The sequence below is a fragment of the Ambystoma mexicanum genome, chromosome 13, assembly GCF_040938575.1.
Source record: "Ambystoma mexicanum isolate Mex_15411 chromosome 13, UKY_AmexF1_1, whole genome shotgun sequence".
Lineage (NCBI taxonomy): Eukaryota > Metazoa > Chordata > Amphibia > Caudata > Ambystomatidae > Ambystoma > Ambystoma mexicanum.
The window spans coordinates 508098903-508243081 of record NC_090938.1 but is presented as its reverse complement, the minus strand read 5'-3'; positions in this window follow the sequence as shown (position 1 = coordinate 508243081).

Below are 144179 nucleotides of genomic sequence, written 5' to 3'. Positions count from 1 at the left end.
CTCCGCCCTCTGCAATTCATCCAGAACAGGACTGCGAGACTTGTCCTTGGCCTCAAGCCCAGGGATCGTATCTCTCCATGACTGAAATCTCTGCACTGGCTCCCAGTGGCTGCGAGGATTAAGTTCAAAACCCTCTGCATTGTCCACAAGGCCTTCTGGGGCCTGGGGCCTCAATACTTTGAACTCTCTCTTCCTAAATATCTTTGTTCTCGAGCTCTTTGGTCATCCGCCTCCAACTCCCTCAGGGTCAGTCACTTCTCCAAGCAACGATTTGGCGGTAGGTCTCTTTCTTCGGCTGGGGCCTCGCTCTGGAACAGCCTCCCTGCCTCGCTGAAACTTGAGGAGAATCATCTCCGGTTCCGGAAGCACCTCAAAACCTTTCTCTTTGCCTCTGCCTTTTCTCCTCCTCTCCACTGCTGACTTCCTGGCTGAAACCAAATCTGCACTGGTTACCTGGCCCCCCTCTGATCTCGGGCCCATGTCCCCTCCCCCGCCAGTCGCACACCTGCACTGCCTTCCTGGCAACGCCCGCACTGGGGACTTTTTTTTTGTTTTCTGTCTCCCTACAATCCCACTTCCAGCACTTGACACCTGTTTGTCAGCACTTACTTTGCACTTGCCACCATTGGCCGTACTTTTACCTATTGTTATTTATTCTTTATCCCATGTACTGCACTGTCCCCTCCCCCTCGCACTCTCACCCTTCCCCCTGTCCCTTGCACTTGCGCAATCTGAATGACACTTGGCCTAGTAGGATCGTTGTCTGTCTTCCTACTGTTTCACACCCCTTGCCTCGCCGCGCCTTGAAACACTTGTGTACAGGCGCGTTATAAATGCAATATCATATCATATTATAGGTGATTGGCTGAAGCATCACAATGAGGCAGTCTGAAACGCTTGAAAACATTCCAAACAGCCTTTCATCTGTAGGATTTTTCTTAACCAGACCTGTTTACCGTGCTGAGTTCAAGTCAGGCCTTTGCGCCAAGACGGGTGAAGTATACAAGTCTGCAGGTTGTGGGAAAAGTTGTGGTACATTCTGGTGGAACCCTAATGTTGTAAAAGTGCTTATTCTGATCACAATGTGTTTCAACTGGTAAGGAGGCGTAACTGCTGCGCAAGCTTGCGCAAGCTTTTCTCAAACATGACACAGCTGGAAGGTCTTCTACAGGTCTTTCTCATAAAGGTCTCAAACTCCGCTATTCGATTAATGAAACCATAGGTCAGAAACATAATGAAATAACTTCACAATTGCGCACACACAAGTAGCTGAGCTTTACATCAGCAGGGGGGAGGCTTCCTTCAGCCTTCTCCTCTGTGCGAATGCCGATGTGTTCTGTAGTAGAATCCCACTGACTCAAATGCACATTTGCAGCAGAGCAGGTCAAGTTTAGTTTGCATGTGAACACAGTCGCCAGAGCTGGGATGCGTATCTACAACATGTGTGCGCGGTCAACAGAGCTGAGCTCTCCAGAGGAAGCTTTCTCCCTCTACGCAGAGCCGGCCTTAGGTTGGAAAAGTGTCATTTTGAAATTAAATGCGCTCGCAACAATGTGGTGCTGGCACCCTATTGAGATAATTACCAGCCTGCTCTGGCACGGAGGGTGGTGATAATCATCTTAATAGGGTGCCACAGCACCCTATTGTTGTTAAAAGCGCACGGAGCACATTTCATTTTTAAAATGACACTTCTCCAACCACAAAAAGAAACATTTTGACCAGAGGCGCAGCGGGATGTGGGGCGCCCAATTGTTCTTTTTCTGCCCGGAGCGCTGCTGCCATTAAGGCCGGCACTGCCTCTACGCATGAGTGTTCGATGTATTTAAAGAAAAGAAAGGTGGAGGAAAACTTTGAAATCAGGTAACCATTCATGAAGAAATAGAAGGGGACTGATAAAATCTTTAAATAGTTAGGCAAAGGTAGTTAGGAATAGGAAGAAACTGTATAGAGGAACACATTGACAACACCTCAGCACTTAACCACTGACTCAGCTCTTAAATTGAGACTCGGAACCCAAATTCAGTTTTCTGAAATGATATGATATGATATGGTATATATAACGCGCCTATACACAAGTGTTTCAAGGCACGACGAGGCAAGGGACGGGGAGAGAGGGAAGACAAAGACAACGATCTTACTAGGCCCAGTGACATTGAGATCACGCAAGTACAGGGGAAGCGGGAGAGGGTAAGTGTGGGGATGAGGTGGCGGGGCAGTGAAATACATCAGATCAACAGTAAAAAATAAATAAATAAAAAGGTAAAAGTGCGGCCAGCTTTTTCCAAATGCAGGAGTAAGTACAGGCATCAAGTAACAAGAGCTGGTGGGAACTGTAGGGATACAGAGACAGCCCCCAAGTGCAGGGGTTGCCCTGGAGGCAGTGCAGGTGTGCAGCTGGCTGGGGAGGGGACCTGGGCCCGAGATCAGAGGGTAGCCAGGTGACCAGTGCAGTTTCAGTCAGGAGTTCAGCAGAGAGAGGAGGAGAGAAAGCAGAAGCAAAGAGGAAGGTCTTGAGGTGCTTGGAACCGGAGATGGTTCTCCTTAAGTTCTCAAGTTTCAGGGAGGCAGGGAAGCTGTTCCAGAGGGAGGCCCCGGCCGAAGAAAGAGATCTACCACCAACTCATTGCTTGGAGAAGCAGATGACCCTGAGGGAGTTGGAGGGGGATGAGGGAAGAGCTCAAGAAGGAAGATATTTAGGAAGAGAGAGTTGGAGGTATTGAGGCCCGAGGCCCCAGAAGGCCTTGTGGACAATGCAGAGGGTTTTGAACATAATCCTCACAGCCACAGGGAGCCAGTGCAGAGATTTCAGTCCTGGAGGGATACTATCACTGGGCTTGTGGCCAAGGGCAACTCTAGCAGTCCTGTTCTGGATGAGTTGCAGAAGGCGGAGTGTAGAAGCAGGCAGATTTAGAACGAGGCTGTTGCAGTAATACAGACTAGAGAGAACCAGAGCTCTGGAGACAGTGAGCTTCTGGGAGAAAGTGAAGAAAGGAAGATTACCTCTGAGGAGGTGCAGCTGGTAGTGTGACTTCCTAAAGAGGTCAGAGATGTGAGGAGAGAAGGAGAGAGTGGAATCGAAGATGACCATGAGGTTTTTAGCGTCACAGGTGGGAGAAGCAAGAGGGCCAAGAGAGGCCAGCCAGAGAGCGACAGGAAAGGAGGGAGCCCAGATCATGGGTTAGTGGATCTTCTCCAGGCTGCTGGTGGAAGAGTACAGATGCAGAAAGGTTTCCATGGCAGTTGGTATAGGAGGAAAGTTACCCTGGAAGGGTGAGTCTAGAACAGGTGTCTGTGCTTGTATTTTCAGATCCCAGAAGGTAAGTTGTACGAGGCAAGAGAAGACTGAAATCATAGTCCTCTGAGAAAAGACAGAAGAAGACAAATCTTTGTTATTTTATTTGCTTTCACCTTCTAACCCCAGCGATCAGATCATGCGTGCAGCTGCGAATTAGAAATGCTGTGGGCAAACGTTGAGAGGAGTCTGTGGGATCCAGCAGCTCCCATGGGTATCTTACATATGCCTGACAGGATGAAAGGCCCAGGTTGAGCCTACGTGCCAGAGCTGGAATTGTGACCCCCCACAATTTACCCTACGTTCCTGTGGAAGGACGCTGGCAGAACTGAGGTAAGACAGGACCTTAGCAGAAAGGAAGGGAATTTAAGTCTAAATGCTGGTCACTTACAGGCTGAACAAACTCCTTTACTTGAAGAGTCGGAGGTTATTTCTGAGCTGCCAGAGTTATTTCCTGATGAAGGTCCTGGCTTGGGAACCAGGAAAAATAGCAACAGTGAAATTGGAAGCTGGTATAACACTGCATGTTTGAATCAGTATTAACTGCATTTCCTGTGCCTGTCTTAAGATTTCCCCACGGGTGCTTTTTATGAATGCCTTTATTTTGCCGTACGTCACAGGTGATCTGGGGGCTTGGTCAATACTCCTGGTAGCTAGATATGATTTGTTAATGTCCATCATTAACATTTTTGACGAAGGCAAGTTTCTCAGGGTGTGGATGGTGAGCTGTTGGAATTGAAACGGGGTGTGATCCAATTAGTTACATCATGCATTTTAGTGCCCCGGTATTAGAGAGAAGTTGGCCAGGAGAAAAGAGGGCCTCACTTTTTACAGAGGGTTGAGGAACAAATTGAAGGATGTCTTTGCTATGTTGTTCTACAGACCCATTTCTTGTGAGGCATTTATTCATTTGGTTTTCCAGATGAATTTCAAGTTAGTGCAGCGAAGTGTGGAGTACTGACAGAACACCACTGACGAGAGGCTCTGGCGGAGGGAGGAGAGTGTGAGCATGGTACCTAGCAATGACAATAGTAAGCAACAGTAAGGCCGGGCATGGTGGCGCGCGCCTGTAATCCCAACATGAGTGCGGGAGGCTGAGGTTGTGGATGGGGGTTTGTGGCTGCTGTTCGCACCCACTGGTGATCTGTACTAGAGCTATTCTGAATATATTCTGTGTAACCCCAAGTCAGGAGGCCTGTGTTCTGTTCCTGGTGAACCCCAAGAGAAGGGGACTTGTTTCTGTGTCTGGTGGAATCTACAAATTACATGAGCAGTGAGCTGTGCCTCACAGACATTATCTCCAAAAAAATAAAACATAGTAAGCATCTAGAGCCTCAAACGAACCCAAGGAGAACTTTGTCTCATGAGGACAGAGAGTAGAGGAAGAAATAAAATCTCCTGGGCTGTTGTGGGTCAGTTATGATAGACTCTGGGGCCACCAGGAGTTCTTTAGATTGGGGAACTACAAGTGCAATAGCAATATCTTTCCAGCACAAAGGACAGGTAGAACAGGTTAAGCTGTAAATAGGACCAAGTTATCATTAGGCCCAATCACCCATGAAAGTTATCCCCTGGGTGTGAGGGGGCTCTCATTAGGAAGAAATAGTTTTTGAGTTAATAGATGCCCCTCATTTAAGGGAATGCCCTGCCTGACCTTGCACAAACCAAATATAGACTAGGGAACGAGAACCATAGAGTTTTGGTCTATTTTCCGTCAAGAGTGTGTTGAATCGGATGATGTCATCATTCCTTTCCCAGAGATAGCCTCTCCTCATGTGGTCGTGTGTAATATCTTGGTCAATGTATGTATTTATATGCAATGTGGTCATTATGTAGTGTGGGACATTGATGGAACACAGGCTCATGGAATAGAGAATGTAGAACCTCAAAGGAAACGACTGTGGAACGTGCTGGTGACTGGGACATTGGCTGTTGATGAATCCGGTGGGTTATCTAAGAGTCTGGAAAAAAATACTAATTAAATCACAATCCTGTGTGTGGGCCAATACTTCAGTGGCGACGAGGATGGGATTTCTGCGCGGCCAAGAACAGCAACCAACCGAGTAGCTGTTTGTGCACTCTGGATTTACTGTCATATCAAGGGCAAGACTGCTGCTCATCTCTAGAAGCAAAACAATTACAAAGAGGATCACAAACTTGTTGGCTGTGAATCAAAAGATCTAAAAGCGTCAGGAGGCCCACTGTCTCCATGAAGGATCAAGCGCGGTTTGTATATATATTAATTAAAAGAAGATGGTAGGTCTACCTTAGTGTGCCACTACCACATCAATTCCGACAAAGAAAGAAAAGGAGAAAAGAGAATAATTCCATCCGATCAACAAATGCAGCGGAGTCAACCGATGAGATTTTGTTATTAATGCGCACATGCTTATACAGACAAGCATCAAAAAAGTGGATTGGTACATGCCCGCGTAAGATGTGAATACTTTCTGTGCATTTTTTGAACTGACCAGGAACTGCACGTTCTTAAGCATACTTGAAGGGTGTGCATGCTCCAAGCAGTTGTTTGCAGGACACATCAGAGCGCATTGTTGAAGTGGATGCGCGTGTGTCTCACTCCCAAGATTACATTCAAAATAAATACGTGCACAGATCGGCTAACGTAGCAAGAGGAAAGGACCTCTTTACGTGACTCTACGTGCCGCCATCTTTTATCTGAATATTGAATTTATGTTACCAGAGCAAAGAAATACAACGTTGAAGCGCGTTCATGGTTGTTTTCATGGCCAATTGGGCTTTTAAGTTACGTGTCCTTATTTGTGATATCAAGATAACAGTGTAAAACTAACAATAACGTTGCAAAATAAACAGCTGCATTCAACATCCCTAATAGGATAAAGATAATAACAATTCAAGGGACTACACCAGTGACAAACAATACAATGCATTTCATTTGTAAATAATAGATTTGTAGTCAAGTACATTTAGTAGTGACACAAAACAATCTCAAACAACAGAAAAGAGATAAATAAACCAAAAGACAATTATTTCTTGGCTTTCTTTTGATAACTTTACTCAAGCATTACCAACAAAATGCAAGGCATACTGCCTCCCAATTATTTTCTAGACTCCAAGGGAGAACCTCCTGTGCCATGGAAAAGTTCGAAGAAGCGCTTTGATCATTATGTATCAGCAGCACATGGTCTACATTTCTCAAGTGAGAGGAAGAGATGTTTACTCATACACTGTTTGGGGAACTACCTGATCCTGACCATGGGGGTGGCTGTGCAAGGGAGGGTCACATGAGGGGAGGTGACCCTCAAGGGAAGAGACAGGAATCATCAGTTGAGACGTGGTATACCTTGGATATTCTACAAAACTCTATACCTCCTGTTAGCCCCCAAAGTCTTATGGCATATTGCCAAATTGAAGTAGAGACTGTAACAGAAGAATTACCCATTCCCTGCATACTTCTCCTTTAGAGGTATTGAGACAAGGAGGGGGCAGGGAGTAATGAGGAAATACCAAACGGCCATCCAACACATCACTCTAGTTTTTGGAAGCTGCTGCAGGGTTCTGGGAAGTTTAAAGCTGGCACTGCTGAAGCCGAAATGAGAGAGGAGAAGGAAACATTGCAGAAGTCGAAGGAGGAGCCGCTCAGAGAGGAGAAACAGCTAAGAGGGAGGCCGCAAAGAAGTGCAGTTGGTGCGAAAGCGGAGGCATCCTCTCTGAGGCAACTGTCAGCTGATGTCCCTGCAGAGACGGTGTGAACAGGAACTGGGTGAGTGTGATGGTCATGAAGTCAGGGGCACAGGCATGCAGGGGTCGCATGCACAGGAGACCTAGGTGCACACTGTCCTGGCTCATGAACAAAAGTAAACAAGAACATCCATTTAACACCAAAAAGCTTTTAATATGGACTTATGGACATAGCACTTCAGATGCATTAACCTTGAACATTCCATCCATTAAGCAGGATGCATTAAACTTGAACATTCCATCTATTAAGCAACCCCAAGTGTATTCTTGGGTGTGGCTGCTAATGGATTGCCTTTGCACGTGCTCATTCTCTAGGCTGGGAAGCCGGCCCTAATGGGCGTGCTCACGATCTCAGCTATATAAGCTGCCCCGATCCTCAAGACAGATGCTTCGCGTTATTCTGCACTTGCAAGCAGCATAACGCTGACCGTCGCCTGAGGTCAGACTTACCTTTGATGATCCTGCTTCCTGGACATCCTGCTTCCTGCAGCATACTTACCAACTGGGGGAAGCTGTTCTTACCTGTACATCGCTTCGGTGAACCAAGTATTCATCTTTACACTTAACGGAACGCTGAAATCTTCATCTAGCCACCGCAGCACGACACGCTCCATCATCGACAGCAGCGCCTGCAAGGAAAAAGAGAAGACAAGGTTAGACATCGAAAAAACAGTCAGTTTAAGGTGCGCGTCGCCATACTTCACGCTTTTCCTTAAACCATCACTTACCTGCTGTCGAAAATTGCGATAGCATCCATCTTCCATCCGGCCGCGTCTCGCATCTCACAGCTGCATTGAGGCCGCATTTCCATCTAAGGGAAGAAAACAGAAGAGAGACATTATTGCGGGCATAAATAGGAGCAACATATAAAGACATTAAACAGAACAAACAGCATCACAAGAGCTCAAGAAAGACTTACCAATCATAAGGAGAAGCATAGTCGCAGCTGGACTGGACTAATCCTTATCAGGGATCAGTGAAGAAACTAGATCCCATTTGACGCGCCCCTGCCAGAAGTAGCAGGATGGAGAGTTTATCTTCCATAATTCAGAGGTGAGCTTTATGGGCCGGCGTATGCTCACAGAAACCGTACTTTGGGGTGAAGGGTTTGAGAGGTACAACAATCACAGATTGGCGGACTCACACACTCTTATCTCCACGCAGGAGCAGTATAACCATGTACCACCGCTCACAGCTTTTCTACTGAGGGAGAGGCCTGAAGGGGGTGATTCAAGTTCAGGGAGGGCTGCAACCATGCCCCAACGCCTCTGCAGAGACCAGGTGAGCGTAACAGTCAGAGGAAGCATTCCGCTGTGTTTCTGGCAGCAGACAGAGCTGTGCAGGGCAACAGTTGGAGCGAGAACTGAACAGCTGACAGAATACCCAACAAGCCAGTGCAAGGTGCAGACTCTTTGCTTGACAGCCCAAGACCGTGGGAACCACACTCAACAGAAGAGAACAAAGCAAGGGTAAAGCGATGGGCAGGACGCTCATCGAGGCAGCAGCTTGAAGAAAGTATGGTGGAAGAGACACTGAAATCACCTGGCAAGCCCAGGGAAAGCAGATGGGATACCAGGTTATTTAAGGGTGAATGCTGCCTCACAGACCAGGTGGAAGAAAATCAAGCAAATAGTGAACTGAACATTACGAAACCAAAGTTCATAAAGAAATACTGGACACATGTCTTTTTGTGGTTGAAAGTAAGAATGAAAGAGAGATGGTCCTGACAGGAGAGTATACTAGGCAAAGTCAAGTTTGTAAAGTGAACTACATAAAGAAAGGCCTGGCAGGGGAGTATACCAGTCAAAGCCAAGTTTGTGAAGTGAACTGAATGAAGGGAGACCCATGCCCTTAGGACCTGGAATTACATTGACTGTGGAAAGGAACCTAGCAGGGGAGCATACCAGGTGTTCTATGAGTATGGGATCTGCGCTTGCATTGTGTTTTTTTTTTAAAGGAGAATCACAAAGAAGATCCATGCTTTTAGGATTTGAGTACTACTTAATGTCATAAAAAGCCTGGGGAAGGGAGTCATTTCTCCTGCAGTGAATTGTGACACCAAGAGAAGGAAGTATTCCCTTTGGGCTACTAAGAAATGGTTTCTTTGAACCTTTTGTTTTGCTGTGAAGAAACTATTCATTTGGAACTTTTTTGAGAGTTACACTTTTCTTTTGAACTTGAACATTTGTACACTTTCAAGGCTAAAGACAATACCCTTAGAACTTTAGAGTTACTTTTAGAATGTGAGGGTTAAGATAGGATTTCGGACACGGGACATCTTGCTTTGGACATCTTGACACAGGAGACAGAGCCTTAGTTTTTGGTTAAGTTAGGGAATACCTCATAGAATAGGGACAGTGAGGCATTTTCCAACCCTTTTATTATTTAAATAAAAGTTTATAGCAATACTATGAGTCCTCTGTGTCCACATCCTATTCCTTGCTCTTCACAACTGTTTGAGAAGAAGACGAAATGAGTTCCTCGAGGAATGGGAAATAGAAGTTTGATACATTTTTGGCAGGTGGAACAAGAGGCTAATATTCCCTGGAAGCAGTTGTGGGGGGAGCTGCCACCTTCTTATTTGAAATTCTGCAACATTTTCAATGAAAAGTAGGCAAGGGAGCACCCGCCACTTCTTTTGATTGTAAGATAGAATTTGAAGCTGTGGACCCAAGAATTTACGGCCTGCCTGAAAAAGAAAATGATAATCTAAAAAATATCTACAGGAAAATGTTCTAAAGAACACTCACAATCACCTGCCATTTCTATTTTATTCTTTGTGCCCAAGAGGGATGTTTTTACGCACCTGTATCAACTACAGCACATTGAACAAGATTATCATTAAGAACCGGTACCGCTCAAATAGATTTTGGTATAACCAACAGGACCATAGAATTCAAGTGGCTACCATTTTCACAAAACTGTTTCTTTGTATAGCCGATCATCTGGTACATTTCAGAGAGGACATTTAATGGAAGACTGCATTTTGGACCAAATTCAGCCTTTTTGAATATCAGGCAGTGCCTTTTTTGCCTTTTAATGCCTCCACAGCTTTTCCATTTGTTATTAACAAGATTCTTAGAACATTCTTGGAAGTATTCCTGGTGGTATACATTGATGACATCTTAATTTTCTCTCAAGGGCCAGAGCAGCATACAGAGCATGTTTAATAGGTGCTGAAGTGGTTCAGAGAACATCACTGATTAACCAAGTTTGAGAAAATCCAATTTCCCACCAAAGTAGTCGAGTTCCTAGGTTTCCTGATTCCTCCACAGAGGATAGAAATTGATGCTCACAAGATCTGAGCTATGAAAGTGTGGCCAACTTCTGCATGTGCCAAAGATGTGCAAATCTTCTTGTGATTTTCAAACTTATACTTTCAGTTTATTCAAGACCTACCCAAACTGGTAGTACCTATCATCAGGTTATTGAAGAAGGAGGTGATGTGTGTTTGGTCTCTAGAAGCAGAGGAAGCTTTCCAAGTTCTTAAATGGAGATTTACTACCAGTCCCATACACTTACATCGGGATAGTAACAAAATGTGTTTGCAGGAGTGGAGGCATCAAATTTAGGCTTGGGTGAAATTCTCTCTTAGCATAATTAAATGACTGGGCTATTACATCCAGTAGCTTCTGATCAGGAGGTCTAACCATTACAATCTGCCTTTCATGAATGGAGACACTATTGGTGGGGGCTCCACATATGGTCATGGTGTGGACTGATCATCGAAATCTTCTGTTTTTGAGATCCGCAAAGACTCTGACTCCTTGCAAACTTTGATGGTCTTTATTCTTTGTGGACTGTGGTTTTGTGAAAACTTTCAAAGGCTCTGAATGGCAATGCAGATGCCTTATGTTGTTTATCAGGAAGCGATGAGCACAGCTATGTTGAACCCAGACCCTTAATTGTAGAGTGTTTTGGGGTAAGTGGAACTGAGTTGGGGCAAGATTAGTGCATGGAAATTTGAAGATGCATGAAACCAGCCCAACCGCAAGCATGGGCCACCAATGACTGAGTCAAACCAGTGAAGCAGGGCTCCCTTTCTTCTAAGTTATATCTACCTATTGAGAAATTATAGGAAGCTGCCTTGTAGTAAGCCCATGATTCGGTACTTGCGGGACAACTGGGCTATTGGAAGACCCTGCACTTTCCACAGTGAAATGTCTGGTGGGAGAGTATGCAAATGGATGTACTAAACTTTGTGAAGACCTGTGAAGGTTGTGCTCATGCTAAGTCGGAAGTGAATTAGCGGGTAGAGCTTATATTACCAGTGTCAGTTCCTCCACGACCATAGCATATAGTATTGATGGATTTAATAGTGGATCTTCCAAAGGACAAGGAGTGTACCTCAATCCTGTTGATAGTTTATGTTTTCACCCAAACTCTAGATATTGTATTCCTATTTAGAGGCCAGTCTCCTCCACCGGTCTAGCAGAGGGCTTCTTGCATAGCATTGTTAATCTAGATTGTCTCTAACCCCAGGTGATTTCTGATAGGGGATCAGCATTTGTTTCAACATTCTGGTGAGCCTTTTGTATGAGGCTCGGCAATAGAGGCGGGTATCTATTAGCCCTGATGCGGATGAGAGGATTAAAGTTATGAGAGAAAATATGCAAGGGGAGGTGGTAGTCCTGCAACATAGCAAAACAGCTTACAAAGGGTTCACTGAAGTCCCAGCTCCCAGTCCCCTGTTATCAAGTGGGGTAACTTGGTATGCCGATTGACTAAAATGATCAAGCTTAAGGTAAGGTAAGGTAAGTTCAGCCCCCACTTTATCTTTACTGATTCTTCCAATGTATAAACAATCTTTAATCTATGCACTTCTAAAGAGGTGACATGTTTCCTAGAACTACTGGCAATGAAAGGCAGTTTAGAATTCCAAGGTAGGCTCCAAGTCACCTGCCCAGGGAGACCTAATCAATGAGCAACCAGAGCTCCACTCATCATCTTGGATAGGGAGAGGACCAGACTCTTGGAGAACAAAAATAGAGATAAGGAAGCACCTTATGAATTCACACTTCAATAAAAATGAACTCATCCCCTTTACTCCTGAGCAAAAAGTGGGCCTGCCAAGAAGAACTCTCAGAGTCATTTCTGAAGGGGAAAGGAGGGGCATGAAGTGGAGGCTACTCTGGACTTACGGTTGGGAAACCACAATACCTCATTGACTGAAAGGGGTATGGTCTCAAGGAGAGGTATTGAGAGTCGGCCAATGAGTTGTATGTTCCCCACCTGGTTACTAAGTTCCATTGAGCTCACCCCATCAAACCAGGCCCTGGGATGGGGACATATGGGAGGGGTACAGCCAGGGTGTCCAGAGCATGGAGGGGACAAGCAGTAGGTATCCACTAGGTTGGGGGAGGGCTTATCACAAAAACCTGGAACGCATTATTAGCTGGTCACCTAAGGGAATTCGGGTTGTTAGGGTTGGTCATCTTTTTTTTCCTTCACTGTTTTCTTCACAATGAGATGGGTCTACTCTAACGCAATCCATGATGTAACTCTGACACTTGATGAGTAATTGGCTGAAGAATCATATTGAAGCAATCTGTAACATTTGAAGATGTTCTAAACTACCTTTGTTTTGTAGACCTTGTTAAAACCAGACCTGTACAACATGGAGAGCTCGAGTTAGTCCTTTTCACCAACATTCGGGAAGTAAAAAGTCCTGCAAATTGTGGAAAATGTTGTGGGACCAGTTGTAATGGGAGCTTAACATTTTTAAAATGGGTTTCCTCTTCTCCCAATATGTTTAGACTGTTAAGGAGTAATAGCTGCTGCGCACCCTAATCTTACACACCACAAAAGTGGAGGGACACCCTGCAGGTCTTTGTTGTAAAGGTATTAAATTCCACTGTCCACTTAACAAGACCACTGGGCAGGAAAATGCAGAAAAGTACTCTCTGATGTTGCACACACATGCAACCTTGAGCTAAAGATTACCAGCATGCATGCTTTCTTCAGCCATGAGTGGAAGGATCTTGTTTACTTGTGGAAACTTGTAGTGGTGCAGGTACCATTTAGTTAGCATTCAAATGCAGTTTCAATTGGTTTATTATAAGGAATTTGAAGCATTCTTGAAATTGATTGGTTTTGATTATCATACATCATAACATTTAAAACAACTTCCTTACTTGATGATTCACCTCCTAAAAGATCATAATGCTAAGATTACTTCATCCTTCATGAATGAGCATGGCCACAGCATCAGCCTGTGCTTTGATTCTGTCAGGTTTCATTGCAGACAGAAGGCACAATAGTCTTTACACAGGCAAAATGCATATTATAGTTGTTATTACATGGGCCACGGTAGCGGGCGTGTAGTTATGGTTAAGCTGCTAAACTCATAGAGAAAACTCATAGAGAGACCACTTTTTCGGTGGCTTGTAACTTCGTTGCCCCTGGAGGAATCCTCACCAAACTTTGCAAAAAAAGTATATGGACCGCTCTGAATTTTAGGGCAAGTTTGAGAAGGTTTCGTGCCGGGGAGAAAAGTTATAGGGGGGTGCCACATTTTTTTTCCCCATAGACTGAATGGGAGAAAACTTTGTGCATGGCTACAGGCCGAACGGCTGGACGGATCTGCACCAAATTTGCGGCAGGAGCAGGGGCTTGGGTCAGAAAGGTTGCTTTTGTGTGTTTGGTGGAAATCTGACCAGTACTTTTGTTGCAAAGAACTGAAATGTACCTGTCAAAAAATTAGTGATATCTGGCTCCGCTCTGCAGACCCATTTCCCTGTTTGCTCCCTGTGGTTGGCTGGAGAGAAGCGTGTTGTGCGTCAACGTTTTTGGGAACCGCTGCCATGGTGTATCGGAGGACAGTGCGTCACCGAAAGGGACTGACAAACATAATTTACGGCATGTGGTGGTGGGAAGATGGGATGGAAAGCGTGGGGGAGAGAGAAGTGGTTCATCAGAGATATGTGATTATTAGTTGGATGAACATGGTGGTATGTGCCTGCAGTATCCAATTTGCCGGTCCCTGTACAGGCCCCAATCATGTGTGGTGAATACAGGCAGCCTTCATTATGGCATGATAGCTCGTGCCGCAAACTCTTACCTTGCTGACTGGTGGTACCTGAATAGCAGACGGGGAGTGCATTGCAAAACATATATTACGCCTTGCGGTGGTGGGAAGAAGGGATGGAAAGGGTGGGGGAGTGAGACGTGAATCATCTGAGATATGTCAATAGGTGGACGAAGACGTTGATGTGCCTGCAGTGTCCTTGCGTACAGCGCCAATTTGCAGGTCTCTACAAAGCTGCCTCCCTTGTGTGCTGCATGCAGGCAGCCTTCGTGATGGCACGATAGCTCCTGCCGCGACCTCTTACCATGCAGACGGGTGGCAGCTCAATTGTAGAAGGAGAGTGCATTGCAAAATGTATAATACGCCATGGGGTGGTGGGAAGAAGGGATGGAAAGGGTGGGGGAGTGAGAAGTGGTTCATTTCATATATGTCAATAGGTGGAAGAAGACAGTTGTGTACCTGTAGTATCCGTTCATATTGCGCCAAATCTGGGGTGCCTCCACAGGTGACTACATCGTGATGGGAACTGCAATTAGCCTGCGTTATGGCACGATAGCTGGTGCAACGACATCTTGCCGTGATCAGTGATGGTAGAGCAATGGCAGACGGGGAGTACAATGAAGACCACATGAAACTTGAAACATACAGTGTATTACAGTGTGTTGCATGTGCTAAGCCCATAGCCCCTGTGATGCATGGGTGGGCACCTTGCATCAACAAGTATGTGCCCTGGAATGAAGTAGGTTTCACATTGTTGTCTTCAGTGTGTGGTTTGTGATCATTTCCATACAATGTTGGTTTCATGGTTGTGGTGATTGGTGCACATCGAATAGTGTTTAGTCCATGCCTGGAACTGATGGAGTGACAAGTCCTCTAGTGTGTCCCCTTGGTGCAGTGGTGAAGTACTGGATGCTTAGAAGTTGCTAGGACTAAAGTGCATGCACCTGGCCACTTGCTCACCTGCATGACTCTGTTATGTTGTGCTGGGTGTGGCCAATGGCTACACTGTTGGGTGCACGGCGAAAGGCCATAGGCTGTAGACCAGGCACCAAAGAGCATAGGCCTGCACCATAACCATGCCACCATAATGCAGGCATCCATTTTTAAGTATGCTTGTCTCCGAGGGTGGTGACGATTAAAGAATAGTTCTGCAGGACATTGTAGATGTAGTAGAACATCACAAGTGACCTGATATGCGTACAGTACCATATGGTGTATATTATTGCACGTCTTGCACATTAGCGAGCCACATGTCGCCATTTGCGTTTGGTATGGGTTGCCCTTTATACCACCCATCCTATGTTATGTTTGTGGATTGTGGTACGTGGCCAATGTTCCCATTCATGATGGCATTATTTTGTGTTGGGTGTGGGTAAGGCCTAGACTATTGGGTACATGGCAAAAGGCTTTAGGCCGTTGGCCATGCTCCCAAGAGCCTAGCCCTTGACTACAGCCAGCACAACATAATGCAGCCATGCAGGGTTAACTCTGCATCTCTCCGAGGATGGTGACCTTTGAAGAATGGGTTCGGAGAACATTTTACACTTGGTTGAACAACCATAGTGAGGTGATATGCGTTCAGTACCTTATGGTGTAGAATTGCACAAGTTGCACATTAGGGAGCCATATGTTACCATTTCCGTTTGCTATGGGATGCCATTTACAACACCCTTGCTTGAGGAAGTGTTTTAACATATTGCGCCATGAAAGGAATTTATCAGCATCACAAAGTTGCATTATGGACAATGTACACAGCCACTCACATACCGTTCAGCACAGCTGTTTAGGCTTGAAGGCCCTGCAGTGGTAGCACTGTCGTTGCATCCCCGGGGTTGATGGATAGCCTGTCTCAGTATTCTTGTCACCCGCTCTCATGGTGCTTGTCTGGATCGCCGCTGTTATGTCACCTTTGTCCTGCTTGGGCGTGGTGTTGCTTGAAATCTGAGTTGCTTGTATGTCGACTCTTTTGAGAATCCTGGCCATTTCGCTGACCTCTTCGATGGTGAGTGGTTTCTTGAGCAGTTGTTTCTTGAGCGTCTGTGAAACACATCCTTAAATCACTTGTAGGCGGATGGCTTCATCCAATGAAAATGCGTGTAATTGGCAGTGCGCCCCTTTGATTTGTAGACTGGTGATGAACTCATCCACTGTTTCGTCTATTCTTTGGGTGTATTGATTAAACATATATCTTTCGTAGTCTCTGTTTGGCTCAATGGCAAGCCACTTGTTGAGGGTTGTGAGTAGTGATGCAAAATCAGGGTGTTCTGCCACTGGAATGGTCTTTATTAGTCTTTTGAACTCGTTTCCAGCTGTGTTGAGTGCAGGGCCATAGAGAATGGGGACGGCATTCGCCATGCAGTGGCAGTAGATTTTGTGGCAGGAGCCTGAATTGCTGGAGCTGTCCAGCTTGGCCAGGGGGTGAACTCATAATGGCTTTGGGAGAGGGAGCCGATACAAGCTGCCTGGTAAGTGGGTTCAGCTATGGTGTGAATCGGGCACACTTTCCTTCCTGGTAATACACAAGAGATGGTAGCCGCACTGTGTACTGGCGGCTGCTGACAGCAGGCGGTGCCCTGTGTCTCCACTTGCTTGCCAATGAGTCCTGGCGTAGTGCTAGGAGGAGCAGGCTCCTTTATGACTGTTCTGGTATGAGGGGGGAGCAGGCTTGTCCCTGGTTTGGTACAAAGTTCAGTAAGTACTCTCAGGAGACCCACATGTGGGTGGAAAGATCGATAGTTGGAGTCGAGGGGGCACCTGGTAGAAGCATGTGGCCTGTAGGACTTTGTAAGTTCAACCCCTGGCAGACTGCCGCATGGCTCGGGGACGGCTTGATGAGCACCATCCGTTTTATGGATTAGAGTCCATAGCAGGAGGAGGAGGAAGCGGGGGCCCAGGATCGGGCATGCCGTTTTAGGAGCCGGCTTCAGGAGGGTAGCCGCGGACACGGCTCAGGCAGCCGCATTGGAATTGCGCTGCAGGATCACACACGCTGAGAAGGAGTAGGACCTTGGTGTGCGAGGTATAAGCCTCGTCGGAAGTTGTTAGGGCTTGAAGGCCCTGCATAAATAAATGGAATGCTTAACATCTTGTAAGGAAATTACTAACCCCTCCTTTCCTCCTCCCTCCTCTCACATCACGTAATCATGTGACCCGCTTCCCACAGACTTGTCTCTGCCTTAAAGAGACACTGAGCCCAGTAACAACAGCCAACACAACGCCATTGACATGAGTAGTAAAACATGGGGCGTACCAGGGTGTGCTGTGTGTGGTGAGGCCCTAGCAGTTTGGATGCATGGCTGGAGGCCTTATACAGACAGCTATGTGGGTTGCTTGCAACTACTCTTCAGATTGTTGCGTTTCGTGTGTGGTTTGTGAGTTGTGCATGCATTGTTGATTCCATGGGTGTGTTCATTGTTAGCAAATGGTACCTTTTCCAGTGCATGGCAGAAGCTAATGGAGGGAACAGTTTTGCAGTGTGTCTACTGAGTGCTGTGGTGAGAAACTGTGTGTATACCAGTGCATAGAGTTCAACTGCATAGTGAATGTGCTTGGGTAGTGTGCATTGCACAGATTACTATCTACTGTACTGCACTTTGAAGTTGTGCAACATTGCAGTTGGTGCAGTGTTGGAAGGATAAAAAATATTGCTGCCTGCAGTTAGTGGTGCTGGGTGCTGCTCTGGGTGAATGTGGACGCTGAAAGCGTGGATAGTTTTGGCAAACTGTTAACTGGAGGTGCTTTCAAATGACACAAGATGTGTACGGTGAGTGTTTAACGGTACGTGTGCAGTGCTGTACAGAAATGATAGTGTTTGATAAGGAGGTCTTGGATGTGAATGCTGAATGTTTGTGTGACTATTTAATACTTCGTAATGTGGGAGTGACGCAAATACAATAGTGGAAATGGGAGAAGGACTGCCTCTGCTTTACTAGGGTGTGGCCCTCGCTGTAGCTGGGAAGGTGCATGTGGTAAATTCTGCCCTTCTGAGCATGATGCGTTTGCAAATGGAACTGTGGGGATTACTCAATCAAGTGTCGAGGGTGTGGTTCACAGGAAGGGGCAGTGATATTTTTCCCCAAACATCTATGCAGTGAGGTTGGCAGAGATGGACAGACGCAGAGTGCTGATCATGGGGGATACCTTTGTGCAAGATCTGCACAGGTATGCCATGGAAAGAGGCTTTGCTACTAACTTTCAGTTGGAAGGAGTGGAGGCTTTTTTGGGCACAGTCTATGAGTGGGGTTTCGGTGCCGTGGTTCTCCTATGTACATGTGTGGCCTCTGTCGGTACTGTGGATGTTGTGGTAGTGCATTATGGAGCACTACATTTGGGGTGCATGCCGTGCTCACGTTTGCTCCGTCACCTCAAGAAGTTGATGACCACAGTGATGCAGATTTTTCCCACTGCCAAGGTGATTTTCTCATCCATACCACCAAGAGGTGCATGGGACCATCCTGGTGTAATTTGTCCACACCCAGAGGTCGGGAGGTGTTTCATAAACAGAAGCATGTGTGACTTTATGTGCAGCGCTGGTATGTTTTGCACTGACTATGACAGCATTAACAAGCAAGATTTGCAGTGGTTCCAAGGAAATGGCATTTTGTTGAACTCCATTTGCAATAGTGTTTTGTTTGCCACTCTGCACGAAGAGTTGCAGAGAATCCTGTAGAAATGTAAGAGAAGCGTTGACCTTCAGTTGGTTGAAATGTCACTAGGAGAAGCAAACAGAAACTCATTGAAGGAGATGACAAAACAAAGAAATTGTATGCAAGCATGTACATAACAAAAACAGGACAAAACAAAAATAATATATCTTTTCAGACACAGTACTACAGTCCCAAACCTCAACCCTGTTTCACACTCCCCCCACACAAAAACTCTGCAGATTACGCTGTAGTTTCAGGATTAGACGTGCCACATCCAGCCATTTTCAGGATGGGAGCCATGGAAATGAAACTGTGGATAAGGTTTGTGGTTGTGGTGTGTACGCAAAAACTGTGGCAGAAGGTCACTTTGTACAAAGAAGTGCAGAAGGCTATCGTGGAAGTGTGCAAGGTAATGGGCAGTCATCCTGGGTGTATGCATGAACTGTATGTATTTTTTTGAAGTTTGTAACATGCATGCAGTGCTGTTTTTGAGCAATATTTTTTGAAAAGTGTGAAGTAAGCGTGGTACTGCGGAAAACAAAAATAAACTTTGCAGTGTATGATAAGATATGGCATTTATAAAGCACCTATACACAAGTGTTTCAAGGCGCGACGCGGCAGGGAGGGGGGACAAAGGGAAGACAGACACCGATCTTACTAGGCCAGGTGTCATTCAGATCGCACAAGTGCATGGGAAGAGGGGAAGAGAAAGTGCAAGGGGCAAGGGAGAGGGGAAAGTGCAGTACAGCGGTAGTAGAATAATAAGATAAATAATAAAGCGCCAGCTGGTGGCAAGTGCAAGGTAAGTGCAGACAAGTGCTCGGAGGAAGGCTGTAGGGATACAGGGACAGTCCCGCAGTGCAGGGGTTGCCAGGGAGGCAGTGCAGGGGGCAAGTGGCTGGGCCAGAGACCGAGATCAGTGAGAGTGGCCCAGTGCAGATTCAGTGCAGTTTCAGTCAGGAATTTAGGAGGCGGAGAGAAAGCAGAAGCAAAGGTGAAGGTTTTGAGGTGCTTCCAGAATCGGAGATGGTTCTCCTCAAGTTTCAGGGTGGCAGGAAGGCTGTTCCAGAGGGAGGCCCCTGCCGCGGAGAGAGATCTACCCCCAACTCGTTGCTTGGAGAAGCGGCAGACCCTGAGGGAGTTGGAGGCAGGTGAGCTAAGAGCTCGAGAAGGAAGATATTTAGGAAGAGAGAGTTGAAGCTATTTCGGCCCCAGGCCCCAGAAGGCCTTGTGGACAATGCAGAGGGTTTTGAACTTAATCCTTGTAGCCACTGGGAGCCAGTGCAGATATTTCAGTCCTGGAGAGATATGGTCCCTGGGCTTGAGGCCAAGGACAAGTATCGCAGTCCTGTTCTGGATGAGTTGCAGAGGGCGCAGGGTAGAGGCATGCAGATTTAGATTGAGGCTGTTACAGTAGTCCAGCTTAGAGAGAACCAGGGCTCTGGGGACAGTGAGCTTCTGGGGGAAGGAGAGGAAAGGAAGAATACCTCTGAGGAGGTGCAGCTGGTAGTGTGACTTCTTTGAGACGTCAGAAATGTGAGGAGAGAAGGAGAGTGTGGAGTCAAAGATGAACCTGAGGTTTTTTGCCTTGCAGGTAGGAGTAGGAAGAGGGCCAAGAGAGGCTGGCCAGAGAGCTGCAGGGAAAGAGGGAGTGGGTGTGCCAGTGAGTAGAATCTGTCTTACTGGCATTAAGGCAGAGGTAATTGGCGGCACACCACTCCTGGATAGCGGACAGACGGTCAGAGATGAGGGAAGGAGAGGAGGAGGCTGAGGGTAGCCTGAAAATGAGCTGGGTATCATCTGCATAGCACTGAAAGTTGGGGCAGAGAGCGGCGATGCGGTCGGCAAGGAGCGGCAGATATTGGTTGAACAGCCAGGGAGAGAGGTTAGATCCCTGGGGAACACCACAGGGAGAGAAAAAGATGTCAGAGAGGAAGGACCCAAGTTGGACCTGGGAGGGTCGATTGGAGAGGAAAGAAGTCAGCCACAGCAGAGCCTGACCAGTGATACCCAGGTTATCATCGAGACGGTTGAGCAGAATGGCATGGTTGACGGTATCAAAGGCAGAAGAGAGATCAAGCAAGATGAGAACACATGGAGTGTTAGAGTCAAGGTTGGAGAGCACGTCTTCACGGATGTTCAGGAGAGCAGTTTCCGTGCTTCTGGCAGCTCTGAAGACAGACTGATGGTCGTGAAGACAACCCACAGATTCAGCATTGAGATTAAGCTGGGAGATGGCCAGTTTTTCCAGGAGCTTACCCAGGAAGGGAGTGATGGAGATTGGGCGATAGTTAGCCGGGGGGAAGGGGACGAAAGAGGGTTTCTTAAGAAGAGGGTGCACAAGGGAGTGCTTAAGGGGGGATGGGAAGACTCCAGTGCTGAAGGAGTGATTGCAGAAGTCAGCCAGGGCAGGAGCCAGGGAGTCGATGTGGTCCTTGATAGTTTTGGAGGAACAGGGGTGAACCTATTTCGACGAGACTTTCATAGATTGGACTTGTCTGGAAACCTCGTCAGCAGAGAAAAGGGGAAAGGCAGAGAAGGAGGGAGGAGGGGTGGCTGCAGAAGGGCCAGAAGAAGAGCAGGGAATAGAGAGAGGGAGGTGATAGGAGGAGAGTGAGGACAGGATGTCCTGAGTTTTTGAAATGAAGTGAGAAGCCAGTGCCGTGCAGAGGGCCTGGGAGGGGACAGGAGAGGTACAAGGTAAGTGGCAGGCATCCTACTGTTATGAATGCATTGTGTGTATGATATCATATGATGTGCAATTGTATGCTATGGCATTTGTAATGTGCCTATGCACACGTTTTGAAAGCGCAACGAGGCAAGGGAGGAGGTACAGAGGGGAGACAGAAACAACGACCCTACTAGGCCAGCTGTGACTTAGATCGCCCAAGTGCATGGATGGAGGAAGGGGAAGCTACAGTACATGGGAAGAAGAACACATGACAGTAAGTAAAAATACGGGTCAATTGTGCCAAGTGCAAGGATAAGTGCACACATCAGGTGGTGGAGGAACTGTTAGAAATCCAGAAAGCAGTCCCCAGGTGAGGGGTTTGCTAGAAAGGGAGTGCATGGGTTCACCTGGTGGGGGGAGGAGACATGGGCTCGACATCACAGAGTCGCCAGGTAACCAGTGTAGATTCAGTTTATGCCAGACAGTCAGCTGAGGAGAGGAGGAGAAACAGCAGATGCTAAGAGAAAGGCAGTGAGGTGCTTCCGGAACTGGCGATGGTTCTCCTCAAGTGTCAGGTAGGCAGGGAGACTGTTCCAGAGGGAGGCCCCAGTCGGAAAAAAAATCTACCACCAACTGGTTGCTTGTAGGAGCGACTGACCTTGAGGGAGTTGGAGGCGGATGAGTGAAGAGCTTGAGCAACGAGATATATCGGAAGAGAGAGTTGAAGCTATTGAGGTCCCAGGGCCCAGAAGGCCTTGTGCATACTGCAGAGGGTTTTAACTTTATTCCTCACAGCCACTGGGAGCTATTGCAGACATTTCAGTGCAGGAGAGATACGATCTCTGGCCTTAAGGCCTGCAGTCCTCTTCTGGATGCGTTCCAGAGGGCAGAGAGTAGATGTGGGCTGATGTAAAAAGAGCCTATTCCAATAGTGCAGCCTAGACAGAAGAACAGCTGTGCAGACAGTCACCTTTTCAAAACTTGCTTTAGGTTGGTAAGATACATACAGTGCTGCTTTTGGTGGCATATTTTTACCATTAATGTAGGAGATGGGTAAGTGGGGAAAACATTTAATTGCATTGTCGGAAGGAAAGCAGAGAGTTCCTGTTGCGATATTACAATGCATGATATGGGTAAATGAAAAGTTGCAAGCATATACCACTGAACTGCCACTTGGTGGTAGGGGTTGGGAAAAAAACAGTATGCTTTTAAAGAACGTAATGGCTGCTCAGTGGCAAATACCATGCGCAGAGGCACTTATAACATAGTTGTAAACATACTGCAGAAAAGGTTTTCATACCTCCGTTTTGTAGTGATAGGTGCTCATGTGGATGAATGTGGATGCACAAATCTTGCAGACTTTTACTGAACATTCCACTGGATGGACGTGCTGTCGAGTGACAGGACACTTGCAGGCTGAATTTGTAACGGTACCTATGAAGTGTTATGCAGTCAGTTGGAGCTAACGTCTTGGATGGCATTGGTGGAATTGTGTGAGCCTATTTACCGTCCCCAATGAGGTAGTGGTGGACAAAAGATAGTGCAAAGGGAAGAAGGACTGCTCATGCTTTACTGGGGTGCGGCCCTCGCTATACTTTGGGAAGTGCACGTGCCACAATCTGTGCTTCTCACCATACTGGCCAATGGACATGGGACGGTGGGGATTATCCAATCAGGTACTGTGGATGGGGTTCACAGGAAGGGGCGGTCATACTGTTTTACATTACTCTGCTTAGTGAGGCTGGCTGACATGGCGAAACGCATTGTGTTGACATTGAGTGATACTTTTGTGATAGATCTGCACAAGTATGCCCTGGAAAGACACTTTGATGGCAATTTCGGTTTTGAAGGTGTGGACGCATTGTGGAATGCTGTCTAGGAGAGCAGTTTTGCCGTTATGATTGCACTTTGCAAAGATCTGGACACTTTTGCTACTGTCAACGTTATTGTCATCCTCTATGGCAGCATGCATATTGCTTACGTGGTTTGTATAGATTTGTTCCGTCGACTGAAGAGGTTGCTAAATGTAGTGAAGAGGCTTTTTCCCACTGCCAAGGTGCTTTTCTCATCCATAACACCACACAGAGTATGGGACAATGCTCATGGATGTTGTTCGAGCCAGAGACAGGAAGGCGTCTAATCAACAGAAGCATGTATACTTTTTTGTCCGCTGGTGGGATGTTCTTCTGCAACAATGACCTCATTAGTTGTGAAAATGCAGAGTTTTTCCAAGCAAATGGCATTTTGTTGCCATCTTTGAGGTCATGGGTGTTAGTCCTTGCAGTGCACAGTGGGTGTGCGAGTTATGGTTGCTTAGTTTACCATAACTTGTGAATTTCTGGGGGTTTTCAGTTTAACCTGTAACCAGAGCATCCCTGTAGCAACGTTTTTCCATGGAATTTCATAGGTTTTTTAGTAGTGCAACTTAACTATAACATCCCTTTAACAAAGTTTTTTGTCAGTGATTATTATATACATAATAGCTTTAAGCTCTTAAACATTTTCTTTGAAGTTGGTTTGGGCCTTAACCTGAGTTATTCAGAGCATGGGTTATCCATAGCCAAAATGGAGGGAGGGATTTGGGCTCATGATTGGTTGTTGGAAAGACAAAAAGCTAGGCAGAACATTCTGCTTGTCATTAGAATGTGTCCATTCAGTAGGGCCTGTTTTATCAAGCTCCAGGTTTTAGGCCTAAAGGATCCTATATAGAAGAATATGTTGTCTGCAGTAAGGTGAAGCAAGTGAACCAGTCTAAAATCAAGAATATTCAAGAAGAGCAGAAATCTCCAAGACAATTCTAAGATAAGTAACGTGGACATTTCATGATAAGCATCTAGTTTACAGTCTGGGGTATAAATAGTATGTTTACCTAGATACCTTCTCAAATAGTATAGATATTCAGCTGTTGAAGGTTAAGACAGTTTCTGTAAATCGGAGTAGTTGACCGCTTCGTAATTTAAAAGAAAGGACTCAGCGCATCAGTGCGCGTGTGCATTTTATCTGAGGAGGCTGCAGAGTGTTAATTTTTGCTTGTAACGTATTTCAGAGCAGCTTCTCCTAGCGTTCTTCCGGAGATGGAGGGCATCTCCTGTGTCATTTCAGCTGTGCAGAAGACCAGACGACGAGTTGGGCTGAGTGTGCCGTTACATTCTGGCAGCAAAGCTGATTTGGTTTTTGTTGAAGTGAGACGCACAGCGACAAAACTAAGTTTTCCAAAAAGACAGTGTGATTTACTAGCACAGGAGCACAGTGACAGTTATGGTGGCAATAATTTGAAACTTGGGAGAAATTGATGTTAAACCAGGAAATAATAAGAGTTAGTTTTCTTTCTAGAAGTATATTTAGCAGATTTAGGAATCTCGAAGTTTGAGTTAAGGAAACAGTTTAAGGCCTTATGACAAACAAGTGGTCAATTAAAAAAGAAACCAGTAACGACAAAAAAAGAAAGAAAAAGCCTAGACATTGTTTTAGTATGAAGGTTAGGGATATCTTCCTGAAAAACAACTAAAACACTGAATATTAATCAATATAAATATAAATCAAGAACAAAGGTGCATCTAATTTGAGGGATAAACTTGGCTAGGTTACGTGTTGGAAGGTACGCATTCTTCAAGGAAGAAATTACTACAGCGACAGGAGTTCATGACAACGAAGGATCCAGTTTGTAGAAGATAGGCCAGTCCAGATACAGCAGGAGTTTTTTAAGTCAACATTTAATCAATCCTCTAGGCATTTGCAGAGGAACTCTCAGGTATATTTCTCTTCAGAAGGGTAAGGGTGGTGGAGAGACGGAAAGCATAGTGATGTGGTTAACCTCATTTGGTTGTTCTTTTCTCACCCATGCAGATATCTGTGTGATTCGAAGATCCAGATTCTGAGTTTTTTATGTTATTTTATCCACTTCCCCTTTCTCTCAGGGTGTTCGGAGCTCAGATGTTATTGAGTTAGTTGAGAGCATAATGCTTTTGTGGGTCTGTGGGGTTCAGCTGCTCCGGCAGAAGTTCCAAGGCAGGACCCGTGGAAAAATTGGAGATAAAGCAATGCAGGTGGAGTGTGGTTATTAGGTCTCGCAGGCACAGAAGCAGCATCAGACAGGCAATGGTTGTACAGAAAGCGGGGGCAGACTGTGTTCCTCCTGCACAAGGTATTAAGTGATTAGGTGGGTTCAATTTAGTCGGAGTGTGTGCTTGAGACCGTGGGGCATATAGCTAGGGTTATGATATCAACAGTCAAGGTGGTCTAGAATCCTCATGAGGCCAGGAGGTTGGACTTGGGGAAAGAGGATCCAGGGCAAACTATGTCTCTTGCCAGAATCTCGTTCACTGAGGAAGGAAACTGTGAGTAGAATGATGCTTTCTGCACAGCCTTTCATAGATTAATTGCAACAAGCTATCATTGAGACTGTTGTTACTCCTTGCGAGTTGGAACGAGAGAAGATATTGGCATGATTGTGAGAAGGAATTGGAGCGCACAGGTTCTTGTACATAAAGGCTTTTACCGCTTAAGCATGTGTGCTTTGTTGAAAGATGCTTTTCCAGCATGTGCACACTCTCCTGGCTTTTTCTTCCAGTGAGGGAATCATCATGCTCGGGAAAGCAAGGTTTGGAGAGTCGCACACAAGTCACTGCTTACCGCAAAAAAGCCATCAAGTGCAGGATTGGAACACTACGAGTGTGAGCATGCACTTGGCCATCAAAGCAGAGGCATAGACAGGGTAGGGCCTGAGCGGGCAAGGCCCACTCAAAATCTGTAAATGCCCACTAAGCTGCTCTGTGTGGGCATTTACAGAAGATAATGTCACTGCAGTGGGCCCAGCTACTGAAAGCAAGCGTCCCCAAACAGCACGATCCTCCCCGCAATGAGAGACAATGAAGGACTCTCCCAAAATGGGAATAAGGCCAAGACAGAGTGCGGGTGAGCGTAAATGGGAGTTTATCAATCAGAATTGGGCATGCAAAGAACTCTGCAAACTCCGAGAGCGCTCTGTCTGACAATCGCAAAGACAGGCGTATATATTTACAAAAAACGGGTGGCGACGACTAACTATAGGTGCTGCTGCGGCGTGGTTGGTCTTGGCTGGGGGACGTCACTGGTCACCCTCGTGGGTTGGGCTGGGACTGGCAGGTCGGCTTGAGTTCATCCGGGCGGTGTTGGTGTGCCAAGGCGGCTTGTGGCAGAGACGAATGCCTTTCCTGACTTACTTGCCCTCAGCCATGCACACCGCAGTCATTCAGTCATTTACAGTGTTATTCTCTTTAGTAAATCTTCCAATAAGTTATTTTATAGGTTAATGCAACACAGGAGGAATGCACCTCGTGAGGGGTCTGGAGGTAATACATCGAGGCCTGGTTACCCGTGTCCTGTTGACCGGGGCCATAGGTCGAGGGGCTAAGCTTCGGGGCCTGGGACGGGTGGTACAGGTCTTTCTGTCTTGTTAGAAGTTGTTATGGATGTTCCGCTGTGTGTTGTGAAAGTGTTGGGTGTCCTGATTGCACAGGCAGGGCCATAAGTCTAAGACGGTCCGGTGGGTTGTGGGGTTTACGAGGGGGCGCGTGAGTTTAGACAAAGGTTTACTGCTGTGCTGTAAATAATGCAGGTGGCTGGTCGCGGCCTTGGGCGCTGCAGTGGGGCTACAAATCTTTGAAGCGGCTCCAGTCCGGTCGGGGGAGGTGGGATAGCGCAGAGCGGGCCTCTGTTCTCATGTCTTGGCAGCCTTCGCAGGGTGGGAGGGGGAAATGGCCTTGTACGCATTCACAAAGGTATCTCCCTCGTGTGTTGCTGAATGTAGGTAAAGACATCACAAACATTTGAACACTTTCTATAATACTTATTCAACATCGCTTCAAAACATGCAGTTAAACTTTGCTGGATGTGTCTCGATTATACCCAGTCCGAGCACCATATTTGTACATTATATTCTAGCAGATACAGTATTTTAGTTACATGCATATACATTCGCAGTAAATGAGGTAGTAGTTGGGTCGGTGGAGTACATAAAAACGACCCGCCACTGTACGTGACGGTGGTGGCACATAAGGGGCTTAGACATACACACATGATAAGTGCATTCTCGCGCATCCTTTACATGAGTTCATAGTATAGTTGCATTCGCTTTCTCGTGTATTCTAGCAGCATTAGCTTAGTTATGGCGCAAACCCATGGGAGGTAGGCTGCCCAGTGATACACGCAACAACCAGATCCCTGGAGCGTTCCTTTATTATTAGCATCCACCTGTAATGGTGTGAGCTCGCCATTGCTTATATCATGGGAGCATGCTCTCTCATTTTAATACATTCTACAGGCGTTTGTAATATAAGAGATTTTGTGGAAGAAGCATACTTTGCAAGTGGTCTTGACAATACTATATACATATATATTAAGACTGTCTGCCATCAGATGACCATTTTACCGTTCTTCTCATTGTTCAGGCCTGCTGGCCGGGTCATGCTGATAGTGATAGTACACTGCGGGAGGTGAACTGTTACAATGTTAGCGTATTGCGCTAGCTCATGTCCGTCTTGTTCGTGGGAACGTGCTCGCAGCGGATCTGCCAGGGTGCTGCGGCAACAGGGATGAGACTCTCCAAGGGTGGGGGCCGCGCTACAGTGCGCTGAGCTCACACCATCTTTACCAGACAAAAAATGGTTTCTGGGCCTAGCTAAATTTGTATGGGCAATTAATACGTGTGGGCAATGTCTCCAGCGGTTGAGCCCTCCACCACCTGGGCCCGGGTGGCACGAGGGAACGCCCAATGAGCCGTAGCCCTCACCTGGGGAGAAAACGCAGGCGAGAGGGGTCTCCTGGACCAGTCCTCCCCTACATTTCCCCCCTTTCGTTACTTAAGTAACGAATTCTTTAGCTCTTCTATCCTCCTACATTCTGCTTCGTCCATAACCGCCTCATCCCATGCAGGAGTTCCTTTGATAGGCATCCATGCTCTGCACACCCCCCTTAAGCTCTCACCTCTCCTGGCGTATTCATCTGGAGTACACGTGAGATATATACACCCACCATCTCCTTCCAAATCTACCCAAACTTCCTCGTACCATTCTAGTATGCGGGGCTCTTTGATGGTGGTGTGCCACAGCTTATCTACAATATCCTTGTCGTGGTACATGGGCACCAATTGGTACCTGGGTGTGTTATCTATCCCTGTTTGTATTTGTGCTTCTTGCATTGTTTTTATTGTACCGTGTGAGTTGCCCATTGTCACCATCATCATTGCACCATTTGGTACTGCGTTAGCACAGACTCGAAGACCCACCTGGCACAGGCAGAAAATCAAAAGGAGGAACACCACAGCTGGCATCAAAAATTTCACAGTTGTTCCAAGCCATGAGGGGACCCAGGAGAAGATGTTATCGAACCATGTACTATCTTCTGCTCCGCCTTCCATCTTCATTTTTTCTCCTAGGTTGTGGACTGCTTCGATCACATGGGACAGGGAGCCGTTCTCTGCGTCTTCAGAAGGTACGAAAGTGCAGCAGGCACTTCCTATTTTTCGGCAAACACTGCCGTCCATCGCCGTCAACAGGTCCAGGACATACCTGTTTTGCATGGTCATCAGTCGCAAAGCTCTTAGTTCGACCTTTATTATGTTAAATCCTTCTTCAGTGTCGTTTGCCAGCTGAATCAATTCCCAACGGGTTATCTGGAGCCATTTTGCGTTTGCCCTTGCTTGGACACTTGATACGAGTGAGGCAAAAAATGTTTCTGCTGAGCTGAATAATCGATATTTGTCTGGGATCTGAGCCAATAGTTCTGATGATGCCTGTGAGATGTAATTTGATGCTCGTCTGTGACGGGTTAGCACCTCTCCCTTGCTTCCGGAAGACAGGACATACATTTGTGATTCTGCAGTTGGTTGGGCCACACTCTGTTGTGTGCGTTCCTGTGTCCTTTTGCTTCCATCGATGTGGCTTTCTGGTATCACCATTAGAGCTGAGTGCAGAGTGGCCATTGAGCAGCTGCCACTCCACGACGGGGGGAGGTGTAGGTATGCCTGGTTGCCACATACCCAGTACGTGTCCATAAGGGCCGCAGTCCCTTTTCTTAGATCTGGGATGGTGAGGGTTTTGTTGCACTTCTTGTTCGTCCCCATGGACGTTCTCCCTTCTCCTTCGAAACATAGTTCATAGTCTATTACACTCTGCAACTTGAAAGGCTTTTCGATGGGCGTAACCCAGGTTAGTTTTGAAATGTGTTCCTTCCATATGGGTGTGCCCGTTTCTTCTATCCATTGCAACTTCACCGGTGCCACACCCCTCAGTGCTTCAGCTTTACACATTACTTCTTCGTCCTTCCACTTGTTGTCAAAAAAAAGTGTCCCTCCAATTACAAAAACGGTTCTTGCAGACATACAACCCCTGATGGTGTTGGGTAGCACGTTTTCTCGTTCTGTAGCATTTGAAAAGTCACTTCATGTGCCTGGAAGGTGTTCTTAATTCTGCATAACGTAAGATGAAGGAGACATTGGGCGTCTATAATTGGCAACTCTTTGGGTAACAGTACTTTGGGTGTACCTGATGCGTGAGGAATAAGGGAGCAGACATAACAGCTCTCGTTTGTTGTTTGTTTAGCTGTGGCACTCATATCTGCATACCACTTATTTGTTTGGTGGGGGTGTCGTGGGTCTTCCATTTTATCTAGACCTAGCCCATAGTACTCATCATACTTCCTCCTCCCTGCTTCCCTCTTCCGTCTGTTATTCTTGTTCCTTTGGCGCTTCCCAACCTCCTGAACGAAGGGCAAAACAGACCCCCCTTTCCCCTTCCCGCCCCCCTTCACCCAGTCATCATATAATGTTTCATGTGTTGCTTTCATTCTTTGATTGTCTATGGCCATGGGGGCAGGTTGGCTGGTGGGGGTATTATACAACCAGGATATGGCAGAGGGGTTTCGGTCGTTTAAGCTGTGAGCATTGTAATTAGACATCTCAGGTGGGGACAGTGTGTTATTTTGCCTTTTACCCTTTGGCCCTCCATCTTGTGAGATGACAACATTGGATGGCGTAGTATAGTAGCCCCACACAAGTTTAGTTCCGTCCCATACCAAAAAATCACCTTCCCTTGTATTGGCATTGACACTTGCAGTTGTATTGGTCCCAGTAGTTGTGTTGTTCCCTCCCCCCTCGTTCATCTCGATAGAGATGAACGCTATGAAACAGTATGTAACCAGACCAAACATCAATGTAAAAAACAATACGATACACGCAGATAGTCCACATTCATACGAATATATGCATTTCTCAGTTAACCACTCTCTAATTCTTGTAAATCTATCCGTTGCAGGCTGCCCGTTAGATGCCATGGAAGCTCCTGTTTAAGATATAAAAGTGCATTGAGTGCATACATGTAAACATTTTGCTAGCACTATCAGTGCCAATATACATGTGACGGGGAATGGAAGCGGGTGGGGATACGGGGAGGGGTATTCACAGACAAGGGTGTATACAAGCTCATAATTTGGCATTCCATTATATATATATATATATATATATATATATATATACACACTCAACAAGATAAAAGTTAAAAAAATTTCCCTTTTTTTTTTTTTTGTATCTTTATCAGTTGTGCATTTATTCAAATTTAGTACCACCACATACACACAAGTTCATATTCAGTCATTCTGCTCAGTTGCAGCGTTTGCTGTTGTCTGTGCCTCCTCATCTACCTCCTCTTGTACGTTGCTATATGCCTTCCGTACATCGGTCAAGTGCACCCAGTACCTCAATCCTTTGACCTTTACTGCCGTGGGCGTGCAAAATATTACTTCGTATGGGCCATGGAATCGTGGTGCATTCCACCGACGCACAAAGCTTCTGACATAAATCCAGTCGCCTGGCATTAGCTGTAGCTGTTGCCCTGGCTCCGTGATAGCGCCTGTTACATTTCCCTCTTCTCTAGTGAAGGGTGGGGACAGTTGCTTTGCTATCACGCGCGCTGCCCTTGTCAATTTCTTTAAATAGTCTGTGAACTCATCTCCCAATATCGCGGCGCTTCTGTGAGCGTCTGAGTGTTCGCGCAGTGGTGAATGTGCTGTGTTCATCCGTCTCCCAGTCACGATCTCGTGCGGGGACAAATGGTGGTCTTTGCTTGGCTGGTTTCTTAATTCAAATAGCGCAAGGGGTAGGCAGTAAATCCAATTCTTCTTTAATGAGAAGCATAGTTTTGATAACCTGCCCTTCAACAGTCCGTTCATCTTTTCCACTACGCCATTACTTTGAGGATGATAAATTGAACATAATTTATGTTTTATTCCCAATAATGTAGTCACTTCCTTAAAAAGCTCATTCACAAAATGAGTGCCATTGTCTGAGCGAATCACGTCACAAATTCCCCAGCGCGGGAATACTTCCCTTACTAGGAACTTGGCAGCGCTCTTGGCATCGGGTCGTGCGCAGGGTCCTGCTTCCACCCACCTTGAAAATGGGCACACAACCACAATCATGTACTGTGCGCCATTACACCTTTCCCCCATGTCTGCGTAATCTATATGTAGTTCCTTGAATGGGCCAATGGGTTTAGGAATTGTTCCCCGGAGAGTGCGTAATGTCATTCCTGAATTGTATATTTGGCATGTTGTACATTCCATTGCCAATCGAGACACATGCTCCTGGAGACAGGGCACGAACCATTCTTCCTGTATTTCTGCTGCGATGTGCTGTTTGGTGTTATGTGCAGGGAAGTGTAGCTGTTGAAATGCAATCTCTAATAGCTGGATTGGCATTACCACTTTCCCCGAGTTATTTTGCCGCCACAGCAGGTCTGTTCCTGACTTGCTGCACCCTCGTTTTGTCCACATTAATTTTTCCTCTGCACTGGCTCCTTCCTGTAATTCTATTATTTGTGGTATGGGCATCATATTATATCCTTCTGCGGGCTCGTCGTTTCTCTTGTTCTTAATCATGTACTCACCTGTGTCATTTTTCTGAAAATAGGAAGCCTCCTTGGCGGCAGCGTCCGCTGCTGCGTTCCCTAAAGACACAACATCTGTGTTGGACGTATGTGCTTGGCACTTTACTATTGCTACTGTAGTGGGGTTTTGCAGGGCCTCAATTAACTCTTTCAACAATTCTGCATGCTGTACTGGTGTTCCGTCTGCCCGCCTAAATCCCCTACGCCCCCATCTCGCCAGTCCTCCATGTACTGTTGTTGTCATGTAAGCTGAGTCTGTGTATATTGTCACTGCACAACCCTTTGCTGCATGCAGCGCCTCTATGAGCGCAATCAGTTCTGCTGCCTGTGCGGAGTAATGTGATGGGAGGCGGTACTGTACCAGTGTTTCATACTCACCGTCTTCTAACCTCACTACTGCCATGCCAGCGTGTTTTTCTCCCGTGTCCACGTCAATTGATGCGGACCCATCCACAAAGTACACTTCCCCCTCGCTTAGAGCGTTCTCACACACCACTGTCTCCTCCCCTCTTTCTCCTGTGTAGGTTGCGCAATCGTGGTTCTGCATGTCTTCGAGCGTGCACGCTTCTGTAATGAATGTGGCGGGGTTCACTGTCTTGCATCTTACTATATGGATGTTGGCACTGGACAATATAATCTCGTAGGCTGTCGCCCGCTGTGTGGTCAGTGTGCTTTTTGATCTTTCTAATATTGCAAATAATGAATGTTCCACAAACAATGTCACCGGGCAACCCATTACTATGGTGGCACTTTTCTCAATCGCGAACGCGGCTGCAGCGAGTGATTGCTCGCACGCGAAATGGCCCTGCATCACGGCATCTAAAGTACCACTATAGTAAGCCAATGGCTTGTGTCCTAAGGACGTTTTTTGTGTCAGGACTGCTGTCATCAGTGTTTCTTTGCAGTGTGAGAATAGGTAAAACTCGCGTCCATAATCAGGGTTTGCGAGTACTGGGGCGCTTGAAATCAAATCTTTTAATGTTTGGAAAGAGGAACTCATCTCTTCCGTCCATTCCATCTTCCTGTTCTCCTGTTGGGCCACCTTTAATGCTTGTAATAGGGGCCTGGTGTATGCCGCATAATCTAATATCCATGCTCGGCAGTAATTGCACATTCCCAAAAATTTCTACATATCTTTTACTGTTGTGGGTTCTCTTACTGATCTTATGGCTTCTACTCTGTCTGGTATTATTCTTTTCCCATCTCTTGAAATCAGCTGTCCTAGGTACAGGACCTCTGTCAGACAGCATTGTAGCTTTCCCTTGTCCACTTTGTACCCCTTGTTGGCCAGCAAAGTCAGTAATGTTATGGAATCTGTTCTGCATTTCTCTTCGTTTTGTGCGCAGACTAGTAAATCGTCTACGTACTGAATAATGGTGCTCTCAACTGATAGGTTTCCTAGGTCTTCATGTAATACGCGATTGAAGATGCTCGGGCTCTCGCAGTAACCCTGTGGTAATCTGCAATGTTCATATCTTTTACCCCCCAGTGTGAAGGCGGTAAGGTATCTACTCTCTTCAGCCAGGGGTATGGAGAAAAATGCGTTTTTCAAATCTACTACCGTGAAATGTGATGCCTCTTTCGGGATGCTGCATAGTATTGATGCCGGGTTCGGGACTAGAGGGAACTCCTTCTGAATTACATCATTGAGGGGGCGTAAGTCCTGTATCATCCTCCAAGACCCCCCTTTTGCTTTTTTGATTGGATAAATACAGGTGTTACATGGGGAGTTTGAAGGCACTATTATCCCTTGTGCTAGTAGGGCATTTATTGTCTCTTTTATCCCTTCTTCAGCTTCACGAGACAAAGGATACTGTTTAACTCGAGGTAAAATTGCTCCTTGCTTTAGCTTTATTACCACAGGCTGTACTCCATGCAACAGTCCCACATCATGGGGGCCTGTTGTCCATAAGTTGTTTGGTACGAGCCTCATGTCGTCATCAAAAAATGACGGTGGTGCTCCTACCACTGTCATCAATTGGACGGGGGTCTCCCTTGCTTGTATTAAAATGTCACAGGGCATCGCTATTTCCATTACTATCTCACCATCCCCTTCCGTGTCTGAAAAGAGATCCTCATCTGTTACCTCTCGTAGGGCGATGTTGGCGTTTGTGCACAGCACTGTGCGCCACTCACACCCTTCCTCATCCACTCCAATCACAGCGATCCTCTTTGCTGACACTTGTACAGCGTGCAAGTCTAATGATACCACTGATCCTGGTGCTGTGTTGGGACATACTATGGGGCGGAAGAGGAACTCCGCCGGAATCCTCCAGTCCATGCTTCTTAGCTCGGGAATTATGAGGGCCAGAGTCTTCAGCCCTTTGATAAACATTTCCTCATTTTGTGGCAGCCCTCGTATTTCCTGCGTGGTTGTGTAGGCTTGCACTACCAACATCGCACGCAAGGGGCATATCCCGGGTGTAGAACACACTATCCCTCTCTCGGTAAATGATATGGTCATGTTGAGTTTACTCAGGAGATCCCTCCCTAGCAAGTTAATTGGGGAATGTTCGTAATACAATAAGGGTGCCTTCACAGTCTTACCCCCCACTGTTACATCCAAAGCTTCTGTGTAAGGAAGTTCAACTACAGCCCCAGAGAACCCCTGCGTCTCTAACTTCCTGTTAGATAACGGGAATCGGCCCTCTCTGATACATGATTTCTCCGCTCCCGAATCAACCATGAATATAAACTGCTTGTCTCCTATCTGCGCCCCTACCAATGGTTCCTCTGCTGCATTGTAGGTGGTGGATAGAACTGGACACGCAAGTGTTCTCTGTGGGCTGTCCTATGCGGGGTATCTCGTCGCCCCTCCCTCACTAAAGACATTCCCTGAAACCACTGACATGCCGCTGTAAGGTGCTGGCGCGGGGGCCCCGTTTGCTGTTGTCGCGAAAGGGTTACCTGGCGTGTATTGCATACTGTCATTGTTTTGGGGGTGGTTCTGTGTCCTATACTGGTGTCCCTGTTGCTGGCCCGTGGTACCTTGGCCGGGGTTTCTTAGTTGCTGCTGTCCCATTGGGAGACCATATGGGCTCCCTGGGTGTGGATGACCATAAGTCTCCTCCTCCTGGAACCCATTGTGTTGTCTACTTCTGCACTCCCTGGAGTAATGTCCCCATCGTCCACAGTTCCAGCAACTCCCCTGGGGGCCCCTGGGACCCTGCCATCCGTTTCCTCCCATTCCCCCGTACCCCTGTCCGCCTCCTCTCCGGCCCCTGTACCCACCTCGTCCCCCTCGAGGGGTCCACTCTTGCCACTGCGGGCTTCCACCTTGCTCCTGCTCAGTCCACTGCCGTTGTGCTGTTCCCGCCCAATTAGTTGCCACCCTTCCTTGGAGTGCTATTAGCCCCTCCTCCTCATCACCTCCCTCTCTACTGTGTGGGAGCGCGGCTACTGCTGCTGCAACCTTCACTAGCTTTGACTGTACTAACTTCGCCTCGTCTGCCAATCTTTTCTGCGCCACCTCCTTCTCCCTCTCCTTGATTCGTTTACAATGGTGTACTATTATACTCTGAATTTCTGGCCATCCCTTTGCTTCAATACCTGCTATCTTGTCAAGCGCCTTCTGCACTTCCTTTGGGAGCCCTCTCTTTATAATAAAATAAAATAAAGATGTCGATTGATACCAGGGCGTGCCCGTTTCTGCTCTCCACATCTCTTGGACCCGAAAAATGTAATCCATAGCCTCCTCCCCGTCATTCATTGTACACTGCATCACTGACTGTAAGTCCGGTGTATCTGGGAATGTGTCGCGTAAGGCATCCCACACCCTAGCACGCACTGTGTTAAAGGAGGCCCCATCATGGCGGTCACAGTCTAGCGTTACTCCCGGGAAACCGGCCTTAACCCATACCCTTTCAGCCTGATCGCCCACTGCTGATACGAGTAGACTTTTTACATCTCCTATGGCTAGGGGTACCCCAGCAGTATGTTTCTCAAAGGCATATATCCACTTACTTGCCCCTCCTGACAACGGGGGCAATAGCTTTAATAAATTGGCTTTATCCATCTGCGCCCATGGGATATAATTGGGCCTCCCTCCTCCCCTGTGTATCAACGGGAGCTGTAGCTTTCCTTTCGTCGTCCCATCCGGGCCCGTTTTGGCTGCTGATGTTCCCAGTGATGCCATTTTCCCCACTCTGTTCCTTAATCGCCCCGTCCATTCATCGTCCAGTGTTCTCATTGAACACGTACCTTCCTCCCCCTCGCTTCCCCCCCCCATCGCCATACTCAACCTGTCGCTTTCTTCTAACTCGTCCCTTATATCACACAGCAATTCCTCTCTAATTCCCCCAAGCCTTTCTTCGCTTACAACATCTCCCTCTCTGGGCCCTACTTCTATTATTCGCGTTGGTTCTTCCTCAATTCTGAACAGAATCTCGCCCTTTTTCCACCCCTCTTCGGGCTTTCTATTTTCACCTGGTGCTCTGGACGTACGCCCCGATCTAGTTGCATCTAGTGCTGTTCGTTCGCATATGTCTTTTATCCTCGAGAGCTCATCCTTTGCTATCGTCAGTCTTGATTCTAAATCATCTGTGAGCTTCTCTATATCTACCCTTTGTGTGCCTGCCTGGGCTCGCTCCCTCGTGCTTTCATATGGCGGAGGTGCCGTGGGCCGGTGGGGTGTAGTATCTTTCGGGGGAGGTATGTAAGTGGGGTCACTGTACCCCTCTGCGGGCACAGGCTTCTTTAATATCGGGTACAAACTTATTACCTCTACTGGTGGCGCTACACTTGACCCTTCTTTGACATCTCTTTGTATTAGTAGTGGATTGTCTGTGGTGGACGGGAGATCAGGATTTAATGCTGGTGTCTTAGGCGGTGGTATCTCTTCAAATAACCTCCAAAGATCTAATATTTCCCTCCTATTTTGCAGCTGCTTTCCTTTGTATTTTAGAAAAATGCATGTGGCCACCGTATCCAGAACACTTTTATCAAATGACCCTCCCTCGGGCCAAATCTGAGGTAACCCCTCCCCCTTTAGCTCGGTCACCCATTGGTCGTGATATTTTTTAATCCGCTCCACGTATCCCGGGAGATTCTTACAAATATGTGATAAGGGTGTTTCAGCCCCCATCTCTGTGCCCTCCTAGTGCTGGTGTGTCTCAGTGTGTTTGCAACTACAATGTAAATGTAGTATCAATATTATTCTTTATATTTTACTTCACATTCAATGTTGGGTCCCTTTGGGCTCTCCCCCTCCCTGACTGCACAATACAAAACTGGCCGTACACAATGTCTATTCTATTCTCTTTGGGGGGCACATACAAGAGCAACCCATCCTTTATTTTGACAATGTCAGCCTGGAAATCAAAAAGGTACTCACTCACTTCACTATATTGACGTTATCTGAAGAGGGAAAAAAGTTTTATCCGACCACACTTATCATGACCATTTAACTATTATGCATTTATAACCGCTCACACATTCACAACATCAAAATCTCTTCTAGCACATACGAGGTGCACACACCTCTTGGCACCATTCACCATTCAAGCTGCCCTCCCTTTCCTCCCTAGCCGGCTATCCCTGTTCGTCTTATTTGAATATCTAGATGCGCATATATATATAGATATTAACCTGTTTTCCCCCCTTCTAATGGGACTCTTTTTCTCTTACTGTCTCCGTAAGTTTGTGCTAATCACAGTTCTATATTCTCCCCCCTACCCTTAAGAAAGGAAAAAAGTAATAGCGGTCACTAATGTACTCTCAGTGTCCCCTTTTGCTGAACACTTTTATTTTATACTCCACTTCTTCATATATTCCCAGTACTAGTCAAGATAGCACTATGCGGCGCCGCCTTCCACCCCCTTTCGGAGCTAGGTTCCCGTCACTTTTATCTCTTATTCACCTCTTAATCCTAATGGCCATATGCAAAGAAAAAGCAAGGAAAATTTAAGATGATCCTTAGTAGATCTGCGTACCCCCTCTTCGTTTCCTGTCCTACACTTCTCTCCCCGCTCCCTTTAAGATCGCTCGCACTCAGTACTCACGTGCCCGTCTTGAACCGATAGTCTCCGAAACTGGGTCCGTCCAGGCAGTGTCGCCGTCAGCTCAACAGTCAGCCCCGGCTCCGGCGAGCGGTACTCAAAGGGGATTTTTCAACCGGGATCCCGTACCCCCTCTCTATTGAGTGCGCACTTCTTAGTGTACCGGTCGCCGTTGGCGGGCAGCTTCCCGAGCCGGCTCACCGTGCGTATCCCTTTTCGACCGGAGATTCTCGTGCCAAAAAGGGGACGGTTATAAGGAGTTAGGAAGAAATAAAAATCACGCTATCGGGGTCACCACTGAAAGCAAGCGTCCCCAAACAGCACGATTCTCCCCGCAATGAGAGACAATGAAGGACTCTCCCAAAATGGGAATAAGGCCAAGACAGAGTGCGGGTGAGCGTAAATGGGAGTTTATCAATCAGAATTGGGCATGCAAAGAACTCTGCAAACTCCGAGAGCGCTCTGTCTGACAATCGCAAAGACAGGCGTATATATTTACAAAAAACGTCATCAAAACCTACATACTATAGGGGGCACAAGTTCATTGGGATTGGGTGGCGACGACTAACTATAGGTGCTGCTGCGGCGTGGTTGGTCTTGGCTGGGGGACGTCACTGGTCACCCTCGTGGGTTGGGCTGGGCCTGGCAGGTCGGCTTGAGTTCATCCGGGCGGTGTTGGTGTGCCAAGGCGGCTTGTGGCAGAGACGAATGCCTTTCCTGACTTACTTGCCCTCAGCCATGCACACCGCAGTCATTCAGTCATTTACAGTGTTATTCTCTTTAGTAAATCTTCCAATAGGTTATTTTATAGGTTAATGCAACACAGGAGGAATGCACCTCGTGAGGGGTCTGGAGGTAATACATCGAGGCCTGGTTACCCGTGTCCTGTTGACCGGGGCCATAGGTCGAGGGGCTAAGCTTCGGGGCCTGGGACGGGTGGTACAGGTCTTTCTGTCTTGTTAGAAGTTGTTATGGATGTTCCGCTGTGTGTTGTGAAAGTGTTGGGTGTCCTGATTGCACAGGCAGGGCCATAAGTCTAAGACGGTCCGGTGGGTTGTGGGGTTTACGAGGGGGCGCGTGAGTTTAGACAAAGGTTTACTGCTGTGCTGTAAATAATGCAGGTGGCTGGTCGCGGCCTTGGGCGCTGCAGTGGGGCTACAAATCTTTGAAGCGGCTCCAGTCCGGTCGGGGGAGGTGGGATAGCGCAGAGCGGGCCTCTGTTCTCATGTCTTGGCAGCCTTCGCAGGGTGGGAGGGGGAAATGGCCTTGTACGCATTCACAAAGGTATCTCCCTCGTGTGTTGCTGAATGTAGGTAAAGACATCACAAACATTTGAACACTTTCTATAATACTTATTCAACATCGCTTCAAAACATGCAGTTAAACTTTGCTGGATGTGTCTCGATTATACCCAGTCCGAGCACCATATTTGTACATTATATTCTAGCAGCTACAGTATTTTAGTTACATGCATATACATTCGCAGTAAATGAGGTAGTAGTTGGGTCGGTGGAGTACATAGAAACGACCCGCCACTGTACGTGACGGTGGTGGCACATAAGGGGCTTAGACATACACACATGATAAGTGCATTCTCGCGCATCCTTTACATAAGTTCATAGTATAGTTGCATTCGCTTTCTCGTGTACTCTAGCAGCATTAGCTTAGTTATGGCGCAAACCCATGGCAGGTAGGCTGCCCAGTGATACACGCAACAACCAGATCCCTGGAGCGTTCCTTTATTATTAGCATCCACCTGTAATGGTGTGAGCTCGCCATTGCTTATATCATGGGAGCATGCTCTCTCATTTTAATACATTCTACAGGCGTTTGTAATATAAGAGATTTTGTGGAAGAAGCATACTTTGCAAGTGGTCTTGACATTACTATATACATATATATTAAGACTGTCTGCCATCAGATGACCATTTTACCGTTCTTCTCATTGTTCAGGCCTGCTGGCCGGGTCATGCTGATAGTGATAGTACACTGCGGGAGGTGAACTGTTACAATGTTAGCGTATTGCGCTAGCTCATGTCCGTCTTGTTCGTGGGAACGTGCTCGCAGCGGATCTGCCAGGGTGCTGCGGCAACAGGGATGAGACTCTCCAAGGGTGGGGGCCGCGCTACAGTGCGCTGAGCTCACACCATCTTTACCAGACAAAAAATGGTTTCTGGGCCTAGCTAAATTTGTATGGGCAATTAATACGTGTGGGCAATGTCTCCAGCGGGTGAGCCCTCCACCATCTGGGCCCGGGTGGCACGAGGGAACGCCCAATGAGCCGTAGCCCTCACCTGGGGAGAAAACGCAGGCGAGAGGGGTCTCCTGGACCAGTCCTCCCCTACACTACATGAGCTTCAGACCCCACCTGTTGGACAATTTACTGGCTATACCTCTGCATCAAAAGACTCTTCACTGTCTATTTTGGCTCTGCAGGCTCTGTGCTGAAGACTGTGTGCTATTGCTTGCGTCTACCAAGTAACCATTTTCGCATCAGTGGCCATGAACAAGGAAGGAACGGTCAAAATATGCATCCAGTAAAGACTGCTGAGAGTGTTTGGGAAGAGCAATTTGGAAGTGGGAATAACTGGTATTAATATCCTTTAACATTAACACTAAGAAAGCATAGCAGAGCATGAACATGAGTATTTTATGGACAGACTAGCTGTACCAATGGGTATGCATGTGGGGGGTCTGCTATAGCCTTGTGTATGTTTTATTGTGTCATACCTTCCTAGTTTATAAAAATTGCGAAATCGGCAAAGCAATCTCCCGAAATCTCCGACCCTGCTCCACCCCTGTGCAGGGCGAATGGCTGGGGTTGGTCAAATTTCACCTTCGCCACTACGCCCCAGACTGATTTGCCGACCTTGTGTCCTAACGTCCTATTTTTGGAATAGTCGCAAAATCAGAATCCTCTCAAAATCGCCTATACTGTGCAGAGTAAATGGGTGGGGTTGGTCAGATTTCACTATCGCCAGGACACCCCATACTGGTAAGCTGACATGGGGCCAAAGTTGTCAGAGGGTCCCAAAATGTGTGGAAATCTTCATAGATGCAATGGAAAAAAAATGTGCTTGTGCCTACAGCCCTAATCGCTAGACGGATTTTCACCAAATTTGCGCCAGGAGCCGTGGCTTGGTCCCGAAAGTATGCTTTTGTAAATATGGTGTAAATCCATCCAGAAGTTTTCTTGAAAACAGCCAATAGTAATAGGTACCCATTAGTGATATCTGGGTCCGGTCTGTGGGCTCACTTCCCTATTTTGTCTGCGGACACCCCCTGGACCAATCAGGGGGCGGCGTAATGTCTGCGAACATCGGACACGCCCATTGATTGAATGGTGAAAAATGTGAAATGCGTCAGATTTTGGGAAACGCCTGCCATGTTGGATTTGCAGACATCCGCCGGTGTCCGTGGACATCGCAGTAAAAACATATAAAAAACACAACATTGCACTTGTCAAACTTATCAAACAATCTCTGGGGACATGTGGGTGATGAGGATGGGATACGGCCATAAGAAGCCAAAAAACAGGTGTTTTTCACCCCGAAAGTCAGCGAACAGTCCGGATGCAGTCCTGTGAAGTTCGCAGACACTTCAGATGGTTGGGCACATCTGTGTTTTTTTCTGCATTACAGGGTTAATGAAAAGCAGTTCTTGGATGGCTTATAACTTTGGTGCCACTCAATGAAACTGCATGAAATTTTAGAATGTTATTCTAGACTTGATTCTGAATGGTTTTGGGAAGCCGTTTTGTCAAGAGGGAACAAATTTAGAGGGGGGTCCCCACAATATTGTAAAGGCTTATAAATGTGTGCCATTTAACAAATCTACACAAAAGTTTGCAAAAAGATTTTAGATCTAGATATAAATGTTTTTTTTTACAGTTTTGGTGGGATTTTGTCAGGAGGGGGCGAAATTAGAGGGGGGGGGGTGAACATTTTTAGATGGCTTTTAAGTTTGTTGCCTTGTGGTCAAAAGTTTTCAGAAAGATTATAGACCTAACCTTCAATGTTTGTGTAAAGTCTGAATGGAATTTGTCAAGTGGGGGCGAAGTTATATGGCCATTGTATGTACATTTGCTAGTCATGGTAAGCTAAGCAACCATAACTCGTACCACCACTGTGCACTGCTAAAACTAACACCCAGGACATCAAAGATGACATGACAAATGTCATTGATAACATCACATGTTAAATTAATTCTGATGAAAAGTCGGTAGAAGGGGTTCTGTGTACAGCGTTGGTAACAACATATTACGGATCATCGGTGGACGTATTATGAACTATTTGATGTATTAAAAAATTTACTCATTTAAATAAAATGTTATATTGGAGTGTTCTTGTGAATCAAACAACCTAATAATACATCACATAAGAAATGGTTGCAGCATGCACCACAGAAGTAAAATATTTTAATCTGGTCATATCGGTCAGTAAAATAATGATTGCAAGGCAATCAGAATCTTGTCTACTGTTAAACTTGAAATTAGTAGCTAACAATAGAAGACTTACTACACACCTGTGTTAGTACAAAGAGACACAATGCATTGGAATGTGAGGCCCATACAGTGAAACCACATTAAGAAGGAGAGAAAGAATATCTCTGGAAATTGGGAATAATATTATAGTTTATTGCCATGTCTACAAATTAATTGTGTGTTTGAGGCCTGCTTATTTCCCTATGTATGTGTACCATGACCTGAGGCCAAACCATAAGGAAAGTGTCTTAACAACATAGGACAAGGTTAACGTCTAGCTATAAAGCATCTTCTCAATTTAAAAATTCTTACTGTCAGTAAAGACAATCACCAGGCCTAGATTTTTAAGTGAACAAAAACAAGTGGACTACACGTGTGATATCATCTGTGATGTCATCAATGACATTTGTCATGTCTTCCTTGATGTCCTGGGTGTTAGTGTTTAGGCAGTGCAGGGTGGTGGGGTGAGTTATGGCTGCTTAGCTTGCCATAACTGGTGAATTTCTGAGGTTTTTCCATTTTTGTTGTAACCATAACGTCCCTTTAACAACATTTTTTCATTTGAATTTTGAAGGGTCCACGTGTCATGCATTGTACAAAGTTTAGCAGCACCATAAAAAGTTAGACGTTGATCCTAGTATCGCTACTAGAGGACACCAGAGTTTTATTTAAAGGTGAAGTAAAAGTGAGACAAGTCGTGTACTGGGGTGATGCCTTGGGAAACGAACCACCAGTCACACTACCAGAACTAATCCCATGTACAGCCAGAAACAATTATGAATCTTCATCCCTGGGCAATATTGCTTAGGGGTTTCCAGGTATTTAAAGTACCACAGAAGGGGAGGACGGCAGTTGGGGGTTAGCAGGAAGAGGTTTAGGAGTGAATAATCTGTTGTATCTTCTCTTTCCTTCTGCAGGGCTCTCAAGAGGAGACGTCAGCCTCTGGTGTTGGTTATTTCCTCCAATTCTCCTTTCCGTTGGAAGCGTTACTGTTGCAACAGGAAATTAGATTGTTACAGGCTAAACCTTCATGGGGGTCTGTGGAGCCAGCAGCTCCCACAGAATTGTGTTTTGGCGGGCCTGATAGTGGCTGCAGCTTATCAAGGGACATGTTTATTGTCCTTTGAAAAGAAAGGCAGCCAGCAGAGGAAATGGAACCCATAATAGCTACTTAAGAAAAGCTCTTAGGCTTTCTTTTTCAGAGTCACAGGAACTGCCCCCACCGGCCAAGGTGTGGGGACACATTTCATTGCTAACCAAGCAAGAGGAGCCCTGGGAAGTTCTCCTCTGAGAATATTTCTAGAATAATTAACAACACTTTCTGTGAAAAATTGGATAAAAGGCCACATACTCTGCGGTCAATTTTGTATGGTAGCACTTGAAAAAAAACAATAGATGCAAGTCACGAACAGTGCACAGTACCATTTTACAACACATTTTCACCATGCATTTGCCCACAACATATGCCATTATAAAAAACATGTTCAAGCTGGCTGTGCGCATACATGTCCATGCATGGTGCACCAACATATGCAAGTATTACCATATAAAGGCTCCCATGCCTGTATAACAAGATAGGCCGGTGTACCAAGTAATCATACTTATGTTTGCTTTTATCCTTGAAGCAAAATACAAAAATGCCATGACAAAGAATATATAGCTAGATTGTAGCCACCAGTCAATCCATGTAATAACACTCCTCAAATGTGCCTTTATCCTTGATGCCAAGTAGAAAGTAATACATGCCATGCCACAGTAAGAAAGAAATTCACATTGGCCACATGGGCCAAGCTAGTCATGTAATTGCACGGAATTACACGTATCATGTTTGCTTTACCCTTGATGTCAATGGAAAAATGTCATACCACAATAAGAAAGTAAATGCAGACTGTCACTACTAATGTAGGTCAGTCTAGCCATATAAGAGCACTTAGGTTAACTTTTCCCTTGATGCCAAGTAAACAATCTCATGCCACATTAAGAAAGTATATACAGACTGACACCAGTAGTGCCAGCCTGAATATACATTCTTAATGTGGTATGGCATTTTTCACATGGCATCAAGGGTAGAGTGAATATGATAAGTGTTATTACGTGGCTAGTCTGACTTACATTCAATATAGTCAATTCTAGCCATGTAATAACACTTCGCCTGCCGCTTATGTTTTACCCGTGATGCACAATATTGTGCATTAAGGTTAAAAAAGCAAACAAAACTGCCATGCCCCTAGCATCCTCCACCCCTGAATTTAGCAAGCTAGTGTGGCGCTCTTACCCTATAATAGTATGGGAATGTCAACAGCACCCATGTGCTGAACAGCAGCTTTAAGGTTAGCAAAAGTTAAATATATAGCTGCCAACATTGTGGTATCCCCTCTACTTGGAACGAGCATGGCCAAATCTGTTATCTGGGATGGTTGACTCATAGTGTGGAATCAGAAAATACAATATTAAGGCTTTTACACCATGCAAAAGGAAAATACACCAACACGGGCTTGTACAGATTCCCAGAATCTTTATTGCAACACTGAACAGTTTACAAAACAAAGTACACAAATAGCTATTTGGCCGTCAATACATCACAGAGACCACCAGCGGGGTTCAATGTGAGCAGTGAGCAGGATTTGCTAGCTGAACATCCGTGTATTTATACATTTTTGTTATAACGATGTCCAGCCTCTTTCAAGTTAATCATGTACTGGGCTAGGGTCACGCCAAGTTTGTTCCTAATTTACATATCTCGTGCATGCGGTTTACTTTTTAATACATTTACTAACAAACACTATTATTCTCTAGGTTTATCTTTACACTCTTTACACATTGCTTTAATACAGATCATACAGATGTTTCACATATCGTGTTTAGATAGCATTATTGCCTTTCATTATCAACTGCCTAGCAGTGAACAGGAACGTCATTTCACCAAAATGTCAAGGGTAGCGGAAGTGACATCATATGACCCTTGACCTCTGATGACATCACAGTAAGTGATGTCATTTGACCCCATGCCAAAGTGATATCACAGGAAGCAATGGAACACGACCTTTCACCCTTTGACAAAACAGAAGGTGGCATCACATAGAATTGTTTGTAAGTACAGTACGAGAAATAAGATTACAATATCACTATAATGTGATATACACTTTATACAAGAATGGATCGCCATATGTATCGTTAAGATCAGTGTGTATAGGCCCATATTACCAAATTACTGTGAATGCAAGCAGACGTCCATGGCCAAATGATAATGATGTGTTATTAAATGGCACTTACGCTTAAGCGCTTTATATATAACAAATATACATACAATATCACCCAACCTGTGTTGGTACTCATTTATCGACCTCAGAAGGATGAAAGGCTGAGTTGAGGTGTTTAAGAACAGATTAAATCAGTGACTCACCCCCTGAAGTGTTCCTGCAAAAAAACCTTTAATGAGTCTAGCAATTATTGCATAGAATTCAAGAAAGACAAATTATTTGGTATTCCTATTCTTTCTCATTTAGGGTCACTGCTGAAGGTTTTAGACTTGTGGAACCCCTGTTCCATTTTTTTGCTGAACAAGAAAGCCAGCAACTCCAGAAGCAAAGAACCACATGGTGCTGACCACAGCCCAGGAGCTTGCATTAAAAAAGAAAAAAAACTTTTTTTTTGTTATTTATTTTAGGGGTAGCAAGGGAGACCACAGGGGTTGCACTTGTGACCCCTGGCATTCCCTAAATGACGTCCCTGGCAGGGAATGTCAAAGATTTACAGCTCCTGTAATTTGGGCCTTGTTCCGGAAGAAGATAGTGAAAGGGAAGGTACAGGAGGATTTTGTCAGGCAGGAAGAAAATTTCAAGAAGAGGAAGAAGCCGGAATCAGAAAAAAAGCTAAGTTGTATAGAAATCCATCTGTTCTATGGGGTGAGACATGTTCATATAATTGTTTGAGTTTCCAGTAGACAGAAGTTCAGCTAAATAATCTGTAGGATTCTTTCTACTGTTTTATTTATTTGTATCAGACAGGGGAGATTACCTCTTTCACAAGGCTTGAGCTCCGTTGGAAACCGTTCCTCTCCTGAGAAGGATCTCATTAGAGGAAGGGCCCTAGCAGTATAGTCCTACCAAGTTGTTTCCAAAGAAATCAGCAAGCAATCGTGTTTGCTTCCTTACTTCTGTTTTTTTTTGTTGCAGGGAGCGAATGTGAGCACTTCCTGCTCGTTCTGTCAGGTGGCTCAGGACAGAGCAATGCTTTGTAAGCGCGGGCCTCACAGTGAAAATAAAGAGTGCATGAGACAATAAATGTTGTGCAGGCACTGCAGTGACGTTATAGAAAGCAGGACACAAGAAATTAACTCTAATTACAGTGCAGGCAGCACAGTGACGTTTTGGAAAGCAGGATACAAGTGTTGAACTCTAATTACAGCAAGAGCAGCTCGCTCCCTGTTTAGAAAGCAGGCGACAAGTGTTGGACTCCAATTACACCCTGGGCAGTGCAGTGATTTTCTTTGAAGCAGGAGCCAACTGCCAGTTCTTTATATATCCAAGAACAGGCAAAATAAACTGGAAGCATACAATTGTATTTAGTTGCAGGCACCTAACACAAAAAAGGCAAAGACGGTTACTCTGTTTGTTTACAAGTTTCTCTTTCATCACAGAAAGTTCACAAGCCAGCTGCAATTAGCTTTTGAACAATCTACTTGAAGTTTTTCATTTTAAAGAATACAAAATGCATTCAAGAGTTGAAGCAGTTTTATATAAATCCTCTAAGCCTAAGCAGAGGAATATTCCGGTACAATGAGATTTATGTTTTATGCATAAATGGGTGAAGGGAGGTTTGATTGAGATTGTTGGAGTTAACCATGCATGCTCTATTTTCTCTCTCACCCCCAAAGATTGCTCAGTGAGTTGAAGACTGGAATCTGATCTTTTTTATTTTATTTACCTCCCCTTTTCCTCATGCTCAGCTGTATTGTTGAGTGAGTCATGTCCTTGTGGGTCTGCAGGGTTTGGCAGCTTTTGTGGACAGTTCCTGATTCTTGCCTGACAGAAGGAAAGGCCATTAAAATAGCTGAGTCTGCCTGAGCTTTCATGAACCCAACCAAGACCACAATGGACACCAGGGTGAAATTATCCAGGAAATAGGGAGGCGCTGAGGGTAGCATACAGGGATAATGTACGTTTTAGTAAGAAGATTGAGGAGTTAAGTGTGAAGGCTATGCATATTCAGCAGGCTGACAGCAGCAGAGCTGTAGACTCTGGATCTAGGATTGCACCGGTCCCTCTGGTTTTGGTCACGGATAATGTGGAAGGGCGCCAGGAAGCCGATAACGGAGCAATGGGAGGTGCCGGAACCTTATTGATGCCTGTGCCTTTAGCTCCACCGGAGCATTATTGGGGAGATTCTAAAAGGTTTAAAACCTTTCTAACTCAATGTGAATTGCATTTCCTTAGTCGGCCATAGGTTTTCCCTACTGAGGCTGCGAGAGTAACATTTATTTTGTCATACTTGTTTGGGGAGGTGGCAACTTGGGCAGGGCCGTTAGGCAGTCAGAAGTATGCAGCCCTAGGTAACTTCAGAATTTGTTAACAAAGAGTTTAAGTCCTTTGATCTGATCAGGCAGGCAGAGTAAGAGGGACTCTTTCAAAGGAGGAGAAGGATAGGTGTCGTGAGAATAATTTGTACTTATACTGTGGTAGGAGTGATCACTTTCTTGGAAACTGTCCTAACAATTCAAAGAGGTTCCAGACTCTTGTGGCCAAGACACATCAGGTGGCCAACTCCTTGTAGGCCACCGTTGCTCTTATTATGGTAAATGTATCCTTGCTCTCTGAAGCCGCCTTGAAGTGTTCGGCTCAGAAGTTATTGGCTCATTAGCTACAGAGAACTTTATGGATTAGGGGGTGGCCAAGTCACTGGGCATTCATTTAGTACAAAAGGAAGTAGTTGAGAAGGTACAGGCAGTGGATGGTTCTTCGCTTACCTCATGTCCCATCACACAGGAAACAACTATTTTGGCTATGATTACAGCATGCAGTCACAGTGAGAAGTTAACGTTTGAGCTAATCTAGGCTCCTCAGTTAAATATTATTCTGGGTATCCTCTGGCTTCACAACCTGAACATTGATTAGAGTAAATGGGTAGTAGAGTTGCAATCAGTTTTTTGTACGAAGCACTGTTTTGGGAACCAAACTTTGAATACATCCTTTGCACAGGGAGATTCCACTGTTAAGGGTTTGGCTGAGAAGGGGGCATAGGTTCACTCAATAAGTGCTGTGCTTGGAGAGTTACCAGATTGTTATAAGGATTATTGGGATGTCTTTGATGAGAAGGTAGCAGGAGAACTCCTGCACTATAGGTACTACGACTGTACGGTAGATTTAGAGCAGGGAGCAATTTTTCCCCTGTAGTAGAGTTCACGCCCTTACCGAGAAAGAAAATAAATTAGTTTTTAAACAAGTATCTTGCTGATAATTTATCTAAGGGTTTTATTTGCCAGCCCAGTCCCCTTCTGCATCTCCTTTGTTTTGTGTCCCCAAGCCAGATCGAACTCTTAGGACTTGTTTTGATTATAGATCTGTAAATAAGGTGACAATCAAGAATCAGTATCCGCTCCCGCTAATTTCAGTTATGTTGGATCAGATGCAGGGGGTGACCAATTTCTCTAAACTTGACCTTCGGTCAGCTTATCACCTGGTGAGGGTGCAGGAAGGGGGTGAGTGGAAGAAAGGTTTGGATAATATGAGTATGAGGTCATGCCCTTTGGACTCTGTAATGCCCCAGTGGCTTTTCAGCATATCATCAATGAAGTGCTGCCTGAGTTTCTGGATATCTTCGTTGTTGTGTATCTTGACGATATTTTTATTTTTTCTCAAGATCTGAAACAACATCATGTCAATATGAGATTGGTTCTTCATAAATTACGAGAAAACCATTTGTTTGCTCAATTGGAGAAGAGCCAATACCACACAGATTCAGTGGAGTTTCTGGGGTTGGCATTTCCCCAAAAGGGTTATAGATGAATCCTAAGAAGGTACGAGCAGTCAGGAATTGGCCTTCTCCTACTAAAGTGAAGGAGGTGCAAAATTTTCTTTGCTCTGCCAATTTCTAAAGTAGATTTATTGAAGGTTTTTCACGAGTAATTACTCCCATCACTAAACTCCTGAAAAAGGGTGTCAAGTTTCCTTGGAGTCCTGAGGCGGAGGAGGCATTCCGGTTGTTGAAGGAGCGATTAAGTGATGTCCAGACATTTAGTCAACTGAAAACTGGTCGAATGACATTTGGTCGACACAATTTGGTCGAAAACCAAATGGTCGAATTTTTTTTTTTAATTATATATTTATTTTTCGGGTTTTCGAAAAATAAAAAATTCGACCATTTGGTTTTCGACCAAATTGGTTCGACCATTTATCTGGTCGACCAATTTTTTTTGACCAAATGTCTGGTAACCCGATTAAGTTCCAGTCCTATTCTGATTCATCCGCCTAAACCCTTTGTTGAGGAGGATGCCTCCAACTTGGCCATGGGAGCAATACATTCCCAGGGGCATGAGGTTACAGGACAATTGCATCCGGTTTCCTATTCCTCCAAGAAATGTTTCCTGCCGCCAAAATAAATTATACCATTATGAACTGAGAACTCCTATCCATTAAATTTGATTTTGAGGAGTGGCAACATTATTTGACATACGATAACTGTTTTGACTGGTCATCATAATCTACTGTTTCTTAGGTCTGCCAAGACATTAACTCTGAGGCAACTCAGGAGGTCTCTCTTTTTGCCGATTATGATTTTATAGTTACCTCCAAGCCAGAAAGGTTAAACGACAAGGCGAAGGCTTTATCCCGTCAATTCCTAGGTAGTGAAATTGAATTGGAATTCGGCACTCAACCATTGACTGCTTCAGAACATTTTATTCTTGCTGGCACTCAGAAGGTGGGTGATTTGCTGACATAGGTCCAAGAATGTATGACTCAATCTCAGATGGACGAGTGGGTTTGTCAGGATCCAGCCACAGTTTTAAAGATGGTCTACCTTTTCTAGACTCAAAGCTTTTTCTGCCTTCTATGATGTTAAGAAAGAAGGTCCTGAAGGATTGTCATAAGTCTGTTTTATCTGGACACCCCGGGATTCCAAAAAACACTGGAATTAGTCAGAAGGGAATTCTGGTGGGAGACTGTGCGATGTGATACTCTGAACTTTGTACAGACTTGCAAAGTGTGTGCTCGAGCTAAGAACCAAGCAGGGAAGCCAGTCAGACTTTTGGAACACTTACTTACCCATTCCACCACGCCTTTGGCATGCCATTTCTATGGATTTTATCTCTGAGCTCCCTAAGGATCAAGGATGCTCATCCATCCTTGTGGTTGTGAATCTCCTTTCCAAAGAAGGACATTTTATCTCCATCAAGGGGAAGGTAGCAGCAGAGCATCTGGCTCACAGTTTTATACAGGGAATTGGCAGATTGCATGGTTTGCCCAGTCAGGTTATTTCCGACAGAGGCTCACAGTTTGCCTCAAAATTCTGGCAGGCTTTATGTAAGGAGATCGGAATGGAGATGAGGTTGGCTTCAGGTTATTATCCTGACCCTAATGGTCAAGTTGAGAGGGCCAACCAGGAATTGGAAAAATATCTTCAGTGTTATCTACAGGCTAGTGAAGATTAGGTTGGCTTGGTCTGGTTGGCAGAATTTGCTCAGACCAATTGTTCTAAGAAATCCATGTCTATGTCCCCATTCTTTTGTGGTTGTGGCTTTCACTCGCAATTTCTTAGTGAAAACATTAAGAGGGAGCTGGGGAGTCTTAATTTTGAGGATAGGTTACAGGTTATGAGATCAAATCTGGAGAGGGCACATTGGACTTTACAAGAGATTTGCAGATAAGAAGCGTAGAGCAGGTACGGAATATAAGCTGGGAGACTTAGTTTGGTTATCCATGAGGCATCTCAGTATCAAGGGAAAAAATAAATGTAGTCCCCAGTTTGTTGGTCCCTTTGAGGTATTGAGGGTGATTAATCTTGTGGCTTTTAGATTGAAACTGCCCTCTAGCTTAAAGGTTCAATCGGACAGTGTCGGAAGCAGCCTCTTTTTTGGTCTCCAGTTTCCAGTGAGGTGCGGCTTGACAATCTTGTGCTTCAGTTCCTGTTCCTGTAGCGGGTCCTTTACTCTAACAGCTCGGAAGCTCGGAACGGATTGTAGAGAGGGTCGGCTGTTTGTCCTGGCTTTTCACCGGCTCTGTGTCCCGCGGTGTTTCACGGTGACTTGCTCCTACTGATTCTACATGATCGGATTGATCAGAGTGAGAGGTCTCTCACTGGAGCTGCTGACTGGTGTGCGGTAAGCTTTAGGTAAGCTTTAGGCAAACCTTAGGCGACTTGCTTTTACTTTTATTCGGCACCGTAGACCGCATTGCTACTCGCCTGTAAAAATAGGGTGATAGCACTGGGAAGTATTTTTCAGTATTTCTCAGTGCCAGCACCGAGACTGGGCAGTGTGGTGTGTGGTGAGCCTCAGGCCGGCACCACAGGCAGCGTTGCTACCCACCTCAGGTGGGGTGTGTCCCTTAGCTTGACCTCTCTTGGTCCCGGTAAAGGTTTGCGCTGGTCGTTGTCACACTCAGCTGGGACGAGTGGCTGCAGCTCACTTACTACTTGTTTTCTGGCTATTGGCTATTGGCTATTGAATGCTATTGTGTGCAGGGGCAGGCATAAACATTGTGAGCGGGTGCTAGACAAACTGTAATTGCGGGTGGGGAGACTGTCGGAGTGATTCCTTTGATCCCCACCAACATTTAGAACTGGCTAATACTTCTCCATTCCCAACTACCGTAATATTTACAAAGCACATTTCCGCCCCTGCGTAAAACACAAGCCCGGTGCGGTGACAAGGGTGGAGAGTAGGACTGTTGGGAGATTGTTTGGAGCTACGAGGAGCCTTGGGAGAACCAATTCACACCATGGTGGAGCGAAGTTATTGGCTGTCGAAGTATACCGGGGGACTGTTGGCAGAACTTATAAGGCACCCCTTTCAAGTAATAGCGCATATTGAACATTGAGACAAGATCGGGGTCACACGGTAGTGATTTGTTTCAATAAAAACAATGCAAGGCAAAAGTGAATCCAGAAGCAACCAGCACGCACAAGTTTATTGTTCTTAGCTGGCGGATTACACTGATTGTAAACAGATCTATTACATAAAAACATTTCCAAACATAAAAAATGAAGTTGCGCAGTAAGGCGCTCTTAGATGATCGTAGTTGCCCGGAATGGGACAGGTCATATTTAGAGGAGATAACAACACAAGATGCACATTCTACACCATGTAGAGTGGTCACTGCATTATCAACACCAAATATAACAGCAATAGCTCAGGTGCACTCAGAGCAATTAGTGACCAATAATGCAGCATTGGATATCGCCCAACTTTGGAAGCGTGGTTTGGAATATACCACTACAACAAAAAAAAAATACAAAAAAAAATAGAAGAACACTTTTTTGAGGGGAAACAAACGAAAAGTGTGAATGCTATCCAAAATAAGAACTGGCCCATACTGAATGATGAGGAGCATGAGCCCCTACCCAACCACGACCCTTTACCTCATGCAGCTATGCAGAAAGATACTCTTGTTGAAATTACTATGGAGGGTATAATCCAGGAGGAAGAACTCGATAAGGAGACTCCAACTCAAGTACTTCATGCTGGAGACAACTGACTGAGGAAACCGTGGAAATAAATCAAGAGCCCCAACAAATATCGGAGGAATATGCCGCAAAACAAGCAAGCACGGCAACCCTCTCAGCACTAAATTTTGTTCTGAACTCCTCGGTAACAGTTTTTGAACACTTAAAAACTGAAGTTCAATTGCAAAGTGGAACCTTGTTAGAACTGACTCGAGAAACAGCCTGTATAGAACCTTCAATTGTGGGATTAACAACGACAATTAATACAGTTCTTACACCGTCCCTCGATGAATTGAGGGTGGAACTAATAAAACAAGGCTTGGATCTTTCAGCAGTCCAAAGGTCCCTAAAATATAACAAAGAAGAAGAAGACAGACAAAAAGGCCTGTTATCAGAAATTCTATCCTTACTTAAAACTCAGAATACAGAAAGAGGTGGGGACATAGAAACCCACTTAGGAGAAGAGGTTGAGATCAATTGCTTTGATGATACACCGCTTTCTGAATCCGATTTGGAAGAATTTAGAAGATTGGCACATGCTGTAGAAGAATTGGAGGATAGACCAAGTGAGCCACAAATTAGTGAACAAAATTATTTTTTTAAAACAGATTGTGACCTCTCCAGAATGGACAGAAGCGGGAAATCATCTATCAAAAGGTAGGAGAAAGGCAAGGAAAATTAAGCCAGAAGGAAATGTACAACTACTTTCCCAATTGCTCTTAGAAAAAAATCAAAAGAAAACCGTATCAGATAAACAAAAGGAGAAAACCTTGAACAATAACAAAAAACTGAAAAGCAAAGAGGATGTCATAAGAAAACAGGAAGAGTCGCAAAAGAAAGAACAGAGGACTTCTAAAGATAAGAAAGCCAAATGAGCCGTAAACAGGACTAGAAAAAGCACTGTGGCACAAAGAGAAGGGAGAAAAGCTGGGAATAATGTAGCTGATACAACTCAGAATCAGGCAGTCTGGCATCAAAAGAAAGAAAAGAGGGTTAGTGTGGGGTTGCAAACTGATCCTCTCCAGGATCAATTAGGAGATGCACAGAATGTGGGACTGGAGCTCAATGATCACTCGAGCTCTTTTGAGTTCGTAGAAACAAAAACAGGGAAGTCTACCACAAAGATCTGCCCTTCTATAAAAGGACCTCCGTGGGCTCCAATGTTCCTAAAGAAGGGGGCTAAGTGCATATCGAAAAAAAATATTGCCCCGGCAATTCAACCTACCAGGAAAATTGCACCAATCTTTTTGCAACATCCCCGGGAAGGAGATATAACTTTGCCCTTGCAGATGGTTAGCAAAAATGGTCAAGGTAAAACGAAGGTACTGGGAGATGAACATAAGGAAACTGCACAGGAGATTCCACAAGAGCCTTGTCAGGGGGAAACCCCTCAGCATCAGGCTCAGTGAACAGTGGGCACTACTGATGATCAAGAATATGCAATTCCAAGATTATGGCTCAAGGCAACAAATAATATCCCGCAACATACATAACTCTGCAGAAGAGCAATCTTGGGTTACATTAACAAGATCCCTAATCTCTTTCTCTTTGAGACAGGAGATATGGAATACGTGAAGTTTCCAAATAGAAGTTATCCAAAACTGGTAGAGGTGGGATTCACATCACTGAAGGCATGGAAGGCAATAAAAGCTACCAGAAAAGAGCTAGAAAAAATCCATCTGTTGGTTTTGGGGAAAATGTTGGAGGAAGAGGACAATGAAAAAGAAAATGTGATTGGCAATGCCAATGATACAAATACAAGAACAATGAGAGCCTTGAAACAACAGACCTCCACTGGCCCTAATGAGAATAGTGGAGACCTGAAAGGCTGCACGTTGGCTGCACTTCCTGAGATCCTCACTCGGGTACTCCAGAAGTTAGGCCTGGGGCCCCAGAACCTTTAGGCAAGATGAAATAAAAGTAACAAGCTGGAATGCCCGTAGTCCAAATACATTTACTACGAACAAAATGAAAAATACTCTCTTTCATAATGCCGACATAATACTACTTCAAGAGACTTGGCACACACATCCACTATAAATAGAAGGATTTACGGTCTTTACAGTGCCAGCAATACAGAAAGCATTGGGTCGGCTTTCAGGTGGGCTGTTGATTGGGGTCAACAAATCATTAAGTAGAGACGTCACACTACTGCATAGTGAAAAAGACGGTATCCTTGCATGTTAAGTTGGGATATATACAATGGGGGGTCAGGTACAACTCATATTAGTGAATATATATTGGAACCCGGCGCGACTGGGTCTCCAAAGCTTCCAGCTCTTGTTGTCCGCAGCAATGGAAAAGATATTATTATTCCATAGTAACGCAAATGTGATCCTAGGCGGCGATTTAAATGCCCAATGTACATCAACACTGAGTAATGAAAATAACTTAAAATGGGCTAAAAAAAAACAAAGGTAGGATCCCAATGGGTAGAATATCTGAACTCATGAGGCCTATGCATGTTAAATGGTTCGGTTTTAGGTGACAGGCCAGCAAAACCAACCTAACCTGATCACATGGTAATTCCTTCACCACATTGGATTATTTCTTAGCCTCTGAAGTTATTCAAGCGAAGGACATTTCCATGGAAATTATATGGGGGGAAGGGAGCGATCAGGCTCGATAAAAATTCACATACCGGACATTAATAAAATCTGACCTGTTACATATGCCCATAATCTGACTGTGAGAAAAGGGAAAACAATGATGGTAAAGTATAAGAGAGAGGGGAAGAGGTTAAATGATAAACTCTCATGCTTCCCTGCCACGGAATTAAAGGATAACTGCAAACCTGAAGGCTTTAAGAAATGTATCTAGGCTGCACATCCACCAAGAAGTACAAGTGGACCTCGGAAAATAACCCATCATCAGGATACATTTGATGAAGAAACCTGGGAGCACAAAAAAGGTCTACGAAGAGAAAGTAGACGACTGAGAAAGTTTATAACAAACCGAGCAACATTGCACAGAGAGTTACAGAAACTTGCAAGAGCCTATAAACAGTGGTCACGAGCAAGAAATTTCCTGCGGCATCAACAAGATAATGAACAGATGCTCATAGTTCTTTGCAAAGATAATACATGCAATTTCTGGTCCATTATAATCAACTTGGGCAAGAGACCAAACAGTAACAGCAATCAATGCAATTTAGTCGCGGAAAAGAACTGGGTGGACTATCTTACAAATAATTTTAAAAATACATCAGAGATCCCAGGAGGGAAGAAGGAAGAAACACAATGGGAGCTTAAGTTTGATATTAAGCTAATAGAAGATCTAATCCAAAATGCCTCATCCTCAAAGGCAGCGGGCCCAAATGGGCTAACCTACCAGGTTCTAAAAAACAACGTTAAAACCTGGGCAAAACTCTTATTCAATCTATATAATGAAATATTAGAGAACCAAATGTTCCCCTCAACTTGGAAACAAGCTGTAATTATACCATTCTATAAGGGGGGAGACAGGTCTCTACCAGAGAACTACAGACCAATCGCCCTCCTCGATATCAAAAGTAAAATATTCATGAGAATGATAATGATAGAACTAGAGGACTGGGCAAAACATTCCAAGATAGTCTCTAAATTTCAAACTGGGTTCAGAAAGGGTATGGCCACTACACTAAATGTGCTAACACTGTCCCTACTGGTAGAACATTCAAAAGAGTTTGGAGAAGGCCCTATATATGGAGCGTGGATAGATTTCTACAGGGCATTTGTCTTGGTCAACAGAGAACGCTTGTGGGAGAAGATGAGAAATTGGGGAGCACCGAGGGGTTTACTGTCAATACTAATTGAATTACATAAAGACACTTCTTTGATGGTACGATTAGATGAGGCCGGACATCTAAGTAATACCATTAGCATTGAACAAGGAGCGAGACAAGGCTGTTTGCGATCACCATTCTTTTTCAACCAGTATCTGTCAGATTTAGGGCGTTTTTTGCAATCATGGGCAATGGCGAGCCCTAAACTACATAAACCTGGGCAATGGCTCGCCTATGCGGACGATATAGTCCTGATCGACAGAACAGCAGTAGGGCTGCAACATTTATTGAATGGCCTAAGCAAGTATACCAAAGCAAACGGTCTCCTAGTAAACCCAAAGAAATCAAAAAATGTAGTACTGAAGCACCCAAAAAAGCGTGTAAACTACACAAGCTGGTTTTTCAAAGGCGAAGTGATCCCGAGAACAGAAGAGCTAGTGAACTTGGGGTATGTGATACATGCTTCTTCACCAATTAATAAAGTTGAAGAAGAAATAAGGATAAAAGTGGAGAAAGCAGTACCACAGATGAAAAAAATTCTATGGGAACTTTGTAAATTTTCGATTATACTGTTGGTAAAGTTCTACATTGCAAAAATACCCCTGTAACACTATATGGCCTGGAGGCCAATCCAATATTTGGGAGATAGATTGGCAAAAGTAGAAGGTCAGATATGGAAAAGATCATTAGTCCTGCAAAACTGTCTGCCCATGTCGGCCCTAAGGTTCGAACTTGGGTTGAAATCCCTGGAGCAACAAGTAGACTGGAAATTGCTTACTCTTCATAGGCTGAGAAAAGAACCACAAGAAAACTCGCTTTATGAGGATATAAAACTCCAGATGCAAGTGAAGAAGTCAAGGATACTTAAACATCTAGAAACAAAAATTCTTAGAAATTTGTTGGCAGCGGACACATCAGTAGAAGTCTTGATGGCTAATCCTCGGAAAGCAAAAAAAGAAACAGAAACACTGAATTGGATTAGAACAGGGACAAAAATGAGACACATAAAACCTACAAACAGATTTCTCATAGTGGAGGAAAAGTTGGGACAATTGCCAAAATACTTACAAAAACACCCAAATGGGGAGACACGAAATAGATTTCTCAGAGCACGCCTAAATCTAATCCATACAGGAGAAATTTTAAGCATCCGAGGACTACAACATAAAGCTATTACCTTGTGTGACACTTGTGCAGAACCATCCAAACAAAGCCTAAGTCCCTTGCTTCGAGAATGCGAAGGGACCTGGGATGTAAGAGTAAGCCATTTCTCTAAATGTGTGGACAAAGCAGAATGGCTGTCTTCAGAAAATGTTTGGAACTTGCTGATTTCGGGACATAGTACTGATATAACTATAGAAGTCGGCCAGATCCTAGCAAAAATTGGACTGTTTCAACTGGAGATTGACACACTGCAGACATAAACCGGGGGTGGAAGTAAAAGAGTTACGGGGTTTTCAGGTCTGATAATTATCTATGTCTTTATTTATTCGATAGAATCTAACAAATAGAACGGTAATAGCCAAGAAGCGGTGAATGTAGTAATCAAGGCGTGGTTTGGCCGGCTGGTTATTCTTTTTTTTCTTGTTGTTGTTTTTGTCGTCCTTCTATTTTTATTTTTTTATTTTTATTCATTATTTTCTTTCATAATCTATCCCCTGTACTCTTTTTCTCTGTGTGGTAATTGTCTGCTTAACTTTTATTCTTGTATGTTCTTTTAACCAACTTACCCTTTTCTTTTAATTTTTGATGAAATTAAATTAAATGAAATCTTAATATTATTTTATTTTATAATAACTTTTGAAATGTTGAATGATTGTTTTTGTAAAGGTCAGAGTTGACCCAAACAAATAAGTAAAAAAAATAAATAAAAAGGTTCACCCTTCATTTCATATGAGTCTGCTAAAACCTTTTTCTAAGGGAATTAGGCTGAGAACGCCTCCTGCTTCGATCATGTTAGAGGATTCATCTGAAGAGTTTGAGGTCGACTTCAGTATCTGATTGACTGAGGGGCTATGGTCCTGAGGAACGTTCTTGGGAGGCGGCTTCTGATGTGCATGCTCCACAATTGGTTGCTGGATTCCATAGGAGACATCCTAGTAAGCCAAGTCCTGAGACAGGGCTTTAGAGAGGGGGTACTGTCAGGTCCCCATTCCTCATGATTCTGATTTCTCATGATTGGGTGGTAAATATGCTATAATTTTGTGCTGATTTATTTATTTAACAATTTCCTGTGAGTGTGGTTGGTTGGTGTGATGAATCAAATTCCAGGGTCCACGGGTCCAGCGGTGAATATTGGTTTCTAAACCACCAATCAGCCCCACCCCCGCACCCCTCCAATTCACCAGAATGAATTCGAACAGATTGGAATAAACAAGCATACAATTAAAATGACAACCCTCCTTATCCAATTTTGGTACCGGGATGGAACGTCAGGATTATCTCCTCTAAAGGTCATGGATTGTTTGTTAGTTGCAACACAGCAAAAATACAATTATTTCCCAATAATAAAAGGAGTGTCCAGTCAAGGTTGTATAGAAATATATACTTTAATATTATGCAACAGACAATCTAACAACACTATGAAATACAACCCACCCTCAATGCATAGGACAGACAGTTCTAGTGAGGAAAATAGATGCCCTCTGGATACTGACAGGAGGGTTGTTGGTATGGTTAATAACCACAATAGTTGGTATGTGGCTCTTGGATTCAGCAAAAGGGGAAACGGATCAAAACATTCTCTAAGTCCCTTCTGGGAAGGACCAGGGAGACAGAACCACAATGTACCTTTTACTGTTGGTGTTCTTGGTGCTCGACAGGGTCGAATTGGCTTCAGGGTGCTTTGCAGGCTTCTGTGACAGAGTTCAAGATGGGAGTCAGCTGTGGGGTATCAGGTGGCAAAATGGTTCAGGTGAGCGGAATCATCTCAGTGCAGTTCAATGGTTCTGAGGCACTGGTCGGGACGTCTCAGATGTCTTTACGTGACTGCGGCTTGACAATGGTCAGCGTTGCAGTTGGTTGCAAATCGAGGAACTCCACTGGCTTGAAAAAATGTCCTTTAATGTGGACTGCAGAAGATGCTCATTGAGGCACTTCTCCCAGCTTCTTCACTAGATTTGTGTCATCCTTTAAGGTGGACAGCCCACAGCTGAGGAGCGTGGTGCAGCTAGCTGCCTTGTCCTTGGTTTTGGTTTCAGAGACTTTCTAGCACTCCCTGTCCAGAAACCTTGCTGCAGAGCCTAGCAGGGCATGCAATGTGCTGACTAGGTACTGATTCTGAAGTGGCTGGAGGCTCCTTTGAGTTCCTTTCTCTCACTGTTCCTTGGGAGAAGTTAAGGGTAGGGATCCTGCTTCCCTCTTTGGATATCCTGGCCTTCCTTCACTAGCGGAAGCTGTAAGGCAAACTGTACCTTCATCCAGGGTCCAAGAATGAGTTTCTTACTTCCTGTGAAGTCTTCATATGATCTGCTTAAAGAGGGGCGTCTGCCCTCTTTTACAGCCAAGTGGGCCTTAGTGATTGGTGTAGGCCTAGCCTACCTTAGTCAACCAATCCTAGGGTCCCTGCCAGCCATTTTCTGTATGCGTGAGGTCATAACCAGAGTGTTTTGCAACAGGAAAAGGTAAAGGGGGAAAACAGGAAAAAGGGATGTCCCAGAACACATATGGCAGAACCTTTCTCTCAACAGAAAGAGCTCTGGACTCACTCCCTTGTACTACTAAGTCCCACCCACCGTCCTGTCTGTTGTGATCAAATAGTCTGTCTGGTTAATGGTCCTACCTGTGTGGTTTCTGTTATAGCGTCAGGTTTCCCTTCAAGATTCTTAGAGACCAGACTCTCTGTCTTCTGCAAACCACATTCTTGTATCTTATGAATAGGGCCCTCCTAGCGGGGGATTGTCTACTGCAAATAGACTCAGACATGTCAGTTCACTGCCATTAATACTCAGAGGTGCGTGCTGGCTTCAGGTTGACACAGTTACAGATGAAAGGTTTGCTGGGTTTCCTGTTATTCTCTGCAGCCAGTCCCTGTGGGGGCCTGTTTAAAGTGCCCTCTATTGGTATGTTAATCACTGCCACCAGCTGCAGGGCCGAACAAAAGAGCAGGATGGTTCCATGGAGCCTTTGTCAGTTAATTAGGCTGTGCATGGCAGGGGGAATTTGTGTCCTTCCCTTCCTTGGGATGACATTGTGCCCTCTGCTACTGTCACATTCCAACTAAATATGACATGGTGTACTGTGCCTGTAGGCTGTGTCCATGCCAGAGTACACAGGTCTATGCTTTTTTTGTGGTGTGAGCATAGGAAAATGTGTGTGGATTTGCCCCATACATTTTCCTGAGGTCGGTCTACCATTATTCCATTTATTTAAAAATGTTAAAAAAAGCCCAGGCAAGAGTACCCCCACCATGCGGATGGCTGAATTCCTCACATCCTTCCCAGCCTCAACATGTGAACCACCACCCTACTGAGGGTATCTGCATTTCCATGCTTGGAGCCTGGCTTGTGCTGGATGTTCATATCTAATCATTGTAGGTATATGGCCCAACACAAAAGCTTGGGTTTCTCCTCTTGCATGGTCATTAACTGTCTAAGAGGCTGGAGGTCTTTTTTAATGGTGAAGTGTGACCCAAAGATGTAGAGTTTCAGCTTCTTCACTGCCCACACAACAGTGTAGGCTTCTTTTTCAATGATGGCCCAGTTCCTTTGCCTTTTTGTTAATCGCCTGCTAATATAGGCGATAGGTTGCTCTACCCCTTGAGAGTTCAGCTGTGCTAGCTCTGCTCCAATCCCAAAATCACAGGTGTCTGTCTGGATAGTGAACTCCTAATCATAGTGTGGCACTTTCAGAACTGGGGCCTTGCACAATCCATCCTTCAAATCCCAAAAGGAGGTGTGACAGGTGGGGGGTCCAAGTTACCTTTTTCAGCATCATTTTTGAAGTTACATCATTCAGGGGCATGGCAATGGTCCTGTACCCCTTGATGAATGGCCAGTGGTACCCGGTGAGACCTAGGAAGGCTCTCACTGGTGTATGGGTGGTGTGGATGTCCCAATCCTTCAGAGCCTGTACATTTGCTTCAAGAGGTTGTTTCGCCAAGTCACGGTGCCCTGTGCTATTTGACATTTCATGACCTTGATAGTTCAGACCTGTGTTCTTCAGCACCTGAAACACTTGTTTCAGGTGAGATAAGTGGTCCTCCCAGGGTGCGACAAACACAGCAATGTCATCTAAGTAGGCGACACTGAAGTTTTCCAGTCCAGTCAAAGCCTGGTTAACCATCCCCTGAAAAGTGCCTGCGGCATTATTCAATCCTATGGGCATCACAGCAAACTGGTAATGTCCGTCTGGGGTTGAGAATGCTGACCTCTCTCTTGACTGTCAAGCCAACCTGCCAGTACCCCGCCGTGCGGTTAAAGGTAACCATGTACTTTGCGGAGCTGAGCTTGTCAATGAGCTCATCTGCCAGAGGAATCGGGTGAGCATCTGTCTTCATGACAGAATTGAGCCCCTGTAGTGCACACAAAAGCAGACTTCAGTCTTCCCATCACTTGTCTTTAGGAACCAGTACCAGTGGGCTAGACCAGGGGCTGTGGGATGGCTCTACCACTCTTAGAAACTTCCTCCCATCGGGCATCCAGTAAATTTGGCTTTTCACTGGCTTAATGTCTCCAGTTTCCACATCATGGGTGCACCAATCTGCGTGACCTGGAGTCTGCGAAAACAGACTGGAAAACTGTCCCAGTAAACAGTGAGAGTCTCTCAGTTGCTTTTCAGACAGGTCAGTTGCAAGGTTGACACCTTCAATCGACCCATCTGTGCCTTCAGTGTGCAGAAGGTGTGGGAGGGGATCGGTCTCCTCTTCAGTCTCTCCATCTGTCTCTAACGCCATGACCACGAAATTCCGGCTATAATAGGGTTTTAGCTGGTTGACGTGAAAGAACCTGCACATCTGTTTAAGCCCCTTCATGTCAGTGAAATAATTCACCTCACTGACTTCTTCCAGCACACAGTAAGGCCCAGGCCACTTGTCCCCAAGGGCAATGGCTTTGACAGGTTACATAATCCACACCCACTGGCCTAGAGAATAAACTGTCGCTGTAGCCTTCTAGTCGTGCCAGTGTTTCATCAACTCCTGACTGACCTTTAGATTCTTTGTTGACTGTCCATGTACTTTGTCATTCTAGATCGTAGGCCAAGTACACAGCCCACCACATCTCATTTGAGGGTTTAGAGGTTGCCCTCCCATCCTTCTCTCACTTGACTGGCTACTGGTTCTGAAGTGGCTGGAAGGTCCTCTGAGTTGTTTTCTCCCGCTGTTCCCTGGGTGAAGATAAGGGGAGGGATCTTGCTTCCCTCTTTGGATGTCCTGGCCTTCCTTCACTGGCGGAAGCTGTGAGGCAAGACGGTACCTTCAGAACACAAGGGGGTTCCTGGGAGTCCCTCTGGTGGACATTTGTCTCAGTTACGAGAGCCTTACCCAGATTCTTTAGCTCACTATCTTTCACAGAGGAGAACTATCAAAACCATGGGGTTGCTGTTAGTACTCTTATTCAGAGGAGAATTGGCTAGCATTTCGGTGGTGGAGTGCCCTATGACAGGACAAAGACTGATATGTTTTGGATAGTTCTCCTCTGTGAAAGATAGTGAGCTAAAGAATCTGGGTAAGGCTCCCGTAACCAGGACCAATGTCTGGCAGAGGGACTCCCAGGGCCTCCCTTGTTCATATGCACACTGTACCTTCTGCCAGGGTATAAGAATGAGTTCTTCTTTTTTACTTCTTGTGAAGTCTTCAGATGATCTGCTAAAAAAGGGACTCCGGCCCTCTTTAAAAGCAAAGTGGGCCAGAGTGGTTGGTGTAGGCTAAGCCTACCTTAGTGAACCAATCCTGGGGTCCCCGCCAACAATTTTCTTTATGCATGAGAGGATAACCAGAGTGCTTTTCAACAGGAAAGGTAAAGAGGTGAAAACAGAAACAAGGTGTGCCCCAGAACTAATATGGCAGAACCCTTGTCTCAAAAGCAAGAGCTCTGGACTCACTCCCTTGTGCTACTAAGTCCCACCCATCTTCCTGGCTGTTGTTTTCAACAAGTCTCTCTGGTTAATGGTCCTCCATGTGTGGTTCCTGTTAAAGTGGCAAGCCTCCCTTGAAGATGCTGAGAGACAGAGGTTGGCTAGAGAGACCCGCTGCACTAAACTTGGCAATTTGATTTCTTTTGTGATGTTGGGCCTCATTTCAAGTATGCCGGTCCTGAAATAGCGGCACTGGTCGCTCCGTACTGGCACCTTTTTCCGGTTGGGGCTACAATGAGTTGCGATGACGCTAACACCGTCACCGCAAGTGACTACTGTTCCCGGAAACAGCGGCAAGACGTGTCTGCCGTGCCTGAGACACCGGCATGGCATAAGTAAGTGCACATTTCTGAGCGCCATGCACACAGAAACACCGGCATGGACATGCCAGTCGCACCGTGAACACTACCCCAGAAACACTGTCATCGCAGACCAGGCATTAAGTAGAGTCAGGTGTGTAGAAACATGCCACAGGTAGCCAAAATCAGCCTAGGTGGCCCCAATGAGCACTTCAAAAGCACAAAAGTAGCGCTCCCACACCCCACACCATTTCCAACACTACCATGCTAGCAGTAGAAGTACTGGAGCTGGAGGCCCTGCATGCAGGCCTAATACTTGAGGAGGCAGGGTGGCAGAGGATGCAGCAGAGGTTCTTGAGGAGAAGGATGGCCATAATGCCCAGCAAAACAGCAATGGACTGCAGGTTGCAACCCACAGGCAGCCACCATTTCCACGCATAAGAGCCAGACACTTCAACCTGAGCCAAAGCCAGATCCACACCCTGTACCACTAGACGGGGACACCATCAATTCCGTAGTGGACCTGATCCATGATGACCTGGTCAGCCTGATACAGATCTGTAGAGCCACCCTCCCCCCCTGATCAAGGCAGTGTCTGTGCTACACTTCTAGCAAAGGGCACCTACCAACACACTGTGGGTTAACTGCATGGGCTATCGCCACCCTGTTTCTCACATGTCCATTCAGGTCATCGATGCACTCCTGCATCAGGTTGGAGATCACATCAGCCTACGCAGGACAGCTGACCAGGTCAGTGGCACTAAAATCACTTTCCATGCCCTTGCAGGCATGCACAATGTGATAGATGCATTGGACTGCACACACGTGGAGCTGGGGCCAGGCATGCCGTTGAGGCAGTGTACCAGAACAGAAATCTCTACCACTCACTGAATGTGCAGATGGTGTGTGATGCCTGCCACCTCATCGCCCACTGCTGTGCCAGATTTCCCAGTTCAACCCACGACTCCATGGTGCTGCGCAACTCCACGCTGCCGGGGTACATGGCACGTCACCGTGGAGAATGTACCTGGCTGTTGGGTGAGTGTACCTACCAAGGCATTTGCACTGCAGAATTCGGGGTAGGGAGGGGTAGAAAACACCATAGCATACCTGGCTGTTGGGTGAGTGTAACTACCAGGGTATGTGCACTGCTGAATTGGGGGGGGGGGCAGAAAACACTGTAGTGTACCTGGCTGATGGGTGAGTGGGATTACCTGGGCATGTGCACTGATGAATTGGGGGTATGTACAACATATATCAGCAGTGGATGTGTGCAATGCAATGTGCAACACAGTAATAGCATTCCTGAGTACAAGCCCTTGACAGGTGTGTCTCAAATGACCAAACTGATCATGTGCATGCAAAACAACATCAAATCCTTACAGCAATGTCAAAAGCACTGCATATACCAGAATTCATCACACCAATATGACATAATCAAGCACAAACACGATCACCAAAACCCACATCACCTGATGCACAGACTGATAATACTCATTCATCATATAACCCCACCTACATACCACTAGTGTCCCGCACACCAATTAGCCAGGTCCCTTGCCTGTTTGAAGCGCACACACACATATGCATGTGATCAGAAGTTGAAATGGTTAGCCACACATATCTATGATTGAGACACATGGCCATCATAGGATTACTGCATTTGAACACAATAATAACACACGCATCAGTCTCATTTGTGTAGTAGTGAAAGGGTCAGAGGTCATGGTGGCTGTGAATGGGCCATGTCAAAGAAACTGCCCACCACACACCCACCACGCATATTGATAATGCGTATTTGCTTCATGTCAATCATCAGGCTCTCATCGCCTTCTCCAACCATCAAATTCCAACTATGGTATCTCTCAGTGAATATGTAAATGTCCATCATTTTGGAATATTCAGTGAAGCTGTTCTACCACTTCCATGCAGCACGTCATTTACCTCAGAATGCAAGTATGCCTTCAGGCATGTACAGATGTCACAGCACATATCAACGCAGATTAACGTCTTTACCCGTGTCAGCCATGCCTACTAAATCTGCGGAGTCTGCGGCATCTGGCAGGGTCTGCCATGTCGGGCACACCGACTGTGTCAGGCAGAAGACTATTTTCCTGGCCGTTAAACAATGCCAGCTGCGGATGGCACCCGCACACTGACATCTGGATGAGCCACAATAGCATTTTACACTTGACAGTACATTAACATTGATGACTGTAGACATATATCCCTGACATCACACTGATCCTACTCAAAATGGCACATACAATGCATGGACATCCGATTACACTGACAATGCACATTCCAACTACCCAATACGGGACATATGCTGTTGGGTGTCTTGGCCCACGTTCAAGTTATTATGCTGCAACACTTGGTGCTGTGGGTTTAGGAAATCCAAGAGTGCGTAAAAGCCCACATTTGCGCCAGAATCGTGGAGAACCGCACAGTTTTGCGCACAGCAAAATGGTCCCCTGACCTGCCACCCACCAGTGCGAGCGTGAGGGGCCAGGAGGGCCATGAGTGAAATGGCTAAAATAAAAAAAAGCGCTTTGAAATCACCTTCGTTTCTCTGAAATGCAAGCTAAAAATGCCTATTTTAAACATTGCAAGATATTCAAAAATCTCAATGAACACCAGCAGACATTTGGCAGAATGTAGTCTTGTGTGCATACAAAATCTGGAAAGAGAAAGAGCCCAAAACAATGTTTATAACGAAACTGGCTGAGCTGTGGATGTCAGCAGCTAAAGTAAAATTGGACTGAAAGACACTAAAATCTAAATGTTTAAAATAAATGAGTGACCTACTGTTGAGTGTCACATAGTTTGCAACTATTGAAATGTCATAGTTTTGAACTTAGAATCAGCGTTCTAGCTGCATGTGTAAAAATTGTCAGTTTGGTTTGAATGTAGAAAACTGGGAACTAAAGTGACATTTTGGTGAAGCCTGGCTTGAAGAGAGTGAATTCTGCCTGGCAACTACCCCCGACAGGAATGAAACTTGCCCAGCCACTTTTCCCAGGCCTGGCTGCATTCTGCTGCCCCTGCCAAAAGGAGATGACAGCTCTCTGATTGAATTAGGGGAGGGGCACCTGGGGACTACAGGAAACTAAACAAAGCCCTGTCCTTGGCCCAGGCAAATGTTAAATTAGGGGGGGTTGTAAATGGCTTCCTCTTGGAAGGAATCGGGGAGGGGCACTGCATCTGTGAGCCAGCTGAGCTTGGGGGAAGTGGATAAACCAGAAATTCCACCATGTGCTTTGGAAAACCACACCCCTTTGGGGCCACAGCATAATTTTAAAAAGATGGATAATTCATAGTGCGGACTTGTAAAAATTATATAAATAACATCATCATTCTTGTGATTTTTCTGTGCACATTTGAAGAGGTGTTAGGACCCTGTGGTATGTCCTTGGGGATAGTAGCGGAAAAAAGGTTGTTACTCCAAATGTATGCATGTAAAAAATCTGACACTTTATCATCTGAAACCATATCCCTGGTGCACATTTGTATAAAATCTGGAAAGGTTTAGAGGTCGTTATCTGGATGAAAAGGGCAGAATTCTGTCGTAAGTGGACACGACATCTTACAAAGACAGGGATCAGATGGTTTGGTGCTACAGAAAATAGGTTAACTGGACGTATAATATTAGAAAAATGGTACATAGGTAAATATGTATTTGGATCAGAAATAGATTTGTGTGCAATTTGAGAAGGGGAGGATCCTCTGACCATAAACCTACCTTATCACTCTGACTCACAACCCAGTTCCCCCAATCAAGGGAGAGAGGAGGAACTGGCCAATGATAAATTGAGAGGGTTGGGCATGCAGAATGAGCCGACCCACCCACTTTCTAAACACATAAAAGGAGACTCTGCAGGACAGGTAGGGACATTCACTTCCCACTTCAAGCTGATTTCTTGCGGAGCGTTTTGCCAGAAGACACCAGATCCAGCACTTAGACTTCAAATCCAGACAGAGACCAGAACTTTGAATTCAGACTTCAGAATTTGTCAGCAGGCCTCAAAATCTTTTGCAAACTGATTCACCCCAGACTTCCAAGGGACACATCAGAATAAAACAGCCGGGCTGAGCTGTTTGATTCTGGCCTAAAACCCTGTGCCAGATACACTCAGAAAGCAGAGCTGTACCGGGAACCAGAGACCAGACCGCCGTGCAGGGCCAAGAACTTTTGCCAGAACCAGAGATCCAGACCGCTGTGCAGTGCCGCTAGCAGAGCTGACCCAGATTGCTGTGAGCAGAACCAGGCAGAGACCGTCCGTGGCGAGGGAACCGCAGTCCAATCCTGACCCGATACGTAGCAAAGTCGCATTCCTGTCCAAAATATAGTGTGAGTACCGCCAGAACTGTGCAAAACCCAATCTCTTAGTTTAAAATAATCTAATTCAAACTATTTTAACCTATTGCGAACTGCATCCTAGAAATCTTGTGTTCCTTCTGTGATCTCAAACCTGAAAACTGTCATCTGTCATTCTGAGCTTGACTTTTCTTTTGAGAATCTACCTTCACGAAATCGTCCGTATCTCCGGAACCGTTTGTCCTAGGAACGAAATCTAATCTTAAAGCTAAGATTCTGGGCTTTCCAACGAACCCAGAACCGACTTTCCATTCATTATACTTTTTCCGTAATCGCGCTCGACGCACTCAGAAAAATTGCCGCAAATTGCGATTTGGCTCAATTTCTTCACTTGGCAAAATCGCAGCTCCTTGCTTTCCTATGCTGAAATTCGTTTGCCACCTGACAATCATTCATAGAGCATTGCTAAAGTGATCCTGAACTAATACAACGTAGCTGTCACCCACCCTGAACCTCTAGAGGGAATAAAAATCATTTTAGCATATTTTTCACTTCTTTGCATACCACCTTTAAAGTACTTTGCCTGTGTTTAAAATCATCCCTGTTGATCTAAGCTTGCTAGGGGGGAACTGAATTGGGATTGTACTGTGATTGTATTCCTGAAGACTGTGTGTGTCACTTCCACCTCCTTACATTGCATAGAGGGGGGGGGGGTGAATTGCCAAAAAGGGGAAAAGTGATTATATTATGTTTTGCTGAAATCATATCAAGTTTATTCCTGTGTTGCTTCTTTTCCACCTTGCATTTCTTTGTACCATATAAAGCATTCTCAGATACCCTATCCTATATACTACTCCTAAGTAATTAAACCAGCGTGCTAGTATCACCTCATCCATTGCTGATTACTGCTCATATTCACAAGTGTGATATCAATTATTTATTTATTATAAAAGTGTGATATATATATATATATATATTGTTTAATTCTGAAATAAACCTTTTAAATTTGCAAAACAAACTTAGTTCTTGGCTCAGTGGGGTCAGAGGGATTCTAAGAGAGGGGTGTTATATAAGGGTTGTCATGCAGAGTACACAAACTGGACATAAAAATATATAAATAAGGGCTTCCCTTGAGCAATCCCAGACAAGGCACTGACTTAGTGGGACTGCTTGATTGGAGTCTTTAACAAAGTGGGGGCTCGTAGCCGGGGATTCTGGATTAGATCTATCACTTGTGCAGATTAATACAGTGTGCCAGCTGACAGGATACATATCCGGTTAGATCACCACGCTGTGTTATGCTGTAAAGCACTCCTCAAAGGAACGCTCTAAGGAAACGGTCTGTCTTGCAAAATAAAATACAAACGTCTGTAAGTCAGGAAGGAAATCAATCTCCAGAATGACGACCTTGGTAGATATGAAGATAGCTAGGGAGCACCTCTTACATAAACTGTTCGTGAGAGGTGAATGGTCTGAACAGGACCAAAATGTATGGTTGCAGGCGATCACACAACAGGTCACTACAAATGGGTCAGATATGTGGAGAGATTAGGGTCCCTTACATGTGGCCCTGAATGAACTATATATGGCCCCTAAAGCCAAGGATGAGCACAACAAGATTACCAGGGTAGCGGCATATTTATATTTACATATGGGAGCCATGCAGGACAAATGTTCTGGAGGCCAAGATCTGGCAAATAGGCAACAGATGGCGTTAGAAAATGCCCAATCTGACCTGGTCTCTTCTGACCAGAGGCTGCACAGAAGCCAGGAGTCAGAAAACAAGAGTAGACAATACATCATTAAAATGAAGGAGGATATGGATATCCTGCAACAGGAAAAGGCTGACCAGGATACCAGAATTCTGGCTTTGCAGAAGGAGCACCAAGACAGTTTGGACTCCTTACTGCAGAGCCAGAAAAAGGTGGAGCAACAGATAGATGTCAACAGGGCATGCACAAAGCAGATAGCCACCCTGCAAAGCCAATTGGATAGAGAAAAAAAGGAGAGCAATAAACTGATTCTGAAAGACCTGGACACCCAGACAGAATTTCAGGAAGAGCGCCAGAAAGCTGGTGCCCTTCAAAGGCAGAGGGACGACCTGGCGGCACAGATGCAGGCTCTTAGTCAGGAAAAGGACACCTTAGGCCAGGAGGCCTGCCAATTAAAAGAAAAAATTGAAGAAAATCACCTGGTCCTCCAGGGGCTGGGTGACCTCCAAAAAGAGCATCACGACTTGCTAGAGTACACCAGGAGGGTGGAAGATGCTCTGGCAAGAAAGGAGCAGGCCAGTAGGGATGGGACTCAGGAGGTAACCCTCCTGCAGCAAAGACTGGCCCAGTACTCCAGGACCAATCAGGAGGCACAGAGAGAGAATTAGGCTCTCTGTCAGCACAATGATGGGCTCCAGCAACAGGTAGCCATGCAGGAGAGACTGATAGCGTCTAGTAAGGCCTTGGTTGAGGAACTGAAAGCCCAGGCTCTTGCATTGCAACCAGGAGCAGGGGCTGATAGAGATGAAGTTCGCTGGGAAAGGGAAACACCTGAGCATAACCTCAGGAGCCCTAGTACCAGAGGCCTTCATCTCTCCCAGTCCCTGGACTCCACCACCCTCATGTCCCCTGGTGCACATGAGCACAGGGCCACAGGGATGGCAGATTACTATCCAGCCAAAAGGATGGGGCTCATAGGCCAGTACCACCCAGGAATGGATGGGCGGGCATCCGGGTATGGGCACCCAAGCACAGTGCAATTTAGTGGGGAACCCCAGGAGAGTAGGCCCACTAAGGGCATCCTGAAAACCTCTGCCCAGTTAGGTCAGTGGGGGGGGAGGGGTACCCAGAAAATCCTGGTAGCAAGGAGGGATCTGAAGACTCCTCTGAGCATCACAGGACACAGGAGACCAGGTCCCCACATTCTGCCAGCCATTCCCATGCTCGCAGAATCCGGGAAAACTGGAAGATCAGACGGGCACCTCTGGGAGCAGTGCTTCTGAGTCGGAGGATGAATGGACCAGGGTTACCCGAACCAAAAAGGCCAATAAGGCAAAAAGGGCCTTGCTTAAGGACCCCTTAAAACAGATTAAGGCAATCAGGAGTGCCATCACTCCTTATCACAAGAACTCCAAGTATTCTGTGTGGCAACACTTGGGGCTCTTTGGGCAAATGATGGAGACCTTCCATTTGAAGGACATCAGTAGCTGCATCCAGTACGTCAAATTGACATTCTCCCCAGAATACTCCAGTTTCTTTGTGGGGATGGGGGACCAAAATCATTCAAGATGGTCCACCTATAGGGCGGCCATCTTGAAACCCTTTTCTGTGCATAGAAATCCCCAAGAGGCTCGCAAGGCAGCCTACAATTTGCAATGTGGGTAGGATCAGGCCCCACAAGAATTTGTGCAAGAATTAAAACGTGCCTTTGCGCAGACCACCAGAAGGGTGCGCACGGACAGCAGAGAATTCGTCAACACATTTTTTCATGCTCTCCCCAAATACACAATGACCCAGCTCGTGAGAGATTTTCACGAGAAAAGATCTTTAGACTGGGTCATTGAGCAAGCCACCCGCATCTATGAGGTGCAGAAACCGGTGGAAAATAAGAATAAGCCCAAAAACCCCAAAACCAACAGCACCCCTGCTGCTGCCAAGGTGGCAGAGGTAAAGGTTGCCCCGTTTTAGATTTGGAGATGGGGGGGGCGTAAAAACCTGCCTGCACCAAATAATTCACAGCCCAGAAGGCCCTTTGGCCAGTCACAGACAGGGAGTCGAGGAGGTAGTCCCACAAATGGGGTCCCCCGCTCCCCTGACTATGTAAGTCCCCGCTACAAGGGAAACAGACCAATCCTGGGTTATTTGTGGACTCCTCCAGCCCAAGGGCGGGGGGATCCAGCCAAGCACCTGACCCAGGGAACTTCCCTCCTAACTTCCCACAGGAGGGCAGACATTCCCCAAACGCTGGGCAGAACTTTTTTCCCAGGTATCCACCCAATTTCCAACCCCAAAACCATCCATCCTTCTTTCCCCAATTCCCTGAGCCCAGACAACCTAATGCGGGAGAGGGGAGGCCAAGGGTGGAGGGGTACCCAAATCTTCCCAACCCAGGGTATTACCAGAGAAGGGATAGCTACCCTTCCCGGGATCAGCCCCGGGGAGAAAACAGAACCCCGTATCAGCCTGAGCGGGTTTCCCAACTTGAGAGCCAGGTCCAAAATATGGCCCGGGATCTGGGTCACATACTGAGGGCTCAACAGAACCCTCAGATGAGCATGCCACCACAGAATGCCCCAAACTCTGGGCCTGGTGCTCCAGAACAATGACGGGGGCAGCACCCCGATAACCCACCAGTTCACAGGGAGGAGGCACAAGGTGAAGGGGGGTGTAACGCCTTGGAGGAAGCTTCCTTCCCCACTTGTAAACAGCCCCTGGAAACCCAGGAACCGGAAACAAAATCTCCTACCCCTGAAAGTCTGCCACCCAAGGAGCAAAGAGGAGGTAGGAGAAACAAAGGACCCAAACAGACCCATTTTGTGGAGGAGGTACAGGTCTTCCGATTTGAGGGAGAGGGATCCTCAGAGGATCCTGGGAAAAGGATCTTCTCCTTCAGAGATGGGGGAACTCCTCCGAAGGAAAAATGGGTCCCAAGGGATTCCAACCCAGACTGGGTAGATGTGGGGATTGAGCTGTCGCCGCCCATCATTCTATCCCAGAACCAACAATACCAAAAAACCCTGGTTCAAACCCATCCTGATGACTGCCTCCAAAAAGGGGGGGCGGCCTAGAACCGGAACGAGGGGAACCCAAAATCATTTCAAGTTGCCAATTTTTGTTTGCAGATTCCCAAGGCTCTCCACAGAATTCTGCCCAAATTTCTTCTCTCTCAATGTCCAAAACCAGAAAGTTAGCCCACCAGTTGTCCAAAACTGTGCATTATCTGTGCCCCCTTGAGGAGAAGGAGGGAAGATACTATGCCCCGGTACAAGTACAGAGCAGGGTACAATTTTGGCGCTGGTGGACACTGGATCTCAAGCTACCCTTCTGTCCAGAAGGGCCTTTGATGAACTGAATTCAGGTAGGGGGGAGAAGAACCAAATTCCCCTCATCTCTCTTCCTGGACAACTGCAGAACTTTGACGGGAAGGAAATTCCCGTTGAGAGGACTGCAGATTTGGACATCAAAATTGGGCGACACAAGGTGAAACACGCGGTCATAGTAGTGACTCTAGAGGGCACCCCTTGTTTACTAGGGAATGACCTCCTGAGAATTTTGTCACCCTCACCCCTAATAGATTGCGTAAACAAGGTCCTCTGGACCCAGACTAGCCGACCAATAAAATTAAAGCAGAGTGTCAACCATGTTAGTTTAAACGGCACGTGCCACATGGTTGAACAAAAATCTGACCAAGTAGAATTTCACTTCCAGAACAACCAAATTCCAGACGTGACGGTAATAGCAGTAGGAAAACAGACTGGTGATGGGGGGTCCTCTCTATTTCTGAAAATCAACCTTCCTTCCAGTTTAAGGTGGTATTCCACACTGGAAGGAAATACTCTGAAATTCTTTACCAATCCACAATCAGGCACTCCCACTTCTATAGTACAGAAAGATGTGAAATCAGCTCAGAGCCTGGCCGATATTCAGCAAATTGGAGAGCAGTTGTTCATCGCTGTTCAGTTAAATGATGGGAAGGACTCTGTTCTCGCCCGAGTGTGTGAACAACGGTAAGAGCTTCATCAGCTAAGCCATGTTCCGCCAACTCCCAAAAGATCCAGCCATTCCCACATTCAAACTGATAGACAAATGAGAAATGGACCTGGAAGCACCTAATTCCAAACATCTCCTGCCAAGCAGGTGTATGCTCAAAATCTCCATTGGCAACAAGAGCATAGTCCATAATTGTTGGGTCGTGTGAGACGTCATTGCCGCCTTTTACTTAGGCAGTGACATTCTCAATCGCTTTGCCATTAGTTTAGACCTAATAAACTTCAAAGCTTGGTCCCAATTAGCGGATAATCCCATGGGCTTTGATGATCCAGAAAAAGCATTTAGGTCAGCTCAATTGCTACCTTATGCAGTTGAAATTCAGGTTAAAGAGGAAGTCACCATCCCAGAAAGGACCTGACAATTCTCCCTAGGAGTGAAAGTTAAAAGAGGGCGAAAATTGAAAAACCCTGATGCTTATATTCATCTAAATGCTTTCCTTCAACAGCAAGGGTTAGGGGTAAACCCAACACCATTAGTCAACATAGAACACGGCACCATTCCAATAGAGGTGGATAACAGTGACTTACAGAGTATTACTCTAGCCGCAGGCACCATTGGAATGGCGGTTGATGACCGACATTTCTCCATAGATTTAGGAAATTAACTGTTAGGACCAATCCCCAAGGACTGTTTTGACAGTGACAGTGATGACAATACAACACCAGACAGGATCTTTACCCAGCATGGGGGGAACTTCCTGGTGTACACTTCTTGCCCTTATGGTAAGGAAGATGTGACTTGTGACTTCAGAAGGGATGAGGTGATTTTCCAGGTCCATGAGGGCTGTCTTTCCCACCTGACGCCTCCAGTCCAAATCAGCACTCTGACCAGGGACTTCTCCACCCAGCTGGAGGAGGCCGCTGAGATAGCAAAACCAGAAGTCTTTCCAGGCTTCAGGCAGATGGAAGGGAGAGTCAACCTAGCTGATGCCTGCGTGACTCTGGAACAGAAGCAAAAGTTGAAACAAGTTTTCTTGGATTTCCAAGATCTCTTTGCGGTAGACTCATATGACTGTGGTCACACCGACATCCACACAACAACAATTCCCACGGACCCTGGCATGACTCCAGTGTTTGTGAAGCAATATCGCTTGCCTCTCGCATCCATGGAGTCCCTTACTGAAATAATTAAGAACCTTGAGTCCCGGGGAATAATCCATCCAGTACACAGCACCTTCAAAAATCCGGTGCTGGGAATATTGAAGCCAAACGGCCAGTGGAGACTCTGTGCCGACCTTAGGGAGCTCAACAAACGGGTCCATACTTCCCGATGGCCTCTGCCCTACATTGACCAAGGGTTGGCCCAGATTCAGGGGTCACAGGTATTAACTGCAATAGACCTGACCAATGGATACTGGACCGTGCCTGTCAGTAGGGAGGACCAATACAAACTGGCTTTTACCTTTGGGGGCCAATAGTACACATTGTCCCGGACTCCCTTCGGATACCTCAACTCCGGCAATGAATTCAACATTTTCCTACACAAGGCCATGCCCGACCTGGGTGCGAGGGGTAACCTGGCTTATGTAGATGATGTCCTCATCAAAAGTTCATCTGTGGAGGAACATATAGTGGAGGTCCGTTATGTTCTGACACAGTTGAGGGCCGCCGGAGCCAAACTTTCCTTTCAGAAAGCACAGTGGTGTAGAACCCGTGTTAATTTCTTGGGGCATGAGATTACTCCTCAGGGTCTCTGTCCCCAGGAAAAGAAAGTGGAAGCACTTCAGAAACTGAAGGATCCCACAACTCTCTGGGAACTAAGGAGCCTCCTTGGACTGACTAATTACAGCAGAAAGTTCATTGAGGGCTACGCAGAGATCACCAGACCCCTGATTCATCTTTTGAAGGGGGGGGGTCAAGTGGGAATGGGGTCCAGAACAATCTGAGGCAGTAAGACAACTCAAAAGAAGCCTCTCACAAGCGCTGTGCCTAGCTTACCCTGTCAGAAACAAGGAGTTCTTCCTGGAGACAGGGTTCTCTAATACGTGCTTGACGGCAGTATTATACCAACAGCATGACAAGGTCAATAAAGTAATATCCTATGCGAGCAAAACTTTATCCTCTGTGGAGGAAAAATTCAACGATTGTGAAAAGGCACTCCTGGCAACGGTGTGGGCATTGAAGAATTACCGCCCGTTCATCCAGGGGGAACACATCATAGTGGAGACTCCACACCAGCCTCTGCAATACCTCCAAAGTGACAGAATCCAGGCCGGAAATGTGAGTAATTCCCGAATTACTTCCTGGATTCTGTCAATGCAAGGGTTTCCTGTGGAGGTCAGATATGGCCAAAACAAGAAGAGTCCCCTCGCGCAAGGTCTGGCTGACTTGCATGATTGTGCCAGAGAAAACTGTCTCGAGGACGAAAAAGTCTAAAAATCAAGGACAACATGGAGGCATACCTTAATTCCCTGCACAAAGTCTTTGAAGAAGACAAGTGTGAGGGAATGCCCACTGTCTATGTGGATGGATGCTCTTACCATGTTGAAAACAACAGGGAAAAAGAACTGGTGGCCGGCGTATGGAATGCGTGGGTGAATGAGTCTCCAGAACCCTCCGCTGGGTACAAAATCGGTCCCTGAAGTAGTCAAGTAGCAGAGTTGATGGATGTGCATCAAGCCGTCCTCACTGCTGTTCAACATCAACTCCACGAACTGGTCATAATCACAGATTCAGATTATGTACGGAATGGGTTCGTGGAGCACCTGGTTAATTGGAAAACCAGAGGCATGTTGTGTGCTAATAACAAACCCCTGAAACATGGGAAGTTAATCCAAAATGTTGATGATCTGGTCACCTCCAATGGGATGACCATCTACTGGAAAAAGATCAAGGGTCATTCCAAAGTAGAGGGACCAGACAAAACTGGAAATGACTTAGCTGATCAGCTGGCCAAAACCGGGGCCATCCAAAGGGATCTAATAGAAATAGAGTCCCTGTTGGGGGAAATCCAGGTCACTGCTATCACTAGGTCCCAGACAAATGCTCACAATGATCTTTCAACTGCACAATGGAGTAAGGATACCCCTGATGCTAATTTAATTACCGCTCAAAAGGGGGATCCAATAATTGCTAAGTTTTACCAACACATTGAGGACCCTGAGAACTTTCCCCTGACAGATACCGATTACGTTGGGAAAGAGGACCTTAGAGTGTTGATGAAATGTCCAAAGATGTTCCGAATCCAAGACGGTTTGTTGGTAAGGAAATCCCAAGCTGGCCATGATCAGTGGGTGGTCCCTACCTCATTCCGAAGCCTGATGTTAAGTCACGCCCATGATGCGGCCACCGCCGGTCATAGGGGGTTTCACACAACACTGGAAATCTTAAGAGAGGTTGCATACTGGCCACACATGGGGCAGGACCTCGACCAATACTTGAAGGGGTGTCTTGTGTGTGCACAATTTCAGCCAACATCCCTCACACATCGGGCGCCTCTCCAAAAGAGGGGGATGACACTGCCATGGTCAGATTTGCAAATCGACTTTGTAGGCCCTGTGATTCACTCGTCTAGAGGAAACAAGTACATGTTGACGGTTACATGCTTGTTTACCAAGTGGGTGGAATGTCTCCCGGCCCCAAACTGTAAGGCAGAAACAGCAGCTGCCCTGATGATTAACCACATCTTTTCCCGTTTTGGTCTACCTCAAAGGATTGAGTCAGACAGAGGTAGCCACTTCACTAGTGAAGTGATGACAAAGATGTGGGAGATACTGGGGGTCAAAAGGAAGCTACACATTGCTTACCGACCAGCTTCTTCTGGAGCAGTAGAACGCTACAACCGGACCATTGTGAGCATCTTAAAAAAGTTTGTGGTAGATTCTGGGCCAAGTTGGGATATCCGATTACCTCTGGTCCTAATGGTCATCAGACCTACCCCGTCATCTGCAACTAAAATGTCACCATTTGAGCTGATGACTGGATGCAAGATGGTGCTTCCCCAGCATTTGCTCTACAGGACCCAAGAGCAGAAGTTGATAAATGCCTCCACAACTCATGAGTATGTGGAGAATTTAAGGAAACACCTCCAACATGCTTTTGCCTATGCTCAGCGGAATCTAGAAAGATCAGCTGATAGCATGAAGACCCACTATGACCTGAAGACCACCAGGAAGGAATATAATGTGGGAGACCGGTTTTATCTATACAATTTCCAATGAAACCAGGCCAAACAGCGAAAATGATTGCCTACATGGAAGAGACCGTTTGAAATTATAGACAAGGTCTCCCCAGTAGCGTATAAGATCTGCATCCCCAAAGGTAGTCTGGCGGAAGAGGAAGACAAGTGGGTACATATAAATCAGCTAAAGTGTTGCCATCCCAGGCACACTCTGCAGCAACTGGAGGAGTCCTCTGCAATACCAGAGGGGACTGCTCCAGATTAATTCAGTTCCACCCTAAAATATTCCACATATAGCCTATAAAATTCTATGATTCTTGAACATGTCTTGCCCCCTGATTTAAAAAATGTATATGTTCATGTTTTTGACTATAAAATGTATATGCCGCCCTACTATATCAATAGTGGGGGAGAAAAATCTACGAATAGGTATTGCCGCTTTTGCTTTATCATCCTAGGAGAGATGAAACCATGGAGACTGACCAAGGAGAACGACCCAGGGACCGGGAGCAAAGATCCGAAGGGCTCAGGGTACCGCCCAATATTCCCATCAGGACCGGCGAGGAGAACCGATCGATCCAACCGGATGGAGGAAAAGATGCTGAACTGTGCCATCTGCGGAATTGGAAGAAGAGGATGCGGACATACCAACACGTGGATCAAAACATCCTTTGCACCCGACCCCCCCTCGACTCGAAATCAAAGCGCAGTCGGCGGGGGTCTTGTTGGGTGTTTTGGCCCACGTTCAAGTTATTATGCTGCAACACTTGGTGCTGTGGGCTTAGGAAATCCAAGAGGGCTGAAAAGCCCACATTTGCGGCAGAATCCTGGAGAACCGCGCAGTTTTGCGCACAGGAAAATGGTCCTCTGACCTGCCACCCACCAGTGCGAGCATGAGGGGCCAGGAGTGCCATGAGTGAAATGTCTGCCAAAGGAAAAACAGCAGTGCCGGTGGCTAAAATAAAAAAAGTGCTTTGAAATCACCTTTGTTTCTCTGAAATGCAAGCTAAAAATGCCTATTTTAAACATTGCAAGATATTCAAAAATCTCAATGAACACCAGCAGACATTTGGCAGAATGTAGTCTTGTGTGCATACAAAATCTGGAAAGAGAAAGAGCCCAAAACAATGTTTATAACAAAACTGGCTGAGCTGTGGATGTCAGCAGCTGAAGTGAAATTGGACTGAAAGACGCTAAAATCTAAATGTTTAAAATAAATGAGTGACCTACTGTTGAGTGTCACATAGTTTGCAACTGTTGAAATGTCATAGTTTTGAACTTAGAATCAGCATTCTAGCTGCATGTGTAAAAATTGTCAGTTTGGTTTGAATGTAGAAAACTGGGAACTAAAGTGACATTTAGCTGAAGCCTGGCTTAAAGAGAGTGAATTCTGCCTGGCAACTACCCCCGACAGGAGTGAAACTTGCCCAGCGACTCTTCCCAGGCCTGGCTGCATTCTGCTGCCCCTGCCAAAAGGAGATGACACCTCTCTGATTGAATTAGGGGAGGAGCACCTGGGGACTACAGGAAACTAAACAAAGCCCTGTCCTTGGCCAAGGCAAATGTTAAATTAGGGGGGTCGTAATGGCTTCCTCTTGGAAGGAATCGGGGAGGGGCACTGCATCTGTGAGCCAGCTGAGCTTGGGGGAAGTGGATAAACCAGAAATTCCACCATGTGCTTTGGAAAACCACACCCCTTTGGGGCCAGAGCATAATTTTAAAAAGATGGATAATTCATAGTGCGGACTTGTAAAAATTATATAAATAACATCATCATTCTTGTGATTTTTCTGTGCACATTTTAAGAGGTGTTAGGACCCTGTGGTAAGTTCTTGGGGATAGTAGCGGAAAAAAGGTTGTTACTCCAAATGTATGCATGTTACAAATCTGACACTTTATCATCTGAAACCCATATCCCTGGTGCACATTTGGTTATAATCTGGAAAGGTTTAGAGGTCGTTATCTGGATGAAAAGGGCAGAAATCTGTCATAAGTGGACACGACATCTTACAAAGACAGGGATCGGATGGTTTGGTGCTACAGAAAATATGTTAACTGGACGTATAATATTAGAAAAATGGTACATAGATAAATATGTATTTGGATCAGAAATAGATTTGTGTGCAATTTGACAAGGGGAGGATCCTCTGACCATAAACCTACCTCATCACTCTGACTCACAACCCAGTTCCCCCAATCAAGGGAGAGAGTAGGAACTGGCCAATGATAAGTTGAGAGGGTTGGGCATGCAGAATGAGCCGACCCACCCACTTTCTAAACACATAAAAGCAGACTGTGCAGGACAGGTAGGGACATTCACTTCCCACTTCAAGCTGATTTCTTGCGGAGCGTTTTGCCAGAAGACACCAGATCCAGCACTTAGACTTCAAATCCAGACAGAGACCAGAACTTTGAATTCAGACTTCAGAATTTGTCAGCAGGCCTCAAAATCTTTTGCAAACTGATTCACCCCAGACTTCCAAGGCGCACATCAGAGTAAAACAGTCGGGCTGAGCTGTTTGATTCTGGCCTAAAACCCTGTGCCAGAAACACCCAGAAAGCAGAGCTGTACCCGGAACCAGAGACCAGACCGCCGTGCAGTGCCAAGAACTTTTGCCAGAACCAGAGATCCAGACCACTGTGCAGTGCCGCTAGCAGAGCTGACCCAGATCGCTGTGAGCAGAACCAGGCAGAGACCGTCCGTGGCGAGGGAACTGCAGTCCAATCCTGACCCGATCCGTGGCGAAGTCGCATTCCTGTCCAAAATATAGTGTGAGTACCGCCAGAACTGTGCAAAACCCAATCTCTTAGTTTAAAATAATCTAATTCAAACTATTTTAACCTATTGAGAACTGCATCCTAGAAATCTTGTGTTCCTTCTGTGATCTCAAACCTGAAAACTGTCATCTGTCATTCTGAGCTTGACTTTTCTTTTGAGAATCTACCATCACGAAATCGTCTGTATCTCCGGAACCGTTTGTCCTAGGAACTAAACCGACTTTCTACTCATTATACTTTTTCCGTAATCGCGCTCGACGCACTCAGAAAAATTGCTGCGAATTGCCATTTGGCTCAATTTCTTCACTTGGCAAAATAGCAGCTCCTTGCTTTCCTTTGCTGAAATTCGTTTGCCACCTGACAATCATTCACAGAGCATTGCTAAAGTGATCCTGAACTAATACAAAGTAGCTGTCACCCACCCTGAACCTCTAGAGGGAATTAAAATCATTTTAGCATATTTTTCACTTCTTTGCATACCACCTTTAAAGTACTTTGCCTGTGTTTAAAATCATCCCTGTTGATCTAAGCTTGCTAGGGGGAACTGAATTGGGATTGTACTGTGATTGTATTCCTGAAGACTGTGTGTGTCACTTCCACTTCCTTACATTGCATAGAGGGGGGGTGAATTGCCAAAAGGGGAAAAGTGATTATATTATGTTTTGCTGAAATCATATTAAGTTTATTCCTGTGTTGCTTCTTTTCCACCTTGCATTTCCTTGTACCATATAAAGCATTCTCAGCTACCTTATCCTATATACTACTCCTAAGTAATTAAACCAGCGTGCTAGTATCACCTCATCCATTGCTGATTACTGCTCATATTCACAAGTGTGATATCAATTATTAATTTATTATAAAAGTGCGATATATATATATATAGATTGTTTAATTCTCAAATAAACCTTTTAAATTTGCAAAACAAACTTACTTCTTTACTCAGTGGGGTCAGGGGGATTTTAAGAGAGGGGTGTTATATAAGGGTTGTCATCCAGAGTACACGAACTGGACATAAAAATATATAAATAAGGGCTTCCCTTGAGCAATCCCAGACAAGGCACTGACTTAGTGGGACTGCTTGATTGGAGTCTTTAACAATGCTACGTAACCATCATTTTGCATGTGCAATTTCGCATTGTTTAGTGAACACTATACAGACTGTGCTAACATGATATGGGCACAAGTATGACATTCTACACTTTCTGTTGCTCCTGTGCAGGTAATGCTGGTTCTCCCCTGATGCCATGGCGGACAACCCTGTGAGGAAACTACACAACTAGCACGAGCACGGATACGACCGTGCCCATATCCGTACTGATTGTACAATTGAACAGACATTTGGCCTGTTAAAGGCGAGGTTCTGCTGCCTGAGCAGATCGGGGGCGCACTTATATACAGCCCTGTGAAGGTGGGAAAGGTAGTCCTTGCCTGTGCCATGTTGCACGACATGTTTATCAGGCACGACTCCCACTGCCCCCCCGCATGGACATGCACCCGCCAGAGGCAGAGAAGGGTGTGAGTGATGAAAAACTTACAATTGCACATCGCTGTGATGGCATGGATGGCCATGTTGCACGAGAGGAACTTAATCACCACGACTTCTGATCACTTGACACACACACACGTGGCAGAGGCCAGCTAGTGCACTGGTTATTGCACAGTAAATAAATCACTTGCTTACATTGAAAAAGCCATGTCCAGTCATGATTTCTATGCAACACCAACAGTAATTTGTGCAATGAAAATATTTGCAAATGTGGAACTAAATAACTGGCAATACTCTCCCTCCCCAACTATCCCTCCCCACTTCCCTCCCTAATTATACCTCCCCACTCCCCCTCCCCAACTGTCTCTATGCCACTCCTGTCATGTTCGGCAAGGATTACTTGCACAAGTCACAGACAGGGCACATGTGTGTCCATGGCCTATTTTTGCCCCCTTTTTGGGTCAGGCGTGTATCTGTTTACTGAGCGGGCCAGTCGCACTGAACGCCGCCTTGGGCTGCTCTGCCCTGAACTATCAGGTGTTGTACTTATGGATGGAGCGTGGGGGAGTGCCATGGGCGGTCGGTCCAGGAAGGCCTGGAGGAACATGGCCATTGTCTCAGCTATAGATGACATAACACTGTTCCCCTCCCGTACCCTCTTGAACAGCTGTACTATGGCACATATATAGCGGACAAGTGCACGGGCATTACGGCGTCCACCGGCCTGGATGCTCCCATGCATGAGCTGTGCCTCCTGGAGGTACTGCTGCACCAGGGCTGTCAAAGCATCCTGGCGTTGTTCCATGCAGCTGAGTCTGCCATTGATTTCCCTCACACCGGGGAAGGGTGGCCATTGTGGGCTAATTGGGCCCATGGGGCTGAATAGCAAGTGCTCATCAGTGCTGTGGTCAGTGGTATCCCCTCTGTCCACTGCACCGTCATCAGCTGTGTCCTCTACAATGCATGCATGTGCACATGCTTGTGGCTGCAGTGGTGGTACTGCTGCATCTGGGACTGCCGGGGTGGGTGTAGCTTGTGGAACCGGAGGTGGCTGGATGGGTTCCACCGCGGGACCGGAGGTGGCTGGATGGGTTGCACCAGTGGGACCGGAGGTGGCTGGATTGGTTTCACCAGTGGGACCGAAGGTGACTGGATGGGTTGCACCAGTGGGCCCGGAGGTGGCTGAGTGGGTTGCATCAGTAGGACCGGAGGTGGCTGGCTATGTTGCACGAATGGGACTGGGGGTGGCTAGATGGGTTGCACCGGTTGGATCGGAGGTAGCTCAAAGGGTGCAGCTGTGATTGCAGTTGCAGTTGTGTCTGTTGAGGCTGTGAAGTCCTGGGATGTGGTGCGTTGTGCTTGGCGGCGTCGATGGCTGGTGCCCCTTGAGGTGCTTGTCAGATAATGTGCCTGAGGGAGTCAGAAAGGCAGGTTGCCAGTGATGAGTGTGGATTGATGAGGCAGAGATTTGTGCTTTATCTTTTTTGTGACGGTGCTGTGTCACAGACAGGCAGGGGACACAGCATGGTGCACATGCACTTGTGTCATGGGTACTGTGCGGTTGTATGTGTGATGTACGTACGTGGTAGGGTGGTGTGCCAGAGATACTGTCATGGTGTACTAACAATTGCTGGGTAGGCTCCTAGGGGTGTGGCATACATGCTGTGTGATGTTGGGTTGGGCAGGGGCGTGCTATGAATGGGTCTGCCATGTGCCTGCTGCCTGTAGCATGTACAGGGATGTACAGGGATGTGCGGCAATTTCTGCTCATAGGTCGGGCTGGCTAGGACAAGGGAGTCACATGTTTCCTTGGTGTGTGATGCTGGTCATTTGTGGGGGAAGGGGATGTGACTTAGAGCCACGGGAAGCACAGAGCTCACATGCAAATGTTTCTGTGGCAGGTGGAAGTGTGTCTTAGTGGCAACAGAAGCATGTTCTGTTGGCAATACAGGGTGCCTGTGCTGTGTTCTAGGTGTATTAGTGGTATGAGTGAAGTTTTGGGGCAGGGTGTATGTCGGTGTGCATACCCAGGTTGCTGGTCTCGGGTGGGGGGGCTAAGGCAGGGCTTTATTAGTGTTGTGCACAACGCATTTGACATTCATGTCATATTTTGCTGCTGTACTGGGTGTAGGGTGGACAGGGAGGTTGACGTTACATTGGGGTTATGTGTACTCACCAGCCTCCTCAGGTGTCCTGGCTCTGGCCTCCACAGCACTGGCCCATTTAATTGCCTCAAGGTGCAGCACACTGCTGCACGTCTCCTTCCAGGGCAGCAGGTAGATTTGGAATGCCCTGCCACCACCTGTGGCCATGCCCTGTTTGCACTGGGCCGAAAGGAGGTTGTGCACCCTCAACCGCAGGTTGTTCCACCTCTTGTGGCAGTGTTGCACAGTGTGGGGGCTGTGCCCACTGCTGATACTTTCTAGGCAACCTCCTCCCAGATGGTCTTCTTCCGCAGTTGGGCCTGCTTGTGCTCGTCATTAGCAAAAAGCTCATGAGCATGCTGGACTATGGTGTCCGACAACATGTTCAGCTCCACCTCACTGAAGCATGGCTTGCGCCTCCAGGTCTCACATACTCTTGATGCCATGTTAAGGGAGGAGTTTGTGTGTTAAGGATTGTGGTATGTCACTGGTGCTGTCAGGATTGCAATGGATTGTGCTTTTGTAATGGCAGCCGGACTATTTCCTGTTATGGCAAACACTGTATTTCCGGTAACGGTATTTGCGGCACCGTTGTTACCAGTGCCAGTGGCTCTGGAACCGTGGTGCCAGATTCGGAGTCACTGGCACAGAGCACGATGGTGTTGGCATTTTGGGGCCGTTTTGTTGGTATTTCTGGCATGCCGGTGCCACCGTTTCCGGCATGCTAGAATGCATGTGCACACCAATACGGAATCATGCAGAGTTTCCGGCATCACGGGTTGCCGGACACAGTGGCACTGGCATGCCAGAAAATCCAATTTCGTACCGGCAATCTTGTAATGAGGCCCTTTGTTCCTTAACCAGAAGTGTAATTATTTTTAACTTTGTATATTGTCAACCATATAGTAATACGTTGGTTTATGTGGTTTTGGCCTTGATAATGTTGATTCCATGTAATTTCAATTTTATTTTATGATTGACGATTTTTAGGTTGGTTGAGTGTATATAATGATCTGTGATGTATGTGGTGTTGTTTTCAATTGTGTACCTAATGAAGTTAAGTTGATTAAAGGTGAATAAACTCCAACTCATTCTCCTTTAGCACAGGGCCACCATAGCATATCGTCTTTCCCTATTTTGTACAGTCTCTGTAAACGCTGATCTTTGTGGATCCTACAACGATCTAAGAGGTTTGACCACATTGGTGCCTGCCTATGTGGAGCAGCAAATATCGTCTCTGTACCTCACAGTGGGGCAGGTCTTGCAAATATCTTTGCATCAAAAACCTCCTGGCTCCGCTCCCCGAGAGCTGCTATTGATGACAGTGACTTTACATGACCTAGAGCCCCATTGACACGTACATTGCCCTTTTATCTTCGGCTAGTGTCAACTTCTATTCAATGGCCAAGGATTTAGCACTTCTAAGTCCTTCCAGGTGCACATTTTCGTATATCTGCTGAAATCCAGTACACCCTTTTAATGGTTAAGAACCTGATATTCCTGTATAGCAACCTAACAATGAGTCATCCTCAGTGATCCTTATTGTTTCTCCCCTTCGTTTCCAGGGAAACAAAGACCAATTCTAGGTGGATTGCTTCCATAGGCACCACCCGATTCCTTCCTAAGAACAGCTTCCATATAAGTTCCTATGGGGAATTAACATTATACTTATTTGAACTATTCCATAATTCTGCCCCATATAGATTTTGTGGTACTATTTTTCCTTTGAAGGTGTGTTTCACTGGTTCCATTGACTTACTGCCCATTCTAGTAGAGAATGTTTCAATTGCCCCATTTCCCTTCTAGAATGATTATGCACTAAATTATAGTGGCTTTTCCACATTACCTTTGAATCGAACCTCATGCCAAGCTGGCCAAGTTCTGACACTCCTTTAAGCCGTGATCCTTCACAAAACCAGCATCCCATCTTCGGCCTTGTGCAGAAGATCATTGTTTTAGTCTTTTTGCTATTTAGTCTCAGATTGTTCACAGTGCAATAATGCAGTATCTCTTTCAAGTGCCTCTTCTGGCCAATTGGGTACTACTCTGGCAGGCATCACACAGTATTATCATCAACAATTATTTCATTTGTGTGGCAGTTTTTCAAGACCTGTCTTCACAATCCATAGAAGGAGCTGAACCCCAAGGGGAAAGGGTAAATGGATAAAATAAAAAAGAACACAGGCTTGTCTTTTTTCTCCTGACTTGCAGATTGGGGAAAGGAATAAGACGAGAAGAATAATTACCTCCTTTGTCACGAAAACATTTTCCATTATTCTCTCCCCCCTCAACTTCCCTAATGTTACCTGCTAATGCCCTGCCAATGCTGCAAGGAGAACATTCAGTCTGACCTTAACTGAATGGCAAACACAGAAATCTTGCTCTCTAGGTTTGATTCTTAGAAAACTCTCCCCTAGAAAACATTTCTTTTTAGGGATTTTTCTTATAAACACCACTGCTCCTCGTAGGAAGGATTATTCACCATCTGCTGGCACATGTGCCACTAGAGGCTCTTGCATGCTCCCTCACCTCCAATGATGCATGCCGTGGCTCCTAAGCGGCGAATAAATAACAGCCGTGCAAGATGATGGCAGCTGAACTGGTAATGCGCCACTCAAAGTTTGCCAAATATTTCTTACTTTAAGCACACAGTGTTAAACACTCATCCCTCACTTACTGTGCTTTTAATCCAAAATTATGAATTACTCTTCTAAAGGAGTTGCCTCACTGATTCTCTGTCAGTAACAGTTCTCTACATCAAATATGAGTTTCGTTTGAATTCTTGAGACTTCTATTCACGTATTATCTGTTTCCATCTACTACACTTAACTTGGAAATTATGTTATTAATACATTTGTAATATCTTTACATCTATTTACAGCTAGGCCTCAACATTAATACAATTTGAATAGTGAGCTGACCTGGAACCGCCTTTAATGTCCTGTCTTGTCTTCCTGGTCCGTCTTTGAGCCCATGTGCGCCCTGATGCCTGCAGGCTATGGCGCGTTAGAAACAAATAAATATCTCCCCGGCCCACAGCAAGGCCCTGATCCAGGGATGGGCTTGAAAGAATATCTTTGAGGAAATTGATGGACTAAACGTGGTATGTGAACATCTGCTGCTGACTCCCAAAACCTCTCTTCGGCACCATCCCCTTTCCGATTAACTAAATATTGTTGTCTGCCTCTGCTTCTTCGAGTGTCTAAAATTGCCCTTCCTTGAAACTCTTCTGAACTTTCCTCCATGACTACAGGCTGAGGTACAGTACCTAATCGTGTTTCTTTCGACATGATTTTAATAAATTCACATAAAATGCTTGTTACTTCATTGGGACGTTTTAACCTTACTGCAACTGGGTTTATTATCTTTCCTTCCCAAATGGGCCAATACATCTGGGATTAAACGTATTCCTTCCCTTTAATCTTAAATATCTGGTGGATAACCACACCTTTTCCCCAACCTGGTATGCCGGGGCTTGTCTCTGAGAACAATCTGCAAATTCGTTTATCTTTCATTTCCTTCCCTTAAGGGCTAACACAGCTTTCTGTATGCTTTTCTTCATCACCCTCATTCTATCCCCTACCTTGGGGCAGTTACTTCCTCCCTCAGTCTCAGTCCTTAAAAAGCAAGGGTGATACCCCTGGTTACATAAGAATGATGACATCTCTAAATCAACTATGAGTTCCGTTTTTTTCCTCACATATTTGCCGATTCAAGCTAATACACTCAAACTTTAAATGATGTTATTAATATATTTTCAAGTATATTTACATCTATTTACAACTATGCCTTAACATTAATACAAACTAGTGTCAAAATGAATTTCTTGAGTACTCCTTTGCATATGAAAGGTGTGCTTCAACCGTAAAGTTGTAGTTGTCATTGTTTTACTTAATCCCCAAAAACTATGTGTACATAAATCCATGTAGTTAGAGCCCTTCATGTTCTGCTGAGCCAAACCTTCTGATGAAAGGCAGTTTTAGAGCCTTACAGAGAGTTCCAAACTAGCTGAGAATTCCATATCAAGCTGGTTCATGACCTCTCCCTCCATTTTGGATTGTGCTCCGCTGGAACTCCTGCATCTTCAGTCAAGATAAAATAACATGAGTCCCAGCCTAATAATACATCATTAACTACAGCCCCCCAGAAAAGCATCTTCCCTCCTTATGTACAACCACTGCCTGTCTGGCAAGTCTGGCACAGTTGAGCATTTACATTCTTGAGGATAGCCATAAGATCCAACAGGAAGATTCTGAAGAGTAATGGTGCTATACAGTCTCCTACAAGACATGTTCTTTTTCTTGACCCATGTATCAGTATGCCGCAATATGGTCACATTTAACACTATCCCTGGTAGTTTCCATGTTTGGAACCTGGCCCACAATACCCCTCTATTGACCATATTGAATGCCCTGCGTGTAATGAAGCACCTCTTATTTCAATACTATAATTAATGTGTAAAACTAAGTGGCAAAGTTATCAATTGTTGCAGCCCTTGTCCTGATCCCGTTTGTTAGACGTGAATTCATTGTTGGCTCTAAGACCAGCTTTGTAATTCCGGAATACATACAGAAATCTAGGGCAGAAGTGGTACTTTAGATCCCAAGAAGGAGGCCGGCAGAGACGGACGTGTGTAGAGCAGCTCCGTCCCAACTGGGCCGCAAAAGAAGCAGAAAATAAGCAAATGTGCATGGGCATATCTTTAAGGGGCCAGAACATCAGCAACACCGGGAACTTGCCCATTACAGTCCAGCACTGATGGCACAAACGGGAGGAGCAGCCAGACTGCTCGTAGCTCGAGGGAAGAGTGGAGCGTGGTGGTGTCGGACCACTGCAGTGTAGAAGACAGCCCAGTCTTCAGGAGGGTTCTACGGCAGACCAGGGAGGTGCCCTCTCCAACATCGATCGGCTGGAAGCAGGGAGCTGAGCTGTGAAGCCTCCATGGGGGTGCCCGTCGGCATTACGGGAGTTCGGGAGGCAAGTGCAGCACCTCCCAGACAAGTGGAGAGGTGCAGCGCAAAGAGCGTTAGATTGGACCGGGAGGTGAGAGACAATCCGGCAGGGGCCCACCCAACAACACAGGCCCTAATATAAGATCTCCCCGGGGGAAGGCAGGCATGACAGACAGGGCCACTTTGACTCCACAGGCCGCCATCACGCCCAAAGATCAAAGGATAAAGCTGAATACAGGGCAGGAGGGGAAGGCGCCCCAAAGGGTAGAGCCTTCCTGTACACTGACTGGCCCAGATGGAAGTTAAAGGCGGGGGCATCAACGGGTGGCCACATACGACCCCATAGTGAAAACTGAAGCCCCCAATGGTGATATAACTGACACAGAGGAGGGGAAAGAATATATAACCTAATTCTCCACCAAGTACCTGCTACCAGACAAGGGGATGAGACCCAAACCTACATAATAAAGTGGGAATCCACAAGAAATCAAGCAACAGGCCCCATGTCCAAATGTAAAGGCAAGGCAGTGGCGACAGGGCAAAAACCCCTCCAGAAGTGCCTCGAAATATGCATTGTAAAATTGTGGGGCCCAGAGGTGCAGCCACGGACAGTGAAGGTACCACTGCACGGCTACCTGGAAGAGTCCAATATGGCAGTGCGCAAAGAGGATTTGCAGCAGTGGTTCAAGGAATTCCTGGATCCATTTATGGCGCCATTCCATTCTCAATTTACACAGTTGAAAGCAGAAATTAAGCAGTCTATACAAGATCTGAAAGTAGATGTTGCGAAACTGGAAGAGAGGACTGACGCAACTGAAAGGGCCCTGCAGGAGATGGCGGACGACACAAAAAAGAAATGATGAAGTACTGGAGCATATTTCCAGCCTTTCCGACAATGTGGAACTACAAAGTGAGGATTTAGAAAACAGGTCCAGGAGGTCTCATATTCGATAAAGAACTTGGCAGAGTCCGTGCATGATAAGGATTTGAAGGGTGCGGTGCAACAAATGTTTGCTTACCTTCTGGTTGGGGAAAAAGAAGAAGCTGTCCATCTGGACCTCATACACAGAGTAGGACCATGATCAACTGAACCGGAGTCAAGGCCATGGATGTTTGGGCGGCAGTTCCCACTTATGCCTAAAAGGAACAGGTATTTATTACTGAGTGTGCCTCAGGCCCTATGAGGATCAATGGAACAGAGGTACAACTATTCCAGTATTTGGCGCAGAGCACGCTGCAAAAAAGGAGAGCGATGGGTCCTCTGGTGAGGTTCCTGGGCTAGAAAAAAGTCAGAAATATATGGACTTTCCCCTTTGGCCTGCTCTTTACCTGGGACAACCGCAGCATAGGATGACGACATTTTACATGGAAATACAGATTCTACAACTCTAGGAGTAGGCCGGCGAAAGTCGCAAACAGAACAAGACCGTGGCAAGTACAGGCAGGAAGCCTTGGGAATGAAAACAGTAACGAAGAAGGATAGGGAAAAGGAGAGAGTGTGAGCACTGATGAGTGGGGCGACTCTTGCTGTAAGGCTACCCAATTTAAGTACGGATGCCTATATGAGAATAATATGTGGGCTGAGGTGGACCCACTGTTGGCATATCTTTGATGAGCGAATTGAAAGAAGACGCACATTTCATTATGCTTGTGGCACGCTGGGTAGGGGTAAGTACACCCTACAAGGTTCTCTGAGAATTTTGGAGGGCCAAAAGTTGTAGGCTCTACTTCCAGGCATCCATAGGAACTTTGGCTCTCCCCAGGGATGGGGGAGCATCATGGAGGGGGGGAGGAGGGAAGTAGTAGAAGACTTGTCGGGTTCTGTGTGGTTGTTGGGGAGTTAAGGTTAGGTAGGGGGTAGGGGGATGGGGAAGGGAGGGAACTGCCAGAGAGAAGAATGGAAGTAGTAAGGGGAAATCGTAGAAGGGGCAAAGAAGTAGGGGACATACTTTACGATGGCCATTACCGTTCTTACATATAATGTGAGAGGTATGAACACCCCGCCTAAAAAAGAAAAAATGGAGGCGCTTTGATGCAGAGAAACCAGACATAATTATGTATTACGAAACTCACATAAGGGACAAAGGGAAATGTACAATTAGAGGCTATTCTCAGGTCCATCAAGCTAATGCTATGGATAGGACGGCAGGGGTGCTCATAGCAATGAGGGACAGACTGAATGCGCAAGTCCGGGACTCCCAAGGAGACCTGGAGGAGGTTTATTTTTCTTAATGTGAGCATAGTGTTCCGCATATACACACTAGCCACTGTCTATGACCCTAATGGAGATCAAAATGGTTTTCTATGGGGGATGCAGTAGCAACTGGAGGGATTTGCAAAAGGGGACATAGTATTGACAGGGGATTTCAACAAAGCTTGGGTTCCCCAAGAAGATAGGATCACAGGAGCTGCTCAGCATATACAAGCGCTGTCGAAGGCACTCAAAAATTCGCAATGCTGGCATTACATGACATCTGGCAGGAAGTCAGGGGACTAGCAAAGGGGTATACCTATTACTGTCACGTCTACACCTCTTCAACCAGGATAGACTACATATGAGTTTCCACGCATATACTGGGGAGAGTTAAGGAGGTGGATCTGGGCACCATCTCATTGTCAGAATGGGGTTCCATCAGACATATTACATAACCCGATTCTAGCGGAATCAATAAGGGACAAAATATACACGTACTTCGCAGAGAATGTAATGCTGGATGTAGCCCTAGAATCAATATGGGATGCAGAGGTCAGTTATTAGTTTTAAAAGCTACTAGGGAGAAGCAAAAAAGGCAGTTGGAGAAGGAGCAGGAGAACCAGGTAAAGAAAATACTGGGGAAACTGACTAAGGGTAAAAAAATAACTTAATTGTCATGGTGCATGCTCCAAAACACTTGGAGCTGGCAGGCCTTTCCCAGTCACTGACACCCATCAGGACTTATAAAACCCCAAAGGGTAGTCCAAGGACTTCCTGGACTCAGTCCTGGCGCCGTTGGCGCCAGGCTCATAATTTTCCATCTGGTAATGCACTACTTGGGACTACATGCAGCCCAGTCAAAGGAAGCTGAATCATCTTGGGTGTGGCTGTGGAACTACTTTACCTGTGATTGCAGAATGAGGCTGGAGGGACTATTTTATTGGAACTACTTACAAGGCTATTTAAGCCACACCCTACTGACAGAACACGCTTCGCATTATTCTGCACTCCTGCACCGTAACGCTCACCATGTCTGCTTAGCTCCAGTACCTGAACGCCAGCAGCCACACCCGTTCTGGAACTTCCATCCATCGGAACCTGAGAACAGAAGAAGAGAAGAAAGAAACAGGAATTAATACAGAGTTTCCAACCTTACCTGAAGAATTCCATCCGAACGGCCGCTCCTTCAGCTGCTCTTCAGTTCGCCGCACCTGCAGAAAAGAAAGCATATGCTAGAACAGCTGATACTCACCCAGAGACTGCTTCCCTTGGGATTACACTGCAGCGTTCCATCCGATCGCCACTCCGGAGCCACGCTGCACCTGTTTGCAGGAAAGAAAAGAACACAGCAGGTTAGTCGCGCACGGAAAGAAACCATTATAGAGACATTCAGCGCCACTTACGAAGGCTAAACTTCCCGCATAGCACCTGCTCAGCGTTGAAGGACGAGTCAAATCTTAATTACAAAACTGCTCAAGACCGCGCCTGAAAGAAGGGTGAATACAAGGTTAAAACTTGGGTAATAAAGACATTTAAGCAGCTATTCCAAGCATCTATTGGTATAGAGACTTACCTGCTGGGTCAAGCAATTCAAGACTCCGCTTCGCCCCCACAGGATCAGTGAAGGAACTAGATCCAGGGAGAGACTGTCATATTGCGCCCCTGCAAGAGACTGCAGGACAGAGCATCCACCACTAAACAAACCAAGGTGAGGCTGAAGCAGAGAGGGGGCATTAGGAGGTTACGGAGGTGGGAACTCAACCCCGCTCCTCACGGTGCTAACATCCTATTTCGACCTTGTAGGCAAAAACATTCAGGGAAGTGACAGGGAAGGAGAAGTCACGTGCAAGTCTCTTCATCCAGCCGTGTAACGCCAGGGCAGACATCATTCCTGCATCTTCGAGCGACGCCCCCGAGGAGACCAGGTGAGCGTGACATTAACAGAGAACCCTGAAACAGACGAAGGTTAGCTAGAACTACTCCGCACGAAGCGGGCGGAGAAATCCCTGCTGTACACAAAGCAATGGCATTATATGAGAGCAAACAAGGTGGAGCGGGCAGAGAAATCCCTGCTGTACACAAAGCAATGGCATTATATGAGAGCAAACAAGGTGGAGCGGTTGCTATCAAGACAATTGAAAAACAAAACGCTAGCCCATATGTTCTTGAAACTGAGGCCGAAAGAGGGGGGCATAGTTACGGGCAATGAGGGGATACTGGAAATGTTTGAGGATTATTACGCAAAGTTGTATTCGACAGACAATTCGAACAAGGATAGACATGAGGCAAATTTAAGTATGATCCCGTTACCAAAAATGTCTAGCTTAGAGAGGGAAGAAATGGAGAAGGAGATGCAAGAAGGCAAAGAAGCAGAGGCAATTAAATTGCTGCCCCTGAGTAAAGCACCCGGTCCGGATGGATACCCGGCAAGCCAAAATTTAAAGTGAACCTAATCCTGTGGCTCGTCAGGCTGTACAACACATTCAGGTCCACAGGGAGGACTACAGGGACAATGAACGAAGCAAAGGTGGTGGTGTTTCCGAAACCCAACAAGGATCTGATGCTTCCCGGCTCATACAGACCTATAACGTTAATAAATCTTGAAACCAAGATCCATACAAAGATCTTGGTGAATAGGTTGACAGCACTTCTCCCGACACTCTTAGGGCCGAATCAATCCGGATTCATACCAATGAGACAAACACATGACAATGTACGCAGAGTTTGTCACTTGATAGAAAAGACAGCCATAACACAACTGCTGGGATTTGGGTTGGGATATGTTCAGATGGTACGGGCAAATTATCAAGCCCCCTCCATTCGACTGGCAGTTAACGGCACCCTCTCTAGAAGTATCAACATCAGATGAGGCACAAAACAAGGCTGCCCGCTGTCTCCATTGCTTTATGCCACTTATTTAGAACCCCTGCTAATTAAGCTTCGGTTCACGGACCGGATTAGCATGGTCGGGGAGGATTACAAAGCTGTTGCATTTGGGGACAACATGCTGATAGTAATAGCAGAGCCGGAGAGATTGTTTCTGGCACTCGTAGAAGAATTGGAGGAGTTTGGGACAGTTGCAGGGCTAGCAATTAGCAGGCAGAAATCAGAAATCCTGAACCTATTAGTCCACCCAATTGTCTAGAGCGGGTAAGGACCCTCAACTAGCTAAAACTAGCGTAGGTGGGAATCTCTTACCTAGGTGTTGTCATAACTAAGACAGTAGGACAATTATATGATGTAACTATCCTCAACTGCTACAGAAAATACAAACAGAACTACAGAGATGAAGTCCCCTTTCGGTCTCTTAGCTAAGAAGGCTGATGGCAGCGAAGATGGTTACCCTCCCAAAAATCTTATTTTATTTTCAGGTGCTCCCCGTCCGGGTGCCTAAATCCTTCTTTAGCTCCCTAAATAAAAATTGTTTCGGCATATATACAGAAGAACGACCCCCACACTCCTGGACTGCTCTGGGTACCCTGATGGCATTAAAGAATCAAGGGGGACTAGTGCTCCCACACTTTCGTAAATATTATGAAGCAGCAGAGCTCTGGGTAGTGAGGGAATGATGAACAGGTGACATCCTGAAAATATGGGCACGGCACGACAGGTGGGAACACCCTTACTGGGACTCCTAAGGTTGTGGAAGATGCATAGACCACCAAATGTGCATATTAGTAAAATAGTTGGGTTGGTAACAGGCATCTGGGACTCAGTGTTGCAAAAGGTGCCCTTTCCACTGTTCCATCCCCATTTCTGCCATTGTTTCATAACCCCCAATTTCCGCCAGGGATGGAACAAGGATCGTTTAGGGCATGGCAGGTGGCAGGTGGCAGGGTGTCTAAAAATACGTGGCAAAGCCTTAGGCCATTTGAGGCCTGTAAACAAAGCACAGGGATCACTGAGGGGGACAGACTGCGTTACTGCCAATTGAGTCATTGGTTGTCTGACTGCCACATCAAGGCAGCCGCTACTTGCTGGTTAGCACCTTTTGAGACATTTATTACGACTCACTCGGGGTCCAAAGAATTGGTCTCATCTCTTTACAAATTTCTTAACAAAATCTCATCTCCAATACAATTTTGGTACAAGAAGAGGTGGGAGATCACATTCGGTACTGCTACGTCAGGGGAAAGGTGGGAACACCTCTGGGGCTAGAAAACACAGGGGGTCTGGTCTTCCCATGTACACTGTTAGCACACTTGTAATTTACAGTGTGAACATTTTTGCAAAGATAGGGAGGCTGTAACCAAATTGGCCTCAACAAGAAGAACCCAGTCTCAGCTGTAGGAGTTCAAATTAATGAACAAATGGGTGCCAAATTAAGTGAATAGCATCAAACTTAGACACATGTGAACATCATTACAAAGGTGTTGAGACAGAAGTGCGGTTGGCTTAGTAGCCACTGTTTATTAAATGTGTTCATATGACATTTCTGCCAAACACAAGTCTTTAACAATCACTGATAAAGCATATAAAAAGAGAATGACACAAATGGCAATGCTGAGTGCACTCTCAGATGATTAACATATAAATACATTTAGATATATTACAAAGCAAATAATATGTTACACATACAAGATATACAGAGAAACAACACCAACACCAAGCTCATACATGGATTTGTATTCAGGCTTGGGAAACGAAGCACACAAATTGGGAGCCTAGTGTGGTCAGAAAGACAGGGTGTGTATTTCTGACTGTCTGTAAATTGTATTGTAGACTTTAAACAAATTCAACAAATTTGTTCTGGATATCAAGGAGCCCATTGCATAGTCACAGTGGATGCATAAAGACCAATCCAAGTTCTGGGGCAACATACCAAAACTAACACGATCCATCCAAACGCAGGAAATGTGGCATAAGATAATGTTCCAATGGCACCATACCCAGGCGTGGCTCCATGTGATGTGTCCCACTGTATCATCAGACTGCTGGAGGGAATGCACAGCCATTGGAGACTGGAGGCATGTCTGGTGGGAATGCCGGGTCTCCAAACATTCTAACATGGGGTACGGGGTAAAGTCACAGATGAAAGAGATATTCCAAGGGGCTGACAATCCAGACATAAAAGTATGGTGGTGTCGTTTGTGGGACCCGGATAACAAAATGTATACCAAGAGGCATTTACTGGGCTACATGATTCTTCTTATGGCAGCATGACTTGTAATAGCACACAAATTGAAGCAAAGGCAAGCACCGACAGAATGCGAATGGTTACAGAAGGTATGGAACTTTGTGGCACTAGAGTGGTACCTTTTATTCCACGGTGACCCGCTGTTTGGTGATCGTGACACCACTTGATGACCTGTTGTTGTAGCAGCCTATTAGGTATGTATAGTCTTTGATTGACAAACAACAGCCCCTCTCTTTCTTCCACTGGACACGGAAAGAGACTGGGCATTGGACTGGTATCTTGCATAGTGGATGTCTTCACGTCTTGCAGAAAAGACGAAACAGCCGCCACAATTCTGTTACGAGGAACATGGAGACAGATGGTTGTATGGGAGGAATATCGAAAATGTCCCTTCGTGAGAGGGCATCAGCCACCATGTTTTGGCTGCCAGGAATGTAGAATATAGTGAAGTCGTATTGACTAAAAAAATGTGCCCATCTGACTTGTCTGGAATTCACACATTCTATATTCTGTAACACTTTGATATTCTTATGATCGGTTCGGATAGTGAATGGAAGACGACTACCTTGGAGGAGGTGCCTCCATTCCTCACATGCCATCTTGATGGCCAAGAGTTCTTTTTCAATTACTGAGTAATTGCACTGACTTGGAGAGAGTGTCTTGGAAAGGTAGGCTATTGGATGTTCAGTGCCCTCCTTTTCCTGAAGAAGGACATCACCCACCGCCCTGGCAGAGGCGTTTGCCTCCAGCAAAAACAGCTTAGTTTGATCTGGTTGACAGAGTATGGGAGCTGAACAAAAAAGAGTTTTAAGTTCCTTAAAAGCCAGTTCGGCTTCAGCTGACCATCTGAATGGAGAGTTCTCTTTCTTATGCATGGTAGTTATGGGCAAAACCACCTTAGAAAAATTTGCTATATATTTACGATAGAAATTGGCTAACCCCAGGAACCTCTGCACATCTTTCACTGAGGCTGGTGGAGGCCAGTCCAACACTGCTGAAACCTTTTTGGGGTCCATCTGGATACCTTGAGGGGACAATATGAACCCTAAATAGGGTACAGTATCCATACAAAAAAGACATTTCTCGGGTTTCACTAGTAACCGATGGAATTGTAGCCTCTGCAGAACTTCCTCCAGGTGTTCAATGTGGTCTTTGAGAGTGTGGGAAAACAGCAGAATATCGTCCAGGTAAACTATAACCTTCAGAAACAACAAGTCGGAAAACACGTGGTCTATGAACTGCTGAAAAATTGCTGGGGCATTGACCAAACCGAATGGCATTATCTGATATTCGAATAAGCCAAACGGTGTTCTGAACGCGGTCTTCCATTCATCCCTGCTTCCTATGCAAAGCAAATGGTATGCACTTCTAAAACCCACTTTGGAAGAAATAGAGGCCCCCTGTACAGCCTCAAGGATGTCTGAAATTAAGAGCAATGGGTATCTGTTCCTGATTGTTACCTTGTTTAACCCTCTATAGTCGATACAAGGTCGTAATTCTGTGGAATCCCTCTTAGGGATGAAGAAGAGTGATGCCCCTGCTCGAGATCTTGATGGTCGTATCAGGCCATTTTCAAGATGGGCATCTAGATATGCTCTTAAGGCTTTCTTCTCAAGCAAAGACAAAGCAAACATTCGACCAAAGGGCACTAGAGCATCTGGTAGGAGATCAATGGCGCAGTCCTCAGGTCGATGTGGCGGTAGATCGAGGATAGTCTTGTTAACAAAGACTTCTTGGTACTCTTTCAGGTCTGACGGAATACAACAAACACCTGTAGTCTCGCTGGCGACGGTGGGCACCACCTGGATCGCTTCCTTAACAGGCTCCTGCAGACAATTCTGACGACAATAGACGGAATGGAATCCCATTACGTTCTTTGACCAGTCTATAGTGGGGTTATGTAGTCTGAGCCATGAGATTCCCAAAATCACAGGAAAATGAGCCGCCCTTATAATGTCGAAGGTTATTCCCTCGGTATGCGGCATCATCTTAACCAGTGAAAGTGAACCTAATCCTGTGGCTCGTCAGGCTGTACAACACATTCAGGTCCACAGGGAGGACTACAGGGACAATGAACGAAGCAAAGGTGGTGGTGTTCCCGAAACCCAACAAGGATCTGATGCTTCCCGGCTCATACAGACCTATAACGTTAATAAATCTTGAAACCAAGATCCATACAAAGATCTTGGCGAATAGGTTGACAGCACTTCTCCCGACACTCTTAGGGCCGAATCAATCCGGATTCATACCAATGAGACAAACACATGACAATGTATGCAGAGTTTGTCACTTGATAGAAAAGACAGCCATAACACAACTGCTGGGATTTGGGTTGGGATATGTTCAGATGGTACGGGCAAATTATCAAGCCCCCTCCATTTGACTGGCAGTTAACGGCACCCTCTCTAGAAGTATCAACATCAGATGAGGCACAAAACAAGGCTGCCCGCTGTCTCCATTGCTTTATGCCACTTATTTAGAACCCCTGCTAATTAAGCTTCGGTTCACGGACCGGATTAGCATGGTCGGGGAGGATTACAAAGCTGTTGCATTTGGGGACAACATGCTGATAGCAATAGCAGAGCCGGAGAGATTGTTTCTGGCACTCGTAGAAGAATTGGAGGAGTTCGGGACAGTTGCAGGGCTAGCAATTAGCAGGCTGAAATCAGAAATACTGAACCTATTAGTTTACCCAATCGTCTAGAGCGGGTAAGGACCCTCAACCAGCTAAAAGTAGCGTAGGTGGGAATCTCTTACCTAGGTGTTGTCATAACTAAGACAGTAGGACAATTATATGGCACTAACTATCCTCAACTGCTACAGAAAATAAAAAACAGAACTACAGAGATGAAGTCCCCTTTCGGTCTATTGGCTGAGGAGGCTGGCGGCAGTGAAGATGGTTACTCTCCCAAAAATCTTATATTATTTTCAGGTGCTCCCAGTCCGGGTGCCTAAATCCTTCTTTAGCTCCCTAAATAAAATTGTTTCGGCATATATACGGAAGAACGGCCCCCACCCCCTACACTGCTCTGGGTACCCTGATGGCATTAAGGAATCAAGGGGGACTAGCGCTTCCACACTTTCGTAAATATTATGAAGCAGCAGAGCTCTGGGTAGTGAGGGAATGATTAACAGGTGACATCCTGAAAATATGGGCACGGCACGACAGGTGGGAACACCCTTACTGGGACTCCTAAGGTTGTGGAAGATGCATAGACCACCAAATGTGCATATTAGTAAAATAGTTGGGTTGGTAACAGACCTCTGGGACTCAGTGTTGCAAAAGGTGCCCTTTCCACTGTTCCATCCTCATTTCTGCCATTGTTTCATAACCCCCAATTTCCGCCAGGGATGGAACAAGGATCGTTTAGGGCATGGCAGGTGGCAGGGTGTCTAAAAATAGGTGGCATGTTTCAAAGCAAAAACCTTAGGCCATTTGAGGCCTGTAAACAAAGCACAGGGATCACTGAGTGGGACAGACTGCGTTACTGCCAATTGAGTCATTGGTTGTCTGACTGCCACATCAAGGCAGCCGCTACTCGCTGGTTAACCCCTTTTGAGACATTTATTACGACTCACTCGGGGTCCAAAGAATTGGTCTCATCTCTTTACAAATTTCTTAACAAAATATCATCTCCAATACAATTGTGATACAAGAAGAGGTGGGAGATCACATTTGGTAGTGCTACATCAGGGGAAAGGTGGGAACACCTCTGGGGCTAGAAAACACAGGGGGTCTGGTCTTCCAATTTACACTGTTAGCACACTTGTAATTTACAGTATGAACATTTTTACAAAGATAGGGAGGCTGTAACCAAATTGGCCTCAACAAAAATAACCCGTAAGAGTTCAAATTAATGAACAAAGGGGTGCCAAATTAAGTGAATAGCATCAAACTGAGACACGTGAATATCATTACAAATGTGTTGAGACAGAAGTGTGGTTGGCTTAGTAGCCACTGTTTATTAACTGTGTTCATATAACATTTCTGCCAAACACAAGTCTTTAACAATCACTGATAAAGCATATAAAAAGAGAATTACACAAATGGTAATGCTGAGTGCACTCTCAGATGATTAACATATAAATACATTTAGATATATTACAAAGCAAATAATATGTTACACATACAAGATATACAGAGAAACAACACAAACACCAAGCTCATACATGCATTTGTATTCAGGCTTGGGAATCGAAGCCCACAGATTGGGAGCCTAGTGTGGTCAGAAAGACAGGGTGTGTATTTCTGACTGTCTGTAAATTGTATTGTAGACTTTAAACAAATTCAACTCATTTGTTCTGGATATCAAGGAGCCCATTGCATAGTCACGGTGGGTGCGTAAATACCAATCCAAGGTCTGGGGCAACATACCAGAACTAACACGATCCATCCAAACGCAGGAAATGTGGCATAAGATAATGTTCCAATGGCACCATACCTAGGCGTGGCTCCACGTGATGTGTCCCACTGTATCATCAGACTGCTGGAGGGAATGCACAGCCATTGGAGACTGGAGGCATGTCTGGTGGGAATGCCCGGGTCTCCAAACATTCTAACACCGGGTACGGGGTAAAGTCTCAGATGAAAGAGATATTCCAAGGGGCTCGCAATCCAGACATAAAGGTATGGTGGTGTGGTTTGTGGGACCCGGATAACAAATTGTATACCAAGAGGCATTTACTGGGCTACATGATTCTTCTTATGGCAGCATGACCTGTAATAGCACAAAAATTGAAGCAAAGGCAAGCACCAACAGAATGGTTACAGAAGGTATGGAACTTTGTGGCACTGGAGTGGGTAACGTACACGCTGCAAGGAAACCAGGCAGACTTTAAACAAGACTGGGATTGTATTATTGCATCTCCAAAGTGACTATATGATGCAATGGTGCCCACACAGGTTGAGAATTGTGGACATATTGTGATACGAAAGAGGGGCTTACAAGAGCCACTGTATGACGGTATTGGTCTCTCTGACGGAGGGGGAGTGCGGGGAAGGTGGGAGAAGGTTGATGTGTTTATATGTTATGTAAACTCAATAAAAGAATATTAAAAAAAAAGAAATGGTACTTTATCCGGATAAAGTTCTCTGTGGACCAACGTAGAGTTTCTGCTCACATACAAAGACCAGCCATTCGTACATGTTCACACCACTACACACATTCCTAAAAAAGAGAAATAGGGAATTAAAGATGACAGAATTCAAAGGATTTCTCAACATAGTGTGAGATCACAGAAAATGAAAGGAATGCTCTGTAGTTGAATGGGTAATGGTGGTGATGTTCCATGCGGATGGGTTGGGGTGAGAGGAGATAAGTGTAAAAAGCCTGGTCTCCTTTTACTTGTGCTTGTGTCACAAGACCCCAGGAATGCAAGAACAAAACAACATTGGGAGAGATAAAGAATGACAGCAGAGGTTTGGAAAGGAGCAGTCAGGTCTACATCATGGCGGAAGTGGAAGAGAAAATGCTGTACCACATGTTGAAATGAGGGGAATCACTCTGGGGTGTGAGAGCAAGAAGAACGATATGATGGTAAAGGGAAATTAATGAAAAGGGAGACGGGCCTTGGATGAGTGTGAAGAGAAAGAACGTACAGATGAGTCTGGCAAAGAGGTCAGAATTGTGGGCTAGTGAAGGGATTGCATGAAAACAGAAGTAAGGCAAAACGACAGACAGTGTTTTGGATAGAAAGATGAGTCTGGCAATAAAATAAAATATGTGGCTATGGGATTGGAAGAGAAGGTAAATAGGGTCAAAGGACAAAAGATGTGGGTTTGTATGGAAAGATGAATAAGGTAGAAAGACAAAAGGAGCAGTCTGTGGGGAGTTGGAGGGGTAGCTGGTGTTATGAATGTGTAAAGTTAGCAGAGGCTGGGAGTGACTGTGGGCTCATTCTGTGTAATAAATGATTCTTGCATTGTCAGAGGTTTAAACAAATCAGTGGTGCCACTTACCCTTTCATGGTCCCACCAACATGATACATCTGCAGGATATCTATCGGTCGTCCATGATCATTTAGTAGTTTGGCAGCACTGAGTAAAAAGAGAAGCCTTAATTGTCATCTGAGTGTTTTATCCCGATGAAGTTCATGATGGACCAATGTAGATATTTTCCCCACTTCCTCAGTGGAGAAATTGTAGCTTCTGGTCGTTTTTTACCAAGTAGTGTGATTATTATGTATGTCATGCAAGCTCTCCGGGTGGACGATGACCAAGGCTTCCATAACTGTTCTGAAACTAGGGGTAGGGATGAACGGATTGACTTTGCGGAGGAGTGCAAACTGGTGCCATGCTGTGAGGTTTCAGTCGATAGTAAAACTACTAGATTTTGGACTGGGTGAGAGTTTAGGCATGAATCCATCCAGCCTCATGTCAGTCAGTCAGTTTTGAAGAAGGCATGTTGAATGGGGTTTCCTAGGAGGATGAACTTGGTCTTTGAAGGGTTCAGCTTCAGGTAGGTGCTTGACATTGAGTCTTGGTTGAGGGAAAGACAGTGCTTGAGTGAATCGATTGCCATTGATGGACGTAAAGCTCAGGCCCCTGTGTTTTGTTGTATCTTGAGGTCAGTGCTGGAGAGGAGTTTGGCCCGAGGTTCCATGTATAGGATGAAAGTGACAGGGAACAGAGTGGAGTTTTATGGAACTCTGTAGGTTACTATGGAGTGCTGGGATCTGTTGGTGCTTATTTGTTGAAAAGGTTTACAGAACTGTTCCAGCAAAGACCATGCAAGTGGTGGGGAGAACAGCAGTGCAAGACTTCAGTTTTGGCCTACATCAGCACTCCACAGAACTCCCTTACATGCCTTTCCATCCCTCCTCGCCCAATTCACCCTTGGGCACTAGCATCTTGATTTGAACTCTTAGGCTGAGAATCCAGTTAAAATAAATGATGACTCCCCCGGGAAATGATTCCACCAATCCCCCACAAACATTCCACACCAGAGTCACAGTATACCTTCGTTTGATCCTTGACTAAGCAGTCGGACTATAAAGAACTGCATATCAAAGTACTGGAAGAGCTAACACAGGAACTAACTAGCAGACTTTAAGGCCCCAAGGAACTAAACAAAAATGGATCCTGGAAACCTTTGAGAAAAAGTATGGGCTCTTTAATTCCCAGCATTTTGCAGCCAAATGAATGATTCATGTGGCTCTTTGAGATCTTTAAATAAGTGGTGGGGTAAAGAGCTGCAGGGTTTTGTCGGAAGAAAATAGTTTTTCTATACATGAGGCCTTCAGGTTTATTGCCAAAATACAGGGCCATGAATATTTTGGTTGCTGTCTGAGATGATATTCTAGACCAACCAGAAAAGGGGTATTTGTATCTTTGTATTATTTTGTTTTTTTCTCTGAGGCACTCAATGCAGTTGGCCATGCTGTCCTGTCTCCAGGAACCCTAAAGGAGCACTGGAATGGTGTTAATCTTTCCTGAAGTTGAGGGTCCAAAGAGTCAGGCTCGGTAACTTCTGACACACATATAGTGAATTAAGGTTTCCAGAGGATTCTCCCATTAGCCTCTTCCTTTTTAATTTGTAAAGCAACCCTCAAAGGTGCCTGCTAAATGTCCACTGTTTTGGCATGTGTACACTTTGTATGCCTATAGAATTTTCCAACTATAAAGTCCTTACAAGAAGGGTGGAAATAAATTGGGATGTTACAGTAGAGATCACACTACTCCAGGGTGCCCACTTTCTCCTCTCTATTTGATCTAATTGTTGAGCCTTTCGTTGAGTCTGAAAGAGAAAATATTGAGGATATCCCTTTTGGAAAAGATATTAATTAGCTAAATATGTTTGCTAATAAAGTCATCATGGTCCCTCTGAATAATCCACTTAGCTTACCTCACTCGGTGCAGGAATGGGAAGATTTTCCAACAGTGGTCGGTACAAAAGCCTGTAATTCTTGATCTTATATCAAATATATACCCATTTAAATGGGGTTGAAATAAACACTTAGATACCTGTGGGTTTACCAGAGTAAATCAGGAGACATGTTTTACAATGTTAATATAACCAGTCTAATTGTAATTTTAATTAGTTATTTATAATTCTAAGCGCGGACCCAGGGACTGAACCTGTGTTGCTTCATGTTGTCTTGCTTCCAAGGCGAGCACTTTGCCCCTGAGCTATTCTCCCGGCCAATAAGCGATGTTGAGATCGATCCCACAAGTTGAAGAGGGTTGCTTATTTCGCCCTCTCAAAAATGCCTTGCTTTCGCAAACACCTTGAAAGTCATGGTTGGATAATTTATATTGCAACATCATAGATATAATATATAGTGTAAGTGGTTTTGTATGGAGAGCCCTTCTGCCACTGTTGGTGGCCTCGCTTTGCTTGGCTCTGTACAAAAAAAGCAGTGCTGCACGCCTACCCCCAGCCATTTACAGACAGGTCCCATTTCTCTAGCTCACAATGTCACCTATATGTCCCCTCTCTAACACTCTGTCCCTGTCTCAGATATCTACATTGTATACCATGAGGAACAAAAACAAGCGGCTGTGAGTTGGCAGATGAGGAAAAGGGGCAGTTGGGAAAAACCAGCGATTACTATGAGCTACCTGCTAAGAGTTATGGTAGAGAAGAACGTTTGGTTCAGAGGAAGGGCTGCTAAAAATTTGAGGACCGCAGTCACCCATTTCACCTTGCTTAGTATGTTGGTTAGCAGGCTGAAACCTCTTTCTAGCATGCTCAGGTGCTGTGCTTGGATTTGTGCCCATCGAGGGCAGGCAAGTAATTTGTCAGGCATTCATCGGGCATTGGGCAGGGCCGGGGCCAGAATGCCTGCAATTTTCTCCTAGAGGTCTCCCCTGCTGTCTCCCACAAGCCCCAAACTCTTCTCAGAGAGTCCAAAATATAAAATTCCTCTGTGCCCTTAAAGGCCACAAATCACTAGGTTTTGCCGCAACACCAGTACTTTGGTGTCAGAGCGATGCTGCAAGCCTACAGGGGCTTCTCTATGAAGAAACCAAGGAGCAGAAAAGTCAAAGTTTCAATGTGGATTCCTGAAAATGTGCAGCACCTTCATCTAAAATAAATTGGGGGTGCAGCGGCTGCAGAATGGTGATGAGCAGTATGTTGGCAGTTCCAGAAAAGGGTCTGGAGTGGGTGGAAAAGATGGACTTTCTGATAACCATGCAATAACGTGTTTGCAGTCTCCCTGGCTCCTTGTTTAGTAGGGATCTCTGGAGGATTGCCCAGAAAAGCTGTATGCCACACCTATATGATAGAACCAGGGCAAAACGTACATGCCTTATTCATCCAGATTTTAAGCCCATCTTTCCAAGGGTAGGGCGGACCTTCACGCATTAGCATATGCTGATGGTGTGAGTTGTTTCCCACAAGTGGTCTACTGGAGCCTGGGAATGTACCGCCTCACTGGTCACAGATTTTTACACTACAGAAAAGAGGACTGGGGAGAGAGGCTGACTTTTTCAAATAAGTGGGGTGTTAACTGAATTGTGTTCTTCTATTTACAACATTTACACAAGTTTCCAAGTGGTGCTTCAAATGTTGCTATATAATTTAAAACTAGATAGAATATCTTGCCCTCTCATATCTTTGGCTCCTGGTGCCTCAAGGTGAGTAAAAAACTGTAATTTTGTGTGTGCGGACCATCTTGCATTGAGAGGGCTGTGCACAATAGTCATTTTGGCGTGCCCTTTAGCCTTTTGCCTTCTCCTACCCTCGAGACCATTTCCCCCGTTGGATCCAGCGTTACCCACCCCTTCCCGCCTCTAGGCCCACCCACCACCCTGTGATTGGCCCGCTCTTGCAGGTAGAATCCACCTTGCGAGGATGTAGGACCTGTAGAAACTCCCTGCGCACATTCTTGGACTCCAGGTGCTGCAGGGTGAGTAAAAACATTGTAATTATTTTGTGTGCGGACGATCTCACATGGAGAGGGCAGAGCACAATTGTAGTTTTTGACTATCTTTGCACCTTCTGCCCCCAACCCCCTTTCCCCTTTTGGCTCCCTTGCTAGCCACCCCTTAAAACCACTAGATGTGTTTGGCCCACTATTCTCCTTATGTTACAACCTCCCAGGACAGCCACCTGCCTATGCATCCCCTTCGGCTAAGGTCCCCAAGGCAAAGGACAGCTCCAGAAGAAGCAGCTCCAGTCAGTGTTTGCCCGTGTTCGCCTGTGAAGCAAGTAGCCAGCTGTCAACTAGCAATGACTGACAAGGTAAGGGTGGTTTGAGTGGGGAGTACAGCAGTCACTGTATTCCAGAAATCCCTGCCACACTTCTTACCTGCATAACATAGCATAGCAAAATTAGCCAGCTGGTAAACTGTACTCCTATCACTGCTGTGAACCAACCTTTAGGTGTTTTTATTTTACTGTTGTGTCCCCTACCTAGGCGGTCTTCCTCTAGCCAGATATCGCAAATCTAGTTGTTTTGCATTTACTGTTGTGCATCCAATTTAGGAGTTCACCCTCTCTCCAGGTGAAGTTTAGCCGTGCGTCACACTTAGAGGGACATGTAAATATTAACCATGCTTCACATTTAGAGTGAATTGTGAAGTTTAGCCACACATCCCATCCAGATAGAATTGTGAAGCTTAGCCATGCAGCACACTTAGAATTGTGAAGTTTAGCCATGCGTCACACTAAGATAGAATTGGGAAGTTTAGCCATGCGTCACACTTAGAGTGAAATCTGAAAAATGACTATGCATCTTACTTAAAGTGAGATGTGAAGTTTAGCCACACGTCCCATTCAGATAGAATAGTGAAGTTTAGTCATGCATCAGACTTAGATAAAATTGTGAAGAGTAACCGTGCGTCACACTTAGAGTGAATAGTATAGATTGTGTATGCATCAAACTTAGATAGAATTGTGAAGTGTAACCAGGTGTCAGACATGGATAGAATTATGAAGATTTGCCATCTGTCACACTTATCGTGAATAGTGAAGATTATTCATGCATCACACTTAGATCGAATTGTGAAGTTTAACCATGCGTCCCTTTTACATAGAACTGCGAGGATTATCCATGCATCACACTTAGAGAGAAATGTGAAATGTAGCCATGTGTCAGACTAAGATAGAATTGTGAAGATTGGCCACGCGTCCCATTCAGGTAGAATTGGGAAGATGAACCACGCGTTACGCTTAGAGTGAATAGTGAAGATTAACCATGCATCACATTCGGATAGAATTGGGAAGATAAACCATGTATCACGCTTAAAGTGAAATGTGAAAATCAGCCATGCGTCACACCTAGATACAATTGTGAAGTTCAACCATGTGTCGCTTCTAGACAGCTATGAAGATTAACCATGCATCAAACTTAGAGAGAATTATGAAGTTTAGCCATGCGCCCGATTCAGATAGAGTTCAGAAGATTAACCATGCATCACACTTAGATAGAGTTGAGAAGATTAACTATGCATCACATTTAGATAGAAATTAGAAGATTAACCATGCATCATACTTAGATAGAATTGTTGAAATGAGTCATTTGTCACAACAGATAGGACTGTGTAGATTAGCCACATAGAACAATTTAGCGAGTAGCCAAAGCACCAACCACCCTGCTTCTACTTCCTCAAACACACCACCAAACACTATACACCCCCAGTGGGCTAGCCAACCTATACCCTAATACACAACCAACAGAAGCAATACACACTTACAACAAACAAACCAGGACACTGGCCCTTACCCTCACAGACACAACACGCCAGTGCACACAACCTTAAACTGCAAATCTACACATATAACACACATACACACCCCAACATAGCAGTCACATAGGAACATCTCGGGCATTGGCCCTTACCCGTACGGATACAACAAGCCAGTGTGCACAAATCTAAATACGAGAAATCTACACATAAAACACACAGACACAAAACAACAGCCACACAGAGAACATGTCAGGCCTTGGACCTTACCCGTACGGATCCAACAAGCCAGTCCACGTAACCTACCATCTGCAAGCCAACACACACAGACGCCATATGAATCGCCCACCCTTGCTCTAGGTATTCCGATGGGATTCCATGTTTATTGTTTTTGGGCAGCAATTCTATAGTCAAAGGAAGTCCCATAATGTACATGAGCAATCTACCTCTCTAGTTACTGCTTTCCAGTTATCTAATCAATCATACGCAGAAACACACTAACATGAACACCTAAATATTGTGTTCAAAGCATCATGTGATAAATCACTTTGATGTATAAAGAAAATCACAATGTTCCATGGCTAGAAACAATTCTTAATAATGTGTTCAGTAGCATAAGACATGTATTCATACGTTCTAACAAATTCATGTATATGCAGGCCACTCATCACACACACATCATTCATGTCTTAATCACACCCTGTGTATCCATTCCAGCAAATCATAATTAAAGGCATGGTCTAGTAAAAAAATGTATTTAAAAAATAGATAGGCAACAAAAAAAAAAAATACTAGCATTCTCTTTTTTAAAACTTCCTATGTACAATTTTGAGCTATTCAAGCTCAAAATTCGCAAAAGCAAGCACATGGGCGCATCCATTTTGTGAAATGGATGCCCTCCTGTGCTGGCTTTTGCTTTTGCAGCACTAATGAAGGAAAAGCCAGCCAGCTGTAGTAAACAAAAGCTACCGCTGGGTGGCTTTCCCTTCATTAGTGCTGTACGCGGAGGACGGGGACCGGAGACCAGAGCAGGAAAGCTGCAGCTGAATCTCGGTAAGTGCTATTTATTTTTTAAAAAAAATAAGCACTAGCTGCGTTTTTTTTTCTAAGTTTTCCGGGCTGGAGGAGCCCGGAAAACTTAGAAATAAAACCGCAGCTTTAAAAACGTTGTATTTATGTTTGCGGTCGCTTTTGAAGCGACCGCAAACATAAATACAACGTTATTGTGTTGGAAAACGCTGCGGTTTTTCTTTCCAAGAAACTCGGAAAGAAAAACCGCAGCGTTTTCCAACACAACCGCGTTGTTTTTGCCTGAATCTGCTTTCCGATTTGGGGCTCTCGGGCTCCCCGTGGAGCCCGAGAGCCCCAAATGGGAAAGCAGAATCAGGCAGAAACAATGCGGCATTGCGGAAAACAACCGCGTTGTTTCTGCCTGAATCTGCTTTCCCATTTTGGGCTCTCGGGCTCCCGGTGGGGAGCACCAAGGCACACGTGTCTGTCTTGTTCGACTGCCTCAGTGAGGTGCAGCGTCTCTCTTGGCTAAGAGAGCGAGAGGTCTATTTCTGGATGACTCTTACCAGCTTCGGGTGAAACCCTAAGCACATCGACGTTTGCCAAAAGTGTGAGAATCACACTACTGAGAACGAACACATGCAAAAAAATCTGCCACATGGGATTGTGACCATGATCACTTTATTTGTAATTTCTGAAATTCAGATGACTCGCAAATGTATTTGGAAGATACTGTTCTACAGCCCAGCATGCCTGGATGGGTACAGTTGGCTTAAGCCTAAAGGTGGCGATGAAAACAGGTGCTGCTACTCGGCTGACAACGCATGCTAAATAAATCTACACACAAACTGCTTACTGTACCTTTTGGATATTAAATTTTGTTTTTTAAATAAGATCAAGTATCTCAGTATGATCTGGAGATCGGATCCAAGTTTCAGTCACCCAGTGGGCACAGTTTCCAAAGGATCCTTCTTCCATTCACGCCACCGTCTTAAGTCCGTTTGCATCACATGGCAGGATTCTGCCTTCCATCGCTTTAGAGCAGCGCACAAATTCGAATTGGATTTCTCATGAACTCAAGGCTTGATTATGCAAATTCCCGATATGCTGCTTGATCAACATTCTAGATTCAGCATTTTCAGGTGGCGCAAACCATTGAATTTGGGTTGAGGTTTGGCAATAAAAAGGGTGACCTGATCTCACATTTGCACCATACTTGGCAATGGTTGCCTGTAGGTTGTAGTGTGACCTTCATGGTTATGTCTCCTTTCTTCAGGTGTCCCCATCATTTAGTTTCCACACCAGCGGTTGGCGATTAAGATCGATGTGTATGCCTTATCAGGAGACCGGTGATCAACTGTGAGGTAATTGATGTCAGAACACACAGCAAATGTGGTCCACACAGGAGATGAGCGATTCTTCATATAGAACCTGAGGTTGAAGAAGGACTACCTGAACCAAAAATAGACAATGATTTTACAATGTGGTCAGTGAATGTATCTATGTAAGTGTACACAATGTCATGAACGATGATATTGCTGATGTAATGCTTGATTTCAGACAGTACGTCTTGTCCTTGATGTTGGTAGGAAAGCCAAATGTGTTTTTGCTTGGATGGTTGCCTAATTGATGTAAACTATTGACTATTTGTTGCCATGAATCCTCCTCTTCTTTACCTTCCCTCGCAATGTCAGCATTATTTATGCCATCTGAACCAGACTCTTGGACACTCATTAATCAGACTCCAGCCTGTTTCTGGGTCCACTTGACCATTGTGAGTAACCATGTCCTGTATGCCTACATACATTTCCTTAACCACACTAGCCACCATGAAAACATCACCCCAGTTCTTGGGTCCCCATATTGGCTACCAAAGCAATGGTGAGTCAAGTTCAATTACATCCTATATTGCTATCTACATCTACTGTGACCAATGTCTAGACTTCCGCCTCAACAAACTCCAGCACTCCATTCCGTTGCACTGCCTTTACTCGTCTTCCTCCTCCCGTGTGGTGTTCCCCCACTTCTGCAAGGTCAACAGAGAAAGCCCGGCCATGTGCCCATTTTAGGTGGCATACTTTTCGAGTGAAACTATTAACATTCTATTTTGTACAGAGAAGTAAGCAAAACTGGTTATTATGTATTACAACATCGTGTACGCAAACAATGAAAAAAATAATTGTCTTCAAAACCCTCTGCATAACCCACAAGCAATCCACGGCCAAGTAGCGGAATTCATACAGGGAAGACTTCCATTTACAAACCAAGCCGAACACTAAGTTCCAGCAACGACATTTGCCTGAAACCAAAACAATATTTAGAGTAGACGTTTGGTAGATCAGCATTTTCCTGCATTTCGGCAAAACTTTGGAACTCACTCTCACAGGAAATACGAAAAACAGAAGACCGCCTAAAATTCAGAAAATTGCTAAAAACATGTCTCTTTAAGTCACTGAGCTAAACAGGAAACACTATTGAAGGGAAGCAGCCAACACAACACAAGAGAAACGCCCAAACAACTGAAAACTCATGAGCCAAAACCTGGATGCCCCAATGAAACAAAGCATTTTAACTCAAACGACCATGAAAGACTGTGAACCCTGCCAGACCAACATAACTACAGCACAGAAGGGCACAGACTACTAGCATCACTAACCTTACTAACAACTTTACAATATCCTGCATTCTCACTCTCAAACACAAACAAAACACACAAATGCCTCTACTGCAGCAGACCTACAACCACCACAAAATGCCCACTCAGCAACACCCAACCAAATGCAACACACTACAGAAAACAAAACCAATTACTCACACATCATCACACACACACTCAGACAACAAACACCTCCTAACCCTTACCAACTAACAACAAACAGCACAAAGTGACTGGTTTTTCTGAACTGAAGCTACCAACAGCACATCAAAGCTGAGCTCTCCATCGCTTTACCTCTCTATCCCACTAACTAAGCCTTCCTAGCCCTCCTTTCTTTTCAATCTGCCAGAGACATGGAGACCATGAAAATAGCATTGGTGCACAGTATTCATCACAATAGCATAACATAGCATAACAGAACCAACAGACATAGCAGAGGTGTATCAGGGGTCCTCCAATGGCAGGTAATGACTGGATCACCAAAGGAATCCAAAAAGGAGCGTACGCCAAGCAAGGAGTAATGCTGTTTATTACAGTTGGGCAAGCACAAATCAAACAGCACAGCGGAACAGAACTGGTTGATAGTAGCTGACAAAACATCCCACTGCAGCCAAATCTTTGATACAGCTACATGTTATTTGCATAGTTAACAGTTTGGAGCAATGTTACAAAATATTAGACATCCCAAAAAGCTAATTGGTGGCACTATGTCAGTCCCCTATAGCTAAACATAGTTTAATCGAATATTGTTGGAGCAAGCATTCTTGACCCTTCTGTTTAGTACCACCTATGTGCCATCAAATACCTTCCCGCTCTGCCCCAGAAATGAATTTTTATTAGCAATACGTAATCGTGCTGACCTCTGAAACTTTATAAACCTGCCATTGGTCAGCACACATGAGAAACACGAGAAAACCTGAGCTGGTGGGAAAGGAGACATTCACATGGCATCCAACCAATAAGGTGCCTCGCCGAAATCAGAGAGGACACAAAACACTGTTGCATCCTAGGGACACCAAAATGCATCTGCTGATTAATTCCCTCCCATCTTGTTCCCTCGTCCCACAGCCCTCTTCCAAGGTCCATCTGCCAAGGGGCAGTTTGAAACTGCTGGCCCACTGTGAATTTGCCTTTCCACGCATGCATTTCTGTTTTTGGTTACCTGGCTCACTGACCTTGTATGTATCTGCCGATCCCCTTTCCCAGTGACTGCGATCTCCTGGGAACAGCCAGCTTGCAGCCTTTCTCCAGCACACTGCTGTTGCGAGGCGCTCATGAAATTCATCACGAGGTGCTTCTGTAATTCGTGCCTGCCCGCTATGCAGGGCCTGACAGTGTGAAACCCAAGTTGTTTACTTGCCTGTGGCTTTCTCCCCATGTTGGCTGCTTTGTTGGTTCACATTATATTATACTACCATTCCTACCTCCTGTCTCCCCCTAGCTCCCAAGTGTCCCCCTTTGAGCTCCCCTATCTTACCCCCAGACTTCGAGCTGCATGTGCACCCTCTGCCATATTCTACACATTGAAGCTGTCCTTTCCTCAACCAGGGATACCCTGTCCTAGCTCCCATCATTCCTGCTGCTGGTAGGTGCACCCCCCTGGGCTGTGCTGAATATGCACCTTCACTGCATTGGTTTCATAATTTATGTGACCATGTACATAACAATTCATTACAAATACACTCATCAATATTGTCTTTTTTGCCTTTGATGCCTTGTTCTGGTCCATCCCTCATGAATCTACAGACTACAAGCAGAAGGGTGTTTTTATTACCCTATTCCCCTGTTCCCATGAATGCTCATGAACCTGGACTTCATCTACTCCCATCCCGTAATGTACTGTGAAATAGCTGAATAGGACTTGATCAGTAGATTACAATACATTAGAAGGTTTTTTTTATTCCAGAAGACTCTTGTTAGTGATGTGTTCCTACCAAGTATTATAACCCATCCCTCACCTCCTGTAACCCACTTCCATTTTATTTTCCCCCTCCCCATTCAGGGTTACAGTTGCAGGGGCCGTGACACAAAGTAAATAACACTCTTCTTAAGAGTGAACTGTGGGAAAGTAACTAAAATGCAAATGCAAAAAGGTAATTTAGGAAAAGCTTCCCGCCATGGAATCTCTGTATTCTCCTTAGGCCAGCTTCCATCATGGCCAATTACAAAAGACAGCCAGTCCCTGTCTTTAAATCCATTAAAATGCTCTTAGCACTTCTTTTTGACATACCTCTGCTCCTCAATTTATTTTCTGACTTTGTTCTCCACACATTTACTTTGTTTCCCCTCCTAAGGATGGCACAATGCAATAGTCATTTCAATCTACTCCTGTAAAGACGCCGGAGGGGGGTGTCTGTACTTCCGCTCTCTACATGGTAGAGGAGAGGCACAGAGGACCCCAGCCAAGATTCTTTATTGTTGGTAACGTACTCGAGCAATCAAGGTCTAGCTTCTCAGGAGGTGATGCGGGCTGCTTCTTAAGTACAGTGTAGTCCCCAAGCACCCACACAGAAAGTTCTACACAGTGTATCGGTTAAAACACAGTCTTTATATAATTAATATTCAAAGGTATATACAATATCACGATAACGCGCTGTGTGCTCGGAAAATTAACAATGGTAAATATATACAGTTCTAAAGTGGTACCACAACGATTATTAGATCTCATTAAAGTGCATCAACTATACGGTCAAAATGTCACACAGATCAATAAAGAGGAAACCAGCAGTAGAGAGGGGAAGGAAAGCAAGATGGTTGAACAATTGGCAGAATACTGGTCACTACCGTTAAAACACAGCTCTGTGTGGAGATCCCCCCACCTGGGCAACCTGTAGGATAAAGATACAAGCCCAGTCCATATATTGTTCACTATAGACTTCCCAATAGTTCTGCAACCCCAAAGAACCTGGCATTGTAGCGTTCCTCATCGGGGAACGAGTTGAGCTATGATGGTGAAGTGGCTGCGTCGTTCTTCAGTGCTCGTTGACGGGGAAGCGTAAACGTCCTGCAAGGAAGAGCCGTGCGGGGCACCTCAGTGTCGATAGTTCTGGACCGCAAAGAGTTTGAGGAACTGTGGCCCAGCATGGGCGTCAAGTCGTCAGCGTCTCTGTGATCTTTGGGTGGCGGGAAACCCACCGGCGGATGCTCCTCTGCGCGTCGACGGTCAGGCCTTCTCCAGCAGGATACAGCGGCGACGATGTGGACGAGAGTGTCCTTGGATCAATGAAGTTCTTAGGCAAACGGGAGTACGGCGGCTCCAGTCGGCGACGGCGGACAACAGTCTGGGCGCTTCTCCTTGTGATTCTGCGGTGGTCCCTGTCTCGGGTAGGCAGCCTGTCAAAGGTCTGTCTACCAGGGAGCTTTGGCAAAGATCTGCTGGTGCACGATGGTCCCTCGTAGCTTGGGAAGAGGGCGCCTTACCAGGTCTCCTCTGGGTCAGTCCTTGGAGACACAGCAGCTTTCAGATTGTGAAGGAGAGCAACAGCAATTCTTCTCGTCCATCAGGGCTTCAAGGTCAAGCTTCAGTTACTCCAGTTGCTCGTCGTAGTGGACTTCAGCTTCTGAACACACTTCCTAGCAGTGAGAGGTCCCCAGATATACTGTTGATTTCCCATTCATTCCGCGGGGTCATACTCAAGCATCCAATCATGGCTAAGGGCATTCATGCAGGCAGGCAGCCAATCAGGCACACAGTGCATTCAGGCCATTCACTTCTCTCCAGAAACTCACAACAAGTTACATGTATTGGGACAAGTACTGAGCCTTTCAACACTCCATACGCATTCATACTGGTTTCGGGCAGGGCTGTCTCAGTCATTGTGTCAACCACCAGATACTAGACACCCACAACACAGAATGCGTATTTGTCACACACTCCATTCACCCAGGTTCCACCCACAGGCGTACCCACAACATACGGTCGTTGGGAAGGCTACCGCCAGTCTGGTCGACACTTCCCCACACTACCATATATGGAACTTCCACCCAACAGCCAATCAAGGGGAAGGGACAGAGTCAGGGCTTCCCGGGACTTCGGGAAAATCAAGGTAACAGGCGATGGAAGGCAAAAGGCCATGGGGGTCATTTTGTCTCCATCGGGAATCTACCGATTCCAGTGACAGGGCCTGGGCATCCCAAAATGGAGGACGTTCAGGGCACCAGTCAATTCAGCACGTAGCTGCCACCAGCCCATACCCTGCTCTGTGGGTCACACATAGGTGCCCAAAAACATATACTAGGGGCACAGGGTTGCACCCCTACCCATGGGTGCCATAAGGGTATCCCATGCGTCTGTTCACCAAACCAAAAGAGAGAGCTGCACCACCAGGAGTCCCACATGAACTCTTGTGTGGAAAACACGACAGAACACATGATAAAAAGCAGTAAAGGACAAGGATACGGAGGCACTGTCCCTCTGATGCATTTCCAGCATCACAGTCGCCCCCCCCCAGACTGAGGTTAGGGTGCCTAATCTCCCACGAGATAGACACCCTCATCCAGACGGTCAACATACCTTCTGGAAAGGCCATCTGCATTATCGTGACTCTTCCCTAGTCTGTGCTCTATGGTGAAGACTAGTTCTTGCAGGCTAATGGACCACCTGAGCAGTTTCGGGTTTTCACCCTTCATCTGCATAAGCCACTTCAAGGGCTTATGATCTTTTTGGACCTTAAAGGTAGAACCGGTAAGGTAGTGCCTAATGTCTAAAATGCCTAAGGCTCCAAACAATACTAAAACATTCCTTTTCAACAGTAGCCCACCTAAGTTCCCTACCCTTAAGTTGTCTAATGATGAATATGATCAGATGTTCTCTTCCTTTGTCATCTAACTGGTACAAGACAGCTCCAATTCCGGTGTTGCAGGTGTCAGTTTGAACGATAAAGGGCCTGCTGTAATCGGGCGCACACAACACAGGTGCCCTACACAGACTTTCTTTCACGCCATCAAAGGCCCTCTGACAGTCTTCAGTCCAATTAACCTTGCTAGGCTGTTTGGGTGAAGTCAGAGCTGTCAGGGGTGCAGCTATGGTTCCATAGTCTGCCATGAAATTGCGATAATACCCATTGAGGCCCAAAAAGGCTCTCACCTGGGTTTGAGTAGTGGGAGTCTCCCAGTCAGGTACATCCTGTACTTTACTGGGGAGAGGTTGATTTTGACCCCCTCCTACCGCATGACCAAGATACGTGACTTTCCCCTGACCTATCTGGCACTTGGTGGCCTTGATAGTGAGGGTAGCCCTTTTTAAGGCCTGCAACACTTTACCCAGATGCATCAAATGCTCTTTCCAGGTGGAACTGTAGACGGCAATGTTGTCTAAGTAAGCCACACAAAAGGCTTCCAGCCCACTGGGCGCATGGTTGACCAATCTCTGGAAAGTGGCAGGGGCATTCTTCAACCCATAAGGCATGACCCTAAACTGGTAGAGTCCCTCTGGTGTTGAGAACGCTGTCTTTTCCTTGGCATGGTCTGTCAGAGCTATTTGCCAATAGCCTGAGGTAAGGTCGAAGGTGCTCACAAATTTGGCAGCACCTGTGGTGTCCACGAGCTCATCAGCCCTGGGCAATAGGTGCGCGTCAGTTTTGGTGACGGCATTGACTCCTCGGTAGTCCATACAGAACCTCCAATCCTTGGTACCTGCCTGGGAACTTGCCTTGGGGATAAGGACCACTGGACTGGACCAGGGACTGGTTGAGGGTTCAAAAACACCCAGATCCAACATCTTCACGACCTCAGCCTGGATGTGGTTCTTTACAGTATCTGACATACGGTAGCATCTGCTTTTGACAGGCACACTGTCACCAGTGTCCATCTCGTACCTTCACCACGGTGTAAGGCCTGGTGTCAGTGAGAACAGAGAGGCGTACTGCCAGAGCAAAGTCCTGCAGGCCTTCTGCTTCTCGACCGTCAGATCGGGAGAGAGATGTACTCCCTCCACTGAGCCATCCTGAGGGTTGCTATGCAGCAAATCAGGAAGGGGGTCACTCTCATCCTCTTCTTGCTCTGAAGCTAGCAAGAAACATGAGACTTCGGCTCGCCTGTGGAAAGGCTTGAGCCTATTAACATGAAATACCTTAACGGCTACCCCCGAGGCTCCCATGTCAACCAGATAATTGACCTTGCCCATCTTGGAGATTATCCTGAAGGGGCCAGTCCATTTATCTGCCAAAGCCTGAGGCTTGGTGGGCTCCATCACAAGGACCTCCTGTCCCGGAGTCCAAACCACTTGCGATGCTTTAAGGTCATGCCAGTACTTGTTCAATTCCTGGCTGCCCTTGAGATTCGCTGTTGCCTGACCCATCATCAGTGTTATCCTCCGTCCGAGGCCTAACACATAGTCCCCCACTTGCTTGGCGGGACCTGGAGAGGTGGCTTCCAAACCTTCTCTGATTAAGGCAAGGGGCCCCCTCACGGGATGTCCAAAGAGTAACTCAAAGGGGCTGAAACCAACACCCTCTTGAGGTACCTCTCTGTAAGCAAGCAGCAGGCATGGCAGGAGAAGATCCCACTTCTTCCTTAGGGGCTCTTCCAAAGCGCCTAGCATGCCCTTGAGAGTTTTGTTAAATCTCTCAACCAGACCATTGGTCTGGGGCTGGTAAGAGGTAGAGAACTTATAGGTTACCCCGCACTCTTTCCACATGGTTTTCATGTAACTCGACATGAAGTTGGATCCTCTATCAGAGACAACCTCCTTAGGGAATCCATCATGTGTGAAAATGCCCAGGAGAGCCCTGGCAACCACCTTGGCAGTAATAATCCAAAGGGGTATAGCCTCAGGGTACCTGGTGGCATGATCTACCAAGACCAGGATGAACCGATGTCCACCTGATGTGTGAGGATCAAGGGGACCGACAATGTTGATGTCCACCCTCTCAAACAGTGTGCCAACCACTGGCAATGGTTGCAGTGGGGCAATGACACTGCCTCCAGTCTTGCCAGACAACTGACAAGTTGGGCAGGTCCTACAGTGAGACTCCACTTCTACTCCCATCCGGGGCCAGTAGAAATGGGCAGAGAGCCTCTGCTTAGTCTTCTTGGTACCAAGATGACCAGCTAAGGGCACCTCATGCACCAACTGCAGCAGGAAGGGCCTGTAAACCTGGGGTACTACCAACCTCTTGAGGGCACCAGGTTCAGGCTTAGTGGGCTCACTAACAAGGAGCTCACCCTCCCAATAAATCCGAAATGTCCTAGGCACTTCTCCTTGTGCCTGGGACAGGGCCTATTTCCTCAGACCCTCGAGAGAGTGGCACTCTCTCTGTCCCTTACAGAAGTACGCCCGGGAGGGTCCCCCTTCAGCTAACAAGCATTGAAGGTCGGGATGATCCTCCGGGTTGAGAGCCTCTCCCACAGGAAAGTCTTCTGGCTCTTCTCCCACAGGATTCACCACTGGACCCAGCCTGTCCGGAGCATGGATCCCAATGGGTGCTGTCAGAACAGCAGGAAGAGCAGGGGCTCCCTCCACAGAGGTGGCCTTCTTACTTTTCTGTTTCCTTTGCGCCTTGGGTTTCCCCGTCGGCGAGGGTACCGAACTCGCAGCCGGACCCTGTGTGACCTGCGATCGGGTGACTGCCACAGCAGCCATGGGTAGACCATCCGCGATCCAATCGTTTCCTAACAAAATGTTCGCAGGCACGTTGTCCTGAACCAGGACTGGGAGCTTTGCTGTCTTGTCTCCAATCATAATGGTGACTAAGGCTAGAGGCGATAATTTGGGAGGCCCACCAGCAAACCTGGTGGTTCTCAGAGGAGCACCTACATAGTCCTCTGGCTTGAGTAGGGTCCTGTCCACCACTGTCATGCTTGCCCCAGTGTCTCTCAAACCAGTAGAAGACTGGCCATTCAAGAGGACACTTCTCAAAAACCTACGAGTGTTCTGTGGGATAGTCGCCAGTACTTCTGCGTACTGGTCCCAGGCCCCAAGGGACACTAAGGAAATCTCTACAGGAGCACCGAAGGTGAACCCAGTAGAGGAGGGGAGGGAAGTGGCCTCCACCTCAGGTACGGAGTAGAGATAGGTCAGGCTGACAGCATGGACTCCAAGTGCCTTACCCTTACACTTGGGGTCACCCCATCGGTGATCCAGAACCCCACAGTCCCAACATGTGCCAGGAGTGCGGGGTACGGTACTGGAACCACTGGGACCCTGCTTTGCAGCAGGCGGACCACTACTCTTCCTCCACCCACAACAGACTTATCCACACTAGGTATTTGGGTCTTAGGAGAGGAAGGTTTTTGTTTACCCGACTGTGACTGCTATTGGGACTCCTCAGCTTTCTGAGAGGCCCCTTTTCTTTGTCCTTGTCCTCCCCACTGGAGTCCTTAGGGGACACCCGGTGGGAGACCCACTTGTCAGCCAACCTAGCCAGCTTAAAGGGGTCCAAAATGTTCTGGTCAGCAACATACTGACGCAGCTCCGGTGAACAGGCTTCCGAAAATTGCTAAAAAAACAAGAGGTGGGACAATTCAACAAACGTTTTCACTTTGTAACCATAAATCCACCCCATCATGTTCATGTGCGCAGCACTCACCAAGTCAACCCAAGACACATTCTCTCGTTTCTTAAAATCCCTGAACCGTTTAAGGTATTGGGTAGGCGTTTTGCCAAAATTGGCAATTAAAGCAGACTTCATGCACTCATACTGACCCCTTTCTTCCACACTCAGTTTCAGAATAGTTTCAGAGTTTTGAGGCACTCTGCTTAATAAACACTTAGCCCAATCTCTCTTATCAACATCGTGAATTGCACAAGCCATTTCAAACGCTTCAATCCATTGGAGGATATCAGAACCCTCCACATACACACCAACCAAATCCTTCATAAACTTGGTTGCTGGGGACCTGACACTCTCAACTGGTTTAGCTGAAGTCCCCACTCAAGCTTTCTCTAACTGGATTCGCCAACATTCAGTGTCCTTGTCTTTGAGTTCAAGATCCCTATTCTTGAGTTGCACTTGCTGTGCCAACTCCTCTTTCTTAAGCTCATCATCTATTTCCAACTTGCGATATTCAAAGGCCAATTCCATCCTTAATAACTCAAGCTCCAAGGAAGTGCTGGGGTTTGGAACAGAGGCAGCAGGAATGGTGGCATTCCTAGAATCAGATTCAGCCGAAACCCCAGGGGCAGAGTCCTCATTGGTTGCATCCCCCCCTTCAAGAGTTTCACAATCAGTTTGGTAGTCCACCAGGGCAGCTATCAGCTCAGCCCTACACTTATCCACAAAGTCTAACTCCCTGGCTTCACAAGCACTCTGGAGAGCCTCTAAGCTCATCTGAGTCAATTTACCATTTGCAATAGATTCCATTGCTTGTAATGCATTTATCTTATACACAACTTAACCATTAATTTAACAAAGTGCAGATATCCTTCGTAGGTGGCACGGTTATACACTGATTCTTAAAACCATAAGCATCCCACCGCTGCCACCAGTGTAAAGACGCCGGAGGGGGGTGTCTGTACTTCCGCTCTCTATATGGTAGAGGAGAGGCACAGAGGACCCCAGCCAAGATTCTCTATTGTTGGTAACGTAGTCGAGCAATCAAGGCCTAGCTTCTCACGCGGTGATACGGGCTGGTTCCTAAGTACAGTGTAGTCCACAAGCACCCACAAAGGAAGGTCCGCACACTGTATCGGTTAAAACACAGTCGTTATTTAATTAATATTCAAAGGTATGTACAATATCACGATAACGCGCTGTGTGCTTGGAAAATCAACAATGGTAAATATATACAGTTCTAAAGTGGTACCACAACGATTATTAGATCTCATTAAAGTGCATCAACTATACGGTCAAAATGTCACACAGATCAATAAAGAGGAAACCAGCAGTATAGAGGGGAAAGAAAGCAAGATGGTTGAACAATTGGCAGAATACTTGTCACTGCCTTTAAACACAGCTCTGTGTGAAGATCCCCCCCTCCTAGGCAACCTGTAGGATAAATATACAACCCCAGTCCATATATTGTTCACTCTAGACTTCCCAATAGTTCTGCAACCCCAAAGTACCTGGTGTTGTAGCGTTCCTCATCGGAGAATCAACGGCCCTTCTTGAGTGCCCTCCCTTTAAGGCAGGAGTCACGGGGTCGTCGAACGTCCGACGGAGAACAGGTTGAGCTACGACAGTGAAGTGGCCGCGTTATTCCTAGCGGTGCTCGTTGACGGGGAGGCGGAAAACATCCTGCAAGCAAGAGGCGTGCGGGGCACCTCGGTGTTGATAGTTCTGGACAGCAAAGAGTTAGAAGAACTGTGGCCCAGCAAGGGCGTCGAGTCGTCGGCGTCTCTGTGGTCTTTGGGTGGAGGGAAACCCACCAGCAGATACTCCTCGGCGCGTCAACGGTCAGGCCTTCTCCAGCAGGATACAGCGGCGACGATGCAGACGAGAGCGTCCTTGGATCAATGAAGTTCTTAGGCAAACGGGGGCACAGCGGCTCCAGTCGGCGATGGCAGTCGTCGACAGTGGCAAACAACAGTCCGGGTGCTTCCCTTGTGATTCGGCAGTGGTCCCCATCTCGGGTCGCAGCCTGTCAAAGGTCTGTCTACCAGGGAGCTTTGGCAAAGATCTGCTGGTGCACGATGGTCCCTCGTAGCTCGGGAAGAGGGCGCCTTACCAGGTCCTCTCTGGGTCAGTCCTTGGAGACACAGCAGCTTTCAGATTGTGAAGGAGAGCAACAGCAATTCTTCTCGTCCAGCAGGGCTTCAAGGTCAAGCTTCAGTTACTCCAGTTACTCGTTGTAGTGGACTTCAGCTTCTGAACACACTTCCTAGCAGTGAGAGGTCCCCAGATATACTGTTGATCTCCCATACATTCCGCTGGGTCACACTAAAGCATCCAATCACGACTAAGGGCATTCATGCAGGCAGGCAGCCAATCAGGCACACAGTGTATTCAGGCCATTCACTTCTCTCCAGACACTCACAACAAGTTATGTGTATTGGGACAAGTACCGAGCCCTTCAACACTCCACACTGCATTCATACCGGTTTCGGGCAGGGCTGGCTCAGTCATTGTGTCAACCACCAGATATTAGACACCCACAACACAGAATGCGTATTCGTCACACACTCCATTCACCCAGGTCCCACCCACTGGCGTACCCACAGCATACCGTTGTTGGAAAGGCTCCAGCCAGTCTGGTCGGCACTTCCCCAACTACCATATATGGAACTTCCACCCAACAGCCAGTCAAGGGGAAGGGACAGAGTCTGGGCTACCCGGGACTTCAGGAAGATCAAGGTAACAGACGGTGGAAGGGAAGAGGCCATGGGGGCCATTTTGTCTCCATCAGGAATCTACCGATTACAGCGACAGGGCCTGGGCATCCCAAAATGGAGGACGTTCAGGGCACCAGTCAATTCAGCACGTAGCTGCCACCAGCCCGTACCCTGCTCTGTGGGTCAGACATAGGTGCCCAAAAACATACGCAAGGGGCACAGGGTTGCACCCCTACCCATGGGTGCCATAAGGGTATCCCATGGGTCTGTTCACCAAACCAAAAGAGAGAGCTGCACCGCCAGGAGTCCCACATGAACTCCTGCGTGGAAAACACGACAGAACACACGATAAAAAGCAGTAAAGGACAAGGATACGGAGGCCCTGTCCCTCCAATGCATTTCCAGCATCACAACTCCTTCTCCTTCTCCCTTTCCAGTTTACAGATTGTAGGCAACCACTGTCCATGCTTGACATCTTCAGCCATCGAGGGTCTGCCCACTTAACGTCTTCAGTAGGCTGGCTGCATGCTTGGCTATCTTTCCGACTTGGGGATGTCTAACTTAAAGCCCATCAACACAGCTCTCTTTTCCTCCTCGGAACCCTTTCATGGACTGGTACCTGCAGGGATACCTGTACCTTCTTAAGGCATTGCCTCTTTTCTCCTCTGTCTCCTACCAATCTCCTTGATGCTCATGCCTTCCCAACTTGACTCACAGCATTTGAGTGAGGGTGTGATCTCCCCATTCATCTCACTCTGTGGATTACACCTTTTTCCATTCTGGTTAGGGCCTTCCCCTTCGTCCACTTCACCTGAATCTTCTCCTGCACCTCACTCTGATTCTTCACCTCCTCCCTATTTATTTCCCCCTGCTCTGCCTTACTGATGATCTGTTCCTCCTCAGAAATGGTATTCTCTCCCTCCTTACTGGTGCGCTCCAACTTCTACTTACTGATTTTCTACTCCTCCTCACTAATAGTTGCATCCCCTTTCTTACTGGTGTCCTCCCCCTCCTCCATACTGATGTTCTCCCGCACCTTCTTGCTAATATTCTACTTTGAAAACCGACACGAACAACTGGGCTCCCAAGAAATTGCGACCCCAAAGCAGAAGGATGAACTGATGGACTCTTTCTGCTTCACTCTTCCTTCTTTCTTTTTTTCTTTTTCTCTTCCCTACCTTCAATCTCTTCGTCTTCTGTTTTTTCTCACCCCCTACATGATTTCTCCTGCAGAAGAGCGTTCTTTTAATTTTGTAAACATTTTTTGTACAATTAAAAGAAAAAAAATAAATAAATAAATAAATAAATATTCTACTTTTCTTTCTAACTGGTGTTCTCCTCTTTCTCCTTACTCTTGTTGTCCTCCTCCTTACTAATAGCCACCTCCTCCTTTATACTGGTGTTCTCCTCTTTGATATTAACTCCTTCTATCTTTTTATTTGCCCTCCCATCCCTCTTACCAAGACCTTTCCTTCTATCCTTCCCCTCCTCTATTGTCCCACGGCTTTCCTCCTTGCTCCAGTCACCTGCCTCCTCTGCCTCCTGTTTCTTTCTGCATCCTCCAGCATTGTCCCTGCACTTGTCTGCTCCATCTCCTAACTGATCTCTGTATGACTTTTAGGTGTACATAATTCTGTTGACATTTCTGCAGTTGGTCCTTGCTTGTCAGGTCCTACAGGGTCCCAACAGGTAGGAACACAGGTATTGCGCATTTGTGAATAATGTGTGGGGGTTGGTTCCCCTTTAAGGTCAGGTCGGGGTTTAATTACAGTGGGAGTGATCAAGATCAGAGGTGTGTGTGTTGTTAATTTGCTTGACTGAACATGTTCTCCTTAAATGTTACTATGTGGGAAGCTGGGCTCTCCTCAAGCCAAGATGGAATGGAGGGTTCGGAATATTGAAACTTGGAATGTGTGGGCAATGTAGAGTATGGTAGGCATTCTCTAAATGCCTTTCATTCCTTTGAGCTCCAGGAGGATGGTTCACAGCCTGTTCTTCCTGTTTTCTTGGGCTTAGCCGCGTGCATACATGTTAAGGAAAGGATGCCCAGAGTTGTGTGGGACAGGTTCTGGCTTGATTTGGTGCAGTTCAGTGAGCAAGCACAGCATAGTTACAGCAAGAACTTTAGAAGTTACAGTGTGCTACTGATTCAGCCATACTCGGAGCTAATCTGCAGATTGTTCTTCAGTGGAGAAATTTCTCTCTAGGAAAAGGATTCTCCAATTATGTACTTTCTGACAACGGACAAAGAGAATCCAAAGCAGAGCGCTTGTCAGAGAGCTTCCCGAGGCAAGCTTCCCTTCAGAACGCAGCCTGAGGAAATATGCCTCGCAGGGTCTAGAGAGAGAAGTAGTGTCTCGTCATCCGGCACAGAGGTCACACAGTAGCTACAGACACTGTCCACATTCGGCAAGCTCCCTTCACCAGCGAGTGTTCAATCACCAATTCGGACACTGTTCCTTTTGGCAAGCTAGTTTGACAACTTAGAAAGGAGACACGTCCAAAATCACAAAGAAGTACCTTTTGAAGCCTTATATTTTAAAGAGACACAACAACACACTTTAGAATTGCTCATGAGCACACACCAATGCCCACACATTTAAATACACACACACACACACACACACACACAGATATATCCATGCAAAATCCGATTCCCTCAAACAAATATATGTTCTTTAATGCATTTTTTTTTGTTTTATAGCACAGCGCCACACCAACTCCTTTTTGGTCCACCTGGAACCAGGAAGCAGCAGGGTAACAGCTCATCCATGCAAGCATCAAAATGGATGCACTCACGCCCTCGTAAGGACCAGTCCTCTCTAGAGCCACCATATACCAGCAGGGATTGAGGCACTGAAAGAACCCATGTGGGACATCACCCTACCAGGGGGCCTGCAGGGATTCTGACCATACACAGAGTACGTGACACTGTCTGGCAAAGTGATCCCTGCCAGTGTGACTGATTGTAACACTCTGCATGAAAGAGTCGGTGGCAACCCTTCGTAGTGGGTGGGCATCAACCGTCAATTATTGTGAACCTCCTGAAATCTGAGAAAATTGTATTGGGGCAGGCCAGAGCAGAGTGCCTTGGCAGAGTTCAGTTTGGCAGGCCTGGGCATGCTAGTGACGTGAGGGATGTGTCCGAGTTAACAGAGCAGCACGAATACCCCTGTGGTGAAAAATTAGCACATAAGATATAACAGTATTTTTTTCACCAACTTTTGTGGGACACTGCCCGATGTCCTGCGCCCGAAGTCCACCACTCTGCAGAGAGCGAGTAAGAGCCTGGCTAAACCTAGAAAGAGATGCCCAGTTAGTTCTAAGCAATTGTAACCCAGAAATATTAACCCCAGGTAAAAATTGAGAATTCAGAAATCAGAGGCAAATATAATAAAGGTAACAATTAAATTAATCTAAATGACAAAAAGGAATAAGACTGAAGACAGTTAAAAAACGAAAGTACAATAAAAAAAAGATGTAAAAGGCAATTCCACAAACAAACTAAAAAACAGAGTAGTGACAATAACTAAAGCAGACAGAATGCATTGTGATGAAAAGTGATGATCAATCATGACCTGTGGGGAGGGGCATGTCCCCCAGACTCTTTCAATGCCTTAAATAACAATGCAGTGGATATTTACTTCAAATCTGCTTCACTTTTTCAATGCAGCAGCTGTTTTCTCTATTAACTTGTCCACAAATCTTACTTCACATTTTAAATACTTCAAAGTGCTTGAAATTTAATTCTGATGAATTAACACCCCAATTTTAATTAATTTGGAATTGAAAAACATGTAGATTATTATTTCTTATGTTTTACTTATTTAACTTATTTTCATAAGGGTAGCCTTTGCTTTGTTGTTATCTTTATGATATAATGTCCCTCCCCGTAACTCATTATGCACCCCAGCACTAAATTATGATCTGAGAATGTTTCAATCAAAGGTGAAAAAGGTCCCAGCAGCAGTCACCAGAACGGATGGGCCTCCGATGACCCTATGTTGCCCCAACATCCTATTTCCTGGCCAGATTTTCATTTAGCAAAACAAAAACATTCTGGAGAGAAGGAATCTTGATAAGGAATCTTGATTCCCAAAAATTATACCATTTACCTCCACGGATCCACCTTGTCCTTTATTAGCTGCTGGTGGCAGCTTTGCATACTAATTAATCAGAGTTAATTCAAGCAGGTCCACGGGAGGCCTGGTTGCAGGACTAACAAAAGACAGGAAAACACATACAAACTTTGATATGCACTGTGTCAACCTGAAACCAGCTCCCGCCTCTCAGTATCAAGAGCAGTGACCTGTCATATCTGGAACTATGTATTAACAGTAGTCCTCTGTAGAGAAGGAGCCAAGTACCCCCATCTCAATCACCACACCCATATTGCCTATATGTTGGGAGCCAGAGTATGAGACATGTACAGAGCCATTGAAACTACAGATACTAAGGAGAATCATGGAGGCATAGTTCCCATTGAGAAAACCGTACCTGCATACGAGACAATGTGACGATTGTTCGACTAAAATGCTGAAAGAAACAGGACAAGTAACTGAACGAAAAAAGTGATGACGTCATACAGAACAGAGCTGACATGTATAGAAGAGATGCAGAGATGAGAGAATGCAGGCAATTCTATAAGGCATCAAGAAAGTATCGAAGATAAGTGACATTTTGGGATCAAGATGAAGAAACGTATGCAACGAGATGGATGAAAATGTTAAGATGTTTTACACGTGTACAGATGCAACGAAACACAAGCAGACAAAGTATTCTTGCGGCTAGCTTTATAGTAAATAGATTGTGGCATGTGCCAATATATATATATATATATGAGTCAGTAAAGAATGGATGCTCCCACCACGTACAATAGCAGAGCTGAGCAAAAGAAGTAAGGCCGCTTTTCCAGTATGTCGCAGCTAGAAAAACAAGTGAAATTACAGGTGAATCTCAGAAAGGCGAGGCTGGATGAGCCAAGAAGCCAAGACCGTATCAGGCTGGGGTGAGCTAGCATTGGATACAAATCGTGTGAAAGAATGAAGCTCCTGTTCAGAAGGCATGGACAAAAACAAGAAGACGTCAGAGGTGTATTAGAAAATAGTATTTTTAATACACTAGAAGCTCGATTTCATGGTCTTCAGTCACGCGGGGAGAAGAAGTTGGACGAGCACGATGGTCACACCTACGCACGAGGGCAGAGCATGCCTTCACTCCCCTGAATTTCCCAGAGCAAAGAAAACTACCAAGGAGGAGTTCAAAGTCCTAATTGACGGCAGACCTCTGAGGTGATGATGGATGGATATGCTAATTGGTGGGAAGCTATGGTTAACACTAGCTCACCAGCACCTGGCCGCTTAGCCTTCGTGTTGCTATATGTAGGTGGGAAGGTACTGACAGAGGTTAGAAGCCAACCAATGATAGGGGATAGCACGATCAAGGGTCCCATAGTTATTTAGCCAATAGAACATCGTATATTTAGTGACGTTCATAGTGACCTGTTTGAAGGGAGGGCTTAGTTGCCCCACCTGATGTTTAGAAGCCTATAATTTTATTCCACTGCCTAAATGAGTATGGATCGTATCCTTACATGTTTCCTTAGACCCTATCACACTTGCCACTAGTTTTTTGTATTTTGCCACGTAGGATGATGTTAGTAATATGCAGGTTAACGTCACCTAGGATGATTTTTTGCTATATCAGATTGCTTTTTTCTAAGATGCATTGAGAGACTTTGCGTTGAGAAGTCAGTTTATGTCCATTGTACTCCCTGTTTTAGATAATTGATATTAAAACAGTTATCCTTTTGCCAACTACCTGAGTTGTTGCGATTATTGATGTTTGAATAATTTCTGCATCCCCATCCATCTCAAGGGCACTGCTATCTCATCTTAAAGGGCTGGGAGCTCCAGTTCACCTCCATGCAGGCGGACCCCATTCAGAAGGTACTGTCACAATTTGCTCCATTCACTCCCGTTCTTGCCACTTGCGGACCTGATTTGGGGTTTATTCCCTACTGGGGTTGTCTTTCCGGCCCTCATCTGACAGTGCTGTGGGGAATTGGGACCCCTAAATCCATATTTTCCATGTTACTTCCCTTCTGGATCCATTCCAGGTTTTTGGCAGCCAGTATGCTGCTTTAATCTAAAGACTGCGCTTCCCAGAATGCCGGCCCACTGCTTCATCTCCACCCATTCAGGACAACGTTGGGTGAAGGATAAGCAGCACCTGTGGCTGGCAGGTGCAGCAAGCAGCACACACCTGAGGCATGGGCTCATTAGCCAGCTTTAAAAGCCTCAGTTTCCTTCAGTCCAGCGCTGGTCATTGATGCAGTGTTCCTGTTTGTGGCTGGTCGTTTGTTTCAGGTTGTTAGTGTCTAATTCCTAGTTTCTATTTTCATGTACCCTTTTCCCTGGATTTCGAAATGAGTTTGCTTATTAGTCATTTCTGCTTCCTGGATTCCCGTTCTGTCTTCTTCTGTTTTTCAGTCAGCACTTCCCAGTGCTTTCCTTTTTCTGTGCAGGCCAGTTTGTCTGTATTTTTTATTCCTTTGAAGCTGCCCTATTCAGCAGCAAAATATTGATCCTTTAGTCTCCTCTCATTTATAGATTTAGTATTTTGCCCCAGTTTGCCTTTCCTTACCTCGGTGGTGAGGGTGGAGGTTTTGCCCTTATAATTTCGTTTTACCTGCTCCTGTTGTTTTAATTGCTCTTGGAGTCTGTTCCCGGTTTTCCCTTGCACTTCTCCCTTTGTTTCCTATTGATTGTTAGGTATGGTGTGCTGTTGTAGCCAGCTCCTGTGTGAAAGCCTATGTTTTCCTAACTATTCTGTAATCACTATTCCTACTCGTCCCTAGGCAGGAGTCTGATGTATTTAGTTATCCTCCCTTTATTGTTATAGCCTTTCTGGGTCCATATTTGATCAACAGGGTTTGTGGGCTTCGCTGACATTTCATGTTGTATTTCTCATCCTGATGAGTATTGTCTTTAAGTTACCTTATACAATACCATTAAGGGTGTCAGCTCACAGATCCTGTTAATGCTTGCCCTATATGTGGGCTTAGCGTAGCGGTGACAGTACCTGTAACAGCAATTGTGGGTAAGGAGCTTACAGGATTTCTTTGTAAGCATAAGGAGTTTCTTAGCGCTTACCCCACATCCCTTTCCATATATTTGTGTTCTTATCACGCTCTACTTGCACTTCCTGGGTTTAGTGTACATGTGTCTTGGTTCCTTGAGTGCATGTTGTTTGACTCAAAGCTATTCACTGTGTTATCTTGTGCACATTTCCCTTGCCATATTCACTGCCTTTGTCCTATCATGACAGAATGACCAGCCCATTATTTCGACATGCTGCCTAAGTATTCTTAGCATTCAGATACCTAACATTCACGTTTGCACTTTGATTTGTTTGTTTGAATATGGCAAATTTAAGAAAGAAAGGCAACAAAGCCTCTAGAAAGTTTGGACATAATGTTTACCCTTCATTTACCTGCGACAATCAAATCACCAGTTCTGACATAAATGAACTCCGTGTCAAGAATAGGCATGTACGTGCAGAGTATTTTTCCCACAGGGTGGCACATCCTACATTTACAGATCCTAGTTCTGTCTATTATTCTGATCCTGATTCTATGTCCCATGGCACTCCTGCACCCCATGCTGCCTCTATGACCCATGAGGCCCGGTCCAATTGGCCTGAAGCTCATGAAGATATGTGGAATACAACAAGCCGGCAGGCTTTACTGGCGTCCCCCACACAAGGCCCACACAAAAGGCCCCTACCTGTCTGGGCTCACTGAGGCAGCATCTCCTGGCAAGCACCTGTCCCCCCCCCTCCTGGAGGAGGCTGAGGGCTCATTCTAGCTACAGACCATGAAGCACAAGCTCCTTCCTAAGATGGCCACCGCAACCAGCATCACAAACTGAATGGATTCAGCCTGCAACACTCCTGCACCCAATTGCCTCTATGACCCGCGAGGCCCGCGCTGATTGGCCTGAAGCTCATGAAGATATGCAGAATGCAACAAGCTGACAGGCTTTGCCAGCATCCCCCACACAAAAGGCCCACACAAAAGGCCCCTACCTGTCTGGGCCTGTCTGGACATGGCTGACTTGGATACTATCCCACCAATCACCCAAAGGCCCTGATTGCACAGCACTTGCCCTGCATAACCTCCGCCTCCAGCACCTGCCACCTTGCAAAAGGTAAGAGCAAGCCCCCTATGGAGAGTTACGCCCCTACACTACAACCAACTGCCGCCCTGACTCCGCACTGCGCACCACCCCCACCACATCACAATGCCTCCTAATATCCAAAGGCAGCCTGCAAGCCATGAGGCCTGCAGAGATTGCAGCCGGTGCTCACACACACCCCCAAGGCAGTCAGTTGGCTCTTCTCACATGCCCATCTGACGTGCTGCTCCACACACCACCCATGCCCCGGGCTCTTACCTAAAGAAGCAGACAACAATTTAGGCTCTCCGCCATCGCAACAGCCCACATGTAGTCTCTCACCATGTCTCCGATCCTGAAGGAAAGCACCTTGCTCAGCCTGCGTGACTCTACGCATCTCACTATGAGACTCAGCCCCAACCCAGAACCATCTCACTAACGTGCGCTTCCAATATCCCCATGCCTCCACCCTCCCAATTCCTCCCACCCACGACCTGGTTGCATTTTCCACTGCACCTCCCCAAGTACACAGAGAGCCCCTACAGTGACCCCAGAACCCCCACCCCTGCATGCCGGTAAGCACAAAGCCAGTACTTTAAAGCCAGGAATAACCACCTGCGCTCATGCCTCCCTATACATAACCCTGCTCTCAACCCTTGCCAACGCCCTCCAGATATGTCAGACCAGGCTCCCGGTCCACCAATAAACACCCAAAATTATCCTACCATGCCAAAACATCATCTCTGCCCAACGTACCCCTACATATCCCATCACTCCTAAAAGCGACATCACCCACCACACAGAGCTCACTGCTAAACAGCCACCCCTCACCCACGTGCCCAATCCCACTGGGCCCACCCTCACCCCTACTGCACCTCCTACTGGCGATATATCGCCCATGAATACAAATTCAGGCCCGCCCTGCCACCCGTATACCTAGTTTCAGACGCCTCCTGCACCACACGGCCCAACCTAGCAACCAATCTACTTGGACCCACACTGCCTATTTCTAATCTGGATAACACTGTTTCATGCACTGTATTGCCTAACGTTACTACTAATGCAACATGTACTGTACGGCCTAAGCCTACAAATAATGTACTTGGGCCCACCCTGTTCATTGCTAGTCTGGGTAACACTGTTTCATCCACTGTACTGCCTAACGCTACCACTAATGCAACATGTAATGTGCTGCCTAAGCCTACAAATAATGTACTTGGGGCCACCCTGCCCATTGCTAATCTAGGTAACACTGCCTCATGTTCTGTACTGACTGATGCTACACCTGCTTGTGCCTCCAATGTGAACACAGCCTCCCTGACCTACACACCACCACCAGCCCATAACACCACCTACTTAGGGGCCCAACAGATACCGAGGCCTAACAGATCCAGACCACAGTCGCCAATAAACTCTCTCATACCAGCCTCATCACAAAAAGCACAATCAACACATCCCCCCAAACTGAACTCACAGGAGCACTAATCAACGTTAGATCACTACCAGCACATGCACTCGATATCCACGACCTCATCCTATCCAACCACCTGGATATCCTTGCCATCACGGAATCCTGGCTTTACCCAACGGCAGGATCCGCACTATCACTGGCTATCCCTGACAATTACACAGGTAGAACACTGGACTGGCTCGCCAAATGCAATATCAAGATCAAGATACTAACCAAGCAACCCTGCCCACGGTCCAACATAAGGTCATCTCATTTGCCATCCCTGTACACACTACCAGGACACAAACTCCCTTACTGCACCCAGCCACTCTAACCAGAAAGACCTGCAACATCAACCATCAACATCACCCATGCCACCATCCTCCCCCAACTCAAGCCACTCACAACCCATAGACCCCTTTCTCACGACCCTACAATCCTGGTCACCCTCTACAACCACACACTCCTCCAAGCCATTGATGAAATTGCCCCACCATCCAAATGCAAGCCCAAACCACTTGCTCACCTAAACTCTTGGTTCACAGCTGAACTGAATACTCTACGCCACTCCAAGCTAGCGACTGAAACAACCTGGAGAAAGGCCCATCAGACACCAACAAAGCCTTATTCACATACCTATCCAAAGCCTACAAAGTAGCCATTTGCAAAGCAAAAAGAGACCACTACAACAACAGAATTGATAACTCTAAATCAAGCTCACAAGAGCTCTTCGACATACTGGGCGAAACACCCATCACCCCTCCAACCACCTGCCTCAAGGACCATACTTGGTTCAGCAGCATCCAAAATGCGCTCCTAGGAAAATTAAAGTCACTCCAAATGAAAATCCAATTAAAAAAAGACAAACTCATGATACCGGAAATGCCACTACAGCCACCACAAGCGCCATTCAACCCAACCATCTCACCATTTAACTTCACCCAGGTATCTATTCCTGAAGTGAAGAAAATCATCTGCGGCCTAAAACCAACCAGATGCCAAGGGGACTTATGTCCAGCATCAGTCATTAAAGACTGCATCACCGAAACTAGCCCCATTTATCACAGCTATTGTAAACTCCTCCCTCTCCTCCAGCACGGTCCCTACCAACCTCAAAGAAGCATGGGTCCTTCCCCTCCAAAAAAAACCCACCTCTGGACCACAACTTCCCAACTAACTATCGACCTATTACGACTGTCCCCTTTATCCTGAAAATCCTAGGCAGAGTATCATACGTGCAGATCCAAAACCACCCAGAAATCAACAACCTCCTTAGTCTTCACCAATCTGGTTTCTGTCCAGGCCAGGGAACTGAACCAGCCCTCCTGGATTTAAAGATACAAATGGACAACTGCATGGACAATGGTAAAGTAGCCCCACTCCTCCTTCTCGACCTCTCTGCCAACTTTGTCCTGGTGGACCACAATACACTGTGCCATCACTTGGCCTCTGCAGCACACTTCTCGCCATAGGCGATCACCTGGATCAAATCCTTTCTTTCCAGCAGAACCATGAGAGTCTTCTCATCTTCAGCTGCAGCAGACCCAGCCCCAGTCACTGCAGGTGTCCTCCAAGGCTCTTGCACCTCACCCACACTTTACAATATTTTCACTAAGCCCCTTTTCGACTGCCTTGACTCTCTGGGTTTCTTCTAGACTAATCATGCAGACGATACCCGAATCATCACCCCCATTACTAGCAATTATGACACCGACTCCCGTGCCCTGAACGCTGTTTACTAAAGTTTCCAGACATGGATGTCTATGCACTTGATATGCCTTAACGACAATAAAACAGAGCTCTTGCTCATTGGCTCACACAACTGACTAAACAAACTCGACAAATACTATGAATCCTTTGTGATAGACGGAAACACCATCCCCATCTCCAAAACAGTAAAAACCCTGGGAGTTTATTTTGATGCCTCCCTGACCTTCATTAAACAGGTCAATGCAATAGCCACCTCATTAGCCTACACCACAAAATTAATCAATGCCAGCAGATGCTTCCTATCCACTAACAGCTGCCTTACCCTAGCCAGAGCCCTCATCTTTTCAAGACTTGACAACTGCAATGCCCTCTCTGCAGGAACCTGCACCAGTAACCAAAAGAAAACTCCAAGTGATCCAAAATAACGATCTTAGAGCAGCGCTGAACATCCATAAAAAAGACCAGATCTCTGCCCCCAGAGGAATGCCCATTGGCTCCCCATCCGTTGGAGAATCTGCTTCAAAAGCTGCACCATTGGACATAAATTCCTAGCCAAAACTCCCCCGAAATAACTGTCGAAGAAATTCAAGAAAACCCAAGCGAACAGACCAACCAGAACCTCCTTGTCCAACATGATCCTCACACCCAAATTCAAACTACAAAAATCTGGTGGACGCAGCTTTCCTCTAGTCCCATCTAAACATTGGAATGCCCTTCCTGCACATCTTAGAGCCGACACCTCCTATTGGTCATTCTGCAAAAAAATAAAAACTTGCCTGTTCTCACTACATAACTAACTCATGCACTGTATTAATCCTAATGCAACCTAAGAATGCCTATATGTAACTGAACCACGCACAGTATGCCTTTTTTGTGTTGTTTGCTTTGTACCACTCCTAAAGAAACCTAAAAATGCTTATAGATGCCTGTAACAGCGCCCTGATGCCTACGGGTTTGGTGCCCTATACAAATGAAAAAAAATTAAAATAAAATGTCTGCACAAGCCTTAGCAGCAGGAAACAACACACTGTTAGGCTTACTACACAAGAGTAGCTCTGTTTTTGAACCCCATGTTTCCAGGTATGCTGCTCCTCAGATTTAACAGTTTAATGATAGAAACATATAGAATGGAGGGGTTCCTTGCATAACTTGTTTTCTACCCTCAGTCTATAGCATACTCCTCTGCATAAGTAGACACCGTAGTCCCTAATATGAAGAAGTCTGATGTTAATAGTTTGCTTAAGGGAAACACAGACAAAGTTGGTAAAAGAAAGACGAAATCACAGAACCTACAAGCAGTAAACGACAATGTACAGTCAGTGCACATCCAGATTGCTAGTGCGGGACCCAGCTCTGATGTTACCATGCCTCCCTCTGTGCCTACTGATAGTGATGAACAGTTAATGCATGATATGCTAAAAGCTAAGCTTCAATAGTTAAGACAAGAATTTGTTTCTTTACAAGAAGAGGTTCAAACCTTACAGTCTTTACTGAAGACACCTCATACCTTATCAGCTTTTGATGATGTGAACACTGTTCAGTTCCTGAGTGCAGAGACTTTAGTAGACCAAGATATTTGTCAGTATGTAAGATCTACTGGGACGGAACGTCTTTCTTCTAGTGCAGCACCTAATCAGGGATCAGTTTCTGACATTTGTCCTCCTGTTTGTCAGGGATTCCAGTTAGCTGAAGATTTATTATGCACTCCTTTACCTAAGATTTCCTGTGTAGCAGCTTGTCACAACCCTGAGCTAGCACATACACAAGCTTCTGATTTCTAAACACAATCCACAAGAGTGGCTTACATAGATTCAGTCACTAAAGTAGGTTTAGTCTTAAGCTCTACTATTGATCCAGCTGCTGAGACTGAAGTAGATGATCTAGCTGATGTGGAACACGATGCTAACTCTCTGTTCACACTTCGTCCTACCAATTTAGGTCACAACAAACAGTCAGAGAAAGTAAGGATTCCATGTTCTGATGTAATCAATCCGCAGTCTACAGAACCAGAAACCTTGCAGGTGATTTCTGAACTGTTGGTTGTTAATCTGCTACTTTCAGAGGCTAAAACAGATGAGTGGACAATTGACGAAATCTTGATTAACAGAGACTTTACTATGGTGATTCCTCTGGTTGATTTTGACTTCTACAAAGAAAGAGACTCAGTGTCATCCACTAAGGAAAGGGTCTGCCAATATACAGCTCAGTAATTAGTAACTGGTGCCAAGGAGTCTACCACCCTAGAGGTGCCTTCTGTTCCTGAGCAACCAGTGTGTCTGTCGACTTCTGAGACTTAACTCTGTCCTCCTACAGCCATTGACTCTTCTACGTTCCAGTGCCCAGCTCAGAAGCCGTCTTTGGCACAAGTGTCTTCAATCAATTAACTTCTGCCACTTACTCAAGAGCCTCTGCCAAGTATGTGGTCAGCCCCAGAGATCTTTACATGCTTGTCCTCAGCTGCAGATCGATCCAGACTGAGATTCTCCTCATCAGCACACCCGCTCCTTCCTTTTCTGTAGCTCTCTGGCCGGCCTCTCTTAGCCCCCTTCCTTTTCCCACCTGTAAGGCTAAAAACCTTGGGGTCATCTTCGACTCCACACTCTCCTTCTCTCCTCACATCTCTGACATCTCTAAGAGGTCACACTACCAGTTGCACCTCCTCAGAGGTATTATTCCTTTCCTCTCCTTCCCCCAGAAGCTCACTGTCTCCAGAGCTCTGGTTCTCTCCAGGCTGGACTATCTGCCTGCTTCTACTCTCTGCCCTCTGCAACTTATCCAGAACAGGACTGCCAGACTTGTCCTTGGCCTCAAGCCCAGGGATGGCATCTCTCCAGGACTGAAATATCTGCGCTGGATCCCAGTGGCTGCGAGGATTAAGTTCAAAACCCTCTGCATCGTCCACAAGGCCTCCTGGGGCCTGGGGCCTCAATACCTTCAATTCTCTCTTCCTAAATACCTTCCTTCTCGAGCTCTTCGCTCATCTGCCTCCAACTCCCTCAGGGTCAGTCGCTTCTCCAAGCAACGCGTTGGTGGCAGATCTCTTTGTTCGGCTGGGGCCTCCCACTGGAACAGCCTCCTTGCCTCCCTGAAACTTGAGGAGAATCATCTTCGGTTCCTGAAGCACCTCAAAACCTTTCTCTTTGCGTCTGCTCTTTCTCCTCCTCTCCCTTGCTGATTTCCTGGCTGACACTGAAACTGCACTGGTTACCAGGCCACCCTCTGATCTCAGGCCCAGGTCCCCTCCCCCACCAGTCGCACGCCTGCACTGCCTTCCTGGCAACCCCCACACTTGGTGACTGTTTTCTGTACCCCTACGGTCCCACTTGCAGCACTTGACACCTGTTGTCTGCACTTACCCTTTCACTTGCCACCTTCTGGCCGTACTATTTATTATTTATTGTCTTATCCCATGTACTGCACTGCCCTCTCCCCGTTCCCCCTGCACTTCTCCTCCTTCCCCTTCCCATGCACTTGCGCGATCTGAATGACGCCTGGCCTAGTAGGATCGTTGTATGTCTTCCCTCTGGTCTGCCTCCCTTGCCTCGTCACGCCTTGAAACACTTGTGTATAGGTGTGTTATAAATGCCATATCACATCATATCATATCATACCATATCATGTCTTCAGCCTCAAAGTCCCGTCTGGCATGCCTGTCTTCAGCTACAGCGACTCATCCAGCAGATCACTCTTCAACCACAAAGCCTCTGGCAGTCCATCCTAAGTGCATGTCTTCCGTCCCAGAGCCTGCTGCTTGTCTGCTTTAAGTTCAGAAGACACCTGTGACCTGCTTATCCTCAGTACCAATATCAGAGGTAAACCCGTCTACACTGTCAGATCCTGCTGCATGTCCTTCAGCTCCAGAGATTCCCCCTGAATCCCAACCATTTACTACCAAAGAACCTCCAGCCTGTCCTTATGCTTCGGGGCACCACCAGAATGCCTGACTTCTACACAAGATGATTTTCCCAACTGCTTGACTTCAGCACCGGAGCCTCCAGAGTATTCAGCGTCAGATATTGAAACTTTTGCCAGCATATCTGCAGTTTCTTCGCCTCCTGCCTGGCCGCTCTTGGCAGAAAGGCTAACAGACAGTCTACCATTGTCTACTGCATGTTACACTGGCCTGCTAATATCCTCAAGGACTTACAAGTGTCCACTCCCAGTGAATGAGTTTCCTGTGCCTTCCAATTCTGCTACAGATCCTGCAAGTCCTTCACGCCTTACTTCGACTTGTGAGTATCTTCCTCACCAGAGGCCTGCCTGTGATTCTTCTATGCTGCAGCCTGATTATATGTACTCCAGTCCATCTGCTTTTGCCCGCAGGCCACCTTTTACATCAATGCCACCTCCAAAGAAAAATCACTCCCATCATGGAAACAAGAGGGCTGGTGTGGGTAGTGGGTGCCAGAAAACGGCCGTGCGTGGGGGTATATGTCATGACCACTGTGAGGGGGCACAAGTTGTGCTCAAGCAGGCTCCCACCAGAACCCTGCAGGCATTAAAACCACTGCAAAAGGGCTCCTGGAGCCAGTCCTGGCGCCTTTGGCACCAGAATCATATGTGGGAAGGAAGGGCTGTTCAAACTAGGTCCCATTTATGTACATGGGCCTTTAAATCCAACATGGAAGCACCCACACGGTCTAGTTCTAACATCCAAGCAATGCAGTCTAGTGTTTTGGGTGTGGCAGGCCTGGAACTACTTTCCCTGGTACTACTTTACCCAGGCTATATCAACCACACCCTGACTGCAGAACACGCTTCGAGTTATTCTGCAACCCGCAGCGTGACGCTCACCGTGTCCAGCTCCTGGTCTTCAGCATCTTCCTGTAATCCTGCAAGAACAAGAACAAGATTATTCTGTTTTACCTGAGAAAACACCATCCAGCACTCAGCATCTCAACTGGGCTGCAATCTGTGGAAACCGAGTTCCTAGTTTCTATTTTCTTGTTCCCTTTCCCTGGATGTCGAAATGAGTGTGCTTATTAGTCATTCCTGCTTCCTGGATTCCCTTTCTGTCTTTTCTGTTTTGCAGTCAGCACTTCCCAGTCCTTTCCTTGTTCTGTGCAGGCCAGTTTGCCTGTGTTCTTTATTCCTTTGACGTTGGCCTATTCAGCAGTGAAATTGTGATCCTTTAGTCTCTCCTCATTTATAGATTTAGTATTTTATCCTAGTTTGCCTTTCCTTCCATAGGTGGGGAGGGGGGGGGTTTTGCCCTTGTAATTCCTGAAATTCTGTTTTCCCTTCTCCTGTTCCTTTAATTGCTCTTGGAGTCTGTTCCAGGTTTTCCCTTGGACTTCTCCCTTTGTTCCCTATTGATTGTTGGGTGTGTTGTGCTGTTGTAGCCAGCCTCTATGAATGCCTATGCTTTCTTCACTATCCTGTAATCACAATTCCCACTTGTCCCTTGTCAGGAGTCTGATGTATTAAGTTATCCTCCCTTTGCTGTTATAGCCTTCCTGGGTCCTTGTTTGATCAACAGGGTTTGTGGGATTCGCTGACATTTCAGGTGGTATTTCTTATCCTTGTGAGTATTGTCTTTAAGTTACCATGGACAATAACATCAAGGGTGTTAGCTCACAGATCCTGTTGTTGCTTGCAATATATGTGGGCTTATTACTGACAGTACCTGTAACAGCAATTGTGGGTAAGGAGCTTCCTGACTTTCATTGTAATCATAAGGAGCTTCTTAGTGCTTACCCCATATCCCTTTCCATATATTTGTGTTCTTATCATGCTCTACTTGCACATCCTGGGTTTTAGTGTACATGTATCTTGGTTTCTGAGTGCATGTTATTTGATTCAAAGCTATTCACTGTGTGATCTTGTGCACATTTCCCTTGCCATATTCACTGCCTTTGTCCTATCATGACAGGTACGAGTATGTGGTTTGATGGCATCCAAAAGTCTGGTCCCACCACATCTTCAAGGGAGACCTGCCACTTTAATCAGAAACCACAGAGTGCTCAAATAACCAGAGAGACCCTTTGATCCACAGCAGACAGGTAGATGGGTGGGACTTAGTATTACATGTTGTTGCCCCTTTGCCTTATCTGTTGCAAAGCACTCCTATTATGACCTCACGCATACAGGAGGGTTATTGGTGGGGACCCAGGATTGGTTCATTGTAATTGTAATTGTTTATTTGTACAGTGCTTATACACAAGTGCAGTGCTTCAAAGCGCTTCAAGGCGGGAAGGGGACAAGTGAATACAGGAATCATTCTTAGGCCTTGAAGTTTCCAAATGAGTAAACAGAAAACTAGCATACTAGGCTTGACAGTATTTCACTTAGTGAAAGTGCATGTATTGTTACAGTTCCGATTCAGCTAGGGTGGCAGGACAGAAAAAAAGGTGGTTGAGGGGGGAGGACAGGACATACAAACTTACTAGTCCTAGTACATATAGGTAACGCATATGTACAGACGGAGGTGCGAGAAAGATGCGGTAGGGGAGAACAAGCGCGTCCAGTCCAACAGGACCCTGGGTAAATTGCAGAAAGGTTGCCTCGCTCATAGAGCGTAAGCAGAAATTGCAGTAATGCTGAACATAGTGCAGTGGCGCAGAGGCAAGTGCAAAGACTGGTGGGGGTGATGGGACCTATAAGGCTCTGGAGGTGAACCAAAGAACAGAGGGTAGCAGTGTAGAGGGAGAGAGAAGAAGGAAGAGAAGAGTGCGGTCTTGAGGAGTTTCTGGAACTTAAGGTGCTCCAGCTCAAGACAGAGAGAGGCAGGGAGGCTGTTCCAGAGGGAGGCACCTGCAGGGGATAAAGTACTACCCCCAAATCTCTGTTTGTGAAAGCGGCACACCCGCAGAGAGTTCGAGGAGGAAGAGCAGAGGACTCTGGAAGGCAGATCATCTGAAGACTTTGCAAGGAATAACAAGAAGAACTCATTTGGAACCTGGCTGAAAGTACAGTCTGCCTTACAGCGTTCACCAGTGAAAAAAACACAGGATTTCCAAAGAGGGAAGCAAGATCCCTCCTCTAAACATCTCCCAGGGAACAGAGGGAGATACTGAATCCAGAGGACCCTCCAGCAACTCCAATACTGGTATTCAGCCAGCACACAGCATGCCCTGCTAGGCTCTGCAAGCAAGCTTCCTAGGTGGGAAGTGCCAGAGAGTCTCTGAAACAAACCAAGGACAAGGTTGTTGCCTGCAACACTCTCCTCAGCTTTGGTCCGTCCACCGTAAAGGATTACACAAGCCCAGTGAAGAAGCTAGGATGAGTGCATTGACAAGCATAAACCAGCGTCCACCTTAAAGGACATTTTTGAGACAGTCGAGCCTCTCGAGCTGCAACTGACTGCACCGCTGACTATTGTCACACTTCAGTCGCTAAAGTCATACGAGACGCATTGACCAGTGCTTTAGACACGCCAACAAGCACGGAGACAACGATTCGGGACCCTGAGCCATCGTGTAGGTCAGCCTGCAGCCATCCGTCCAGCCTCGCTCGCCGAACTGCCTGCCACCTCATACCCGTATCTGTATCCCGTCTTGAACTCTGTCGCAGGAGCTGCAAAGCGCCCTGAAACCTACTCAACCCTGTCGATCCCCAAGAACATCTACAAGCACAAGGCACATTGTGGTTCTGTCCCCCGGTCCTTCTCCGAAAGCCCCTAGTGACATTTTACAGCCAATTGCTCCTTTTGTGATGAAACCAAGCATCCTTGAACTATTGCAACAAATTACTTTACCAACTTCCCTCCTGTCAGTATCCCAAGTGCATCCCTTTTCCTTCTTGAAACTGTCTGTCCTCTGCATTCTTTACACAGTGGGTTGTATTTTGGGATTTGGGTTGTTTTACCGAAGTCGAAAGAATTTGACCGTAGTCGATTTCTCTGCAATTCTATTTGTACTTCAGCAAAACAACCCTAAATGTACACCTAAATCAAAACCCCAAACCTCTCTTACTTACCTCAGTTCTGTTCCTCTAATGTGGGTTGGGTCTGGCGCTGCAGTGTCTCTTTTTCTATTTTGTGCTCTTTTTTTCTTTCTTTTTGGGTCCCCTGCAACCCGCGAAACCCATAATACCGAACATAGGGAGCGGGGGACACCCCCGCAGCCCCATCTCATATTCGGTATTTTGGGTTTCGGGTAAATGGTACTGTCCAAATTAGGTCAAATGGTCTATATAACCATTTTTATTGGATCAATTTGTGTAATTCGGTATTTTGTAGTGTGCTAGAACTGTCTGTTGAATAATAATAAAGTAGATATTTGTATACAATCTTGACTGGACAGTCCCTTTTATCATTGGCTAATAATTGTATTTTTGCTGTGTTACAACTAACCAACGATCCACGACCTTGCAGAGATAAATAAGCCTGCTGTTCCGTCCATATTAACAAAAGTGGACAAGGAGGTTTATAACTTGCTTTTTACTCCATTCTGTTCGGATCCCTTCTGATGTACTAGAGGTGTGGGGCTGATTGTTGGTTTTGAAACAAATATTCATCCCTGGACCATGAGTGCCCCGGAAGTTGATTCGTCACACTCCTCCTGATCCATGCTACCGAGCACACACTAGGCGCTCTCACATGCTGGACAAAATTGTCTAGCCCGGCGTTAACTTGCAGCCATCTGGAAACTTGGATCACATCCTGCAAAAAATAGAACACATAATTGTGGTCTCACCCAAAGTCTCCATTTGGTCTTTCAACTCCTGCCCAGTGAAGCCGGATGTTGGATGAGAGAAAAGGCTTAATTTTCTAACTCTTAGACCCAATGAAGGTTTTTCTGTTTTCTTAACACAGGATGTTCGGGTGATGACCCATTGATAATTAACTACCAGCTGCACTCCAGATCGTAGAAAAGGATTTGAAGCAAAGATCTAGCTTTTGTATTTTGTGAACGAATATGTGTCTGTGACTCAGGGCCTCATCACGAGTTGAGC